This window comes from Hemiscyllium ocellatum, chromosome 11 (assembly GCF_020745735.1).
Source record: "Hemiscyllium ocellatum isolate sHemOce1 chromosome 11, sHemOce1.pat.X.cur, whole genome shotgun sequence".
Taxonomy (NCBI): Eukaryota; Metazoa; Chordata; class Chondrichthyes; order Orectolobiformes; family Hemiscylliidae; genus Hemiscyllium; species Hemiscyllium ocellatum.
Genome location: NC_083411.1, coordinates 43,778,287 through 43,922,465, shown reverse-complemented (window position 1 = coordinate 43,922,465; position 144,179 = coordinate 43,778,287). Strand labels below are relative to the sequence as shown.

Sequence of the window (144,179 nt, the reverse complement as noted above, 5' to 3'; positions counted from 1 at the left end):
CCTTTGAGTATCTCAATATCCTGTTTTCTGCTTTAACTGCCTGGTAACATTATGCTGTACAAAACTCTGGTGCGGCCGTACTTGGAGTATTGCATACAGTTCTGGTCACCGCATTATAGGAAGCATGTGGAAGCTTTGGAAAGGGTAGAGTGGAGATTTACAAGGATGTTGCCTGGTAGGGAGGGAAGGTCTTGTGAGGAAAATCCGAGGGACTTGAGGCTGTTTCGTTAGAGAGAAGAAGGCTGAGAGATGACTTAATTGAGACATCGAAGATAATCAGAGAATTAGATAGGGTGGACAGTAAGAGCTTTTTTCCTCAGATGATGATGGCTAGCATGAGGGGACATAGCTTTAAATTGAGGGGTGATCAAAATAGGACAGATGTCAGAGGTAGCCTTTTTACTCTGAGAGTAATAGGGACGTGGAGCTCACTGCTTGCAACAGTAGAAGACTCGCCAACATTCAGGACATTTAAATGGTCATTGGATTGACATAAGGACGAAAATGAAACAGTGTCGGTTAGATGGTCTTCAGATTGACTTCACAGGTCAGCACAACATCAAGGGATGAAGGGCCTGTACTGTGCTGCAATAGTCTATGTTCCATGATGCTAATAGTATTGATAACACATTCATTAAAACAGCAACAGCTTACATTCAGAGAGAAATTTAATGTAATGAAATGCACAAAACAGCTTCAAACTCCCATGATCTCTCTCCCCTCCCATGACCTCAATCTACCATAGCCCCCTTTAAAGTATATTTCACATCTACCTTCCATCTGCTGATTCTCACAATGTTGCATTTACCTTTATTAAGTTATTTCTGTCATTTCTGATCCAATTTAAATATATTTACGTGTGATATATGAGTAACTGCACCGACCAATGTCGAGATTATCACATTTTTGTGAATGACAAGGCTGTTTAGTCTATCTTTATTTAGCCAATAATCATTTACTAACATCCTAATGTTGCAGGGTCTCATTGTAGAATCCGAGATTCATATAGCACGGAAGAGGTTATTCTGCCCATCAAATCTGTACTGTCAAAACTCCCACACGAGTCCCACTTTCCCGCACTCGCCACAGAGCTTTGAATACTAACGTTTCAAGTGCTCATCCAAGTACTTTTTAAAAGGTTGTTAAGTTTCCTGCCTCAATTACACATTCCCACCACCACGACAATCTACTCAAAAGATTCAAGAAAGCAGCCAGGAAAGTAGAAGAGACCGGCCCTGGCAAGGCTTGACCTGACCCCAGTCTCCAGCTGAGGGACATGGCAGAGAACAGAGCAGTTTGTCCTCAGACTGTAGGCAGGGAAAGAGCAAAAGAGAGAGAGAGAGAGAGAGCAAGGGACTAAGAGAGAGAGGGAGAGATCCCTCTGCCTGTGGGCTCATGTTGTGTTGCCCTTTTCCCTGATACACACAGGGAGACCTGGGTAAATTAATCTCACATTCTGGTCAAGGAGCCCACAGGGTCCGAGAGATACCCTGAACCAAACAACATTCTAGTGAGTCCACAGAGTCTGAGAGATCCCCTTCATTCGATCAATATCAAGTGAGTCTGCAAGGTCCGGGAGAAATCCTGAATCAAACAATATTGAGGGAGTTTGCAAGGTCCATGAAGCGCCCTGTCCTGGATTACAGTTGTCCTCCAGGTTGCAGTGGGAGACGAGGAAGAAAATTTCAGGGACACAGAACCAAATTTTTAATTCCTCTCTGGCAACAGCGAAGGTGATGGAGTACTAGAAGGCAGCTAATGTAGATCATTTTCACAAGGAGAGTGTTTGAGATAAACAAGGGAATTACAGACCAGTAAGCCAAGCATCAGTGGTGGGGAAACTGGGATGCAGGTAAAGTAGTGTTACTTCTGCAATCGTAATTACTTATGCAAGGTAAGTGAACTCACAACAGTGTATAATTGTTTCATCCAAGAGCTGAGTCAACAAGAATGAAAACTATGTGAAGGAAATACATAACTGTTTTTGTATTAGCTAAAATGTGCATGCAAGAATGAAATGTGCCTGCAAACAGACAAACAGATAAGGTGCTGTGAGGGGAGGGGGTGAAGCTAGATATGCCTGTACAAACAGTACTTATAAACATCTGTTTCCCGCTTCTGCAAAAACAAGAACAAACCACAATCAAGAAGTCATGAGGTCATAAGGTCATAATAAGTAAGGGAAAAGAATGGTAGTGAAGGAGGATATACCTAACAATGGACCACAGCAGGATGTGATCAAATGGCCTTGTGAGGCCAGAAATAAGCATTTTATTGCAGACAGGGCCGGATAAGGCAAGAGATAAACAAGAGAAATGGGTGCTGGTCTTAGAGAGGTGGGAGATGTAAACAGGGGAGGAGAAATGGGAGGAGAGATGGGATACAAATTACATAAATTGTGTACTAGTTGAATTCAGTGTGTGTGTGAAACTGCCTTTGTACACAGTAGACACCACACCCCTCTTGCAAGTGCAAAATAAATGACACTACTGATTCAGATCTTGTCTCCGACTGAAATTATTGAAGTGAGTGAGCTTCATTTCTCACAGAAACTATTGGAGAAAATAGTGAAGGGGAAAATTAATCCCCAAAAAGAGAGGCAAGGTTTGGTCAGGGATAGTCTGCATGATTTTCCCAGATGGAGGTCGTGCTGAACAAATCTGGTAGAGTTTTACATGGAGGTGACCAGCACATGGCTAAGAGAAGGGCAATTGATGTTGTTTACATGGATTTCAACAGTACCTCTAAAGTGGTCCCACTGATAAGAAAGTGGAAACTGATAAGAAAGATCAACGCTCATAGGATCCACAGTAACTTGACAAGATGGATTCAAAACGAGCTTTGTGACAGGATACAGAGGGTGGTGATAGAAGTCTGTTTGTGTGACTGGAGGACATTGTGCAGTTGCATACTGCAGGATCAGTGCCAGGTCTCTTTTTATAATATTCATAAATTACGTAAATGAGAATGTTGGCGGGTGGTAAGTAATTTTGCAGATGGTACAAACATTAGCTGGGTGCGACAGTGATGAGGAGAGTGTTAGGTTTCAGGGGGATATAAACAGATGGGTCAGGTGGTCAGATCAGTGGCAGATGAAGTTTAACCCTGATAAATGTATAGTGATGCACTTTGGAAGAATGATGTGGGATATAGGTAAAACAGTGTTACTTCTGCATTCATAATTGTTTATGCAAGGTAAATGAACTCACACCAGTGTATAATTATTTCAGCCAAGAGCTGAGTTAACGAGAATGAAAACTATGTGAAGGAAATACATAATTGTTTTTGTTTTAGCTAAAATGTGCATGCAAGAATGAAATGTGCCTGCAAACAGACAAATAGATAAGGTGCTGTGAGGGGAGGGGGTGTAGGTTAAGCTAGAAATGCCTGTACAAACAATAGTTATAAGCATCTGTTTCCCACTTCAGCAGAAACAAAAAAAAGACCACCATCAAAACGTCATAAAGCTCAGTGTGAAAAAAGGAAAGAAGGAAAGATTGCTTTGGTATGCACAGAAACAGATGGCAGTGAAGAAGGATAAATAACAATAAGACCACAGAGGGAGGTGGTCAAACGGCCTTGTGAGGCCAGAGATAAACAGTTTGTCACGGACAAAGCCAGATGAGTTCAGAGATGAACAGCTGGGTTTAGATTAGAAACAGATGTAAACAGGGGAGGAGCAATGGGAGGAGAGAATAGGAACAAATTACATAAATATTGTGTACTTGTTGAATTCAGTGTGTGTGTCTCCCTGCCTTGTGGATAGTGGACACAACATCCCTCTTGCAAGTGTGTAATAAACGATACTACTGATTCAGATCTTGTCTCAGACTAAAATTATTGAAACGAGTGAGCTTTGTTTCTCACAGTGAACACTTTAAGTGAGTACTCAGTAGATAGCAAGGTACTTGGAAGCTCAAAGAAACAGAAGAACCTTGAGATACTTGTCCACAGATCCCTGAAGATGGCAGCTCAGGACAAAAGGGTAATTGGGAAGGCATTTGGGATGCTTGCCTTCATTAGGTGGAGCACGGGTTATAAATTCACAGATTTAACTTTAATCCTACAAAGTCAGGTTCGGTTTCTTCCTCAGCCATTTTAACATTATTCATGAAATGTGTTTGACAATCTCAGAGTTCATCGGCTCCATCCCACTGACTTTCTCTGCCTTCTACTTCTCCTCCTAAGTCACTCAAAGTGCATTTAGAAACACCACCCGACATTGAGAATCTGTATGAATTAAACTCATTGAGACTGTTTGTGGCTTTCAGTTAGGATGAATTCATGAACAGTTCATTGAGTTTACTTGTACATCTTTGTTTGGAGAGGATCTGTTGTCAATGGTTCCTCTTGTGAACAGTTAGATACTGTCATTCCGCAAGGTGTTCACATTTTCTGTTCATCCCCATGTCCAAATTACTTGCGATGCTTATTATTTTTTGAAACCTCCCTGATCATATGTTGCTGTTTCATCTGGGTGTGCTGGTTTTAGGAATATATTTCCAGTTTCTGAATTGAACGGTCTTGTTCACATTCCCATCCTGTTGTAGCTCCCTCAGGCCAGAACAGCCTCCAGGTCGGACAGTGCACTGCTCCTTCAGTAATGCACCGAATTGTCACCAACACCTTGTGATTGAATCAGTGTTACAAGTCACCGTATTCTCAGCAGAGCTGTACCAAAGATCCTATCAGTACACTAGTTAGTTTTAGCCTGAACTATGTACGGAAACAGAGCAAAACATTTAAAAAAATACATACCTGTGTCACACAAAGAAGGGCAAGGAAATAAAATATCAAACAAATACCAATTGTCAAATAAAGGCGTTTTGTTCGAAGAAACTTGGGGAACAGGTCAAGCAGTGCTGTTATAACTGTTTCTGAGAGAGAAAAAACAAAAGTTAAGTGAGGTTAGAAATTCATGAATAATTCACACAGTCCCAGAGATACCCAACACTGGAGAGACTGAAGCTCTGCAGACCAGAGGGACAGATCAGGACAAAGTCTTCTGTCCCAGGCAGAATCCAATGAGATGTGTGGAGGGAGGAATGGAGAAACGAACAGAAGACAAATTCAAAAGGTCACAGTCAGGTCACAGGCCCAGTACGTTCTGCCTCCAGGTGATTTTGCTAGAATTGGGGGAACAACAGAAACTGCTTCTTGCCCGGCAACAGTAAGTGCTGTTTCTACGACAACCTCGGGCCTGATAAGAGATGCTGCTGCAATTTTTCCAACACTGGAAGGGTTCCACGCTGTAGGAAAACATAAGATCAGAAGAAACAAGAGGAAGAATTGGTCATTCAGCCCCTCAAGCCTGCTCTGCTGTTCAATAAGATAGTTTCTGATCTGATTGTGGTCTTACCTCCACTTTCCTGCCAGTCCCCCAGAATCCTTAACTCCCTTGTTAATCATAAGTCAGTCTTGAATATATTCAATGGCCCAACTCCCACTATTTCTGTAGGGAGAATTCCAAAGACGTAATGACATCTAACAGAAACTACTGCTCCTCATCTGTGCCTCAAATGGAGATATTTTCTTGAACTGTAATGCTCAGTCTAGACCACTTCACATTCACTCAGCTCATAACTTTCATTCCTCACAGAGAGTTGCATATTTCAATAGGATCACCTCCCATTTTACAAAACTCAATGAGTACAGTACTAACCTTTCCTCATAAAGTAATTCATTCTTCCCCAGGGAGTCAATCAGCGCACTGACTCTCCTTTTAACTAGCTCCAATGCAATTATCCACTTCCTGAAGCAAGAAAGCTGAAGCTGTATGTTGTACTCGAAGGATGGGCTCCCAATGCCCTGTGTCCCCTGAGAAAGTGTTTGCTACATTTTTCTATTATTTCACTGGATGTGGTTATTGCTGGTTTGGTCAATATTTGTTGCCCATCCCTAATTGCCCTTGAAGCGATTAACTCATTCAGACATTACTATGGATTGGGAATGTGGATCTGATTTCCTTCCTTGACGGACATGAGTAAAGCGATAGATTTTTACAATAAATGATAGTTTCATGGTCAGCAGCACCATGATTAACTTTATATTAATTACAATTCAAACCAATGTTCGCAGGACATTAGTCTGGTTCTCTGGATTAACAGGCCAGTGCCAATACCATTACAACACTGTCTTCCCCATTTATACACCATCCATACAGACGTTGCATCCTGGTGACAGGCTGAACACAATTACCAGACCACCTTTACCTAGCCCCAACTGGAGCCAGTTAACCTACAGTGGAACAGCAGCAATCAGAGACCATCCTTTGGAAGAATTGATGGTCTGGTAGCTATGACTCCAAACAGTTTTAATTATTGTCTCCATAACCTGAGAAACATCCTCAACCAGGCATTGGGCAAGTTTTTCTGTTACAATGCTGACCTGTACATTGCTGATGTGGACAGACCTTTGGGAATTCCCAGACCCTCACCTGCTCTTTTTAACGACAGTATTAATGTGGCTGGACCAGTTCAGTTTCTGGTGGTTGATAATCCCCAGGATAAGGGATCGTGGGGAAGCAGCAAAGATCGAATTTCAAGGAGAGCTGGTTAAATTCCTTTTATTGGCATTAGTCACGGTCTGGTACTTTGTCTGGTGTAAATGTAAAAATATGAGATATTCTGTATTTTGTCCAGGTTTTGCTGTTTTAGTCTCTGGGGAGCTGAATGGTTGTGGGTCATTTCAGAAAGTGGACCTAGAGTTTCATGTCAGACTTCAGTGAGAAATTTCCTTCCATAAAGGACATCACATACTGGATGGCTTTTTCCAATAAGTTATTAGTTTCATTATCACCATTCCTAGTATTTAATTTTCCTTCCAACTTTATTTCATTGATTCAATTCAAATTCTTCAGTTGCTGAGGTGAAATTTGACTTTGTGTCTCTGGGTCAGTGCAGCAACAGGAGAGTGTCATCATTCCTCAATGCATTTTATCTCATCCCGTTCCTGTTACTCTGCCAAACACTGCGGAACATTTTCAAGATCTAACTCAAATTACATAGTGGTTATCCTCAGATGGTGACAGCGCCTCAGAACAAACTGAAAAAAAGAGCTACTCTGATCAAAGAACAGGGAAGAAAGAATGACCTAAACAAAGTGAGATTGAAAATTATTGTAATAAAAATCAAACGGAGATCCTGTTATGAGATCTCCAGATGTTGAAGTAACAAGGAACAAAGAATAGCACAGCACAGGTACAGGCCATTCAAATCTCAATATTATTCCAACTCATGACACCTTTCTACATTAAATCCTTTTCTCTCTACACATTCTGTATCCCCTTATTCCCTGTCTATTCATACATCTGTCAAGTACCTCTTTAACATTGCTGTTGTATTCACCTCCATCACCTCCTCAGGCAGCCCATTCCAGGTACTTACCATCTTCTGTGTCACAAAAAATCCCTCTCATATCTCCTTTAAACTGACCTCATTTTCCCTAACACCGATGTCCCCTAGTAATTGACATTCCTTGGATGAAGAGTTTGATTATCCATTCTATCCATGGCTCTCCCAGTTTTGTGACCTTCTATCAGGTTGCTCCTCAGCCTGCAAAGTTCAACTGGAAACAAACCAAGTTTATCCAAACTCTCTTCTCAGCTAATACTCTCCAAACAAGGCAACATCCTCGTAAAACATTTCTGTACTCTCTCTAATGCTTCCACACCCTTTTGGTCATATGGTGACCAGAACTGCTTAGAAGGAATCCTGAGGGACAGGATTTACATGGATTTGGAAATGCAAGGACTTATTTGGGATAGTCAGCATGGCTTTGTGCATGGGAAATCATGTCTCACAAACTTGATTGAGGTTTTTTGAAGAAGCAGTAAAGAGGATTGATGAGGGCAGAGTGGTCGACATGATCTGTATGGACTTCAGTAAGGCATTTGACAAGGTTCTCTATGGGAGACTGGTCAGCAAGGTTAGATCTCATGGAATAAAGGGAGAAGTAGCCATTTGGATACAGAACTGGCTCAAAGGTGGAAGACAGAGGTTGGTGGAGGAGGGATGCGTTTCACACTGTAGGTCTGTGACCAGCAAAGTGCCACAAGGATCGGTGCTGGGTCCAATACTTTTTGTCATTTATATAAATGATTTGGATGTGAACATAGGAAATGTAGTTAGTAAGTTTGCAGATGACACCAAACTTGGAGATGTAGTGGACAGCAAAGAAGGTTACCTCAGAGCACAATGGGATCTTAATCAGATGAGCCAATGGAGTGGCAGATGGAATTTAATTTAGATGAACATGAGGTGTTGCATTTTGGAAACGCAAATCAGTGCAGGACTTATTATATAATGGTAATGTCCTGGAGAGCATTGCTGAACAAAGAGACTTTGGAATGCAGGTTCATAGCTCCTTGAATGTAGATTTGCAGATAGATAGGATAGTGAAGGAGACATTTGGTGTGCTTTCTTTGATTGATCAGAGAATTGAGAAAAGGCGTTGGAGGTCACGCTGTGGCTGTACAAGACATCGGTTTGGCCACTTTTTGAATTTTGCGTGCAACTCCTGTCTCCTTTCTTTCGAAAGGATTTTGGAAAACTTGAAATGGCTCAGTAAAAATTTATAAGGATGTTGCCAGGGTTGAAGGATTTGAGCTTTAGGGAGAGGCTGAATCAGCTGGGGCTGTTTTCCCTGGAGCGTCGGAGGCTGAGGGGTGACCTTAATGAGGTTTGTAAAATCAAGAGGGGCATGGATAGCATAAATACACAAGGTGTTTTCCCTGGGATGGGGAAATCCAGGACTAGAGGGCACAGGTTTAGGGTAACAGGGGAAAGATATATAAGGGACCCAAGGGGTAAGTTTTTCATACATAGGGTGATGCATGTATGGAATGAGCTGCCAGTGGAAGTAGTGAATGCTGGTAAATTACAACATTTAAAAGGCACCTGGATGGGTATATGAATCGGAAGGGTTTAGAGGCATATGGGCCAAATGTTGACAAATGTTTAGGATATCTGGTTGGCATGAACGAATTGAACTGAACAGTCTGTTTCTCTGTCTGTACCTCTCTCTGACTCTATGACTCTATGTGGCCGAACTAAAATTCTATGAAGCTTCAACATGACTTGCCAATTTTCATACTCTCTGCCACAGCCAATGAAAGTAAGCATGTTGTATGCCAGTATGACCATCTTATCGGCAAGTGTTACCCCCTTCACAGAACTATAGACCTGATTGCCTGGTTCTGTCTGTATGTTAATGGTTCTAAGAGTTCTGCCATTTACTCTATACCTCCCTCCTTCATTAGACCTTTCAAAATGCCTCAACTCACATATGTTCACATACTTTCTCTCCCAAGTATCCAGACTACCCATATACTGCTGCATTCTCTGGCTATCCTTTCATTATCCACAGCTCTCCAATCATTGTGTTGTCTAATCAGACTTACTAATCAAACCATCTAAATTCTGCTCCAAATGTTTTACATTTATTGCAAAAAACAGTGGACCCAACACTGATCCCTGTGAAATATAACTGGTCGCAAATCTCCAGTCAGAAAAATATCCTTCTGCTACTATTCTCAGTCTCCTCTCACAAGGCAATGCTGTATCCACCGTACTGGCTTACCATGAATCCCATGTGACTTTACCTTCTCCACCACGGTATTGGTGTCCCTTCCAATTTAGGTGCAACCCACCCTTCTTATACAAGTCCCATCTGCCCTGGAAGACATCACAATGATCCAGATACATAGAACCCTCCATTTTTTAAGACTCTCTACAATGTGGAAACAGACCCTGCGAATCAACACGTCCACACTGATCCTACGAAGACTGTCCCACCCAGGCCCTTCTACACCAGCTCTTCAGCCATGCATTCAATTATGTCATCTTCCTCTTACAGGCCTTGCCACCATGTGGCAGAGGGAGAAATCCTGAGATTACAACCTGAGAGGACCTGCTTTTCAACTTATTACTTAACTCTTTGAACTCCCTTTGCAGGTACCCGTCACTCAGCCTGCCGATGTCATTAGTACCAATGGGGCAATTTGCTGGTCATCCCCTTCATGCAGCTGTGAGGCAAAAACAAAAATTACTGGAGAAACTCAGTAGGTCTGGCAACATCTGTGCAGAGAAGGCAGAGTTAATGTTTCAGGTCCAGTGACCCTGCTCAGAAGTGAATGCAAAAATGTTCAATCAGCTTTCCCTCCACAGATGCTGTCAGATCTAATGAGTTTCTCCAGTAATTCCCGTTTTTGTTTCAGATCTCCAGCATCCACATTCCTTTGTTTTTTTTCGTTAATACAGCTATGTTTCTATTTAACTCAAACACCTTGATGCCCCATTGAGACATTAAGCAGAGAATCAAAATAAGAAAAAGAATGATTTTTATTTGAAGGGAAGTCCACATTTGAGATGTGGGAGGCTTTCAAAGATAGGTTAATGGTAGTGCAGGATATGCATGTCCCATTGAAGGCAAAGGATAGGAAGGGCAAGATTCGTGAACTGTGGATGACAGGAGAAATTGTACGACTAGCCAAGCGGTGTAAATAAGGTCTAGGCAGCTAAGAACAGAACGGGTCCTGGAGGAATATTGGAAGAGTAGGACAAGTCTTAAACAAGGAATCAAGCGGGCTAAAAGGGGACATGAAATAGCTTTAGTGAGCAGAATTAAGGAAAATCCCAAAGCATTTTATTCTTATGTAAGGAGCAAGCGGGTAACTAGAGAAAGGATTGATCCACTAAAAGATAATGAAGGAAGGCTGTGTGTTGAACCTGAGAGAATGGGTGAGATTCTGAATGATTACTTTGCATCAGTGTTCACTGAGGAGAGGACTATGATGAATTTTGAGATTAGAGATAGAAGTTTGAATAGTCTGGATCATGTTGGCATAAGCAGGGAAGATGTGTTGGGTAGGCTAGAGGTTATTAAGGTGGACAAATCCCCACGACTGAATGGGATCTGTCCCAAGTTGCTGAGGGAGGTGAGAGAGGAAATAACTGTGGCCCTGACAGATATCTTTGTGGCATCCTCAAACACAGGTGAGGTGCAGGAAGACTGGAGGGTTGCTCATATTGTCCCTCTGTACAAGAAGGGTAGTAGGGATATTCCAGGTAACTACAGACCAATGAGCCTGAAGTTGGTGATGGAGAAGTCGCTGGAGAGTGTACTGAGAGACAGGGTCTATTTATATTTAGAAAAGAATGAACTTATCGGTGACAGGCAACATGGTTTTGTGCAGGGGAGATCATGTCTTACCAACTTAATAGAGTTTCTTTGAAGTTGTTAGATGAAGGAAGGACTGTTGATGTCATATACATGGACTTTAGTAAGGCGTTTGATAAGGTTCCCTATTGTAGACTAATGGAGAAAATGAAGTCACATGGTGTTCAGGGTGTTCTAGCTTGGTGGATAAAGAACTGGTTGAGCAACAGGAGACAGAGAGTAGTAATTGCAGGGAATTTCTCGAAATGGAGAAAAGTGACTAGTGGTTTTCCACAGGGTTCAGTGTTGGGGCCATTGTTGTTTGTAATGTAAATAAATGATTTGGAAGAGGGCACTTTTGGTATGATCAGCAAGTTTGCAGATGACACAAAAATTGGTGGAGTAGTTGAAAGCATAAGGAACTGTCAGAGAATACAGGAGGATATAGATAGATTGGAGAGTTGGGCGGAAAAGTGGCAGATGGCTTTCAATCCAGAAAAAATGTGAGGTGATGCATTTAGGCAAGACTAATTCTAGAGCGAATTATACAATGAACAGAAGAGCCTTGGGAAAAGTTAATGGGCAGAGAGATCCATTGTACCCTGAAGGTTGCTGCACAGGTGGTTCGAGTGGTCAAGAAGGCATATTCATTGGATGGGTTATTGAGTATAAGAGCTGGCAAGTCATGTTAAAATTGTACAAGACATTGGCTTGGTCACATTTAGGATACTGTGTACAGTTCTGGGCGTCACATTAGACGCTTTGGAGAGGTTTCAGAGAAGGTTTACGAGGATGTTGCCTGGTATGGAAGGTGCTAGCTATGAAGAGAGGTTGAGTAGGTTAGGTTTATTTTCACTAGAAAAAAGGAGATTGAGGGGGGACCTGATTGAGATTTACAAAATCATGAAGGGTATCAACAGGGTGGACAGAGACAAGCTTTTTCCCAGGATGAAGGATTCAATAACGAGAGGTCATGCTTTCAAGGTGAGAGGTGGAAAGTTTAAGGGGGATACACGTGGCAAGTACTTTACACAGAGGATGGTGGTTGTCTGGAGCGTGTTTCCAGCAGAGGTGATAGAGGCAGGCATGGTAGATTCATTTAAGTTGCGTCTGGACAGATGCATGAATAGATGGGAAACAGCGGGATACAAATGCTTAGGAATTGACCGACAGGTTTAGACAGTATATTGAGATAGGCTCAGGCTTGGAGGGCCGAAGGGCCTGTTCCTGGGCTGTAAATTTTCTTTGTTCTTTGTTCATTCATCCACTAATATCACAAACAATAACTTCTACTTCAATATAATCATACTGATTCAGATAACTTCCTTTCAAGAAAGTAGAAAATGATTAGTTCAGTGAAGTAATGTCACTCTTACCTAAACCTGCAAACTGAGTGTCCAGTCCCAGAGTGAGCAGCATGAAGAAAAATAAAATGGACCATAAAGGTGCCCATGGCAACTGGGCAAGAGCTTCTGGATAGACAATAAAAACCAATCCAAAACCTAAACAGTGGATGGAATTTATATGGTAATGTTAGCAATGCTTACAATAGACAGATGGAACCTAAACTAAAGATTAACAGCATTGGTGCCAATGAAAGCCCAGAAGTGAACAAATGTCAGCAGGCACTCCTGCTGTGGCACGTGGCATGTTCTGATCATAAGTGTGATGATGGATGTGCTAAGCCAGCAGCCAAAGACAGTGATGTCAGGCAGGATAGACTCCCTCGGAACATGTCAGGAAGGATCAGTGTGGATCTGCTTCTGTGGGTTCCCAACAGTTTCCCAGTTAAAATGTGACTAACAGCTACAAAACAAAACAGCTTGCTAAAAGCAAACCAAACCAAACCAAAACCTGAACTGGGGGAAGTGGACAGTCCCCTTTCATTGTTTAAGTGTTTTAAAAAAAACATTACAAAGCTTTTTCAAGTAGATATTTCCAGACACATCAGAACCTCTGCCTTTCTGACCTTGCTGAATTCAACTGTACAAGCCCAACCCCGGTTTTGTGTTTGGGTGGATAGAGTCTACCATTCTTTAGATCCAACCGTAGAAATTTCAAGAGTTAAATGTTCAAACATTTCATACATTACTGTCATCTATAAACAAGTAACATGTGTGTTTCTGCACACACCAGAAATCTTTCATGTCTCATGTCAGGCACTTGAGCAAAATGGGTTAAATTAAATTATTTTAGTTGCTCTCATCTTCAGACTGTAAATGGATGTGTTTTATATTTTTGTTTGTTCCTTTTCAAACAGGTTTCTGGATGTTTTCTAAGTCCAATTTCCAAAGTCTCTCTTTACAATTAAATTAAATGTACGATTTAATCATCCGTTCACATCAGGGAGTGGGTTTTGCAACACTTGCACATGCTCAAGCATACAAGGAAGAAACAAAAGGTAGTGAAAGAATTTGTTAACATTAATAACTTAAAATCCAAAAACATGGACATTCACTTGCTTTGTCTGAATTCAGAAAGTGAATGTCCAGTGAGGGTCCATTTCTGATGAAGCTCAGACAGCAGCATATTTAGCTGATTATAAGCAGCAATTGCAGAATTCCTTTTAATCATGATTATGGGTAGCACTGTGGCTCAGTGGTTAGCATGGCTGCCTCACAGCCCCAGGGTCCCAGGTTCAAACCCAGCCTTAGGTGACTGCCTGTGTAAAGTTGCATATTCTCTCTGTGTCTGTGTGGGTTTCGTCCCACAGTCCAAAGATGTGCAGGTCTGGTGAATTGGCCATGCTAAATTGCCCATTGTGTTAAGTCAATTAGTCAGAGGGAAATGGGTTGGGCTGAAGGGCCTGTTTCCACACTGTAGGGAATCTAATCTAATATGAGATTTGATCCAGTTCTAACAGGAAAATGTCTGAGAATTAGATTTTGTGGTAATTAAGACCTGCGTTATGCCTGGCATCTGGCTATGTTCAATACTTAGAAGACTGCAGATTTGGTTGTACCAAAATAAGACAAGGAGACTCCATAAATGACAATGTAAATTTACAGGAGCAAGAAGAAATACACAAGTCAATTTTTATGACCTGGTTAGCAGCTACTGTTGATTAGCTGAGCGAGATGATAGTCCATCAACGCTTTTTCAGGTGTAATGGAGATTGATAGCCCTTTTTTGTTACCAAGTCTAACTGGGGGATGGATTATCTACTATTCTTTTCTACTTGTTGAATGCAACACCGACACAATGAAAGTTGGAGACTCCAAACTATTGGTGGTTTAACTTTATCTTTTATAGTGATACTGGTGGAAGTTTCTAGAACTGGTAGGAAATTTGCACATTATCTGACAGGTAGCAGCCATTTTCAATTCAGAAAAGTCAATTTTAAAATAAGCAAAACGTATCAATTGTAAGAAAATGTGTTTTTTTTTCACAACCTGGTACTCTCGAAGAGTTATTGAGATGTATAGTATGGAAACAGAGCCTTTGTTCCAACTTGTCCATGCCAACCAGATACCCTAAATTGATCTAGTCCCATTTGCCAACATCTGGCCCATATCCCTCTAAATCCTTCCTATGCATGTATCTGTCCAGATACCTTTCATATGCTGCAATTGTATCTGCCTCCACCACTTCCTCTGGCAGCTTCCTTCAAACATGCAGCACCCTCTGCATGAAAAGATTGCCCCCAGGTCTCTTTTAAATCTTTCCCTCTCACTTTAAAACATTGCCTCTTGCTTTAGCCCTCCCTATCTCAGAAAAGGCCTTGCCTATTTGCCCTATCCATGCCCTTCATGATTTTTATAAACTTTGGAAAGAATGTTCCAAGGGGAAAAAATCCCTAGCCTATTCAGCCTCTCCTTATCGCTCAAACCTTCCAGTTGCAGCAACATCATTGTAGATCATTTCTGCATCCTTTCAATTTGGACAATATCCTTCCTATTGTAGGGCAACCAGAATTGTATACTTTATTCTAAAAATGATCTCACCAATGTCCAATTCAGCCACAACATGATGCCCCAACTCCTATACTCAATGCAATGGCCAATGAAGCCACATCTCCTGTCAAATGCCTTCTTCATCACTCTGCAGTTGAGATAAAGATACATCAATTTATTATGGAATTAGACTGAGACTGTGAGTATAATCTTATTGAAATATTTGTTTGACTATCCATTCTATCTTTCGGGGCATTGTGTTAAATTGTGATACAGAACCGTTACAAAAATATTGATGAGAATTTACAGCCAACATTCTTTCTTAACTGGAGACATTACGGTCTTTAATATTTATTTCCAAGTCGAGGCAAAAGCTGTTAAAATGTTCAGTTAATCTGATTCCTTAGTTTTCACGAACTCCTTGTTGAGCAGTTAAATCAACAACAACATTTCCAATGACAGAAAGTGTATTGTTTGTTCTGGTCTGACTGGATATCCAATTGTGAACTGGTCTAGATCTTGAAAACAGTCTCCAAAATGTCCAATTCTATATTTATTTTGATCCATCTCTCTGATTAAAGCTTTATTGCTGTGAGATTTGGATGCCTTCCCTTTCTGTTTTTTTTCATCATTTTGACGTTTGAATTATTTTGCACGGGTTGAGGAGTTCCTGCTGCTTCCTGCAGTAATGGATGTTTTCTGATGCTTTATTTTGTTGTGGCTCCCAATCTCCTAAAAAAGTCTCTCCACAGGGCCAAATGTCATAGCAATGACATGTGATCTCTCGGCAAATTCCAATAAATCATTTCACTTCTCAGCCTGGATTTCTTGTGCTGTTAGCAAGGTTTGTTTTTCTCTCTACTCCAGTATAATTGGATTTGATTTGATTTGCTCCTGTCAGTTGTTTGGAGATAAGTGAAAAGTATTCAATTAGATTCCCTAAAGTGTGGAAACAGGTTCTGCAGCCCAACAAGTCCACACCGACCCTCAGAAGAGTAACCCATCCGGACACATTTCCCCGTGACTAATGCACCTAACACTATGGGCAATTGAGCATGGCCAATGCACCTAACCTGCACATGTTTTGGAATGTGGGAGGAAACCCACACAGATACAGGGAGAATGTGCAAACTCCACACAGACGGTCGCCCGAGGCTGGAATCAAACCCATATCCCTGGCACTGTGAGACAGCGGTGCTAACCGCTGAGCCATTATGCTGCTCCCTGCGCTAGGCAGGTAGATCATACCATACATTAATACATCAGGATAATAGAACAGAATGTAGAATATGGTATTTCAACAATAGAGAAGGTGCAGAGAGGATCAACTTTAATATTTGAGAGGTCATTCAAGAGTCTGATAACAGCCGGGAAGAAGCTGTTCTTGAATCTGTTGGTACATGTTTTCAAACTTTTGAATCTTCTGCCTGATGGAAGAGGGTGGAGAAGAGTATAATCTGAATGGCAGGGGGCATGGATTATGTTGGCTGTTTTTCTGAGGCAGCCGGAAATATAGATGGAATCAATGGATGGAAGGTTGGTTTATGTGATGGACTGAGCTGAGTTCACAGCTCTCTGTGGTTTTGTGCAGGTTCCCCATTCCAAGCTCTGATGCTTCCAGATAGGATGTTTTCCATGGTGTTTCTATAAAAATTGGTAAGAGTCATTTTGGACAGACTGAATTTTCTTTGTCTGCTAGAGGCATTAGTGTGTTTTTTTAACTGTCGCATCGATGTGGATGGACCAGGACACATTGTTGGAGATTGTTACTCCTAGTAACTTGACCATCTCCACCTCAGCATCTTGATACATTCAGGGGTGTGTATGTTGCTTCTCTTCCCAAGGCTGTAAACCAGGGCCTTTGTTTAGCTGACATTGATGGACAGATGGTTGTCTTTACACTATGCCACAAAGCTCTCAATTTCTTTCCTATACTCTTGTTGTTGTTTGAGATCCCACCCATTATGCAAACTTATACATTTCATTCACATTTCAGCTCACTGACTTTAACTGGACGGGTAGTACATACTCCTGCTTCCAATGAAACAGTCTACATGCGCTTCAAGTTCCTTCTAATCCAAGAGGCGTGTCCTTTGCTCCTTTGCACGTAGGGGTGTGCCTTTTGCTCCTCTCCCTGAAGCCGATGACCAGGTCCTTTGTTTCGCTGACATTGATGGACAAATTAGAACAAAGAAACAAAGACTACCTAAACCTTTCGCCTATTTTCGAAGGATCTGTATCCCTCCACTCCCTGCCCATTCCTGTATCTGTCTAGATACATCTAAAATGTCAATATCATGCCCGCCTCTACCACCACCACTGGCAATGCTTTCTAGATGTCCACCACTCTCTGTGCAAAGACCTTTCCACTCATATCTCCCTTGAAGTTTTCCCCTCTCACCTTGACATCATGACAAAGTAATTGAGTCCCCCACTCTGGGAAAAAGCTTTTTGTTATCTTTCCTGTCTATACCTCTCATGATTTTGTGGATGCCAATCAGGACCTCCTCAACCTTCACCTTTCTAATGAAAGTAATCCTAATCTACTCAACCTCTCTTCATAACGAATGCTTTCCATATCAGGCAACATCCTGGTGAACCACCTCTGCACCATCTCAAAAACATCCTCATCCTCGCAGAATGTATGCAGTATTCCAAATGTGGCCGAACCAAAGTCCTACACAACTGTGACCTGCTAACTCTTGTACTCAATACACCGGCCTTTGAAGGAATGCAGGCTGTATGCATTCTTGACCACTCTGTCCACCTGCATTGCCACCTTCAAGGTACAATGGACCTAAACACCCAGATCTCTTGCTCCATCAATTTTCCCCAGGGCTTTTTCAGTTGCCATATAGTTTGCTCTTGAATTGGATTGTCCAATATGCATCACCTCACATTTGCTCGGGTTGTGCTCCATCTGCCATTTCTCTGCTCATCTCTCAAACCAATTTAGATTTTGCTGCATTCTCTGACAGTCCCCTTCACCACCTGCAACTCCACCAATCCTAGTGTCATGAGCAAACTTGCGAATCAGAACACCTATGTTTTCCTCCAGATCATTTATGTATATCAGAAACAGCAATGGTCACAGCATGGATCACTGTGGAACACTATTGATCATAGTTCTCCATTTTGAGAAACTGCCTTCCACTACTACACCCTGTCTCCTGTTGTCCAGCCAGTTCTCTGTCCATCTAGCTAGTACAGCCTGGACCCCATGCACCTTAACTTCCTCCATCAGCCTACCATGAGGAACCTTACCAAATGCCTTACTGAAGTCCATGTATGAGACATCTACAGCCCTTCCCTCATCAATCAACTTTGTCACTTCCTCAAAGAATTCTATTAAGTTGGTAAGACAAAAACCTCCCTGCACAAAACCATGTTGCCTATCACTGATAAGCCTATTTTCTTCCAAATGTAAATAGATCCCATCCCTCAGTATCTACTCCAGCAGCTTCCCTACCACTGATGTCAGGCTCACAAGTCTATAATTACCTTGATTATCCCTGCTACCCTTCTTAAATAAGGAGAAAATAGTGGCAATCTTTCGGGACCTCACCCATGTTCAATGATTCTGCAAAGATGTCGGTTAAGGCCTCAGCTATTTCCTCTCGATAACCCGGAAGAGATCCCATCTGGAACTGGGGACTTGTAAATCTTAATGCCTTTTAAAATACCCAACACTTCCTCCTTCCTTATACTGACTTGACCTGGAGTAATCAAAAATTTATCCCGAACCTCAAAATCCCTGCACTGCCAGCCGGTTCCCTTTCTATCCTCTGACAGTAACCCATCTACATCTCTCTTGGACCTGAGGTACGACCACCTCCCTGTTATGCCTCTCAATAACCCCCTCTGCCTCCCAAATGATCCGAAATTCATCCAGTAATAGCTCCAGTTCCCTAACATGGTTTTAAAGGAGCTGGAGTTGGGGGCACTTTCCACAGATACAGTCAGCAGGAACACCTGCGGTGACCCTTACTTCCCACATTCTGCAGGAGGAACATTCAAATGCCATAACCTCCATTCCCACTATTCTAAATTCCCAATGAGCCATCTGAAAATTAAAGGAAAGGAAAGAAAGACTAGTCACCTGATCAATCCAGTGCACAGGGTTTTTTTTTTGGTTAGAGGAGGAGGATGGGTGGGAGACACTATCCGAGTTGTGTTTGGGGTAATGCAACCACCCAAATACAAAGCCTCAGTTACCCAGCAGCCGACCACACCACCACCACCTCCTCCCCACCCCAGCATCTTCCCATCAGGCTGCTGGTCACCGCTGTCACTCTTTCCACTGCAACCGCAGGAGAGAAAAAGACATGCTTGTCTTTATTGGTCAGTGCATTGAGTACAGGAGTTGGGAGGTCACATTGTGGCTGGACAGGACATTGGTTAGGCCACTTTTTGAATACTGCATGCAATTCTGGTCTCCCTGCTTCAGAAAAGATGCTGTGAAACTTGAAATTATTAAGAAAAGATTTACAAGGATGTTCTCAGCATTGAAGGATTTGAGTTATGGGCAGAGCCTGAAAAGAGTGTGGCTATATCTTTTGGAGTATCGGAGGTGATGAGGATTATAAAATCAAGGGGCATGGATAGGGTAAATAATTATGGCCTTTTGCACAGGGTGAGGGAGTCCAAAACTAAATGTCATGGGTTTAGGATGAGACGGGAAAGTTTTAAAAGGCACCTGATGGTGAACTTTAACATGCATAGAGTGGTGCGTGTCTGGAATGAGGTGTCAGAGAAAGTGTTGGAGGCTGGTACAATTACAGGATTGAAAAGTCATCTGGATGGTTATATAAATAGGGAGGGTTCAGAAGGATATGGACCAAATTCTGGCAAATGGGACAAGATTGATTTCGGATATCTGGTTGGCATGGACATGTTGGACTGAAGTGTCTGTTTCTATGCTGTACATCTCTGTGACTCTATGACTCTAAATGAATCCTTCTATCAGTGCTTGAAGTATTCCTTGACTCCCCTCTGGCATTCTCAGGCTTCTCCATTATTCTTACACCATTACAATGGGTGGTGCTAATCACATTCTTCAGAAATAAATTAAAAAAAAACATCCACCTCATTACATCAACTCCAAACCCAACACTGGATCCTTGGGAAAGGAGCAGGAGAATGATGAAGAGGTCAGGATGAGAAGGGATTAAATAGAGATATTTGATTCCTTTTGGTCTTGAGAGTTATCCCAGAGCTGATACTCAGATCCCAGATTTCCAGTGGTCTAATCCCCAACTTACAATTATTGCAGAGTTCCCACCTCTCAACCCATCTTCTGTTGAACATTACAGTGTGCTATTAGACCGTACAATATTGGAGCAGAAAAATTAGCCTGTTCTGTCATCCAATTATATGCTGATATTTTTGTTGACCCCATTCTCTTGCCTTCTCCATCCAACCCTTGTTCCCCTTTCTGATCTCTGTCTTAAGGCACTCACTGACTTGGCCTCTCCAACCCTATGTGGCAATGAATTCCACAGATACACCACACTCTGGCTACAGAAAGTCCATTTCATCTCACTTCTAAAGGCTCATCGATTTACTCTGAGGCTGTGCCCTTGGGTCCTAATTTCTCCTAAGCATGGAAACATCTTTCTCCATGTCCATTCTATCCAGGCACTCTGTTTCCTTTGTTATCAGCTCAGAATTCCATTGAGATCCACAATAAATATTTACAAAGTAAAGGCTGCAAGAGGATAGTTTACAAATGAGAGACATCATGTGATGCTGTACTCCTGCATTCACTCAGAGCAGGAAGATTGACTCTGCAGTTACCTGACTGTACAACCTCTGCGATAGGCTTGTCTTGTACATGAGCCATGTGTCCAAGAACTGAGAAGATGGCAAACCCAGCATACACACTCGTAGCACAATTAACAACACAGACAACGATGGTATCTCTGTAACAGTTGTTGTGGAATTTGTTGTAGGATGACAGAGTTATTAAAGGTCCCAGGGCAACTCCAAGGGAATATAAAATTTGTGTTGCAGCATCTTTCCAAACCTGGTAAATCAAAGGAAGAATTAATTAGTGCTGAGAGATTTCCCTTCACCTCATCTAACTGAGAAAACTGCATTATTGTGAGGAGTGTGGAGTGGTTTGGGGATTGGTCCCACAATGAATGAGTAATCTTCCTCTCTCTTCGTCACATGCACATAGACTAACCTCACACTTCCTTCTTATCGAAGATCATCAGCGGTACATTTCACAATACAATAATCTGATTGGTGGATACAACTCCCCATCACTTTCCATGTTCACTCAGACCAAAAATGTTGATAAGAGTGAGGAGCACGATTTTCTCCAATTTCACCCAATATTTATTCAGTCACCCGAAAATGTTATGATTTGTTCTTTTCTAACATTTCAGAAAGAAGTCATCAAGAAGAAGTTTCAATGAATCCAGTTCCCTCTCATTCTTTCTGACCCAGTTTTCCAATCCCTTCTCTCCCATCACAACCCTTGCCAACCCATTCCATGACATTTTATCTTTTCCCTCCCTACCATAGCCCTCTCCAACAATTCCCGCTTGAAAGCAGCAGCATGATAGAAACTGTAAACTAACTCATTATGATTTACCATGGGGCTCTGTCAAAATTTGGCAACACCCAAACTGAGTGTTCTGTGGCATTTAAACAAGAGCCCCCTAAAGCAACGATCAGGTTTTAAAATTGGCGATTCCAGGTTGTCAACAAAATCAAACTGAAATAAAAAGCAATTATATTAAACAATGTGAACTTCAGTCAACTCGAATATTACACTTACCTCAGCATCAGCCAGTTTGGAGAAGTCTGATTGGCTCCCAATGTAGAATTGAATTCCTTTATTGGCTCCCTCCAGGGTAAGCCCTTTGATCAGGAGTATGGTCAGAACCACGTACGGGAATGTCACAGTGAAGTAAACCACCTGAGTGTGGAGAGTAACTTGTTAGATTTCCCTGTATTACTGGGACATCATTGACCACACTGAACTGTACACTAATAGGAGAGTAATCAATGTCGAGAATGAAACAGAAAGGGATATTTCCTCAACACTGCACCAGATGCAATGTCCATTGTTCAGCAGCAGTAACCCCAACAAGACTCATATCCCACACCCAGATACTCAGTCTACCCTCATTCACAATCCAGTTACCAGGGTCAGACCCAGGTCTCATTGTTTCCACACACCTTCAGTTATTCAGCTGATCCTTCACACAACAAAATGGTTAGAACCAGTGAGATAACGATAATGTCTGCATCTCCTGAGTTCCCCTAAGATGGATCACAGTATCACAGGGAACAGTGCTGCAGGGAGTAAACTGAGTATGATGGTGTGTTTTTGCTTTCTGATTTATATTACCTCAAACTTTATTTTGTTGCAGCAATTGGATACATTACGCAAAACAGAAGGACTATTCCTTCTGCTGTTCTCAAAATGCACCTCACCATCATCCTGTTCTCTGCTGTAATCATAATTCTGGTTACAGTGTGACAATGGACATCTTACTACCCAGCCCACCCTCATCCAAACCTCATCTCTTTTCTAATTGTCTACTTTTAGATCCCAAGCCTGACCAGTCTCTGTGTCCCATGGAGGAAGAGGACAGCATCTGTACCACCTTGATGAAGACGCTCCTGATCTGACACTCAGACACCAACTCAAACACTGGTACGACACTTGTGTTGGAGGCTGGTATCGAACTAGGACCAACATGTGGTGAGTCACCGGGTGTGAGTGGACTACAGCCAAACAAGAATGATTCACATTCCAGCTCAGTGCAGAGCAAGGTCAACAGGAAGTCCTGTTACAGTGGACTCAGGTAAAGAGGTGGGGATGTATACAGAAGAATGCTGATGAGGAGGATGTTGAGATGCTGTGTGTATTAACAGACCTGTCAGATGCTCCTAAACCTTCAGGAGGATGGTGGAATCAATCAAGGCTTCATTGTAGCTGAAGACATTTATGAAGCTTGATCTCTCCACAACCTCTCTCCAATCTCCCTCAAATGGTGCACACCTACTTCCACTGCTGCCACCATATCATTGCCAAAGCGTTTGGTATGTTTTGAATGGGGAGGCACAGTGGCTCAGTGGTTAGTACTGCCACCTCACAGTGCCATAGAATTGGGTTCGATTCCATCCTCGGGTGACTGTCTGTGTGGAGTTTTCACACTCTAACCATGCCTGCGTGGGTCTCCTCCGGGTGCTCTGGTTTCCTCCCACAGTTCAAAGATGTGCAAGTTAGGTGAATTGGCCATAGTTTATTGCCCATAGTGTTCAGGGATATGTAGGTTAGGTACACTAGTCAGGGTTAAATGTAGAATAGTAGGGGAATTGTTCTGGGTGGGTTATTCTTCGGAGGGTTGGTGTGGACTTGTTAGGCTGAATGGCCTGTTTCCACACTGTAGGGATTCTATCGTGATTCTATGATTCTATGAATCTGTCAAACAATTCCTGGGTAGCTATCCAGCTAAGTACATTGGAACTAAGTTGAAATCATTATGGAAGGTCTCAATGAGCAGGGAAATTGTCCATCAGAATATTCAATTTCTTGGTCATTTTACACGTTGATCTGTGTGTCAGGGTTTCCACATGATCCCAATGGGTATCTTTGGGCATATTTCTGCTCTCCAATGATACAGAGATTAAAGGCTTTGGACTAACATTTCCCTCAGGCCCGAAGTGTTGATGTATTATGGATCGGCTGCTCCTCAATGAGACACTGTCAACATCACCTGGGAGATAAACAGCTACTTCACAAAAGGGCTTCTAAATTCTAGTTTTATTGTTGCAAAAATTTGTACTTTGTCATTAGTTTTAACTCTATTCAAGACTTGCCTTTCCTGAAGATTTGATTCCTTTTGATAATGCTGCTCCCAGTATCAGAGAGACCAGGAGCAGACAAAGAGCTAAATACCAGAGTATCTCCCCAGTCTCATCCATTGAACTGGAACGGCGTAAAACCACTTTACTAAGAATAAAAGACAACAGAGAAACATATTATACAAGGACACTGTCAATTACACACAGTTACTATCAGACATAAATGATCTGGAAGAGGACATTAATGATCTGATCACTAAGTTTGCAGATGCATGAAGATTGGTGGAGTAGCAGAAAGCATAGGAACTATCAAATAATACAGGAGAATATAGGTGGACTGGAGAATTTGATGGAGGAGTGGCTGAGAAAGTTAATCCGGGCAAATGTGAGGTGATGCATTTTGGAAGTTCTAATTCTCAAGAGAACTATACTGTAAACGGTAGATTCTGAATTAGTGGTGCTGGAAGAGCGCAGCAGTTTGGGCAGCAGCCAAAGTGCAGCGAAATCGACGTTTCGGGCAAAAGCCCTCCATCAGGAATAAAGGCAGTGAGCCTAAAGCATGGAGAGATAAGCTAGAGCAGGGTGGGGGTGGGGAGAAAGTAGCAAAGAGTACAATGGGTGAGTGGGGGAGGGGATGCAGGTGATAGGTCAGGGAGGAGAGGGTGGAGTGGATAAGTGGAAAAGAAGATAGGCAGGTAGGACAAGTCCGGACAAGTCATGGGGACAGTGCTGAGCTGAAAGTTTGGAACTAGGGTGAGGTGGGGGAAGGGAAAACGAGGAAACTGTAGGTCCACATTGATGCCCTGGGGTTGAAGTGTTCCGAGGTGGAAGATGAGGCATTCTTCCTCCAGGCGTCTGGTGGTGAGGGAGCGGCGGTGAAGGAGGCCCAGAACCTCCATGTCCTCGGCAGAGTGGGAGGGAGAGTTGAAATGTTGTACCACGGAGCGGTGTGGTTGATCGGTCCGGGTGTCCTGGAGATGTTCCCTAAAGTGCTAGGAGGCTCCCAGTCTCCCCAATGTAGAGGAGACCGCATCGGGAGCAACGGATACAATAAATGATATTTGTGGATGTGCAGGTAAAACTTTGATGGATGTGGAAGGCTCCTTTAGGGCCTTGGATAGTGATGAGGAAGGAGGTGTGGGCACAGGTTTTGCATTTCCTGCGGTGTTAGTGGAAAGTGCTAGGAAGGGAGGGTGGGTTGTAGGGGGGTGTGGACCTGACCAGGTAGTTACAGAGGGAACGGTCTTTGCAGAAGGCGGAAACGGGTGGGGAGTGAAATATATCCCTGGTGGTGGGGATTTTTTGGAGGTGGCGGAAATGTCGGCAGATGATTTGGTTTATGCGAAGGTTTGTAGGGTGGAGGGTGAGTACCAGGGGCTTTCTGTCCTTGTTACGGTTGGAGGGGTGGGGTGTGAGGGCTGAGGTGCGGGATGTGGATGAGATGCGTTGGAGGGCATCTTTAACCACGTGGGAAGGGAAATTGCGGTCTCTAAAGAAGGAGGCCATTTGGTGTGTTCTGTGGTGGAACTGGTCCTCCTGGGAGCAGATACGGCAGAGGCGGAGGAATTGGGAATACAGGATGGCATTTTTGCAAGAGGTAGGGTGGGAAGAGGTGTAATCCAGGTAGCTGTGGGAGTCGGTGGGTTTGTAAAAAATGTCAATGTCAAACCAGTCATCATTAATGGAGATGGAGAAGTTCAGGAAGGGGAGGGAGGTGTCAGAGATGGTCCAGGTAAATTAAGGTCAGGGTGGAATGTGTTGATGAAGTTGATGAATTGCTCAACCACCTCGCGGGAGCACGAGGTGGCACCAATGCAGTCATCAATATAGCGGAGGAAGAGATGGGGAGTGGTGCTGGTGAATTACGGAAGATCAACTGTTCTACATAGCCAGCAAAGAGGCAGGCATAGCTGGGGCCCATACATGTGCCCAAGGCTACTCCTTTGGTCTTGAGGAAGTGGGAGGATTCAAAGGAGAAATTGTTAAGGGTGAGGACCAGTTCGGCCAAACGAATGAGAGTGTCGGTGGAAGGGTACTGTTGGGGATGTTTGGAGAGGAAAAAATGGAGGGCTTGGAGGCCGTGGTCATGGTGGATCGAGGTGTAGAGGGATTGGATATCCATGGTGAAGATGAGGTGTTGGGGGCTGGAGAAAGGGAAGTCTTGGAGGAGATGGAGGGTGTGGGATGTGTCTCGAACGTATGTGGGGAGTTCCTGGACTGGAGGGGATAGGACAGTGTCGAGGTAGGTCGAGATGAGTTCAGTGGGGCAGGAGCATGCTGAGACAATGGGTCGGCCAGGGTGGTCAGGCTTGTGGATCTTGGGAAGGAGGTAGAACCGGGCAGTGCAGAGTTCCCGGACTATGAGGTTGGAAGCTGTGGGTGGGAGATCTCCTGAGGTGATGAGGTTCTGTATGGTCTGGGAGATGATGGTTTGGTGATGGGGGGGTGGGGTCATGGTCAAGGGAGCAGTAGGAAGAGGTGTCCTCGAGTTGGCGTTTAGCTTCAGCGGTGTAGAGGTCAGTGTGCCAGACTACCTCTGCGCCCCCTTTATCCGCTGGCTTGATGGTGAGGTTGGGATTGGAGCAGAGGGATTGGAGGGCTGCGCGTTGTGAGGGTGAGAGGTTGGAGTGGGGAAGGGGTGTAGACAGGTTGAGGCGGTTAATGTCCCGGCGGAAGTTGGAAATGAAGAGGTTGAGGGCAGGTAATAGGCCAGTGCGGGGTGTCCAGGTAGATGCAGTGTGTTGGAGGTGGGCAAAGGGGTCTTCGGAAGGTGAGCAGGAATTCTGATTGAGAAAGTAAGCTAGGAGGCGGAGGTGATGTAAGAATTGTTCAATGCCACGGCGTGTATTAAATTCATTGCTGCGTGGACGAAGGGGGATGAAGGTGAGTCCTTTGCTGAGGACTGATCATTCGTCCTCAGTGACTGGGAGGTATGGATGGATGGTGAAAACACGGCAGGGCTGGGAGCTAGGATCTGGTGTAGATGTGGAGCTGGGAGTGGGGGCGGAACCTGTAACTGGAGTGGGTGTGATGGTGGGGGAATAGGGGTGGAGTCATGAGCAGGGGTAGTGTTCTCCTCAGGGTTCTGGGGGATGGGGATAGTGACAGTAGGGTCTGTGGGGGGAGTGTCAGCAGAATGCAGGTGAGTGGTGCTGGTGGGGGCGGAAGTGGTGGCAGACACGGCAGTAGGGGTGGCAGCAGTCACTGAGTGTGTGACATCAGCGATGATGTGAGGGGTGGATGTGATGTCACGTGTGATGCATGAGGAATTGTGAGGGGCGTTAGTGGTTGTGGGAATGGCCATGATGAGGGCGGAAGTGACATCGTCAATCAGCGTGGAGGTGGTAGCTGCATCAGTCGCAAGGCTAATGGCGTCTGAGTTGTTTCTGAGGCCAGGGGAATCTTCTGGAATGTTTTAGGAGCGCTGGTATGGAGGTGGGCAGATAAAAGTTTGTTGTACTTACAGTTTTTGATGTTTGAGATGGAATTGAAATACTGTTTGTTGAGAGTATGAATTCTCCTGACGATGTAGTACAGAATGGGTCCTTTGCAATTCTGAGAGAGTGTGGCCCTCAGCTGAGGCAGGGCTGACTGTAGAGAGGTTAGGTGCCGGCGCATTGCTGCAAGCGTGGTGCGGAGGATTTTGAAGGAGAACTGTTGCTGGTATTTTTGAATCTGTAGTCTGTACTGTTTGTCCTGTTCGGGTCTGAACTCTGCTGGTTTAAAGGTGGTCCAGAGTCCGTGTGGGATGAGATGGTTACGGAGGCAGGCACTGAGGAAGCAAATGTGGCTGTGGTACGGAGTAAATGGTAGAGCCTTGGCAAAAGTTGATGGGCAGAGAGACCTGGGAGTTCAGGTCCATTGTACTCTGAAGGTGACTGCATAGGTGGGTAGAGTGGTCAAGAAGGCATATGGTACACTTACCTTCAACGGATGGGATATTGAGTATAAAAGCTGGCAGGTTATGTTAAAATTGTACAAGACTTTGGTTCGGCCGCATTTAGAATACTGTGCACAGTTCTGGTTGCCACATTATCATATGGATGTGGACACTTTGGAGACATTGCAGAGACGGTTTATGAGGATGTTGCCTGGGATGGAAGGTGCTCACTGTGAAGTGAGGTTGAGTAGGTGAGGATTGTTTTCATTAGAGAAAAGGAGATTGAAGGGGGACCTGATTGGGGTCTACAAAATCATGAAGGGTATGGGGAGAGTGGATAGAGATAAGCTTTTTCTGAGGGTAAAGGATTCCAGAATGAGAGGTCATGTGTTCAAGGTGAGAGGAGAAAAGTTTAAGGGGGAATACACGTGCAGCAGGTACTTTACACAGAGGGTGATAGGTGCCTGGAATGCGTTGCCAGCAGAGATAGTAGAGGCAGACACGATAGATTCATTTAACGTGTGCCTGGACAGATGTATGAGTAGGTGGGGAGCAGAGGGATACAGATCCTTAGGAATTGGGCAACAGATTTAGACAGTGGATTTGGATCAGCACAGGCTTGGAGGGCTGAAGGGCCTGTTCCTGGGCTATAAATTTTCTTTATTCTTTCTTCCTTCGTTGTTCTTAAAACCATCAATTGATTAAAATTCAATTCAGTTTTATTTCAGAATGGAATTACCAACAATGTCAACATTAAAAATCAACAAAGTACTTAATGGTTTATTTCAATTTCTATTCATTTCCTTTTAAATATCAAGTTTTTGGGATATTTTTGCAAGACAGATTGGAAAGTCTACAGTGAGTGGAGAGTTAACACCAGCAAATGAATAATTGTCTGTAATCTTAGCATTGCTTAAATTTGTACTGACCTCTCATTGACCTGCTGGTATTTGAGAACCATGTGAAAAGTCATTTTCTTTCTGCTAGTACTTTCTCCATGTTGCTTCATCTGGAATTTCTTGCTGAGACTGATCCTTCTTGTAATTCTACTACCACATTCACAAAAGGACAATTCTGTGCCCAGCATTGGTCCAAGTATTGGAAACAGGACTTTGGCTTCATTGCGACCTTCAGATTACTCAGCTACACTTTATTTACTTGAGCAGAGACCTCACTGTTGTTACCTCTGACTTCTCTGGAGTTCTGTTCTGCCATATTCAAGGACAATGCTATTTCCCAAACTGTGTCAGGAGCTCAGTGGAAATTCTTGCACTTTTTCACCTGTTCACAAATCTGACTGCTAAGCTCTCTCTCTCGTTAAATTCATTCCAATTAAAATGGCTGGACAGTTTCCTTTAAGCTACAATGAACTCTCCAATATCTTCACTGAGCCCTTGTTCCATGCTGATAGCTTTCTGTAATCTCCAATATCTTGGAACTGTCATACTGTTCATCCTACACAATGTCTGACAGTGGAATGCATTTTGGTTTAACAAGGGGAGCTAATCCTTGAATGTTTCATCTGCTCTGGGTCTGATTCAGTGAGAGAGATATCACCCAATTCCTCTCACTCGTTGTCTGATTGACAGCCAGTATATCTGGAATATTCCAGATATTACGTGCTCGCTACATATGCAGCAAAAGATTCATGATCATGACTGTCCTCACCCAGTCTCTCAATAATACTGTTAGTGAAGACATCCTTAAATGAAGGGCTTATGCTTGAAACGTCAAATTCTCTATTCCTGAGATGCTGCCTGGCCTGCTGCGCTTTGACCAGCAACACATTTGCAGCTGTGATCTCCAGCATCTGCAGACCTCATTTTTTACTCGAAGGCATCCTTAAAGGTTAGTTCACCTCTATGTACAAACAGTCTTCTTCACAAAGATAAGACTCTTTAAATTAAATCTCAGCAAATTAAAGTCACACAATTCCTCTCTGAACTTACTGGAAGCCCAATTTTATTTGGAAAGGAGTATCCGCAATCCTAACCTTATCGCTAAATGTCTGAAAGGATCACGTAGCATATGGAGATTGAAAATTGAACTAAACCATTGTATTGTGGCGTACACATATTGACATAACCGGACATAAAATTGTGCTTCTCCGCTTTGTTTAAATAGTGAGGAGTGTTGATGAAAATCCCTGGAGAGCTGATTGGATTTGATGGCGTTCCTGGTAGTACTTCATTGACTGCCTTACCTTGCACTGTTAAAACTACCTGGGTCAGTCACAGAATCTCCCAATCATTCAGCTCCATCACATTGTTGAACAGCAGAACTGTTCCCAGACAGTTTCCCTCAAATCCCCCTCTATGGATTAAACATAATACTATACTCAATTAAAATCACAGAGAAAGGAATATCAATCGCAGATAATTTCAACTATATAATCTTTAGGAATTCCTGTGTTGAATCTCTTCGTTAATAAACACATAAACAGACATATTCAATATTCATAGAATCTCTACAGTGTAGAAACAAGCCTTTTGGCCCAATATGTCCACACCAACCTTCCAAAGAGTAACCATCCAAGACCTATTCCCCAACCTTATTACTCTACATTTACCCCTGACTAAAGGACCTAACCTACACATCCCTGAACACTATGGACAATTTAGCATGGCCAATTTATCTAACCATTGGCCAATTCACCTAACATTCATTGTATAAGTGTTGCTAATAAACCTATCGTGTTAGAAATCAAGAAGCTGTTAATTAACAAAGGAGCCCTATTGTGATGTTATAAAAGACAAAGAACAAATAAAATTTACAGCTCAGGAACAGGCCCTTCGGCCCTCCAAACCTGAGCTGATCCAAATGTACTGTCTCAACCTGTCACCAACTTGCTAAGCATCTGTGTCCCACTGCTCCCCATGTATTCATGCATCTATCCAGATGCATCTTAAATGAATCTACTGTGCCTGCCTTTACCACCTCTGCTGGCAATGCTTTGCAGATGCCCGCCATCCTTTTTGTGAAGTACTTGCCGCATGTATCCCCCTTAAAATTTCCACCTGTGATCTTAAAAGCATGACCTCTCATTATTGAATCCTTCACCCTGGGAAAAAGCTTGTCTCTATCCACCCTGTCTATAATCTTCATGATTTCGTAAACCTCAATCAGGTCGCCCCTCAATCTCCTTTTTCCTCATGAAAACAAACCTAATCTACTCAACCTCTCTTCATAGTTAGCACCTTCCATACCAGGCATCATCCTCGTAAACCTTCTCTGAACCCTCTCCAAAACGTCCACACCCTTTTGATAATGTGGCAACCAGAACTGTACACAGTATTCTCAATGCGGCTGAACCAATATCTTGGACAATTTTAACAGAACTTGCCAGCTCTTATACTCAATACCCCTTTCAATGAAGGCAAGCATCCTCTATGCCTTCTTGACCACTCTATCCACCTGTGGTAGGTACAATGGACTTGCACTCCCAGGTCTCCCTGCTCATCAACTTTTCCCAAGGCTCTTCTGTTCATTGTACAATTCGTTCTAGAATTAATCTTGTCTAAATGAATCACCTCACTTTGTCTGGATTGAAAATTATCTGCCACTTTTCTGCTATCTATATCTATATGCTCCTGTATTCTCTGACAGTCCCTTATGCTTTCTGCTACTCTACCGATCTTTGTGTCATTTGCAAACTTGCTCATCATTCCAACAGTTCCCTCCTCCAGGTCATTTATTTATATCACAAACAACAGTGGCCCCAACACTGACCCCTGTGGAACACCAATGGTCACCTTTATCCATTTTGAGAAACTCCCTTCAGCTACTATCTCTGTCTCCTGTTGCTCAACAGTTCTTTATCCACTGAGCTAGAAAACCTTGCACACCATGTGACTTCACTTTCTCCATTAGTCTACGATGGGGAACCTTATCAAACGTCTTACTAAAGTCCATGTATATGACATCAACAGCCCTCCCTTCATCTACCAACTTGGTCTCTTCCTCGAAGAACACTATTAAGTTGGTACGGCATGATTTCCCCCATACAAAACCACGTTGCCAATCACTGATAAGCCCATTTTATTCTAAATATAAATAGATCTTATCCCTCAGTACCCTCTCCAGCAATTTTCCCACCACCGACATCAGACTCACTGGTCTGTAGTTACCTGGAATATCCCTACTACCCTTCTTGTACAGGGGGACAATATGAGCAACCCTCCAGTCTTCTGGCACCTCACCTGTATTAAAGGATGCCACAAAGATATCTGTCAGGGACCCAGCTATTTCCTCTCTCACCTCCCTCAGCAACTTGGGACAGATCCCATCCGAAACGCTGAAAATGTGTTGCTGATTAAAGCACAGCAGGTTAGGCAGCATCCAAGGAATAGGAAATTCGACGTTTCGGGCATAAGCCCTTCATCAGGAATGAGGAGAGTGTGCCAAGCAGGCTAAGATAAAAGGTAGGGAGGAGGGACTTGGGGGAGGGGCGATGGAGATGTGATAGGTGGAAGGAGGTCAAGGTGAGGGTGATAGGCCGGAGTGGGGTGGGGGCGGAGAGGTCAGGAAGAAGATTGCAGGTTAGGAGGGTGGTGCTGAGTTGAGGGAACCGACTGAGACAAGGTGGGGGGAGGGGAAATGAGGAAACTGAAGAAATCTGAGTTCATTCCTTGTGGTTGGAGGGTTCCCAGGCGGAAGATGAGGCGCTCCTCCTCCAGCCGTCGTGTTGTTATGTTCTAGTGATGGAGGAGTCCAAGGACCTGCATGTCCTCGGTGGAGTGGGAGGGAGAGTTAAAGTGTTGAGCCACGGGGTGGTTGGGTTGGTTGGTCCGGGCGTCCCAGAGGTGTTCTCTGAAGCGTTCCGCAAGTAAGCGGCCTGTCTCCCCAATATAGAGGAGGCCACATCGGGTGCAGCGGATGCAATAGATGATGTGTGTGGAGGTACAGGTGAACTTGTGGCGGATATGGAAGGATCCCTTGGGGCCTTGGAGGGAAGTGAGGGAGGAGGTGTGGGCGCAAGTTTTCCAGGGGATTTGTCCACCTTAATAACTTCTAGCCTATCCAGCACATCTTCCCTGCTTCTGCCAACATGATCCAGAGTATTCAAACTTCTACCTCTAATCTCAAGATTCATCATAATCCACCCCTCAGTGAACACTGATGCAAAGTAATCATTCAGAATCTCACCCATTCTCTCAGGTTCGACACACAGCCTTCCTTCATTATCCTTTAGTGGACCAATCCTTTCTCTAGTTATCTGCTTGCTTCTTATATAAAAATAAAAGGCTTTGGGATTCTCCTAAAAGCTGCTCACTAAAGCGATTTCATGACCCCTTTTAGCCCACTTGATTCCTTGTTTAAGACTTGTCCTACTCTTCCAATATTCCTCCAGGGCCCATTCTGTTCTTAGCTGCCTAGACCTTATGTATACTTCCCTTTTCCTCTTCGCTAGTCGTACAATTTCTCCTGTCATCTATGGTTCACGAATCTTGCCCTTCCTATCCTTTGCCTTCAAAGGGACATGCCTATCCTGCACTATCTTTAGCCTATCTTTGAAAGCCTCCCACATCTCAAACGTGGACTTCCCTTCAAATAGCTCTGTCCAATCCACAAATTGTCAGCTCCTGCCTAATTTTGATAGAATTGGCCTTGGCCCAGTTTAGTACTCTTCCCTTAGGACCACTCTCATCTTTATCTATGAATATTCTAAAACTTACAGAATTGTGCTCACTGTTCCCAAAGAAATCCCCCACCGCAACTTTTACCACCTGTCCTGGCTCGTTCCCCAGTACCAGGTCCAATATGGCCCTTACCCTCATTGGACTATTGACATTCTGCTCTAGAAAACCCTCCTGGTCGCTTCTTACAAAGTCTACCCCATCCAGACCTCTGATGCTAAGTGTATCCCAGTCAACGTTGGGAAAATTAAAATCCCCCATTACCACTACCCTATTGCCTCTACATCTTTCCATGATCTGTTGATCTGTTTGTTCTGCTACCTCATGCTCACTGTTTGGAGGCCTGTAATACAGTCCCAACAACGTAACTGCATGCTTCTTATTTGTCAGCTCCACCTGTATTACCTCACTACCCAAGACCTCCATAGTATCCTCCATTAGCACAGCTGCGGTATCATCCCTGACCAGCAATGCAACTCCACCCATCGCCCCCCACCCCCCTTTACATCCCTCCCTGTCATGTCTGAAGCGTCGATATCCTCGAACATTTAGTTGCCAATCATGCCCTTTCTTCAACCAAGTCTCTGTGATTGCAATAACGTCATACTCCCAGGCACCAATCCAAGCCCTAAGTTCATCTGCCTTACACACTATACTCCTTGCATTAAAGTAGATGCATTTCAAGCCACCAGATCTTTTGCGTTCATCTGCTCTCTGCCTACTCTTCCCATTATTAATGCTATCTTCATGATTCTTACAGTCTCTAATCTCCACCTCGCTGCCTATTTGTTTTCTCTTCTGGTTCCCAGCCCCCTGCCACATTAGTTTAAAACTTTCCCAACAGCAGTAGCAAAAGATCCCCCAAGGACATTGATTCCAGTCTGTTGTATTGTAACAGGAGTATGATGTAAATAACAGCTGTACTGAAATCAAACAGCTACTGTCGCATTAAACAGGACATTCACCAACTGACCTTCCCAAGAGGAGTTACTGGCCCAGCTATGCAGGTATAGATGTAGCTCTCTGTAGCAATGTACTTACTCCCAGTATTGCTCACTCGGACCCTGATGAGGAATGGAGATTTCTGATCCATGTGGACAACTTTCATTGTTTGCCTGCAGCCATGTTGTATTAACGAATTTAAAATATCCATCATCCAGGGTGAGGTTGCAGAGTGGGTCTGGAAAATGTGGAATGTGTTTTAGAATTACAGTTCATTGGGAATGATGCTTTGATTTCTAATGATGAGAATCAGAACCACTGTTTCACTCTGACTGACTCAGCACTATCTCGTTGAATCCATGGAGTTTGTTTCAGAGAGATCACAGCATAATCTTGGAGAGGGAGAGTTGCAGACAGTTCCAATCACTGGGCACTGTGCCTGCAAATGGGCCCAGGTTAAACCAGCACTGTCCATCAGTGACCTGTCAGAACAAGGTCAGTCTCTTCAGGAGAGAGACAGAATCTCTGAGCAGCATCTCTCCTAATCACAGGCTGTTTCTCTCTCACATTTGCCGTATAAAGGCTTAAGCCAATCAGCAGCTAATGCAGGAGAGAAACAGCCTTTGATTGGACAAATTGCCAGGAAGATAATTGACTGTGATGAGTGAGTCACTGGGAATGTTTCAGTGCAGCTCTGGGCCTCACTGGAAGCCCCAACACAACTCCACTCCTCAGGGACTGCTGTCAACCAATGAAAATCCAGGGGCTGCTACCTGTTATAGGGGGTGGGGCAAGGATGGAGGAGGCTCCAAATGATGACATGGAGTTGGGAGGGTGGTTTACAGAGGGAGGCTGCAAACTGGGATGAGGAAGTAGGCAGAGAGGAACTACCAGAGAGATCCAGTTGGATCAAGGATCAAACTTCACATCCAAACTAATCAAGGACATTGTGGATAACTTGGGAATAAAGCAATTCAAATCTACTGTGTACCATCCTGAATCACAGGGAGTGCCAGAGAGATGGCATCAAACATTGAAGACCATGATGATGGCTTATGGTCAGGTTTATCCAGATGATTAGGATAAGGGAGTTCTGTTTGTACTTTTGCGATCAGAGATGCACTAAAAGAATCAACCAAATTCAGTCCATTTGAATTACGTTTTGGGCATGAAGTAAGAGAACCATTAAAATTGATTGAGGAGAAATTAATAAGTCAGAATTCAGAGACCATCCATTTGACCATGTGTCAAATTTTAGAGAATGATTAAATAGAGCTGGAGAGTTGGGTAGACAGCATTTAAAAGTATCACAGCATACAATGAAACAGGAAGCAGATAAAAAAATCACAAATTCGCAGTTTTGTAATTGGGGAGAAGATATTGGTGTTTCTTCCAGTAACAGGTGAGCCTTTAAAATCAAGGTTTAGTGGACCTTATCAAATCAAGAGGCAAATGAGTGAAGTGAACGACTTGATAAGGACTCCAGACTGGAAGAAACCTCACAGAATGTGTCACGTGAATATGCTCAAAAAGTATTTTGAAAGGGAAGGAAAGCAAGAGGAGAAGATGTTAATGATTACAGCACAGAAGGAAAGAATCACAGGACTCTGAATTGGACATTCCTTACATCAAATTGGACAATGGGATAAATTATACAGTTACCTTCCACAAGAAAATTGAAATGACCTGAAAGAGTTGTTACTATCATGTGGGGAGATATGCAGAAATAAACTGAGAAGTACTAATCTAATTGTTCATAATGTAGATATAGGGATGCTGTTGCGATTGAGCAACATTCTTATAGGTTCAGAAGGAGATAGAGTGCAAGCTCCAAGATGGCATAATCAAAGTGAGCCACAGTGACTCGAGCTCACCCATTCTCATGGTGCCAAAGCCAGATGGTACGCAACAGTTGTGTGGGGACTATTGCAAAGTCACTGCCATTACAAAGACTGATGCATATCCAATTCCACAGTTGGAGGATTGTGTCGAAAAAGTGGAACAAGTAACTTACATTTCTAAGTTGAACTTGCACAGAGGCTGCTGGCAAGTACCTCTGTCAGAGAGAGCAAAGGCAATTTCAGCTTTTGAAATACCAAAGGGACTCTGTCAGTTCAAAGTCATGCCAATTGGTATGAAAAATGCTCCAGCCACATTTCAGAGACTGACTAATAAGGCCATTGTTACCCAATTGTGTGGTGTCCGTTGATGACCTGGTGATTTTTTAGTCACTCCTGGAAGGAACATTTACAGCATTGATCAGACCTGTTCGATCGATTTTGGTTAACAGTGCTAAAAGTGAATTTGCCAAAACACAAGTCATTTTCCTGGGCTATGTTATTGGACATGGGCAAATGGCCGCACGGGATGTGAAAATGAAAGTAGTTGGAGAATTTCCCATACTATTGACAAAAAGAGCATGACTACGGTTCCTGGGATTGAGTAAGTTTTACCAAACATTTGTGTCGAACCTTAGCAGTGTGGCTGCTCCACTCATCGAATTGTTAAAAAAAGGGCAAGAAGTTTCAGTGGAGAACGGATTGACAGCCTAAACACTGTGTTAACCACTGCTCCAGTATTAGCCACACTGGATTACCCGAAGTCTTTCAAGATGGCTTTCAATGCCAGTGATGTGGGTATTGGTACGGTGCTCCTGCTGGAGGATGACCAGGGAATAGTAAGACGGGCGGCTCGGTGGCACAGTGGTTAGCACTGTTTCCTCACAGCGCCTGAGACCTGGGTTCAATTGCCGACTCAGGCGACTGACTGTGTGGAGTTTGCACGTTCTCCCCGTGTCTGCATGGGTTTCCTCCGGGTGCTCCGGTTTCCTCCCACAGTCCAAAGATGTGCAGATCAGGTGAATTGGCCATGCTAAATTGCCCGTAGTGTTAGGTAAGGGGTAAATGTAGGGGTATGGGTGGGTTGCGCTTCGGCGGGTCGGTGTGGACTTGTTGGGCCGAAGGGCCTGTTTCCACACTGTAAGTAATCTAATCTAAAAGTAATCTAATCTAATCTAAGACCCATCGGGTATTTTTCCATAAAGTTAAACGTTCATCAACAGAAATATTCAACAGTGGAGAAAGAGACTTGGTCTTGGCATTGCAACATTTCAATATTTATATTACCAGCAATGCACCTGAGACAATCGTATACACTGATCACAACTCATTGACATTTGTGAAAAAATTTAAGGACAAAAATACCAGACTGTTTAGATGGATCTTGTTGTCTCAGCCATTCAAAGTGACAATTGTGCATGTGGCAGGTTGTGAAGATGTGATTATCAATGCATTATCGAGGCTCGAATGAGATATGGAGGCGTTCGGTGGTGCGTGTGCCACAGCCTGAATTTGCCTGTGGTTGCACATGTTTGCACGTGTATAGTCAGTATAGTGTATACGTGTGTTTAGACTACTAACCGGGATTTTGATATTAATGGTTCTTTTTTTTAAGGTGGAGGGAGACACAAACCTGGCCCCTTTTTTCGAAAAGCTGTTCCATTTCTCAAGGATATTGTGTCCATGATTTTTTCAGGAGTATTTCTCACATGTGAGCCCAAGCCTGGATGTTGTCCATGTCTTGTTGTATTGGACATGAACAGCTTCAGTGCCTGAGGAGTCACAAATGGTGAACATTCTGCAATCATCAGTGAATATCCCCATTTCTGACCTTACGATGGAGGCAATGTCATTGATGAAGCAGCAGAAGATAGTTGAGCCTAAGACATGACCCTGAGGAATTCCTTCAGAGCTATGCTGGAGTGAGATAGAACATAGAACATAGAAAGATACAGCGCAGTACAGGCCCTTCGGCCCTCGATGTTGCGCCGACCGAATCCTACCTAACCTACACTAGCCCAATAACTTCCAAATGCCTATCCAATGCCCGCTTAAATGACCATAAAGAAGGAGAGTTCACCACTGCTACTGGCAGGGCATTCCATGAACTCACAACCCGCTGTGTAAAGAATCTACCCCTAACATCTGTCCTATACCTACCACCCCTTAATTTAAAGCTGTGTCCCCTAGTAACACCTGACTCCATTAGCGGTAAAAGGTTCTCAGTGTCGAATGACCTTCAACCATTACAAACATCCTCCTTTGTGCTAACCAGCAGAGAGTCTTCCCCTCATTTCCATTGACCTAGGGCTCCTTGGAGGCACATTCGGTCAAATGTGACCTTGTGTCAAATATAGTCATTCTCACCTCAGCTGTTTTGTCCATGTTTGACCAAAGCTGAAATGAGATCAGGAGCTAAGTTATTCTGTTGAAACCCCAAATGAACGCTTGGGGACAGTTTTTTTTGCTGAGCAGCTGCTGTTTGATATCACGATTGATGATGTCTTCCATCATCTTGTTCATGAAGCCAGAGTTCATCCTCACTGACTGCTTTTCTTTTTGTTGTCTTTTGTTCTCTCTCTTGTTTTTTTTTCTCCCTGTACCTTTACTTCCCTCGTCCTGAGCTCAGACAGCATTGGGGTTGGTAAGAGTCCAGTGTGGACTTTGAGCCTATTGTGCTGACATTGAGCAGGCCCAGTGGCGGGTTTTGAGTGGATCCAGCGTGTGGTCCTTGAGTGGGCCCAGTATGGACCTCAGGCAAGACCACCATGCGGTCCTCAGGCCCAGCGTGAACTTCAAGGGAGCCCTTACATTTTTTCGGGGCAAGCACAGGACCAGCATCGGGTTTTGCCACTGCTACACCGAACGAGGAAATGTTGACGAGGGAGGCTCAGCAGCGAAAGATGGTGTCTGAGGATCATTAACTTGTCGTTGGTTGGGTTCGCGCTGGCATAAGGGTATCACGGCAACATTGATGATGTGGGCCCAGCAGTAAAATACGTGACTCCGACGTTGGTTTGTCTGGCACCAGAAGTGGCAGAGGATTATCAGCCCAGCAGCAAAAGATGGCACTGGATAATTGGCGACTTTGATGTTGGTTGAGTCTGATGCAGATGGTGGATGGTGGTGGAGTGGTGGAGGAGGGATAGTGATGCAGGCTTCATTGATGATGAGCTGGCTCAGGACTGATGGGCACTCTTCAACCTTTATCTACTCATAAATTATTCAAAATAGCACCGAAACATTGACACAACTGAAAGCTTTTCAATGTAATTTGTTGTATTCTTCTATGTGATAATAAAATCGTTTATTCATTCACTTTACTGATGATTAATTTTATCTTTTCTTGGTTCCCTCATAATTTGATGCAGACCAGGTCTAGCCGCTATGTCCTTTAGGAATCAACCAGCTCAATCAGTAACCGTGTTTCTGAGTTAGTCTAGAAATTGGACATTGAAGTCAACCAGCCAGAGTACATTCTGCATCCTCAGTATTTTATCCAAGCGTTCGTCAACTCTTTTCTCACTCCAGGTTTATTAACTGAATGTAAATGTCACCAGCTGAGGTGGCAGTATCTGAACCCATGGCCCAGGACTTTCATCTGGATCTCTGGACTTCTAGTCCAGACACAATATCAATACACCACCCACTCCCCATACTATGCCACTGCCTTTTCCCAGCTAAAGTTTGCCAGAAACCAAAGGGAAAACAGAACAATTACAAACTATCCAAACCTTTTGTTATCAGTTAGAATTCAACCCGAAATCAAAGGACAGCAACTGTTCCAGTCTCCAAGTTCAGCTGAGATCCAACCTTCTGGCTACTCAGCTATGAGTAACCAACAACCTGCTACACAAATTTTAATCCAGATTGAAGCACGAAATCTGTCACGGAAGTCATTTGGCCGAACACACAGCGAGCCAATGAAAATTCTATAAAGAATGTTTTATGTTCAATGTAAAATCGATATCATTGCATCCATTCCTTGTTTGTGTGTGGCTATACATGATGCATTAATTTAAAGTAAACATTTGAGAACAAAACTTTCTTGAATTACTTAAATTGAACCAAGCACCACAAAGGGATAAGAAACACAATCAATTTCCAAAGATACATCGTGATTATTGACCTAAACGTAAACGATCTGTTATAGAATCAAAAGCAATCATCTCTATTTCATCGCTCCCATGGACATAGGACACTGATGCACATTAATATTAAAATCTTTGCCCTTTTCTGTCTTCTCCCGACCTGGTCTTTACAGCATGAGGCTCCAGAAATCTAATTGATGCTTCAGTACCTTTCAATCAGGCTAGGAAGCCTTTCAGGTGACAAAACATGACAGAAAATGTGAAAGAGAATACAAACAAAGTCATCACACAGCATTGACCTGGAGATTGGAACTAACAAAGGGAAAGGTGACCCAGGAAAGTTATTTCCAGTAACATATGGGAACTTTTATTAAAACTGGGAGAACTGCTCCACAGATTATAGGAAGTAACAGTTCAGACTCCTCCTTTGCAGTGTTATGAAGGTGTAGATGTACTGAAGCTTTCAGAGAGTTGAAAAGCTAGCAAGGACAAAGCACACAGAGTCCAGAAAAAGGGAACAATGGAACACTTGGTCGAAACAAATAGCAGCAGCTGGGTTGCTATGAAACAGAACCAATTCAAATTTGGTCAATCAGTTTAAATTAAGCCCCAAGATTCTAAAATCCAATCAAATTTGAATTTAGTATTTTGATAACATTAAAACCAATGAAGCAATCTGATGTTTTGCAGTATAAAACCTGATATTTTGAAAAGTTAGGAGGAGAACTGCCAAGCCACCAACAAGTACAGACTGCCAGCAGAACAGCTCTCTGAAAGCTATCTGCCTGTAAGAGGTTTGCGCAGCAGAACATCAAAAAGACGACAGAGCAAAATCTGCAGAGGAAGATACAAAAAGAAGATTTGACAGCTGACTGGTTTGAAATTTCATTTTTTTTGTAAATCTTAATCGGGATATTTTCATCGGACTAGTATTGTCGAGTGGAAGGTAAAAGATAGGTTTAAGAGAAAGGAATTGTAAACAGTTGTTGGTTTTAATATTCTCTGTTGGACTTAAAGAATAAAGTTGTTAATTTTTACTTTAAATAGTAACCTTTGGGATAGCTCTTTGCCTCTCGAATTTAAAAGGTTATAGCATGGGGTGAATCTTTTCTGCGCTGCTGGTTTACATTAGCAGAGGGGTTTACCCTGTGCCCTAACAACAGTGTGAAGGCAATGACCCTGGAAGTTTGCAAAATTGATTTCAGACCACCTGAAATCTCTTGACATCAGGTGAAATATGTGGAAGGAAACCTCCAGCTAATAGTTACTGGGTGGCACTGCCAAAGAAGAGCAGACAACATGATGACAAGTTCAAGTTCAGTTAAAGACATCATTGTAAAAAGCAAATAAGCAAACCATGAGCAAATCCCTGGTAACTGGCTTGTGAAGCTTCCCTTGTCTCTTCACGGGTTTTGGCACAGAATTATCTTTTCTGCCGATTCTTTCGAGGCTTATGGTCACAGGAACTCCTGTTTCTTTTCCAGAAACCGATGCTTCACACATGGAAGTATGTTCTGGTTGACACACAGGTTTGAGAGGGTGCAGAATATTCTCAAAGGGAAGAGAGAGCAACAGGAGGTCATTGAACACATTGGAACCAGCAATACACGAAGAGAAAAGGACAAGGTTCTGAACAAAGAATATAGGAAATTAGGAAGGAAATTAAAAGGTAGGTCCTTGAGGGTAGTAATACCTGGATTATTCCCGGTCCCATGTACTAGTAAGAGTAGGAATAGGAGGATAGAGCAGATGAATGCGTGGCTGAGGAGCTGGTCCAGTTGGACCGAAGAGTCTGTTTCTGTGATGAACATTTCAATGACTCTATAACAGTTGGTGTCCACACTCTCCCCAATCAATGTAAGTACTGTACCTTTAGGAGTCCTGCTGCATGTTTCATCTGCTCCCCACCAACTGAAGCAGTCTGCCCACGGCAGGGGTGATTGGAAGGAAGCAAACAGGTAGTACAGACTGTAGGCGAGGATGCAAGTTGATGGACCGATGGAAGCGGTAGCAACAAGGATCATGGTGAGCCCCACACCTTCATATACAACAGGGAAGAGAAGATTAGTTTGTCAACTTTTAATTTGAATTTTTTTTTGACATAGATTTGACTTGACAGTAAAGCAATTGTATTTTGCTGAAATTAGATTTTCTCTGAAATTCATTAGTGGGATGTAGGTGTCTCTGGCTGGCCAGCATTTACTGCCCTTGAGAAGGTGGTGGTGAGTTGCCATCTTGAATTGCTCCAATCCACCTGCTAAGGGGTGGCCCACAATGTCATTATGGAGGAAATTCCAGCATTTAGACCTGGCCATGGTGAAGGAACAGCAATCAATTTTCAAGTCAGGATTGTGAATGGCTTGGAGGGGACCCTGAAGGTTGTGTTCACATGCATTTGCTGTCCTTGTCCTTCAGGATGGAAGTGGTTGTGTGTTTACAAGGTGCTGTCTGAAGAACTTTGGTGAAGTTCTGCAGTACATCTTGTTGACAGTACATACTGCTGCTACTGAGGTTTGGTGGTGGAGGCATTGACTGTTTGTGGATATTGTGCTAATCAAGCTGGCTGCTTTGTCTTGGATGGAGACAAGTTTCTTGAGTGTTGTTGGAACTGCACCTATCCAGCTAAGTGGGAAGTATTCCATCACACTCCTGAGTTGTGCCTTGCAGATGCTGTAAATTCTGTGTCCTATGATCTTCTACTCCACGACCACCTGATGAAGGAGCAGAACTCCGAAAGCTAGTGCTTCCAAATAAACGTGTTGGACTATAACCTGGTGTTGTGTGATTTTTAACAGAGTACAAAGAGTAATTGTGAGTGCCTGACCTCAGTGACACAAATGTCTCAAATAATTTAACTAAAATTTACCTTTTTGAAAAGACAGAGCTTCCTTTGTTTGTTTTCCACAGAGACAGTGGTTACAAGACAAAAATAATCAAGCCTTATTACTGTATTGAATGACAATCTAATTACAAAGCAGTGAATATAAATGGGCAGGTTATATATCCTGATTGTTTCTCTTTAAAGAATGTTAATTTCATGCATTATTCTGGCAAACCTTCTCTGAATCACTTCCAACACATTTGTCACCTTCTTCAAATAAGATAACCGGTACTGTGCACAATACTCCAGATAATGGTCTCACCAGTGCTCCATATAAATAAAGCATAAACACCCCAGTTTTGAATTCAGTTCACCTCATGATAAGTCATAACATGCAATCAGCTTTCCTACTTACCTGCATACTGACATTCAGCAATTTTTTTCATGAGGACACCCTTTGCATTTCTCACACCAATATTAGAGGCATAGCATCACAGAGTTGTGCAGCATGGAAACAGATCCTTTGGTCCAACTTGTCCATGTCAACCAGATATCCTAACCTAATCTATTCCCATTTGACAGCACTTGGTCCCTATCCCTCTAAACCCTTCCTGTTTATATATCCATCCTGATGCCTTTTAAATGCTGTGATTGGACCAACCTCCATCACTTCCTCAGGCAGCATATTCCATGCACGCACCTCTCTATGTGAAAAAAGTTGCTCCTTGGGTCTCTTTTATATCTTTCCCCTCTCACCCTAAACCTATGCCCACCTAATTCTGGCCTCCTCTACCCCAGAGAAAAGACCTTGTCTATTTATCTTATCCATGCCCCTCATGATTTTATAAACTTCTATAAGGTCACCTCTCAGCCTCTGACGCTCCAGGGAAAACAGGCACAACCTATTTAACCTCTCCCTCTAGCTCAAATCCTCTAACCCTAGCAACATCCTTGTAAGTCTATTCTGAAACCTTTCAAGTTTCACAACATCTTTCCACTAGGAAGGAGACCAGAATTGCACACTATATTCCAAAAGTGGCCTAACTAATGTCCTGTACAGTTGCAACATTGCCTTCCAATGCCTCTACTCAGTGCTCTGACCAATGAAGGAAAGCATACCAAACACCACCTTCACTATTCTATCTACCTGTGACTCTACTTTCAAGGAGCTCCCCAGGAACACACCATTAAGTGTATAAGTCCTGCTTCGACTTTCTTTTCCAAAATGCAACACCTCCATTTATCTAAATTAAACACCATCTACCACTCCTCAGCCCATTGGCTGTTGTACTCTGAGGTAACCTTCTTCGCTGTCCATTACACCCCCAATTTGGTGTCATCTGTAAACTTAGTAACTATACTTCCTGTGTTCACTTACAAATAATGTATAAAAATGATGAAAAGTAGTGGACCCAGCACCGATCCTTGTGGCACTCCACTGGTCACAGGCCTCCAGTTTGAAAAGTAACCCTCCATTACCACAATTTGTCTTCGACCTTCAAGCCAGTTCTGCATCCAAATTGCTAGTTCTCCCTGTATTCCGTCTAAACTTGATGACCAGTCTCCCATGGGGAACCGTGTCGAATGCCTTACTGAAGTCCATATAGATCAGGGTGGCACGGTGGCACAGTGGTTAGCACTGCTGCCTCACAGCGCCAGGGACCTGGGTTCAATTCCCGCCTCAGGCGACTGACTGTGTGGAGTTTGCACGTTCTCCCCGTGTCTGCGTGGGTTTCCTCCGGGTGCTCCGGTTTCCTCCCACAGTCCAAAGATGTGCGGGTCAGGTGAATTGGCCATGCTAAATTGCCCGTAGTGTTAGGTAAGGGGTATATGTAGGGGTATGGGTGGGTTGTCGCTTCGGCGGGTCGGTGTGGACTTGTTGGGCCGAAGGGCCTGTTTCCACACTGTAAGTAATCTAATCTAATCTAATCTAATCATATCTACCGCTCTATCCTTATCAATTTTTCCTGCTAAAATAGGCAATTTTATGGCTCCGTATATTCCATTTGTCAGATATTTGCTTTCACACTTAAACTTCTTTTTATAGCTTTCTTATTTTCTCCATACTTTCCTAACTATCTTTGTGTCATCAGAAATTTGGTATTCTAATTCAGTCCCTTCCTCTCTTTAAGATCTTTAAATCATGAATATAAATTAATAGTAAATTGACTGGGATGGGTGTCCATTAAGTCAGCATCACTTTAAAGCACATTGGGAGGAGTGGTGCTCTTCATTTCAGGAGGGGACCTGAGCAGGAATAGTTGGAGGCAGCCTGGGACAGTAAGTGATGTCAAAAGTTACCTCTGGGGTTTCTGGCCGACGCTTCAGGAATGGAACTGAGAGGGAGCAAGCCGGATAGCAGCCTCGGACAGTAAGTGATATAAATACTTACCATGGGCATGTGCGGCCTTCACTTCAGGAGTGGAGCTGAGCAGGAATGACTCAGAGGCCAGACTGGGAAGCTAAGTGATATAAAAACTTACCATGAGGATTTGGGGCCTTCACTTCAGGAGCAGGCCTGAGTGGGAAAGAACCAGAGGGCAGGCTGGGAAGGTAAAAGTTTCTGATTCTGAGTGTTTCAACTGAGGTGGGAGCTGAAAAATAATGTCACAGGATGGCTATGAATTGATTGGCTAATCGGGAATCTGCTAAATTTGAATCTGTGTTAACGTTGAGTCTGTGTTCAATTGAATACATGCTAGATTATTGGTTATAACTTATGTTAAGATTGAGATCATAAGCAGGTAATTTAAAAAAAAACCCAAATTCAAAATTAATTAATTAAATGAGGATAGAAGGTCAGGTGATCTGTTGTTCCTGCATGATGTGGGAGCTGTTGGACCCCATTTTCGGTCCCAGTGACCACGTCTGTAGTAAATGTTAGTTACTCAAGGAAATGTAGCTCAGAGTTGATGTGCTGAATTCTGAGCTTTGGATGTTGTGACAGGGAGGGGGAGAGCTACCCGGACACTGAGTTTCAGGAGACAGTCACATATCTTAGTTGGGGGCATAGACACCCGTTCTCCGTGACCAAGATCAAGAGCCTCATAGGTTGCATTGCCTACCCACTGCTTGGGTTCAGGATATTTCATCTGGGCTACAAAGGAAGTTGGAGTGGGAGGGTAAAGATCCAGTAGGTACCAACGACATAGATAAAACTAGAGCAGAGATTCTGTTAAGGGAGCATGAAGAAGAGCAAGGAGCTAAATTAAAAAGCAGAACCAAAAAGGAAATAATCTCTAGGTTGCTACCTCAGCCACAAGCTAATTGGCACAGGGTCAACATGATTAAGCAGGTAAATGTGTGGCTTAAAGATTGGTGTGGGAGAAATAGGTTTGAATTCATGGGGCATTAGCACCAGTAGAAGGGACAAAGGGAGCTGTTCCATGCGACAATTTTCATCTGAACCGTGCTGGAACCGGAGTCCTTGAGAATCGTGTAGCTCGGGCTGTGGACAGGTCTTCAAACTAAATAGTCGAAGAGAGAGTTCAGTTGTAAGGGAAATTAGAAAACCTAAATTCAAGGAGGAGGTAAGAGTGCATGTTAGCGATGTGGTGGATGGTTATCAGACAATAGTGGTGAGGGTCAGATCAGGTGAACAGCTCTATGCAACAAGGAATTATTAAATAGCAGTGGAAAATTTACCAGGAGATCAAATTCTAAAGCTTTGATTCTGAATGCATGAAGCATTCAAAACAATATTAATGAGTTAAAAGTGCAAATAGAAACAAAAGGGTAGAATTTGGTCGTGATTACAAAGAGATGATTACAAGGAAACCAGGTCTAGGAATTGAATATCCAAGGCTACTCAGCATTTTGGAAAGATAGACTGAAAGGAAAAGGAGGTGGTAGAGCTTTGCTGGTGAAGGAAGAGATCCGTGTTCTCATTAGAAATGACATAAGCACAGGAGATCAAGATGTGGAATCAGTCTAGATAGAAATAACAAATAGCAAAGAGGGGAAGGAATTGGTTACAATAATCTACAGGTCCCCAAACAGGAGTTATGCAGTGCAGCACAGTATAAACCTGGAAATATTAGAGACTTGCAAGGAAGGTACAGCAGTAATTATGGGTGATTTTAACATGCACATATATTGGAAGAATCAAATTGGCAAGGGTAGCCTGGAGGCAGAGTTCATTGAATGTATTCGAGATTGTTTCTTAGAACATAATGTTATGGAACCAACCAGGGAGCAGACTACCCTGGTTTTGGTAATGTGAAATGAAGAGAGATTAATTGATGACATCTTAGTTAAAGATCTTCCAGGGAGTAGTGACCAGAATATGGTAGAAATCAAAATTCAGTTTGAGGATGAGAAAGCAGAGTCCCACAATAGTGTTCTGGAATTAAACACATAAAATTACATGGGCATGAGGACAGATTTGGTCTGAGTAGATTATGCAGGAAAGCTACATGGTAAGAAAGTGGATGATCAGTGGCTGTTAAAGAGCTACCCAATTCCTCAAAACTAAAATATATACCAGTAAGGAAGAGAGATGGTAAGGGGGGTAAAAACATCTATGGATAAACAAGGAGTTCAAGGACAATATCAAGTCAAAAACTAAGATATCCCAAAAGCAAAGGCTTGTGGCAGGCTAGAAGATTGGGAAACTTTCAAACATAAACAAAAGAATAGAAAAACATTAATAATTAGAGCTAAGGTAAATTACAAAAGGAAATGAGTACAAAATATCAAAAAGGATAGCAAATGTTTCTGCTGGTATATAAAAGTGAAGAGAGTCTCGAAGGTGAAAGTTAGTCCCTTGGGAGATAGAAATCGGAGTGTTAATAGTGGGGAGCACTGGAATGGCAGAGATGCTGAATCCTTGCCTCAGTTTTCATGATGGAGGATAATATTACCGTTCCAAGTAGAGGCAGTAGAAAGGGTAGAACTAAGAACAATCAACATCGATTGGAAAAAGGTACTCAGGAAACTACGAGGATTGAGGGCAGAAAGTGTCCCGGGTCTGATGGCCTACCTCCTAGGACATTATAGGAAGTGGCAGCAGAGATAGTGGATCCATTGTTTACAATATTCCAAAATTCCCTGGACACAGGAAAGGGGACAGTGGATTGGAAAAATGCTAAAATAATGTCCTTACTCAGAAAGAGAGGCAACATATGGGAAATTAAAGACCAGTTATAATAACTTCTGGATCAGTGGTGCTGGAAGAGCACAGCAGTTCAGGCAGCATCCAAGGAGCAGCAAAATCGACGTTTCGGGCAAAAGCCCTTCATCAGGACTAAAGGCAGTGAGCCTGAAGCGTGGAGAGATAAGCTAGAGGAGGATGGGTGTGGGGAGAAAGTAGCATAGAGTACAATGGGTGAGTGGGGGAGGGGATGAAGGTGATAGGTCAGGGAGGAGAGGGTAGAGTGGATAGGTAGTAATTACGGAAGATCAACTGTTCTACGTAGCCAACAAAGGAAAAGGAGATAGGCAGGTAGGACAAGTCCGGACAAGTCATGGGGACAGTGCTGAGCTGGAAGTTTGGAAGTAGGGTGAGGTGGGGGAAGTGGAAATGAGGAAACTGTTAACGTCCACATTGATGCCCTGGGGTTGAAGTGTTCCGAAGCGGAAGATGAGGCGTTCTTCCTCCAGGCGTCTGGTGGTGCGGGAGCGGCGGTGAATGAGATCCTGGACCTCCATGTCCTCGGCAGAGTGGGGGGGGGGAGTTGAAATGTTGGGCCAAGGGGTGATGTGGTTGATTGGGGTGGGTGTCTCGGAGATGTTCCCTAAAGCACTCTGCTAGGAGGCGCCCAGTCTCCCCAATGTAGAGGAGGCCGCATCAGGAGCAACAGATACAATAAATGATATTAATGGATGTGCAGGTAAAACTTTGATGGATGTGGAAGGCTTCTTTAGGGCCTTGGATAGAGGTGAGGGAGGAGGTGTGGGCGCAGGTTTTACAGTTCCTGCAGTGGCAGGGGAAAGTGCCAGGATGGGAGGGTGGGTTGTAGGGGGGCGTGGACCTGACCAGGTAGTCACGGACGGAACGGTCTTTGCAGAAGGCGGAAAGGGGTGGGGAGGGAAATATATCCCTGCTGGTGGGGTCTTTTTGGAGGTGGCAGAAATGTTGGCAGATGATCTGGTTTATTCGAAGGTTTGTAGGGTGGAAGGTGAGCACCAAGGGCGTTCTGTCCTTGTTACGGTGGAGGGGTGGGGATGAAGGCGGAGGTGCGGGTTGTGAACGAGATGAGTTGGAGGGCATCTTTATCCACGTGGGAAGGGAAATTGCGGTCTCTAAAGAAGGAGGCCATCTGGTGTGTTCTGTGGTGGAACTGGTCCTCCTGGGAGCAAATACGGCAGAGGTGGAGGAATTGGGAATATGGGATGGCATTTTTGCAAGAAATAGGGTGGGAAGAGGTGTAATTCAGGTAGCTGTGGGAGTTGGTGGGTTTGTAAAAAATGTCAGTGTCAAGTCGATCGTCATTAATGGAGATGGAGAGGTCCAGGAAGGGGAAGGAAGTGTCAGAGATGGTCCAGGTAAATTTAAGGTCTGGGTGGAATGTGTTGGTGAAGTTGATGAATTGCTCATCCTCCTTGCGAGAGCACGAGGTGGTGCCAATGCAGTCATCAATGTAGCAGAGGAAGAGGTGGGGAGTGGTGCCGGTGTAATTATGGAATATCAACTGTTCTACGTAGCCAAAAAAGAGACAGGCATAGTTGGGGCCCATTCATGTGCCCATGGCTACCCCTTTGGTCTGGAGGAAGTGGGAGGATTCAAAGGAGAAATTGTTAAGGGTGAGGACCAGTTCGGCCAAACGAGTGTGGTGGAAGGGTACTGTTGGGGACGTCTGGAGAGGAAAAAACAGAGGGTTTGGAGGCCCTGGTCATGGCGGATGGAGGTGTAGAGAGATTGGATATCCATGGTGAAGATGAGGCTTTGGGGGCCAGGGAAACGGAAGTCTTGGAGAAGGTGGAGGGTGTGGGTAGTGTCTTGAACGTATGTGGGGAGTTCCTGGACTAGGGGGGATAGGACAGTGTTGAGGTAGGTTGAGATGAGTTCAGTGGGGCAGGAACATGCTGAGACAATGGGTCGGCCAGGATGGTCAGGCTTGTGGATCCTGAGAAGGAGGTAGAACCGGGCAGTGCGGGGTTTACAGACTATGAGGTTGAAAGCTGTGGGTGGGAGATCTCCTGAGGTGATGAGGTTCTGTATGGTCTGTGTGATGATGTTTTGGTGATGAGGGGTGGGGTCATGGTCGAGGGGGCAGTAGGAAGATGTGTTCTCGAGTTGGCGTTTGGCTTCAGTGGTGCAGAGGTCAGTGCGCCAGACTACCTCTGCGCTCCCTTTATCCGCTGGCTTGATGGTGAGGTTGGGATTGGAGCAGAGGGATTGGAGGGCTGTGCGTTTTGAGGGTGAGAGGTTGGAGTGGGGGAGAGGTGTAGACAGGTTGAGGCATTTAATGTCCCGGCGGCAGTTGGAAATGAAGAGGTCGAGGGCAGGTAATAGGCCATTGCGGAGTGTCCATGTGGCAGTGTGTTGGAGGTGGGCGAAGGGGTCCTCGGAAGGTGAGCGGTAATCCTGATTGTGAAAGTAAGCTTGGAGGCGGAGGCGACAGAAGGATTGTTTGATATCGCAGCGTGTATAAAATTCATTGATACGTGAATGGGGGGGGATGAAGGTGAATCCTTTGCTGAGGACTGATCGTTCGTCCTCAGTGAGGGGGAGGTCTGGAGGGATGGTGAAAACTTGGCAGGGCTGGGAGCTGGGATCTGATGTGGGTGTGGAGCTGGGAGTGGGGGCGGAACATGTAACTGGAGTGGGTGCGGTGGTGGGGGGAATGTGGGTGGAGTCATGAGCAGGGTAGTGTTCCCCTCGGGGTTCTGGGGGGTGGGGATAGTGACAGTTGGGTCTGTGGGGGGCGTGTCAGCAGAATGCAGGTGAGTGGCTCTGGTGGGGGCGGAAGTGTTGGTGACCACGGCAGTAGGGGTGGCAGCAGTCACTGAGCGTGTGGCATCAGCGATGATGTGAATGGCGGAAGTGATGTCACGTGTGATGCATGAGGAATTGTGAGGGGCAGAGGTGGTTGTGGGAGTGGCCATGATGGGGGCGGAAGTGACATCATCAACTGTTGGGGAAGGATCAGAACCAATTATCAAGGAAGCAATGTCAGGTCATTTGGAAAGTCAAAACGCTATCCATCAGTGTCAGCATGAAGGGCAATTCATGTTTGGTTAATTCTGTAGAGGTTTTCAACGATATAACGAACAAAATGGATTATAGGGATCCTGTAGATGTAATATACCTCGTCATCCTGAAGGTTTTTGATTAGGTGCCACACCAAAGGTTAATTCCTAAAGTTGGATCATATGGGATTAGGGGTAATTTATTAGCTTGCATAGGTGACTGGCTGATGGACAGAAGACAGAAAGTCAGGATAAAATGGTTCCTTTTCTGTATGGAAAGAAGTATCTAGTGGGATCCTACAGGGTAACGTCTTTGGACCCCAGCTATTTACAATCTACATTAACAACTTGGATACAGGGATAGAAAGCTCTTTAGCCAAATTTGTGGATGACATAAGAATAATTTTGATGACATAAGACGGTCAATTGCAATGAGGACATGAGAACCTTATAAATGACCATAGGTAGGTAGGAGAGTAGGCCAAAATGTGGATAAGTGTGAGGGCATGCATTTTGGTTGGAAAAATGGAAAGGCAACCTATTATCAATATGGGGAGAGATTTTGGGGTGCTATGGTACAGAGGGATCTGGGTATCCTCATCCATGAGTCACAGAAAATGAGCATGCAGGTACAGCAGATCATAAAGAAACCAAATGGAATATTGGCTTCTACAGCCAAATAAATAGAATATGAAGGTAAGGAAGTATTGTTGCAACTACACAAGGTATTGGTGAGACCACACTTGGAGTATTGTGTTCATATTTGAGGAAAGCTGTAATGACATCGAGGCAGATCAGAGGGTTTCAGAATTAAGGGGTTTGTTGTATGAAGAAAGATTGAACAGTTTAGGCCTACACTCTTTGGAATTTAAAAAAGTGAGGGGAGGTCAAGTTGAGCTATTCAAGATGATAAAAGGTGTGGTTCGAATAGATGTGGAAGAGTTGTTTTCTCTTGTGGTGCATTCTGGGACGAGAAGTCATTCTCTTAGGATAAGGGGTAGCAAGTTTAAAACAGAGTTGAGGAGAAACTATTTCTCCCAAAAGGTTGTGAATCTGTGAAATTTGATACCCCGAAATGCAATGGATGCTGGGACAGTGAGCAAATTTAAAGATGAGTCAGACAGATGTTTAATTGGTAATGGGTTGAAGGATTATGGAGACAGGGCAGAAAAATGGGTGTGGAGGAACAAATCAGCCATGATCGAATGGTGGAGCAGACTTGATTGATGGGATGGCCTAATTCTGCTCCTACATCTCATGAACGTATGCGGGGGTGGCTTGGGACTCCAGTGGCTAACACTGCTGCCTTATAGCACCAGATATTGGGTTCGATTCTCCAGCCTCAGGTGACTGTGCAACTCCACACAGACATTCTGTCCATGTCTGTGTGCGTTTCCTTTGGGTGCTCCAGCTATCTTCCACAGCCCAATGATGTGCAAGTTAGGTGGAAAGCCATGGAAAATGCAAGGTAGGGGGGTGAGTCTGGGGAAGATGCTGCATGGAGCAATGGTGTGGACTTGATTGGCCAAACCGGCCTGTTTGGGTGGCTGTAGGGTTTCGGTGATTCTACTTACGAAAAACCTTTGTCATGTAACATAATGGAAACCGGACATTCACCAGTTTACCTTTATCCACAGTGCTTAACTCATGAATCACGTGTGTTTAGATTAATCTGGGGTATTATGGTAATCTCACACAACAGCAGGAATAAAGGCTGACATGACACCAGTTATTTATACTGGTAGACGAATGCCTCATTTGCTGGATAATTACAAATTTCTGAACGCGAACCCATTATTGGAGGATAAATGGAATTTTACAGATCAGGAAATTTGATATATGGAACAAAGGGATTTTGATGTCCATGTACACACAATAATAAATGTAACCAAAATGGTGATTGGAATTGTTCACGGAGCTACAACATAGGAAGGAGCTGGTGTTGTATTGTCCAGAAGTTTACTCCGATGGTGTCTGGTTTGGTTCATTCAGATTTGGCATCATAACTCAGGAAGGTCAGCTCACTGCACAGCTGGTGTTGATGGGAATAGTGCCAGAGTTTAAAAGGTTACTTTTTGAAGAGTGATTATATTTGTTGTATTCATTGAGATGAAGATTAATTTAAGAGACACCCTTTAAATAATTCGGAAATTCAGTTACGTAAATGTGGAAAATCTGTTTCATCAGGTTTCTGGGATTAAAAATAAAAGGAAACATTTTTTTAAAATTAGAGACCAGTCACTGTGTGAATGAGGAATGAATTTTTCTCACTAAAGACACTGGTAATCTTGAATCATTTGTCCATAAAGCTGTGGGTGTTACTGCTCAAACTGAAGATTGATTAATTCTCATCAGTCACAGGTAACAGGGAGGTATGTAGCAAGCACAGAATTGAGGGACAGCTCAGCCATGATGTAATTGAATGGTGAAATAATAGACTCAGTTGAACACAGCGCAACCTTAGCAGTAATGTGTGTGGCAGGGTGTAAAGCCTTCACTTCACAAGATTTCCCCAGATTACTGCACTTCCAAACTCCAGTGTTGTCAGGAAAACACCTGAAAACTTTGTATGATTCTCATGAAACCTCAAGTTATTTCTTTCTTTTCACCTGGTATCAGATAATTGACATCAGTTTTTTCATTTATAAAATTGAAAATAGACCCAGCTCCATTATTACTATTTCACCAACAGGGCGGGTATTGAACAAGAAATGAAGACATTTCACTGATGATGCTTGGTGTCTCTTCACTGCCTGCATTGGCCTTTTTGAAGTGTGAGGAAGATCAGGTTACAGCCAATAATTCACCAAGTCTCCATTAGATCACAAGACAGAATCAATATTTCTCGATGAAGTGCCTAAGACCATTTAGACTGCCGTGGAATAAACACTAACCTTGTAACATGGGCACAGCTTTCCAGATTGCCACAGGACTGAGGCTGGCAAACTGTCCAAAGGAAGTTTCCAAGAAAAACAGTGGCATCCCAACGAGTGCCAACATGAGGGTGTAGGGAATAAGGAATACAGCTGGAAAATGGAGGAAACAATTTCAGGGTTGCATTAGATTTGAAAAGATTAGAACAATCACTCAAAGTAAATTTCTGAAACCAATCTGAAATATGTCTCTCTCTGTCTCACTGTCAATTTAATTTTCCATCTGTCTATCTATCCAGAATCAGTCATAATCACATCTTTTTCCCGACACTAGAAATCAATGTTCTCCTCTTTCATTGATCCTGATGACAATTTGTTTGAGAGGATATCACTGTGGTATCGAGGTGACATTTCAGTGCCATAGGTCAGAGTGAGATACACCAAATGAATGTTCTTTAAGATTTATGTGGAAGAGCTTCATCAAATATGTAGATTTGAAGATGTGTATATTGTTTAAGTTGTTAGCATTTTTACTTCAATGTGGCACTGGAAAAGGCACAGCAGGTCAGGCAGCATCCGAGGTTCAAGAGAGTTGGCATTTCAGGCAGGATCCTTCTTCAGTTTTGGGGAGGGGGACGATGGTTGAGAAATAAATTGGGGGAAAGGTATGGGACTAGGAGAAAAATATGAGATAGGTGGGCAAAGCGGGTGTGGTGATAGGTCCGTGGAAAGGGTGGAGTGGATAGGTGGGAAGAAAGATGGACAGGTCGGATTTGAGTTGGAGGGTTGGATCTGGGATGGGGGAGTGGAGATTTGGAAACTGGTGAATTCAATGTTCATGTCATGTGGTTGTAGGCTCCCAAGACGGAGGATGAAGTGTTCCCCTTCCAGTTTATGGGTGGCCATGTGTCTGCAGTGGAGGAGAGAGGGGGTTGAAGTGGATGGCAAAGGGAAGGTAGGGTTGGTTGGTGCATACAAAACAGAGATGTTCCCTTAAGTGCCCCGTGAGTTTACACATGGTCTTTCTGATGCAGAGGAGTCCACATCAAGAGCAACGGATACATTTGATGAGATTAGAGCATGTACAAGTAAATCTATGCCTGCGTTTATCAATGTCCATGCAGTGTGGTTGTAGGCCCCCTTTACAATGTCCATGCAGTGTGGTTGTAGGCCCCCTTTACAATGTCCATGCAGTGTGGTTGCAGGCTCCCTTTACAATGTCCATGCAGTGTGGTTGTTGGCTCCCTTTACAATGTCCATGCAGTACGGCTGTAGGCTCCCTTTATAAGGCCATGCCGTGTGGTTGTAGGCTCCCTTAACAATGTCTATGCAGTGTTGTTGTAGGTTGTGTTTTTCCAAACACCTGATTACGGAGCGTCACTCCGAAAGCTAGTGCTTCCAATTAAACCTGTTGGACTGCAACCTGATGCTGTGTGATTTTAAACTCTGTAAATCCCCATCCAACACCAGCATTTTCAAGCCAGGAAAACAGCAAGTTGAATTTTAAATTTTTTAAATGATTCTGACCATTTTTCAGGTGCTTTCTCTAATTACTCCACTAAAAATAGAAGAAACATTCATGGAAATGAAGGAATGTTCGCATTTAAAGAAAAACTTCACCATCATTCAATCAAAATTGAGGAAATGAGTGTGTGACTTTCTAAAAATGTAACTGGGGAGCAATCAGAGCAACTTCATATAAAGGCAATTCTCCAGTCTGGCGTTATTTTAGCAGGAGAAACTTTGATCAAAATTGCCCTCGTATCTCCTTGATTCATTCTTTTATTCTACGAAAGTAATTTTCAATTTGCAAGTTATCCTCATTTACTCATCGAATTGTAGAGTTTTGCAGCACAGTCACAGACCCTTTGAATCGCTGGAGTATAACTTCTGTGTCTTTATATTGTCTTTATATTCTGTGTCATACATAAAGGGTAAAGTTGGATGTCTTCAAACAGTGGTATCTGCATAAAATCCGTGGCATAACCTTACCTGCTACACAGTCTATACCCCCTTGCCTCACACCTTGGTATATACCACCCAGATGGCACCCTGCCCTCCCAGCACCAGGACATTACGTTTCCTTTATATACTTACTGTTGGACAGCTGCTATCAAGGAGGCTGCAACAACCTTTACGTTTCAGGATATAGCAGCTGAGAGCTGTGAAAGGGGACCATGGTTTCTCTAACCAGCCCCGGCTCCTTAACCACCTCACTGCAGTTCTAGGCTGAGAAAGCACTGTCAGAATAGTAACACTTCCACATTTCTGAAATAATCATGATCAGAATCTCGTCTCAGAAATGAAGAACTCCTTCTATTTTTAAATAAGGAAGGATCAAAGTGGAAATCTGTGGGAGATTGTCATTGTTTGGAAAATTGGGCCCTCTATAAACAACTTAAAGATGCCAGATTAAATTCACTGTCTTTTATGTCAACATTATTTATCCCTGTATTATTGACCAACTTCAATAAACTATTTTGAAATTAATTTAATTTAATATTATTTATAAACAGTTTATTCTTCCCTTTCCTTTTGTTTTCTCTCTGCTGTATTGTGGATTTGTTTATAGTACCTCCTCCATTTTTGTAAGCCAGGTACGGGAATCTCCAGACATTGCCCAGACCCACAGCAGAGCCGATCACTGAGAGCAGGTAATCAGTCTTCGAGGACCAGTTACCTCGCTCCACATTCTCATCATCTTCATTTACAGCATCATTGTTGGCAACCTGAGGGAGAGAGTGGAAATGGCCGAGTCAGAGATTAGAGCAGAACTCAATCAAAAAGCACATGTTTCACCCATCAGGGAAAAACTGACTTGGGTTTTAGACCCAGTGCCAAAACAACCACCTCATCATTGACCCTGACTTCAAAGAGATCTGCATTGAGAGATTTCACACCTCACTGGTCAGCTTACATTTTTCAATGTCCACTTTGATGGTGGAACAGTTTATGTGGGAACCTATTGCTGAGCTGCTGTGATACATCCAGCTGTCCATGTAGCCAATCGAATTAAATAATTCTCACTGAGAACCAATCAGCGAATGAAAATCAGAATTAATTAAAGCACACTATAAGAAATTTAAAGAGTTGGGATATAACAAATGTGTACAAGCAGAACTATCCTCAGAAAGAGTCATTATGTAATGATGAACCATGATAAGTTTAAAAATCACTGTAATTAAGCAAAAGGAACTGTAAGAACATTTCACATGTCGAATATTTCAGGGCCACGTCAGTTGTTAATAGAAAGGCAGGAGGCTGGAAGAACACAGCAAGCCAGGCAGCATCAGGAGGTGGAGAAGTCGACATTTTGGGTGCAACCTTTCTTCAGGACTGAGGGTGAGAGTGGGGGGGAGCTACAGATAAAGGGGGAGGCATGGGCAGAGTGGTGAAGTGGGGAGAGGTGAGGACAGGTAGAGGGTACAACCTGGTTGGTCAAAGGGAAGAATGAATCCAGTTGGTGGCTGGGAGGAATGGAAGGGAGTGGCAGTGGATGGAAACCAGTCAGCTTTAAACACTTCTGCCAATTCTAACTGGACCCCACCATCTAGAACATCTTTCCCTACCCACCCCTCTCTGTATTCCACAAGGACTGTTCCCTTTGACAATCCTTGGTTTGCCCACTCCACTCCCTGATGCTGACTGGCTTGCTGCATTCTGCAAGCCTCCTCTCTGAATCCTTTAGATTCCAGCATCTGCAGTTTTTTTTGTCTCTAACCAAGTCACTTATTCAGCATTTACTACTCAGATTATCACAAGCCCAGTTATTTTGATAAATGCTGATTCTTACCTGGGATTTCTGACATTGTGCTAAGTGTGGAAAATGAGACGTTCTTGTCAGAGCAACAAATTTCTCTGTTTGCTTCCGATAATCAGCTGGGGGATACAGGTTAACTTGTGCTCATTCAGGAAATGACCAACTGCAAATTGAAGGTTTCCACTTTAATCTGTAATTGTGCTAAATACTGAAGTTGATGTCAGATTCAAAGGGCATTGTGTCAGTGCTATTAGTTTGCCCTCAAAGCCCCCTTGAGTTCCAAGACCATGTCTAAATTGCAGCAATCAAATGGCAATTTGGAAACACTCTGAAACCCAGAGAGAACCATTACGATTCACATAAATCAAAGTCCCCAGAACACCATCACACTCAGAATGTTCGGAGTTTACTATCATGGTTTGATAAAATACTCACCGTATTCTCTTGATGGTCAATCTGTGAGGACCTACAAAGAAAAAACTGTCCCCTGTCCATTTGTCACCAAGGATGGGAGATTTTTCCACTTGCTTGGATGTTTGAGTTGGGTGCAAAGATTAAGGAGTGTCGTATTGTCTAAACGTCTTCCAATGTATCCAGCTCTTGATGTCTGATTAAGGATGATTCAGCTCCACATCAGGTAAAGACTGTTCCTGTTGTCTGACTGCACCATCCAAATACTTTGTATCTCATTGCAGTTCTACCAGATCAACAGGTTGGAGAACATTTGCATTTTGAAATGAAATACCATCAAGTCTGACTGCAGAGGTCAGTAACTTGGAGGCTGAACAATGTATATCCTTTACTTAAAATTGAGACACAAATTAGAAACCTGCCATTACATCAGTATCCAGACCTTTTCCCACCTCATCTGTCATTGGCAGGTAGGGAGTGAAGGCAGTGACCTCAGCAGCTGAGGAGGGATGGTCAGTAAATGTGTTAATCAGGTAATTAAGAACACAATATCACAGTGATAGGCTGTGGTTGTATTAGTCTGTACATGCAGGATCTAGTCTTGGAAACTGAGCAGGGACTGTTTGTGTGAATATTTGAATGGGGGATAGCCTCAGAATACTCAGGTGTAGCAGGCTTGAATATTGACTACATCACTGCCCTGTTGGAAGTCAGTATTTTCAAATTTTTTTCTGAAATTCACGTTTGAGTTTATACTTGAATAAATCCAGACAGTTGTCTGAGGTGCTGTTTCTTACATCTTTATCAATATCCAATGCTGGTGTAAAGGAGGCATTTTTATTACCGTCGGAACGGCAGAGCCATAGTTCTCTCACAGTTCACCACAATTTAAAACTTCCTTTACTGGCTGAGAGTAAACCTGTGTTTCAACCAAAATTTTCCTGTCCTCCCTTTGTGATGGGAAGGGACACAACACATTTCAGTAAAGTACGGATTTCTCCACTAATGTTGCACTCCATCAGCATCAAACAAACTTCAGTACAACCAGTTTACATCAATTAAAGTGAAAGAAAAGGAAAATTGCACAGTTCAAAATAGGTAATCAAAGTGAGCAAATCATGCACTGTATTAGACAGCATCTGTGTATCTGTATGTTTTTGAATATGTATGCTTGTTTGTGTGTGTGTGTGTGTGTGTGTGTGTGTGTGTCCAAACTTTTGTGTATGAACACGATTCTCCTTCCCAGACAGGACCTAAATTTACATCCTCAGCCAATGACACATTTTGTAATTAGAAATTTAAAATATCCACAGTCCGTTGAGACTCTGGTAATGACACTGATTACACAGGACCAGAGAGAATGCACTGAGGACCCAGTTAACATTCCATTGCAGTAGCCAGTAGAATTTAATTTCAATTAAAAATTCTTTTAACAATTAAAAAAAATGCAGTGTTGGGGGTAATGGTAACTAAAAAAAACTAATGTTGATTGCTGTAAAAATGCATTTTATGATATCTCCTATAGTGGGAAGTGCACGTCACTGCTAAGGTCAGCACTTGTTACCCATCCCTAATGGTCCCTGAACCCAGGAGCTTGTTAGTTTATTTCAATGGGCAGTGGGATCAGCAATAGTGCAATGGGTCTGGAATCACATGGAGGCCACACCAATGATAGACAGCAGATTGCCTTCCCTCAAGGATATGAGTGATCCAGATGTGTTTTTGTAGCAATCTATAATGGTTTTCTGGTTGCCATTGCTGAGACTAGATTTTCTTTCAATTGCAGGTTTTCAAATTAAATTTAAATTTGACTGGCTGCCATTTTGGCATTGACCCAGAACTGGAGCCTCTGACTCACTGTAGTTTGTTGGAAACTGTTGCTGCTGCTATGTCACTGATAGGGTTTCATAGCCCGTAGGAGTGTAACCAGCACAGAGCAGGTCACATCCCTTTCAAACTTCTGAACATTAGAGGTCCAGGAGATCTGATTTGAAACCATTGGTTAACATATTTGATCTTTTTCATTTGTAAACCCTCTTGTCACATTTTCAACATTGCAGTCATCCATCACCATGAGATTGGGACAGGTTTTCTACGTTTCCTCAAGGGCTTCCTATTTGATGATAGCTTGAATGATCACCTATCTCAGCCTGTACAAACCATACCCTTGGCTCTTTAGTGAAGAAACTAGTGTAGTTTCGGCACTCTATGCATCACCTCATTCCACACGGAAGACGTAAGTAGAAACCAAGGCTGAACTAACCTGAACACACATTAATTCCCAATTCCCCTTGATGTGCCAGAGGCCTGTATTCTAAATATCACCAGTATAGGGCCTCCAGCACATCTGGAATTAACAGTTAAAGAGAGGACAGTAATTGATAATCCCAGATACAGAATGAGCTCATGTGAAGTCCTCGAGATTAGATTAGATCAGATTCCCTACAGTGTGGAAACAGGCACCTCTGCCCAACCAGTCCACACTGACCCTCCGAAGAGGAGCAACCCACCCAGACCCATTTTCATCTGACTGATGCACCTAACACTATGGGCAATTTAGCGTGGCCAATTCACCTGACCTGCACATCTTTGGAATGTGGGAGGAAACCGGAAAAAAACCCCACACAGACAGATACTGTCCTCTTAGACAGTCACCCAAGGCTAGAGTCAAACCAGGGAGCCTGGTGCTGTGAGGCAGCAGTGCTAACCACTGAGCCACTGTGCCGCACAATCTCTACCATTGACCAGAATAATTATTTTCCATGCTAATTGCCTTTTCCTTGATCCTTGCCTCTACAAATGAAATGTCACTGCCAGTCATGTACTCTTCCCTCTGCCATTCGCCGTTTCAACTCTGGGTTCTGATAAATTCTGAATTTTAGGAATATGATTTTCATTCTTTTACATGTCATGGACTGGGAAAACTTTGTCCCTCCTCACTGGAGGTGGGATATGTCTCCAGACCTGGGACTGTGGAGGTTTGTACAGCTCCTGTACCCTGTGCATCTCTGCATGGGTCACACTGTACCGAGGGAGCTGCAACTTTGTGAATGTATTTGCATTAGTTGCAGAACTCTTAGTGAATAAATGCTTTTATTTTGCATTAAAAAGTTTGACAGCACTGATGGAGTTAAAGGGAATGGTACCAAGTGAACCTTTATTTATCAGAACTACATACAACACAGAATCTGTCGGTACTCATTAAAATTGTAACAGTCTCTTCCAACATCAAAAACATAAAAGCAGTCAAGTGGATTGTCTGCTTTTCTTTTAAATTGTAAAATTGCTCTTTCAATATTTTGTTTTGTTCCAGGGATACAGCGATTAACTCATCCAAGTTAAAAATTCATTCCTAGCAATAATATGCTGTGGGTAATATCAGCAAATGATCCCCCAGCTCAGTACTCAATAAATCTTGACACCCAACAGAGAATATCAAACTGATGGCCATTCAGTTTTATTTGTGGGTCTTGTATTGTGTCACAGACACACAGACACACAGAAGGTGCAAGTGAAAATTTGGTTTATTTTAGTTTTCAGCTCTATTAGAGAAAATGTTGCATGAAGAATGTGAAGGAAATGATTGAAATATCTCCCTCATTCATTATTACATTAGCATGGTGTTTCTATTTTATAGTGGTAGTCTCCTTAACACAATTCTGTCCAACATCAGTGTATTAATGTGAAAGATTATGTAGTTTTAGCTGCAGTGAGATTGAGGTCCACATTCAGGTAAATGTATGTCCACAGGTTTTACTGAACACAATTATATGAAAGGAATGAGACAAAATGACAACAGTTCCATGTTCCATGTGAGGATGTGTACATGAGATTGAAAGAATTACAAGTGAAATGCTCCATCACCATGAAGGTGTGTTTGGGGACTAAGACAGTGATTGGACAAGAAGTGACAGTGTTCAACCTCTGCAATTGCAGTGTAAGGAGGGCGGGGGGGGGGGGATTGAGGATATGATGGAAGAGTTTACTGGAATGTCTTGGAGGGAACATATCCTGAGGAATGCTGACACTGGAGGGGAGGGGAAGATTTATTTAGTGGTGGCATCCTGCTGGAGGTTCTCGCGATGGTGGAGGATAATCCTTGGAATTCAGAGTCTAGTGAGGAAGAAAGTGAGGACAAGCAAAATAATTGAATATCATTGTTCAGAAAAGAAGGGACAGGGGTGAGGGCAGAAATATAGCAGAGGGGTGGGATAGAGCTGAAGGGTCTCTCTGTCAACCACAATGGATGGAGTCCTTGCCTGAGCAAAAAGGAGGGTCTGTTGGAGGTACACTGGTGGAAGGTGGCATCATCAGAACAGACGTGATAGAGACAGAGAAACTGGGAACATGGAAGATGCTTCTGGTCAGAAGCAGGTTGTGAGGAAAAATATTCAAAGGTAACTGTGGGAGACAGGGCATTGGCAATGAATATTGATAGATAGTCTATTGTCAGAAATGGAAACAGAGAAGTGAAGGGAAGGGAAGTGTCACAGACGGACCTGGTGAATGTGAGGAAGGATAGAAAGTGGAAGCAAGACTGATCATTGTTTCCAGTTTTAGTCAAGAGCAGGAAACAGCACCAAGGGGATAATCAATGCATTGGAGAAAGAGTTGTGGGTCAGGAACCGAGTAGCATTGGAACCAAGAACGTTCCACATACCCCATAAAGAGACAGGAATAGCTGATGCCCATGCAGTTACCCACAGTTACACATTTGACTTGGAGGAAGTCAGATGAGTTAAAGAAAAGCTGTTTAAAATGAGAATGAGCTCAGTGAGGTGAAGGAGGGTTGTGGAGGATGGAGACTGTGTTGGCCTCTTCTCAAGGAAGAAGATAGCATTCAGGCTATCCTGATGGGGAATGGATGTGTAGAGGGATTGGATATCCATGGTTAAGAAGAGATACCTGGAGCCAGAAAACTGGAAATAGTGGAACTGCCCTAAAGGGTCAGAAGATGCACAAATGTGGTTAGGAACAGACTGAATAAGGAGGGAAGACATTGAGTCAAGATTGGAAGAAACAGATTCAGCAAAGGCAACAGAAGATTGGAGTACTGGAAGCAGATCTGGGCACAACACCTTTGGAAGAATATATTAGTATTGGAGAGTATTTCATGTATGTTTACAAGAATGATATCTGGAATTCAAGTGTTATGAAGACCGATTTTTACATATTAAGCTGTTTTCTCTAGAATATAGAAGGTTAAGGGTTGCCCTAATTAAAGTTTAAGACATTAACAGAAAAAGACGAAACAGATAAACGATTTCCACTTTTTGGGGATTCTACCCATAGAGGGAATAGTCTTCAAAGTTTGTGAGAAGATTTGTAGCTCAGGTGCTCGTTGTTGTGGTTCTGTTGGCCAAGCTGGGAATTTGTGTTGCAGACGTTTTGTCCCCTGTCTAGGTGACATCCTCAGTGCTTGGGAGCCTCCTGTGAAGCGCTTCTGTGATGTTTCCTCCTGCATTTATAGTGGTTTGTCTCTGCCGCTTCCGGATATCAGTTCCAGCTGTCCGCTGCAGTGGTCGATATATTGGGTCCAGGTCGATGTGCTTATTGATTGAATCTGGAGAGAATAGTCTAAATATTGGGTCCAAACCATTCAGGAGGGATTCACACAAAAACAGTGCTCGAGTTTTAGAACTTGTTCCATAAAAGACAGGTGATGCAAGATTTATTGTTAATTTTAAATCTGGAATAGACAACCTTTTGTTCAGCAAAAGTATTAAGGGGCATAGACCACTGGCAGTATATGGAGTTAGATCACAGATCAGCAATGATCCAGTCGAATGGTGGAACAGCTTTGAGGGGCTGAATGGCCTACTCCAATTTTTCTCGAACATCATGTTTGTCTGAAATTCATGAAGTAGGGAACACCAAGCGATAAAATCAAGTTCTTTTCTGAGCACAGATTATTTAGTATATTAATTGATTTATTATGTTGTCTTGGATGTTTCTTCTAAGTTTAAAGGTTGGTCTGCCATGTCAATATGACAATGTGACTGCTATGGTTCAGATGTTAACTTCAATTTGAGATAATGTATCTGAATGTTCAATATAAAGCAGAATTATAAATTAAGTTGGAGGTTGGAGATACTGATATAACCATACAATTTATTCAAAAATATAGCTGGACAGCTGGGAAAAAGCACTGAACATTTTCTTTGTAGAAAAAAATCAGCCTTGAAGACGCTTCCCTCTCTAATGCATCCACATCCTTCCTATAATGAGGTGACCAGAACTGAACACAACATTCCAAGAGCATAACCTCACAGTTCTTAAACTCAACCCCCTGCATATGAAAGCCAACACACCATATGCCTTCTTCACAACCCTATCAATTTGGGTGGCAGCTTTGAGGGATCTATGGACATGGACCCCGAGATGCCTCTGTTCCTCCACACGGCAAAGAATCCAGCCTTTAACCCTGTATTCCATGTTCAAATTCGACCTTCCAAAGTGAATCACTTCACACTTTTCCAGGCTGAACTCCATCTGCCACTTATCAGCCCAGCAACCTACAACCATCCACCACACTATCCACAACTCCACCAACTTTTGTGTCATTGGCAAACTTACTATCCCACACTTCCACTTCCTCATCCAAGTCATTTATAAAAATCACAATGACCAGAAGTCCCAGAACCAATCCCTGTGGAACACCACAGCTTACCAATCTTCAGGCTGAATACTTTCCATCTACTACCACCTTCTATCTTCTATGGGCCAGCCAATTCTATATCCAGACAGGCAGATTTCCTCACTTTCTGAATGAGTTTACTGTATAGAACTTTATCAAATGCCTCACTAAAATCCATACACACCACATCCACTGCTCTTCCATCATCAGTGTGTTTGTCACCACCTCGAAGAATTCAATAAGGTTTGTGAGCCATGGCCTGCCCATCACAAAGCCATGCTGACTATCTCTAATCAAGCTATGGTTTTCCAAGTAATTGTAAGTTCTGCCACTCAAAATACCTTGCAATAATTTGCCCACCACAGACGTAGGACTGACCGATCTGTAATTCCAAGATTACCCTTTACTCTTCTTAAACAAGGGAATAAAATTTGCCCCCTTCAAATGGCACTACTCCAGTGGACAGTGACGATGCAAAGATCATTGCCAAAGGCACAGCAATCTCTTCTCTTGCTCCCAGGAAAGTAAATTTCCCACTTAAAAGGGACTCAGCTTGAGCTTCAGGCCTCCATTTTCTGGAGGAGCAAGAGAGAACGAGGAGCTGTGTAGGAGCGGTTGATTTGCGCTCTGGGAAGTTGATTATATTTGGGCCATGGCTGAACCTGAGACCCGACACGTCTAGTGTCTCCCACCCACCCTCGTCCTCTAACCAAAGGAAAGGACTCTGTGGTGTGTTGATATGATAAGGATTTTCTACTTTTTTTGTATTGTGTGACTGGTAAAAACTTTTTTTTCCTTTTTTGTTTACCTAAGTTAAGTTTCAGATTAAAAATGGCAGGAGATCCCAGAGCCGAGTTATGCTCCTCTTGTTCAATGTGGGAGCTCAGGGACACGGCTGATATCCCTGACACCTTCACGTGCAGGAAGTGCGTCCAGTTGCAGCTCTTGTTAGACTGCATGACAGCTCTGGAGCTGCAGATGGACACACTTTGGAGCATACACAATGCTGAAGGGGTCATGGATAGCACATTTAGTGAATTGGTCACACTGCAGATTAGGATTGCTGAGGGAGAAAGGGAATGGGTGACCAAAACACAGAGAAAGAGCAGGAAGGCAGTGAAGGTGTCCCCAGCGGCCATCTCCCTCCAAAACAGGTAGACCGTTTTGGACACTGCTGGGGGAGATGGCTCACCAGGGGAAGGCAGCAGTAGCCAGGTTCACAGCACCCTGGCTGACTCTGCTGTACAGATGGGCGGGAATAAGAGTGGAAAGATTGTAGTCATAGGGGATTTAATTTTAAGGGGATTAGTAGATGGGTCTGTGGTCGAAAACGACACTCCCAAATGGTATGTTGCTTCCCAGCTGCAAGGGTCAGGGATGTCTCACATTGACTGCAGGACATTCTGAAAGGGCAGGGTGAACAGCCCGCAGTCATGATGCATATAAGCTCCAATGATATAAGTAAAAAACTGGATTAGGCAGAACTTAGGAATTAAGGAGCCAAGTTAAAATGTAGGACCTCAGAGGTAGTAATCTCAGGATTGCTACCAATGCCATGCGCCAGTCAGCATAGAAATGAAAGAATAGGCAGGATGAATGCGTGGCTTGAGAGATGGTGAAGGAGGTAAGATAGTGAAGGTGGTGTTCGGTATGCTTTCCTTTATTGGGCAGAGTATTGAGTACAGGAGTTGGGAGGTCATGTTGTGGCTGTACGGGACATTGGTTAGGCCACTGTTGGAATATTGTGTGCGATTCTGGTCTCCTTCCTATTGTGAAACTTGAAAAGGTTCAAAAAAGATTTACAAGGATGTTGCCAGGGTTGGAGGATTTGGGCTAGGAAAAGGTTGAATAGGCTGGGGCTGTTTTCCCTGGAACATCGGAGGCTGAAGGGTGACCTTATAGAGATTTATAAAATCATGAGGGGCATGCATAGGATGAATAGGATAAATATTCCTCATGACGGGCTTTTGCCCGAAACGTCGATTTTCCTGCTCCTCGGATGCTGCCTGACCTGCTGTGCTTTTCCAGCACCACTCCAATCTAGACTCTGGTTTCCAGCATCTACAGCCCTTGTTTTTACCTAAATAGACAAAGTCTTTTCCCTGGGGTGGGGGAGTCCAGAACTAGAGGGCATAGCTTTAGAGTGAGAGGGGAAAGATATAAAAGAGACCTAAGGGGCAACTTTTTCACACATAGGGTGGTACATGTATGGAATGAGCTGCCAGAGGAAATGTTGGAGGCTGGTACAATTGCAACATTTAAAAGGCATCAGGATGGGTATAGGAAAAGGAAAGGTTTAGAGGGATGATGGCTGAGTGCTGGCCACTAGATTGGGTTGGGATATCTGCTCGGCATGGACAAGTTGGACTGAAGGGTCTGTTTCCGTACTGTTCATCTCTATGACTCTATAACTCTATGATATTGATGTTGCAGGCAGGTTAGAGGGAGAGGTAAAAGGGGTGGAGGAGTTATATTACTGGTCAGAGAGGATGTCACAGCTGTGCTGAAGGAGGCCAGTATGGAGTTTTAAGACAATATGGGTAGAACTCAGAGATAGGAAGGGTGCGGTTACAATGTTGGGACTGCACTACAGACCTCCCAACAGTGAGCGTGAGAGAGGTACAAATATATAAACAGATCATGGAAAGATGTCAGGGCAACAGGGTGGTGGTTTTCCCAACATTGACTGGGATTCACTTCGTGTTTGAGGCCTAGATGGAGCAGAATTTGGAAGGAGCATCCAGAAGGGTTTTCTAGAGCAGTTTGTAAATAGTCCAACTTAGGAAAGGGCCATACTGGACCTGGTGTTGGGCAATGAGCCTGGCCAGGTAAGTTTCAGTCAGGGATTATTTTTGGAATACTGGTCACAATTCCATAAGTTTTAAAATACTTATGGATAAAGATGAGGGTGGTCTTGAAGGAAGTGCGCTAAACTAGGGGAAGGCCAACTGTACCTAAATTAGGCAGGAGCAGACAAATGCAGATTGGGAGCAGCTGTTTGAAGGTAACTCCACATTTGGTAGGTGAGAGGCTTTAAAGAGACATTAATTAGAGGGCAGGAGAGATATATTCCTGTGAAAATGAGGAATAAAGCTGGCAAGATTAGGGAACCATGGATGACAGGTCAAATTGTGACATAAGTTAAGGGGAAAAAGGAATAAGGTCTGGGCGACTGAAGGCAGATGAAGCTTTGGAAGAATATTGGGAATGTAGGACCAATCTGAAATGAGGAATTAAGAGGCCTGAAAGAGATCGTGAGATATCTTTCGTAAATAGTGTTAAGGAAAACCCCAAAGCCTTTTATTCATATATAAGGAGCAGGAGGGTAACTAGAGAAAGGATTGGTCAACTCAAGGACAAAGGAGGAATGTTATGCATGGAGTCAGAGAAAATGGATGAGATTCCTAATGAATACTTTGTATCAGTATTCACCAAGGAGAAGGACATGACGGATGTTGAGGTTAGGGATAGATGTTTGATTACTCTCGGTGAAGTCGGCTTAAGGAGGGAGGAAGTGTTGGGTATTCTAAAAGGCGTTAAGATGGTCAAGTCCCCAAGTGTGATGGGATCTATTCCAGGTTACTGAAGGAAGCAAGTGAGGAAATACTAGGGTCTTAACAGATATCTTTGCAACATCCTTAAACACAGGTGAGGTTGGAGAACTGGAAAATTGCTAATGTTGCCACCTTGTTTAAGAAGGGTAGCACGGATAATCCAGTAATTATAACCAAGTGAGCCTGATGTCAGTGTTAAGGAAGCTGCTGCAGAAGATACTGAGGGATTGGATCTATTCCCATTTGGAAGAAAATGGGCTTATCAGTGATAGGTAGCATGGTTTAATGCAGGGAAGGTCATGTCTTATTAACCTACTAGAATTCTTTGAGGAAGTGACAAATTTGATTGATGAGAGAAGGGCTGTTGATGTCATATACATGGTCTTTAGTAAGGTTTTTGATAATGTTTCTCATGGTAGGCTGATGAAAGAAGTTAAGGTGCTTGGGGTCCAGTGTTTACTGGATGGATAGAAAACTTGCCGGGCAGCAGGAGACAGAAAGTAGCAGTGGAAGGGAGTTTCTCAGAATGGAGACCTGCAACCAGTAGTGTTCCACAGGGATCTTTGCTGGGACTACTGTTGTTAATGATATACATAAATGATCTGGATGAAGGTCTAGGTGGTCTGATTAGCACGTTTGAAGATGACAATAAGATGGGTAGAGAGGCATATAATAAAGGGGACTGTCAGAAAATGCAGCAGAATATAGATAGATTGGAGAGTTGGGTGGAGAAATGGCAGATGGAGTTCAATCTGGGCGAATGTGAAGTGATGCATTTTGGAAGGTCCAGTTCAAGAGTGAACGATACAGTAAATGGAAAATTCCTGGGGAAAATTGATGATCAGAGAGATCGAGGTGTTCAGGTCCATTGTACCTTGAAGGTAGCAGCGCAGGTCAATAGAGTGATCACAAAGGTATATGGCATACTTTCCTTCATCGGATGGGGTATTGAATACAAGGGTTGGCAGCTCATCTTACAGTTGTATAAGACTTTGGTGGAATTTGAATTCAATAAATATCTGGAATTAAGAGTCTAATGATGACCGTGAATCCATTGTTGGTTGTCAGGAAAAACCCACCTGGTTCACTAATGTCCTTTAAGGAAGGAAACTGTCATCCTTACCAGGTCGGGCCTACAGGTGACTCCATACCCACAGCAATGCGGTTGACTCTTAACAATTAGGGATGGGCAAACAGTGCTCATCTTGCCATTGATACCATCATCCTGTGAATGAACCTTTAAAAATCCCTTTACAATGGCAGCCATTCTAGTGCTCCCACCATGACAAGTTGGAGGAGCAAGTTCCCGATAGCCAGAGACCTCTTCCCAGCCCCCCATCCCCCCTCCATCCCCTCCCGGCTCTCTATAGTTTGCCCCACTGGAGACAGGCAAGTGTGAGGATGGTGTTTTATGCGTCCATCCTAAGAAATCCATGATGGTTGGGTGTGATAACCAGCAGGCTGTCTACAGAAAGACAAATGGGAGCTTGGATTATTACTATCTGAGCACAGACACCACAGGAGACTGATGGTGTCTTTCCACGAACGGACATATGGAAATGAGAATTTTGACAATCAGCCTGGAAAGATTGGTAATAATGCCCCAGGAAGGTAATGAGGGAATTCAGAAATGGGTCAAAACCAGTCAGAAGTGCATCATTTGTCTGAGGACTACCTCAGGACCACACAGTGGGGTGGTTGTAAAAGACACAGGCAAACCCTGTATCACAATATACACTCCAAATTGGTACTGATGGTGTTAGATATATCTGGAAACCAATAGACAGAATGGTTCTTCCAAACTTCAGACATTATACTTGTATTTGACCCATCAGCTCTTAGGATGGAAAACAGGGATTGACATGTGGGAGGCCAGACCCAGGCCAGTGGGACGTAATAAAAGAGAAATATTGAATGATGTGACACCAGTTTACGAAATGGGAGTGTTCACAGTCAATACCCTCAATTTGGCTAATAGTAAATGGATAATAAACTCAAACTCTTAACCCAACCATGATGTATCATAAAATTGATCTGGACGGTTAGCAAGTTTCTGAGGGAGGGTTAAAGAAACTCAGGCAGACCAAGACCGGCAATGGTGCTAGAAGTTCATGCCAGAAACATAAATAAGATCATTTGGGAAAAGATAGATGGTGACATTAAGCATAGGACCCTGTGCAACATCTGCGGCCAGTGGATGAGCAAATCAGTTGTGGGACAACATTGAGGAGGCCAAGCAGGACCCATCGGGGGATAAGAACACGTGTGGATCAGTGATGATTGGACAGAACAGTCATTCTGCAGGAAGAATCGCCCAAATATTTCACATTGTCAATTATGGCAATTGACGCTATTTGGTTGAGTGGTGATTTTAAGGGAATCCAGAAAAGGACATGGTGATGGTGCTGAGGATCCCAATCAACACACCAAATCAAAATCAGCCACAAGTCTTTGAGGTGGGAAATGGCAGCATTATCTGAGATGGTAGTCTGGATCCTACCTTTTACTTATTTAAAAGTAGATGTGAAGTGGATATTCCATATGTGATGCAGTTGGTCAAACCACTTGGCTTTAAGCAAAACAGAATTATGTAAACACGACAGTTGAAACATGAACAAAAGAAAACAGTCTTTAGAATAACAACTACTTGAAAACTCAACTGACTTGATACCGCAATTTAACTAAGGAGCTTTTCCAATTCCCGTCACATCCCATAAACACACTCCTTGGCAAAAGGTAAATTCAAACACAGCTTCTTACAGGCAGGAGAGACTTCAGAGAAGAACATCAGCCAGGAAACATCTGCTGAAGCTTGGAACCTTTCTCCAATGCAAGCAACATCTCATTGTTATAACTTCCACAGGAGAAAAAAAATCTGAACTGAGAGAACTGGCCTCTCTCCTGCCATTGTTAAACTAGGCTCTTTCCCAGACATTTTGGCACCTCTGCCTTCACAAACCCTCTTTTAAAAAAATCCCAAGGACAAAATAACCTTGTTAAAGTGTCAGCATCACCACATGTATTAACATAGAACATAGAAAAATACAGCGCAGTACAGGCCCTTCGGCCCTCGATGTTGCGCCGACCGAAGCCTACCTAACCTACATTAGCCCAATAACCTCCATATGCTTATCCAATGCCAGCTTGAATGACCATAAAGAGGGAGAGTCCACCACTGATACTGGCAGGGCATTCCATGAATTCACAACCCGCTGAGTAAAGAATCTACCCCTAACATCTGTCCTATACCAACCCCCCCTTAATTTAAAGCTGTGTCCCCTAGTAACAGCTGACTCCATATGCGGAAAAAGGTTCTCACTGTCAACCCTATCTAAACCCCTAGTCATCTTGTACACCTCTATCAAATCTCCCCTAAACCTTCTTTTCTCCAATGAGAACAGCCCCAAGTGCCTCAGCCTTTCCTCATACGATCTTCCTACCATGTGAGGCAACATCCTGGTAAACCTCCTCTGCACCCGTTCCAGTGCCTCCACATCCTTCCTATAGTACAGTGACCAAAACTGTACACAGTACTCCAGATAAGGCCGCACTAGAGTCTTATACAACTCCAACATGACCTCAGGACTCAGGAACTCAATTCCTCTACCAGTAAAGCCCAGTACACCATATGCCTTCTTCACAGCACTATTTACCTGGGTGGCAACTTTCAGAGATCTGTGTACATGGACACCAAGATCCCTCTGCTCATCCACAATACCAAGTAGCCTATCATTAGCCCAGTAATCCATCTTCTTGTTACTCCTACCAAAGTGAATACTTCACACTTAGCTACATTGAACTCTATCTGCCGCCTTTCTGCCCAGCTCTGCAACTTATCTATATCCCGCTGTAACCTGCCACATCCTTCTTCGCTGTCCACCACTCCACCAACTTTCGTATCATCCGCAAACTTGCTCACCCAGCCTTCAAGCCCCTCCTCCAGGTCATTTATAAAAATGACAAACAGCAATGGTCCCAAAACAGACCCTTGTGGAACACCGCTAGTAACTGCTAGTATTGGGTTATTTGAATATAGAACTGTTAAGCTTATGAATGTGTGGAAGATGGTAGTTGGTGGATTGGTCATTGTGGTCATTGGACAATGGAGAACTCAAACACTCAGAGAGTTAGGCTATTTCCATCGGAGACTTGGTATGTTGCTGCATGAGAGTGTGTTATGAACCTCTGATCCTATTTCTGCGAGACACTTCAAGGGATCAGCAGGAGACACTTTGGACCATGCACCCAAAATTGGATATTCTAAATTGACCCACAGCTGGAGAAATCAGGCCTAACAGAAAATTGGCCAAAGTAAATTAAACAGCAGCCTGCAGCTATTGACTATAGAGAACAGTGGCAACCAAGGTCAAAGAGCTCACAAAGATTAAGGGGGAACCAATTACAAACATCCTGAGGATGGTGTACTGCAGAAGTATCAATCAGACTTTCTGGCACCTTGACTTCCAGCTGGTGCCTGAGAATGTGCACTTTACACTTCCCTGACATACCAACAGTGAAGCTTGTGGGTGAGAGTCATTTGAATGCTTTGAACACAGCTCATGATCCGATTGGCCACAGAACATTCTGGAAGATCTCAGGCAACGGGGGATAAGAACACGTGTGGTCACCATCCCCTCAGTGAAAACTCACAGTGAAGATTCTCAGGGAAGTTTTGCAGTGAAGACTCATGACAGAAGATCATGCAGCAGCCCATGAAGACCCAGAAGAAAATTGTCCCTGACCTGAAAAACCCACCTTCATGGAAGAGAGCTAGCCGTACGTCGGAGAGGAAGAATATTTCAATGGCCCAGCTCAAAGATATTGATCATCATAGGCAATATCCTGTCTCAGATGGATGGAGGTTGACGGAGAGTAAATATTCTGGGAATTTGGGAAATACTAACATTCGTGTTTTAATAAGGAACATTTGTTAATAAAATCAAGTTGAACAGCAAACTGAACTGAACTCAGTGACAAGGACACGTGGGTAAAATATTTTTAAGATGTATTTTTGAACAGAGTCCAAAGCATGGACAAAACCACCATCTGCAAGTTCCTCTCCAAGCCACTCACCTTCTGACCATATCGCCCACTGTTCATTCAGAGTCACCAGCTCAATGCCCTGGAACTCAGTTGTGAATGGCATTGGGGGTCTATGAACAGCACATGGACTGTAACAGTTCAACGCAGCACCGTTTTCCCAAGGGCAACAAGGGATGGAAAATAAATGCTGCCACATCCAGCGACACCCACATCCTATGAATACATTTTTAAAAACCAACAGTAAGAGAACAAGCAGGGAGATGTAATTTTCAAAATCAGTGTTGTATTGTACAAAACCATCACAGAGCCCCTCACTCTTGCTGATTGTTGCAAATTTTCTAAATGTGTAAATGAGCTGGGAAGGTCCATTTTTAATTATACTCAACAGAACACTAAGCCATAGAGAGGAGGTGATCATAATATGAATAGGTATCTGAACAAGAAGAGAAGAGAAAAGCACTGGATAATGGGCACATAAAGGTCAGCAGATCAAAGACCCAAGTTATGGTCATTTGAACCTATGGAAAGGCATTAGAGTGAAGCTGTGAAGATTACGGTTGAAGATTTGGGAAAAATGAATAATTTTAATTTTCATGTGTCATGAATGGCAGAGGATAGAAGCACAAAAGTGGAACTATGAAAATGGATTGACTTTGATTGGACAACTTTTTTTTAAGGTGGGTTTTGTTATTTAATGTAGAAACTTGTGCAACATTAGGGAGAGAGGAACAGTCACTGGAATCCCATATATTAGCACGAGGACTAAGGCAGGAGCCTCAGCTCATGTCAAAGAACTCATGATACAGGAAACATAATGCTCAGTAATTCTACCACACTCCACCCTGCTCCAAATTAATGCCCATATTTGCTGTTGACAGAGAAGATGCCAGCTGGTGTTACACCTGGCTGAGTTTCTGAACATCCCAGGAATCCTTGCTGGGGTTACAACGGTGTGCATCATCACAACAATGACTTTCCAGAGTCATTGTTTACAAATCAAACAAACATTCTCATAAATGTTCACATCTCTGGAGTGGCCAGAAGTTGCACAGAGTTTGAGAGTTCTGCAGAATCAGCTCTGTCTCCGTATCTTTCCCCTTTGTGTTGTTTTAAGAACGGACCCCAATCAGGAGCTGCTGTGCAAGCGGCAGAAAGTTTCTGTGAAAATAACAAAGAAATGTTGAAGAAACTCTTCCTGATTTTAAACAATATTTAACCAGATTAATACCTGATTTTATTGAGATTTTCCTTTAATACATAGCATTTCATATTGTACTGAAAATATATTTAACCTGTGTATGTATTTTGGAGATTACACTCCTGTGTGTAAACTCTAACTTCTTAGCAGTGAAGTACACTGAAGGAATGTGTTATAACTTATAGTTTACTGTGAGCACTGCCACATTAACTGAAGCAGTGTTACTGAGCCATTAATTTAGTCTCACTGACAGCTAAATCTTCTTGATGCAGGACATATCACCGATTGACTTTCATTACCTTTAACATATCTCCTGATCATTCATTCCAGAGACATGGTGTGTGCTGAGGACACTGTGAGAGCACATTTACAAGGCGTGTTAAAGGGGTTCAGGAAGAGGCTTCACCAGAACTGAATGAAGAGCGAACTGGGATGGACAACAAAATGTCAAATGCTGAAGCAACACCAACATTCCTACAGCATTTTTAATCTTTGCCTGCTCTGGGATGCAATTAATGTCTCTTATCAGGAAAGCCATGTTGCTATTGAAAAAAAAATGCATTCACATCTTTATAACAGTAAGATGGTTCTAGATGGTGAGCAAGAGCATGAACATAAAAGGAAACGTGAGAATGGATGACCAAAATCTTTGAAATTTTTAAAGGTAGTTTGGAAAGAAGAGAGAGGGGAGAGGTAAAGATGTTCATGGAGGTAATTGCACAGCTCAGAGCTCAGAAACAGCAATGAATAGTGAAGAGATTATAATCAGGTATGAGCCAGATACAGAATTGGAGAAGCATAGTGACGTTGGAGTGTTGTGTGACAAGAGGAGGTCACACACGGAGTGAGGAACAAGGCCATGGAGAGATCTGAAACCAGAATATGAATATGTAATTGAAGCATTCCCAGACCAGGAGCCAGCAGAGGTCAGTGAGCCCAGGAGTTATTCATGAACATGACTTTGTGCCAGTGTGAATACTTGCAGCAGAGTTTCAGATGAACTCCCGTTGACAGGGGATGATAGATCGAGGCCAGCCAGGGAGCAGTGGGATAATCAACACTACAAGTGGCCCATTGTCAGTTTCCATAATGCAACCAGATAGACCCCACCATCTCCTCCTCAACACCAGCACCCACTCAAAACAGACTGACTGCTTCACAGACAAACTGAGCATACACTTGCTCCAAATTACTGCTGGGATGACTGAAAACATTCTCTTCAGGATTCCACCATGAACTTCATATTCCTAGATACCAATTGTATCCCTCTCCCTGGAAACCAGACAGTTCACAACCTTGCTGCCAGATATGATTGACCCTGGATTGATCTTCCAATCACATAACTGCAACATCACTATTTCACCCCCATGTCACCCAAATCTGCCCCACCTCAGTTTACCCAGTGTGAAAGCCTCCATCCATATCTGTGTTAGTGATAGACTCACCAGGTTAGAGTCCCCACAAGCAGGAAATGTAGCCTCAAGGCTGACCAATTGATGTGATGTGAAATTGCCATTTCCTAATTAGAATTTGAGATGGAGCGATAAACATATGTTTGTGGTGGATCAAAATACCCCATTGGCCTTTGGGATGTCCCTCCTTGTACGTGCCCTGAATATTCTTCAATGAGAAACTGTTTTTAATAAAATGCTACCAAGGTGGACATGTTAGTGGAGGATGAGATACCTGCACATCCCGTGTAAGGGTTGTGTGCATTAATAAACTTGTCCAATTTTGTAGAAGGTCAGTGGTTTGCCTTTTTGTACCTCCCTAGTCAGACTCTCTTTGATCTGGTAACCTCGTGATCCAGTACCTGCAGAATTTCTGGTTTTCCAAAGAACAGTTTTCCAAAATAATCGACAATTTTCAGCCAATAATTTCCAGATATTTATTGGTTGTAAAAGCAGATTAAAATGTGGTAAGCATTTGAAAAGAGTTTAATGTCAAGGATATGTTTTGGACACTAGCTCATACCTGGCAAACAAAGTTACACCTGAGGACAGTCTTATTTGTCATTCATTTCAGAGGAAGTGGTCAGGAGTATGTCCACGACACAAAAGGCAAATCATTAAAAAAAAAGACCAGAACACATGAGACAAACCGAGCTACAAGACTGGCTCAAGATGAGGAGGGTAGTCACCAGCCCTCCACAAGAACCTGTCTAAGTCTGATGACCCCACAGTTTAATAGCCTCCAAGGTTTTCCAACAGAAATTTATTCAAGGCAAATGCCATTTTACAAGTCAATATAGAGTCATAGAGATGTACAGCATGGAAACAGATCCTTCAGTCTAACTTGTCCATGGTGACTAGATATCCTAACCTAATCTAGTCCCACCTGCCAACACCCAGCCCATACCCCTCTAAACTCTTCCTATTCATATACCCATCCAGATACCTTTTAAATGCTGCAATTGTACCAGCCTCCATCACTCCCTCGAGCAGCTTATTCTGTACACACACTATCCTCTGCGTGAAAATGTTGCCCCCAGGTACCTTTTACATCTTTTGGATAGTAGAAGACAAGTGTGGAATGAAGACGGGATGGTTGAAAAGTTTCTTTGCTGACACTGATACGATATCTCCTATGGTTTGACACGTTCTATGGTTCTTCAAAGGCCCAGTCCGAAGGCTTCTGGGTAAGGAAATGAAGCAGGCGAATGCATCCAGACGTGTCACTGATAACTGTGAGTGGGTGAGGAGAATGAAATAATGAGGAATGGAGGCGTTAGGGAAATGGAGGTGTAGATGAAGGAAGAGTCTGAGTCCTGTGGGGGAAGGGTTGGTGAAAAGTCAAAGTAAGAAAATCAGCAACCGAAAAGGGCAGTGCAAATCTAGGTTCATCTCTGGGTGTTGGGTGACAGAGTACTCACAGGAATTTGAATTCACCTACAACATTTCAATCACCCTGACTGAGAACAACCTGAGACAATGGCGGCACGGTGGCACAGTGGTTAGCACTGCTGCCTCACAGCGCCTGAAGACCCGGGTTCAATTCCCGACTCAGGCGACTGACTGTGTGGAGTTTGCACATTCTCCCCGTGTCTGCGTGGGTTTCCTCCGGGTGCTCCGGTTTCCTCCCACAGTCCAAAGATGTGCGGGTCAGGTGAATTGGCCATGCTAAATTGCCCGTAGTGTTAGGTAGGGGTATGGGTGGGTTTCGCTTCGGCGGGTCGGTGTGGACTTGTTGGGCCGAAGGGCCTGTTTCCACACTGTAAGTCTAATCTAAGTCTAATCTAAAAAAAAATGTCCTTTCCAACGAATACAAAAGGAGCCCTGCCCAGCTGAGCCTGCAAGTGCAGCCATGTTCCACTGAGCAGTGAGTACAACCCTGGACACTAACACCAACATTCAGGGAAGAATCAACACAAGACACAACATTGTTTCTTCTACACAAAGAAAGATAATGCCCTGTAATCTCTGCTAAACTCGAGGCATGTGAGTACATTTAACTCTCTTGGCAAGATGGGATCAACAAATAATGATGATGTTTACATGAAGAATTTGAAATCAATGCAACATGAAATATTAACCAGTGAAATTTAATTTTGACAAACACACCAATTACCTGGCTGCTCTCTTCTCCCTGGCTTTCAGTGACTGGGTGTGAAGGAGTTGGACAGGAAAGTTCTGGCTTTGATACAAACCCTCCCTGTTTGACCAAGAGACTCTCTAATTGGCTGCCTGTAGATGCAGCATCATCAGCTGATGTTAGGTTTCACCAATGAAAAGCTTTTTGCTGCTAATTTTAACATGTTTTGCACACGCCATTGGCACTTAGGATGATAACTATACTCAAGAGGGAAAAAGTAAAAAGTGAGAATATGAAGGTGGGGAACAGTGCAGGTTACAATGTCAGGAATAACACACTATTGACAAGCCCCCAGCTGGTGAAGCTCCCATACTCCAGTGTGCCCCAAGAAAAGCTGACACCATCTAACACTCTGCTGGTTATATTTGTACTCATGGCAAGTTCCATTACCAAACACCCCAATGCTCACTGACCAACATGGTCACATGGTTAAACAACATCTGATCTTTAAATTCACATTGTTGTTTTCAAATCTCTCCATGTCCTCATTTTTCACTCCCTATGAAACTTCCTCCATTTCTCTCACCTGGATATCTCTGGTTTGTTACCTGTGCCACGTGATAGCGATGCAAGGAATAGGAAGAGATATCAGCTGAACATGCGGCTGCAGGGATGGTGCAGGAGGGAGGATTTCACGTAGCTGGTAATTGGGGCTCATTCTGGGGAAGGTGGGACCTCTACAAACAGAATGGTCTACACTTGAACCAGAGGGGTACTAATATCCTGGGTGGCGATTTGCTGGTACTAGCTCAGCAAGGGGATGGGAACCTGAGGTGTAGTTCAAGTGCACCGGAGGATGAGAGTAGGGAGGACATGGACAGACTTCATGGTCACAGGAACGTGCTGGCAGACAGCAAGCTGATTTGAAGTGTGTCTACTTCAACGCCAGAAGTATCTGAAATAAGATAGCTGACCTTGCAGCATGGATAGGTACCTGCGACTTTGATGTTGTGGCCATTTTGGAGACATGGATAGAGTAGGGTCAGGAATGGATGTTGCTGGTTCCAGGGTTTAGATCTTTCATTAAGAACAGGGAAGGTGGTAAAAGAAGGGAGGTGTGGTCTTGCTAGTCATTGACAAGATAACAGTCGCTGAAAGAACTTTTGATGAGGACTTGTCTACTGAGGTAGTATGGGCTGAGGTTAGAAACAGGAGAGGAGAGGTCACACTGCTGGGAGTCTTTTATAGGCCTCCACAGAGTTCCAGGGATGTGAAGGACAGGATCGGAAAAACGATTCTGGGCAGGAATAAAAGGAACAGGGTGGTAATTTTGAGGGAATTTAACATCTCCAATCATTGACTGGAAATGCTATATCTCTAGTATGTTGGATGGATCAGTTTTTGTCCAATGTGTGCAGGAGGGTTTCCTGACACAGTATGTCGAAGGGCCAACAAGAGGGGAGGCCACACTGGATTTGGAGCTTGGTACTGAACCAGGCCAGGTGTTTGATTTAGTGGGAGGTGAGCACTTTGGAGAGAGTGACCATAATTCAGTTACATTTAGTTTCGTGATGGAAAGGGATCGGTACATTGCCACAGAGCAAGACTTATCAATGGGACAAGGGCAATTATAATGCGATTAGGCAAGACTTAGGATGCATAGAATGGGGTAGCAAAATGCAGAGGATGGGGACAATTGAAATGTGGAACTGGTTTAAGGAACAGATATTGGCGTCCTTGATAGGTATGTCCCTGTCAGACAGGGAACACGTGATAGGGTAAGGGAACCATGGTTTACTCTGGAAATTGCATCTCTTGTTAAGTGGAAGAAGGAGACTTATGTGACGATGAGACAAGATGGTTCAGATGAGGCGATGGAGAGTTACAGATCAGCTCGGAAGAATTTAAAGGGAGAGTTAAGAAGAGCAAAGAGAGGACATGAGCAGTCTTCAGCAGGTAGAATAAAGGAGATGGGAGAGGTGTTAAACAAATAATTCTCATTGGTTTTCACTCAGGAAGAGGAGAATAATGTAGAGGAGAAGAATGAGATACGAGATATTAGACTAGAAAGGATTGGGGTTAGTAAGGAAGAGGCGTTATCAATTCTAGAAGGAGTTAAAGTAGACAAGTCCCCTAAGCTGGATAAGATTTATCCGAGGATTCTCTGGGAAGCTAGGGAGGAGGTGTTGGAGCCTTTGGCTTTGATCATTGAGTCGTCATTGTTTAGAACCAGAGGACTGGACGATTGCAAATGTTGTGCTCTTGTTCAAGAAACGTAGGAGAGATGATAATTATAGGCCAGTGAGCCATATGTTGCAGGAAAAGTTTTGGAATGGATTATAAGAGATAGGATTTATAATCATCTAGCAAGCAACAATTTGATTGCAGACAATCAACATGGATTCATCAGGGGCAGGTCATGAATCACAAACCTCATTGAGTTTTTTGAGAAAGTGACCAAGCATGTAGATGAGGGTAGGGCAATTGACGTGATGTACATGGACTTCAGTAAAAGGTTCCACATGATAGGCTGTTGGAGAAAATGGAATTGAGGGTGATTGAGAAGTTTGGATTAGAAACTGGCTTTCTGTAAGAAGGCAGCGAGTGGTAGTTGATGGAAAATATTCAGCCTGGAGTCGCGTTACTGGTGGTGTGCCACAATGATCTATTTTGGGATAACTGCTGTTTGTCATTTTGATAAATGACTTAGATACAGGCATAGGTGGATGGGTTAATAAGTTTGCAGATGACACTAAAGTTGATGGAGTAGTGGACAGTGTGGAAGAATGTTGCAGGTTGCAAGGGGACTTGGGTAAACTGCAGAATTGGGCTGAGAGGTGGCAAATGAAGTTCAATGCAGCTAACTATGAGGTGATTTACTTTGGGAAGAATAACAGGAAGGCAGAATACTGGGTCAATGTAAAGATTCTGGGTAGTATTTATTTGTAGAGGGATCTTGGTGTCCATGTACATAGATCTCTGAAAGTTGCCATGCAGGATGATAGTGCTGTTAAGAAGGCATACGGTATGTTAGGTTTTATTGGTAAAGGGAGAGAATTCCGGAGCCATAATGTCATGCTGCAACTATACACAACGCTAGTGTGGCCGCACTTGGAATATTGTGTACAGTTCTGGTCGCCCCATTACAGAAAGGATGTGGAAGCACAAGAAAAGGTGCAGAGGAGATTTACTAGGATGTTGCCAAGTCTGGAGGGAAGGTCTTATGAGGAAAGGCTGAGAGAATTGGGCCTGTTCTCATTGGAAAGAAGAAGGCTAAGAGGAGATTTGACATACAAGATGATCAGAGGATTAGATAGGGTATATAGTTAATGTCTTTTTTCTAGAATGATGATTTAAGCTTGTACTCGGGGGCATAGCTACAAACTGAGGGGTGATAGATTTAAGACAGAGGCTGGTTCTTTACTCAGAGAGTAGTAAGGGTGCAGAATGCCCTGCCTGCCAATGTAGTTAACTCAGCCACATTTGAGAGATTTAAACAATCCTTGGACAAGCACATGGATGATGGTGGAATAGTGTAGGGTGATGGGCTTAGAATGGTTCACAGGTTGGTGCAACATTGAGCAGCAAAGAGTCTGTTCAGCTCTTTATTGTTCTATGTTCTATGTTCTATGTACACTCCTCTAATTCTGGTCACTTCACAATCTCCAATTTTTTGTCCTGCTACTGATGTCCAAGCCTTTAGCTCCAAGGCTTTGCACTCCGGAACTGTGCTCCAAATTACTTTCCCTGTCCACTTCCATTTTGATCTTCAAACATTTATTTACATGATTTGCATCCTTTTATGTAACCATGTGAAATTGTGCTGTGAAAGATGACTGCAAATTTCTTTTGGATGTTTGATGATATTTGCATTGCTGTATGAAAACATTGAATTGTTGTCAAACAGAGAGATTTGGAGGACATCACAGACATTCTGCTCTTCAATTGTTGAAAGGTATCAAGGAGTTACCTGCCATAAGGTGGAGCCCTCAGCTTGAACAACTCTCACAATGGCCACAATGGGAATCCACATAATACAGAAGGTGGTCATACACCAGCCCAGTGCTATTGCCCAGACAGGGTATTCAACTGGTCCATATCTTGGGGGAGCATATGTTACTAAGGACCACAGCAAGATGATCTGAAATGAAGTGAAAGCACAAAACAATTTCTCAAAAAGACTGAACAACTATAGCAGCAGTTATCGGCCATTGAGCCCCATTGATTCAATGACTTCATCTCTTACCTTTGGCCTTACTCAATGTGCCTGGCTTTGGGTAAAATGTGAGGTCTGCAGATGCTGGAGATTGGCACAATATCCCTCAATATCTTTGCTAAACATAATGTTAAATATGAGAAGGATAATTTTAACAACTGATTCAGCATCCACTGCTGTTGTGAGAGAGTATTCCAAACATAGACCATACTTTGTGTATAGAAGTGTTTCCTCACACCCCTCCTAAATGGTCTGACCCTAACTTTAGACTATACCCCTAATTCTAGATTCCCAAACCAGGAGGAATAATTTATCTTTACCCATCCTGTGCTTTGTTAATATCTTGAAAAACTTTGATCAGATCAACCCTCAACCTTCTAGATTTTAGAGAAAACAGACTTAATTGGTATAATCTCTCTTTATAATTTAACCCCTGCAATCCAGATATTGCTCTTGTGAACCTACAGTATGTTGTAACCCTTCCAAGACTGATGTATCCTTCCTAAGGTTTGTGGTCCCCAGATCTGCCCACAGTACTTCAACAAGAATGTAACCAGCCTATCTGGAGTTTGATCATTGTCACTTTAGATCATTAAAATGTGTAACGGGGTAAAATGTGTAGTGGGTGGCACGGTGGCACAGTGGTTAGCACTGCTGCCTCACAGCGCCTGTAGACCCGGGTTCAATTCCCGACTCAGGCGACTGACTGTGTGGAGTTTGCACGTTCTCCCCGTGTCTGCGTGGGTTTCCTCCGGGTGCTCCGGTTTCCTCCCACAGTCACAAAGATGTGCGGGTCAGGTGAATTGGCCAAGCTAAATTGCCCGTAGTGTTAGGTAAGGGGTAAATGTAGGGGTATGGGTGGGTTGCGCTTCGGCGGGTCTGTGTGGACTTGTTGGGCCGAAGGGCCTGTTTCCACACTGTAAGTCTAATCTAATCTAAACTAAAGTAACATCTCCTTACTGCCAGCAAACATGGAGAGATCAAAAGCCAACAGACTCTCCACCACAGCCAGAAGAGCCAAGTCCTTTGCCCAATCATCATCTCAATGTCCTTGATGAATCTGTTTGCCCCTGTGAACAACAAGAAAGCAGAACACAATCATATCGTCCATCCCGCACTGTCTGTCTCTAATGAGCAGGTTTAACCAGGGAAGAGATCATTCAGGATTGCAATCAGGGTGAATAAACTGTTCCCAATCACCAAGGTGATTACCTGGAAGGGGAACTGTAAACAGACTGATGGAGAATTAATTCTGTTTTTCCACAACCGCAGTGGGAGAAAGTGCTGACTGACTGAGTCAAATGGCAAATAGCTGTTGGATAAGGCTGAAGATGACTGGAACTGACAAGAGACTTTACAATGGGCTGTTATGTGATCAGAATTATGATGAGTCATTCAGGTCTGTGAAGAGCTAAGGTTGCAGGACATCAGTAACTGCTGTCTCTGCCAAATAAGGATGAGACATTTGAGATTGGTCATGTGCACAGATAATTCCAAATGAGGCATACAATTGGCACAGAATCCTGTGTATAGAGAAACTTGAGGAAATGCTTTTGTCAGCAGAACTTCAAAGATTAACTTTGCAGGAGGTACCCTATGTCAAGAGGCATGGTGAAGACACCGAGAAGTGTTCCAAACTGGCTAGCTGCAAACACTCCCCGGGAATAATGTTTGGGGTTAGTCACAGAACACAGGGTAGTGAAAGACAGTGATAGAGATATCTCTAGTACTTAAATGTGTGTGTGATTCATTTAAGTTCTCAATAAATTTATTGAGTTTTCTCGAGTTCTAAGTGTTTCTGCTGTGTCTTGAACTATGTAGAGACAGTTGTCTGTCAGAGATGGACAACAGAATTTGGCATTCCTGGTTGGATGTTGATGAGCAGTCGTTTTAAGTTACTCTGATGTTGGACATCGTACTGTCTGATTTTTCCAGAACCCCGATGGAGTAGGTGGAGTGTGGGAAGAAGAAGGTAGGAATTTGATTGTGAGAAAGACAGAAAAAGAAAAGCAGACACATTAAAGATGTTAGTGCTAACAGCAAGTGATGACTCAAGGGCACTCTGATTGGATAGGGTTTCACCAATATGGCTGGGAAATGGCCAAAGTAGTGTAAGTATAACGGTAAGATTGGTACAGGAATGAGAACACATGGGGACACTCTCTGGAGTATGTCAGAAGAGAATATGAGAAAAAGACACTTTAAGAAAGTGCATAAAGCTGTTGCAGTCAGCTGTCTGGTGGACGTCTGGGCAGGAAAGGAAATGTGTCATACCAGAGAAAGAAAAGAATTTGATGATTTATTCGTATTATAATGTATATGGACACTAAGAGTTGGAAAACACCTTGGAAATGTTGAAGGAAATATATTGGTGGCCCTGATTAAAAGGGCATGCCCAAACATTCTGTGAAAAATTGTCCAAAATGTGACCATAATAACCCTGACACATGAGATCAGTAGAAGGGGCCTGGACAAATCTGCAAATTAACTGGCAAACAGCAACATCCCCTTTGACTGAACCATTGTCCACCAAATTCTGTTCACGCCAAAACCCGCGCATAACTCGATCCGTTCACCCAAATGATACAGAAGAGTATTTCCAGTGTTTCATAGTGATGGAACTTTCACTTATTCTGCATTTCACTGAGGAATGGGTGAAGATAATTTCTGAGGCAAAGGAAGTTCTCTACAAAAGGCTATAGACGAGAAGGAGATTAAAACCCATGCAAAAGTGACAGATAGGGACTTACAGGCTCCAAGGCCTTGGAGTAAAATTTGGAATTGGGGACTGAACACTCAGGTCCATCCGTGGATCAGAATTGTGTTGCACATGATTGTTGTACTGCCCCTTTTAAACCCAAGCTCCCAAAATGAGAATATAAATGGGTGAAGGTAATTTGAATTCCCATCTGCTTCAGAGAAGAGGATGAGGAATATCATTTCACCCAAAGCATTCTCATGCAGTTTTGAAGACACAGGAAGATCCACACAAGCCCTTCTGAATTTAATTATTTTATTTTATTTCAGTCTTGTTCTGGTTCTCCTTACCGTAGATCCAGCTGAGACTGATCAGTTCTACCAGAGCTATTGAAATGAGAAGCCATCCTGAACAGAAATGATCCATCAAATTTAGCCAGTAAATCCCAGCCTAAAATTAAATGGAAAGTCAGAAACTGTTACTTCGGAATGTTAGAAAACTCTGACATTCAAAATAAGAGAATATTGGGTCATGAAGCATTTTCTTTATCTCAACAACAGAACATCCAACACTAATTGGTCTACTCATTCCTTTACAGTGTGGAGACAGTTTTGCTGTTTTCTGTTCCCCTACAATATTTTAACATCCTTTTTGAAATAAGTAGACCAAATTTCCATTTATTAAGCCACATGTGAATTCACAAAGTTGAAATATCCCATTGGATTTATTATGGATTCCTCTGTGTATCTCAATATCCCGTTTCCTATTGTGGGATATCCGTAAAGTAGTGTTACTTCTACAGTTATATTTACTTATGCAAGGTAAATGAACTCACACCAGTGTGTAATTGCTTCAACTAAGAGCTGAGTCAACTAGAATGCAAACTATGTGGAGGAAATACATAATTGTTTTCGTATTAGCTAAAATTGTATGCAAGAATGAAACGTGACTGCAAAACAATGGTAGATGTTACAGACAAAGAGATAAGGTGCTGTGAGGATGTAGGTTAAGCCAGAATAGCTTGCACAAGCAGTAGTTGTAAGTATCTGTTTCCCACTTTTGCAGAAACACAGGAACAAACCACAATTAAAAGGTCATAAGGATCAGAATGGTTGGGGAAAGCACAGATGGAGGGAGTAGATAATGGTGAAGAAAGGATATACCTAACAATGGGCCACAGCAGGATGTGGTCAAATGGCCTTGTGAGGCCAGAAATAAGCATTTTGTCACAGACAAGTCCGGATAAGGCAAGATTAGATTAGATTAGATTAGATTACTTACAGTGTGGAAACAGGCCCTTCGGCCCAACAAGTCCACATCGACCCGCCGAAGCGCAACCCACCCATACCCCTACATTTACCCCTTACCTAACACTACGGGCAATTTAGCTTGGCCAATTCACCTGACCCGCACATCTTTGGACTGTGGGAGGAAACCGGAGCACCCGGAGGAAACCCACGCAGACACGGGGAGAACGTGCAAACTCCACACAGTCAGTCGCCTGAGTCGGGAATTGAACCCGGGTGTCAGGCGCTGTGAGGCAGCAGTGCTAACCACTGTGCCACCGTGCCGCCCACAAATATAAACAGGAGATATAAACAGGAGTAATGGGTGCCGATCTTAGAAAAGTGGAAGGTGTAAATGGGGAGGAGCAATGGGATAAAAAAAGGAACCAAATTACATAAATATTGTGAATTAGTTGAATTCGTGTGTATGTGTGTGTGCGTCTGCCTTGTAGACAGTGGACATCGCACCCTCTTGCAAGAATAAAATAAATGACACTACTGATTCAGATCTTGTCTTGGACTGAAATTATTGAAGTGAGTGAGCTTTGTTTCTCACAATTGGGGGCTCATCCGGGATGTTCTTCCATCACCGGGGGGGGGGGGAGTGGCTGGCTCTGGACACTGGGAAGACGCGTCCCATTCCCGATTGAGGAGCGGTCTCATGTCCCATTTTGGTCCGCTCCCTTGGGCGACTGGTACAAATCCCACAAGAGAGACATTTGAATCAGACAGTGAAAGTATATTGATAGGAAATACGGTAAAAAGGGGCCAGGCAACTCTGTGCACAGACCAGGGTAAGAAAATTGACTTTTAAGTATTGCCTTGGTGGCTGGGATTGAGTTTTAGTAGTTAATAAGGGACTAACGAAGGAACTCAATATGGGCTGTGCCGTGGGTAAGCAAAAAGCCTCCGGGAGAACAAAAGAAGAAAAAGGCAATGGAAATGGAGGCGGGGTCCCTTACAACATACCTCCAGAAAGTCCGTTGGGCAGGATGTTGTGGAATTGGAAAAATAATACTTGTACAAGGGAAAAAGATGATTAAATATTGTTGCTTTGTATGGACTAAGGAATCCATTCTTCGTCCCGCCGTCTTCTGGCCAAAATACAGGTCGGACAAAGAATGGGTTTGTAAATATTTGAATTTATATGTCAATGAAAAACAGCCTTACAGTCAGGAGGAATCAGATTATGCTTCAAGTCGGAAAGGCTAGTGGCTGAAGGGCTACTGAGGGTACACTTTGTAACTAAATCATGGCCAGACAACCAGAAAAATATTCAAAAGAAAGAGGGCTGAAGCAAGGAGCACCCAGAGGTGTTGTTGCGGGAAGCTCAGGAAGTGTCTGTGAGATATGGTGTGTGTGAGAGAGAGAATGAAAAGAGCTGCACAGCTGGTAGAAAGTTTAACCCTTTGTGATTTGGTTTGAATGCACATTTGTTTGTTGGTGATTGAATGTTTGCGTTTTATTCCCTGGAGCTTGAGTTCCAGGACTGTTTTGAATCTGATTTCTTTTATGGAAACTTAACATGATTTCTTTTAAGGTTAAGGATTCTATAGTGATTATGAAAAAAAAACTCCTGTTCTTCTTGCAGGTCATGACTGCCTTACTATCAGTTTCTAACTAATCTCTTTTATCCTTACATAAAAGTGATTTATGGAGGACAGTTGAAGTTTCAGTTCAACATTAGATTGTAGTAAAAACAAAATCCTATAGTTAATATCTGTGACCTTGGATTCGGCCATTGTTCATGCATTAGAAGTTCTTTTTAACTTGAATAGACAAATTCTTTTAAGGCAGCTCTGATTATTTCACAACCTATAGCATTGTAATTGAGCAATGATTGATCAGGACTACATAAGAAAACTAATTTTGGATTTAAATTAAGGGACTAAAACTGGGCAATTATAGTGGATTTCAAAGTTGGGAACTATATGCATTTTACATTTTAAATGTTGAATACTGAATAAATGAATGTAAATATATAAATATATTTACAAGTTAGGAACAGGCTTTAAAGTTAGTCAAGCATAAATTGATGAATTGGAATTTGAAGTTATGGGGAGCAAGAAATATTACAATATTTCTTTAAAAAAATTCTCAAGGTCTACATAAAATATTGGGTGATGAAGAATGGCCATTAGGTGGCCCTAAGGCAGTTGGTTAAATCGGGTCAGCAATTGATCTGGCAGCGTAAGGCAAAAATAATGATAAACCATGGTTGATGAGATAATAAAGAAATGGACAAAACTAAAAAGAGAAAGAAACCGAATGGTCAGGGAGAGATGTTAAGGGGTCTGGTGGACAGGAACAAGGATCGAAATGGAAATCCCCACAGGCGGGATGTTATTACTGTGAAAGGAGGGGTCACTTTAAGAGAGAGTGTCCAGATTTGAAAAAGGAAGTAAAGACAGTACCGTTTATGAACCTTGATGAAAAATAGGAGTGTCAGGAGTTCCAGCCCCTGGGGACCCACCAGGAACCCTCGATAAACTTAAAGGTGGGACTTTATAAAGAGGACGTAGTTTTCCTAGTTGATACAGGGGCAGCAAGGTCTTCCTTAAAATTTAAGCCCAAGGCAGAGGGAACGAAAGAGTTAATTGGATTATGGCAACGGTTTTGTGATGAGAAGCACAAAGAATCAGTTTTGCGCTCATAACAAAATACTGCCACCAAATTGCGACTGAAGTAACTGCAAATGGTGCTATGAAATCTGTTGAGGTTCTTAAAAATGAATGTACTCGAGCAAAACAATTACAGATACAAACAGTGACTGGTAAACAAACAGAACTGCGCAATTACAGTTTTAAAAATGTTTTGGTCATTTGTTGCGTTTCCACCCTGAATTGCAGATAATGATTTTTATATTTATATAATATATAATTAATAATTAATATTTACAATAAATTGATTGTGCTAGCCTGAATCAATATTAATTGGCAGGATCCCTTCACGCAGTCTCAGTGACCTGTCATATTGATTCATGGTTAATTTAAAACATGACTGCATTAATTCATTGTTAATTAAACAATGGAAAGCTACATAACTGGCTGATGAGGTAACGAAAGCAGCTCTGAATCTACAGGAAGCAGTGCTTTATTCCCTAATACCTCCTGTCCCAGGTCCTCGGGAAGTTCCTATCTCTGGCCACTGCCAATCCCAGAAACTAAAGATTTGTTCTTAAAGAAGTATATACTGGGCTTGTCCTCTTCTTTGTCTTTCCTCAGGAAACAGGCTTTATTGGCACAGACTCCACCCCTTGAATTCGCTGTTCATCCAATTCAACCGGGAGATTACGTCTTAGTAAAATCATGGACAGAGACTAAATTCCAACCGGACTGGGAAGGGCCGTATCAGGCTCTTTTGACCACCAAAACAGCAATAAGGACGGTGGAGAAAGGCTGGACTCACTACACTCGGATCAAAGGGCCAGTGGATTCTCCAGTTGAGGAAGAAGTCTGGACAGCCGGATCAACGCAAGAACCACTGAAACTCAGGCTAAAGAGACTTAGAATAACTGATTATACAGTGGGGACGTGAGCACGGGATTATTTCTGTAGGATTGTATATTAAGTCTTTTTGGGCTTTAGCATGATTTTTAGAATACTGGGAATGCTTAGAGTTATGATGCTAGCCCTCTTAGTATTGGGATTTTGTCAAATATCCTTTTCATATGTATTATTAACAGTTCCTGAGTCTGATAATCCACAAGTAATAGATGCTGATGCATGCAGCTTAGTAAATTGTGGGGATGTAGAGACAGTACCGCAGCTCAGAGAAACATCTTAAGTCTTATGGGAATGGCCTTGGGGATGATACTTGGTATAATGGTCTCGTCACAGTACACCGAGCCCCCTTCCGGCCAGCTCGCAATTGTCCCGATAAAAAGTGTAACCCAATATACCTAATGATAAAGAAAACCACATGGCACGAAGCAATTCTGGGGGGACACCTAGGAGATACAATTAGATGAAACATTTGGGATAGAAATGAGAACAAACGGCAAGGGTTTCTCGGGCTGTTGTTGCGAATTAGTGTAGGACAGGGAAAACGGGAAGAAATACTGGATAATAAGGTACAATATTTCACCACTCCCGATGACCATAAAGTAGTAAAAATTATAGAGGTAAAGGACTTAAAACAGACCATTGAAATAGAAACTGGGTACGGGGATGCAAATGCCTGGGGTGAATGGGTAAAGGATACTGTAAAAAGTCTGAACTGGAGTAATTGCTATGCATGTGTCTCCGGTAGGCCAGTGGCCCAGGTGGTTCCATTTCCACTCGGGTGGAAGCGAGACAGGCAGGGCATGAAATGTATGATAGCCCTGTACCAGGATGAGACTGCATGGAATGATAGGAATTGTACCTCCCTATCTCTGATGTTCCCTCCCTTGGAGAAGAAAGATTTAAAAGCCACCCCACCCCCTACGTTTTCAGCCTCAGTTGGAAATCACACGTCATGTGTGCGTAGACAAGGTACAAATCAGTCTAGAGATTTGGGGGAGCTGAAATTGAGTACAGAGATTAAGAATGTCACTGAAACGGACAAGGGAGGACACTATTCAGCACTAAAGTTTCCCCGAGCGGATCTGTGGTGGTACTGTGGAAGCAAAATATTGAGACCCACCCTACCTCCAGATTGGAGAGGGATATATGCAATTGTACAATTGGCAATTCCATTTACCTTGGCATTTGAGAAGGAAAAGATAATAGAGAAAAAGGGAAGGGGTAAGGGATTACTGTTAGACACTTCTTTCGATGTCAGGATTTATCTCGATTCAGTAGGAGTCCCTGGGGGTGGGGGGGGGGGGGGGTGGAGATTGGTGGGGGGCGGGGGGGTGTTTCCCGATTAGTTCAAGGTTCGCAACCAGATTGCAGCAGGCTTTGAGTCAGCTCTCTTCTGGTGGGTAACAATTAATAAAAATGTAGATTGGATAAATTACATTTTCTATAATCAACAGTGATTTATAAATTATACATGAGATGCGGTTAAAGGAATATCAGAACAGCTTGATGTGACAAGTAGGCTGGCATGGGAAAACAGAATGGCCTTTGATTTTACGACCCAACCTCTATTCCTGGCACTTTCCCCTGCCACCGCAGGAACTGCAAAACCTGCACCCACACCTCCTCCCTCACCTCTATCCAAGGTCCTAAAGGAGCTTTCCACATCCATCAAAGCTTTACCTGCACATCCACTCATATTATTTATTGTATCCGTTGCTCCGGATGCGGTCTCCTCTACAATGGGGTGACTGGGAGCCTCCTAGCAGAGTGCTTTAGGGAACATCTCCGAGACACCCGCACTAATCAACCACACCGCCCCGTGGCCCAACATTTCAACTCCCCCTCCCACTCTGCCGAGGACATGGAGGTCCTGGGCCTCCTTCACCGCCGCTCCCTCACCACCAGACGCCTGGAGGAAGAACGCCTCATCTTCCGCCTCGGAAACACTTCAACCCCAGGGCATCAATGTGGACTTCAACAGCTTCCTCATTTCCACTTCCCCCACCTCACCCAAGTTCCAAACTTCCAGCTCAGCACTGTCCCCATGACTTGTCCAGACTTGTCCGACCTGCCTAGCTCCTTTTCCACCTATCCACTCCACCCTCTCCTCCCTGACCTATCACCTTCATCCCCTCCACAACTCACCCATTGTACTCTATGCTACTCTCTCCCCACCCCCACCCTCCCCTAGCTTATCTTTCCACACTTCAGGCTCACTGCCTTTATTCCTGATGAAGGGCTTTTGCACGAAACATCAATTTCGCTGCTCGTTAGATGCTGCCTGAACTGCTGTGCTCTTCCAGCACCACTGATCCAGTACCTTAACAGAGGAATTGGCTGAGAAGTCAGGAGTAGACACATCTCTCCCAGGATGGCTTGAATCATGCTTTGGAAAATTGAAGAGGGTGGTGGTTTCCATCCTTACTTCCCTGAGAGTAGTAGCAGGGGTATTGGTGGCCATTGGCTGTTGAATCATACCCTGTATAGGAAGGCTCACCCAAAGACTGATTGAGACAGCTTTAATGAAACAGACGTCCCTAAAAGGGAATCAGGCAGAGGAACTTTATCGACTAAATAATGAGGGGATGAGTGAGACCAAGATGGATGAAATCTCCGGAATGATGCTTGCGAATTTTGGAGGTGATGCTTAAAAGAAAAATGCAGAAGGTAACAAATAGTAATTAAAGAAAAAAGGGAATTGTGGGATATAGGTAAAGTAGTGTTACTTCTGCAATTATAATTACTTATGCAAGGTAAATGAACTCACACCAGTGTGTAATTGTTTCAACTAAGAGCTGAGTCAACAAGAATGCAAACTATGTGGAGGAAATACATAATTGTTTTCGTATTAGCTAAAATTGTATGCAAGAATGAAACGTGACTGCAAAACAATGGTAGATGTTACAGACAAAGAGATAAGGTGCTGTGAGGATGTAGGTTAAGCCAGATATGCTTGCACAAGCAGTAGTTGTAAGTATTTGTTTCCCACTTTTGCAGAAACACAGGAACAAACCACAATTAAAAGGTCATAAGGATCAGAATGGTTGGGGAAAGCACAGATGGAGGGAGTAGATAATGGTGAAGAAAGGATATACCTAACAATGGGCCACAGCAGGATGTGGTTAAATGGCCTTGTGAGGCCAGAAATAAGCATTTTGTCACAGACAAGGCCGGATAAGGCAAGAAATAAACAGGAGTAATGGGTGCCGGTCTTAGAAAAGTGGAAGATATAAACGGGGAGGAGCAATGGGATAAAAAAAAGGAACCAAATTACATAAATATCGTGTACTAGTTGAAATCAGTGTGTGTGTGTGTGTGTGTGTGTGTGTGTGTGTGTGTCCCTGCCTTGTAGACAGTGGACATCGCACCCTCTTGCAAGGGTAAAATAAAGGACACTACTTGTCTCGGTCGCAAATTATTGAAGTGAGTGAGTTTTCTTTCTCACACTGTTTTAACTGCCTGGTAACATTATGCTGTACAAATCTCTGGTGCGGCCGCATTTGGAGTATTGCATTCAGTTCTGGTCACCGCATTATAGGAAGGATGTGGAAGCTTTGAAAAGGGTGTGGTGGAGATTTACTAGGATATTGCCTGGCATGGTGGGATGCTCTTTATGAGGAAAGGCCAAGGGACTTGAGGCTGTTCCATTAGAGAGAAGAAGGCTGAGAGGTGACTTAATTGAGACATCGAAGATAATCAGAGAATTAGATAAGGGGGACAGTGAGAGCCTTTTTCCTCAGATGATGATGGCTGGCATGAGGGGACAGAGCGTTAAATTGAGGGGTGATCAAAATAGGACAGAGTTTCTTTACTCTGAGAGTAGTAGGGGCGTGGAGCGCACTGCCTGCAACTTGCCAACTTTAAGGGAATTTAAATGGATTGACATATGGACAAAAATGGAACAGTGTCGGTTAGATGGTCTTCAGACTGATTTCACAGGTCAGCACAACATCGAGGGATGAAGGGCCTGTACTGTGCTGCAATAGTCTATGTTCCATGATGCTAATAATATTGATAACACATTCATCAAAACAGCAAAAGCTTACATTCAGAGAGAAATTTAATGTAATGAAATGCACAAAACAGCTTCAAACTCCCATGATCTCTCTCCTCTCCCATGACCTCAATCTACCATAGCCCCCTTTAACGTATATTTTACATCTACCTTCCATCTGCTGACTCTCACAATGTTACATTTACCTTTATTAAATTATTTCTGTCATTTCTGATCCAATTTAAATATATTTCTGTGTGTTATATGAGTAACTGCACCACCCAATGTTGAGATTATAACATTTTTGTGAATGACAAGGCTGTTTAGTCTATCTTTATTTAGCTGATAGTCGTTTACTAACATCCTAATGTTGCAGGGTTTCATTATAGAATCAGAGATTCATACAGTACGGAAGAGGTCATTCTGCCCATCAAATCTGTACTGTCAAAACTCCTACACAAGTTCCACTTTCCCACACTCGCCTCAGAGCTTTGAATGGTAACATTTCAAGTGCTCATCCAAATACTTTTTAAAGGTTGTGAGATTTCCTGCCTCAACTACACACTCCACCACAACCCTGGTCAGCACATTCCAGATCCCCACCACGCTCTGAGTGAAAAACCTCTTGCCATTCACTGTAAAATTATGCCCCCTTGTTATTAACCCTTCAACTAAGGTGAACAGCGGCTTTCTATTCACACTGTGCCTGCCCCTCATTATCTTAGACACTGTTATCAGGTCCCACTATTCAACCTTCTCTGCTCCAAAGAAACATACCTGAGCCTGTCCAATCTCTCTTCATAGCAATAATACTCCATTCCAGATGATGTCCTGCCGAATCTCCTTTGCAACCCTTACAATGCCATCACAAAATATTTTCATAAACGTTTGCCTCCACTGTTCAAACAGGACAATAATTCCATGATCAAGTTGAGGTTAGTTGGCCTGTAATTTTCCATCTTTTGCCTGACTCCATTTTTAAATAGGGAGATGCTGGAGATCAGAGTCAAGAGTGTGGTGCTGGAAAAGCACAGCAGGTCAGGCAGTATCCAAGGAGCAGGAGAATCGACATTTTGGGCATAAGCCCTTCACCAGGAATGAGGCTCGTGGGCTGGGGGCGCTGAGAGATAAATGGGAGAGGGGTGGGTCTGGAGGGGTGACATGAGCGATTTTCCAGTCCTCTGGGATTGTCCCTGAATCTAGTGATTCCTGAAAGATCACCCCTAACGCCCCCATTATCCCTTCAGTGATTGCCTTTCGGAGATCACTCTTTGTCTCCCGTAAAGCCCAAAGCCAGCATGGTCCCTCTTCTTTCTGCAGGACGTCACTGTCTAAGAATTAGGAGAGTACATCCTGATGATCCATCAGTTCTAATCACTCGATGCTTGTGTGTGTGGAACAGCCTTGCTTTACTGTCAGCCCCACTCTCAGTCCACTTCCTGTCAGACTATAGATTCTCACACGTACTTCCCCAATTCAGGAGGGAAAATAACATCCAGAGAAACTGCACAGAACGTAGCAGCTGGGAGACTCTGACTGAAAGTTCCAACTCGTTTAAGGCCCCAAAGGCTTCTGCTTAAAACTAAAACTAAAAACTAAACCGAAAAGCTAAAGAAAAACTCGAGAACCTGGTATGTGAGAGCTGGCTATACCCAGGATACTTCCATTGGTCCAACTTTAAAAATTCACCCCAAGGCCTCATTAAATGGCTACTTTCACAGAGACAGCTCGGCACCTCTGCCTCTTTTCGAAAGGAGAGGACAAAATATTCTCTTAAACTGACAGTAAAACATAAAACCAGGTGCATATTCTGGTTAAAAAAAAAAGACATCCAGGCTCCAGAGCAGACACGTCAAAAGGTTAATTGTTAACAAGCTTTGGAAAGCCATTTCAAGGTGATTCAAACCAATTAACTCCATGCCCCTGATTGGTCAAGTTCTTGGAAAATTCAAGATAGCAGCCAGGAAACTAGAAGAGGCTGGCCCTGGCAGAGAGCAGAGCAACTTGTCCTCGGACTGTAGGCAGGGAGAGAGCAAGGGAGAGCAAGAGAGAGAGAGCCCGCAGGGTCCGAGAAACACCCTGAACAGTCCAGTGAGCCCACAGGGTTTTAATTCAACCAATATCGAGTGAATCTGCAAGGTCTGAGAGAAACCCAACCTGAACAACATTGAGTAAGTCTGCAAGGTCCAAGAGATACCCTATCCTGGAATACAGTTGTGCTCAAGGTTGCAGTGGGAGATGAGGAAATTTAAGGGATACAGTACCAAATTCCTCTCTGGTAACAGGGAAGGTACTAGAGGACTAGAAGACAGTTCATGTGGCTCATTTTCACAAGAAGAGTGTTAGCGATAAACAAGGGAACTACAGGCCAGTAGGTCTGTACCTCACACTGAACACTCTCTTCCAACAGAAAACAAGGCAAGTTCTAACACAAGGTTTTACAATGAACCATCTCTCAGTAGCAACACTCATACCATTGACGATGTTGCCTCAAATTCACAGATTTAACTGTAACTTGACAAAGTCAGATTTGGGTTGCTTTCTCAGCCATTTTATCATTGTTCATGAATTATGTTTGACTATCTCAGAGTTCATCGACTCCACCGCGCTCACTTTCTCTGCCTCCTACTTAACCTCCAACATCAGTCTAAGTGCACTTAGAAACACCACCCGACATTTAGAATCTGTATGATTTAAGCTCATTGAGACTGTTTGTGGCTCTCAGTTATGATGAATTTATTAAGAGTTCCTTGAGTTTATTTGTACATCTTTGTTTGGAGAGGGTCTGTTGTCATTAGTTCCTCTTGCGAACACTTGGATACAGTCATTCTGCAAGGTGTTCGCATTTTCTGTTCATCCTTAAGTTAACTTATTATTTTTTTAAACCTCCCTGATCATATATTGCTGTTTCAGCTGGGTGTGCTGGTTTTAGGAATATATTTCCTGTTTCTAAATTGAACGGTCTTGTTCATATTCCCATCCTGTTGTAGCTCCCTCAGGCCAGAACAGCCTCCAGTTCAGACAGTGCACTGCTCCCTCAGAAATGCACCGAAATGTCTACCAACACCTTGTGATTGAATCAATGTTCACAAGTCACAGTATTCTCAACAAAGGTACTATCAGTACACTTATTAGTTTTGGCCTGAACTATGTACGGAAGCAGAGCAAATGATTAAAAAAATCATACCTGTGTCACACAAAGAAGGGCAGGGAAATAAGATATCAAACAAATACCAATTGTCAAATAAAGGCGTTTTGTTCGAAGAAACTTGGGGAACAGGTCAAGCAGTGCTGTTATAACTGTTTCTGAGAGAGAAAAAAAACAAAATTTCAATGAGATTAGGAATTCATGCACAATTCCCAGAGATACCCAACACTGGAGAGACTGAAGCTCTGCAGACCAGAGGGACAGATCAGGACAAAGTCTTCTGTCCCAGGCAGAATCCAATGAGATGTGTGGAGGGAGGAATGGAGAAACGAACAGAAGACAAATTCAAAAGGTCACAGTCAGGTCACAGGCCCAGTACATTCTGCCTCCAGGTGATTTTGCTAGAATTGGGGGAACAACAGAAACTGCTTCTTGCCCGGCAACAGTGAGTGCCATTTCCATGACAACCTCGGGTCTGACAAGCGATGCTGCTGCAATCTTTCCAACACTGGAAGGGTTCCACGCTGTAGGAAAACATAAGATCATAAGAAACAGGAGGAAGAATTGGTTATTCAGCCCCTCAAGCCTGTTCTGCTGTTCAATAAGATAGTTTCTGATCTGATTGTGGTCTTACCTCCACTTTCCTGCCAGTTCCCCAGATCAACACTCCCTTGTTAATCAACAGTGTATCTGAGTCAATCTTGAATATATTCAATGGCCCAACCTCCACTATTTCTGTAGTGGAGAATTCCAAAGACGTAATGATATCTAACAGAAAACATTGCCCCTCATTTGTGCCTCAAATGGAGACATTGTCTTGAACTGTAATGCTCAGTCTAGACCACTTCACATTCACTCAGCTCATATCTTTCAATCCTCACAGAGAGTTGCATATTTCAATAGGATCACCTCCCCTTTTACAAAACTCAATGAGTACATCACTAATCTTTCCTCATAAAATAATTCATTCTTCCCTGGAGAGTCAATCAGCGCACTGACTCTCCTTTTAACTGGCTCCAATGCAATTTTCCACTTCCTGAAATAAGAAAGCTAAAGTTGTATGTTGTACTTGAATGGTGGGCTTCCCAATGTCCTGTGTCCCCTGAGAAAGTGTTTGCTCCATTTTTCTATTATTTCACTGGATGTGGTTATTGCTGGTTTGGTCAGTATTTCTTGCCCATCCCTAAGTGCCCTTGAACTGATTGGCTTGTTAATCTTCTGTGGGACAGCAGCAATCAGAGACCATCCTGTGGAAGAATTCATGATCTGGTAGCAATGACTCCAAACAGTTTTAATTATTGTCTCCATAACCTGAGATACATACTCAACCAGGCATTGGGGAAGTTTTTCTGTTACATTGCTGACCTGTACCTTGCTGATGTGGGCAGACCTTTGGGAATTCCCAGACTCTCACCTGCTCTTTTTAACGACAGTATTAATGTGGCTGGACCAGTTCAGTTTCTGGTGGTTGATAATCCCCAGGATAAGGGATCGTGGGGAAGCAGCAAAGATCGAATTTCAAGGAGAGCTGGTTGAACTCCTTTTATTGGCATTAGTCATGGTCTGGTACTTGTCTGGTGTAAATGTATAAATATTAGGTACTCTGTATTTTGTCCAGGTTTTGCTGCATGCAAACACAGACTGCTTTAGTCTCTGAGGAGCTGAATGATCGTTGGTCATTTCAGAAAGTGGACCTAGAGTTTCATGTCAGACTTCAGTGAGAAATTTCCTTCCATAAGGACATCACATACTAGATGGCGTTTTCTAACAAGTTATTAGTTTCATTATCACCATTCCTAATATTTAATTTTCCTTCCAACTTTATTTGATTGATTTAATTCAAATTCTTCAGTTGCTGAGGTGAAATTTGACTTTGTGTCTCTGGGTCAGTGCAGTAACAGGAGAGTGTCATCATTCCTCAATGCATTTATCTCATCCCGTTCCTGTTACTCTGCCTAACACTGGGAAACACTTTCAAGATCTACCTCAAATTACATAGTGGTTATCCTCAGATGGTTACAGACCCTCAGAACAAACTGAAAAAATATGAGCTAGTCTGATCAAAGAACAGGGAAGAAAGAGTGACCTAAACAAAGTGAGATTGAAAATTATTGTAATAAAAATCAAACAGAAATCCTGTTATGAGATCTCCAGATGTTGAATGAACAAGGAACAAAGGACAGCACAGCACAGGAACAGGCCATTCAGCCCTCCAATACTATGCTAACACATGACACCTTTCTACATTAAAAACTTTTTATCTCTACACTGTCTGTATCCCCCATTCCCTGCCTCTTAAGCTTAACCTCATATCTCCTTTAAACTGGCCCCCTTTTCCCCGAAACCTATGTCCCCTAGTAATTGACATTCCTGTGAAGAAGAGTTTGATTATCCATTCTGTCCATGTCTCTCATACTTTTGTGAACTTCTATCAGGTTGCTCCGTAGCCTGTGATGGTCAACTGGACACAAACCAAGTTTGTCCAAACTATCTTCACAGCTAATACTCTCCAAACCAAGCAACAGCCTGGTAAAACATTTCCATACCCTCTCCAAAGACTCCATATTCTTTCGGTCATGTGGTGACCAGAACTGCTTCCAATATTCCAAATGTGGCCTAACTAAAGTTCCATAAAGCTGCAACATGACTTGCCAGTTTTTATACTCTGTGTCAAAGCCAATGAAGGTAAGCATGTTGTATGCCGTTATGACCATCTTATCCATTTGTGTTATCACTTTCATAGAACTATAGACATGATTGCCTGGATCGGTCTGAATGTTAATGCTTCTAAGGGTTCTGCCATTTACTCTATACCTCCCTCCCTCATTAAACCATTCAAAATGCCTCACCTCACATTTGTCCAGATTAAATTCCATCTGCCATTTCTCTGCCCAAGTATCCAGCCTACCCATATCCTGCTGCATTCTCTGGCTGTCCTTCATTATCCACAGCTCTCCAATCATTGTGTTGTCTGCAAACATACGAATCAGGCCACCTAAATTCTGCTCCAAATCTTTTATATATATTACAAATAACAGGAGTCCCTGTGGAATATAATGGTCACAAATCTCCAGTCAGAAAAATACCCTTCTGCTACTATTCCCTGTCTCCAATGATTAAGTCAATCTTGTATCCATCATACTAGCTCACCATGGATCCCATGTGACTTTATCTTCTTGACCAGGATATTGGTGCCCCTCCCTTTTTTTAGACAGTCTACAGTATGAAGACGGGTCTATGACTAAATAAGTCCATACTGACCCTCTGAAAACTATACCACGCAGGCCCTTCTACACCAGCACTTCAGCCATGCATTCAACTATGTTATCTTTCTTGTCTAGTCCTCCCTCTCCTTATTGCAGAGGGAGAAATCCTGACATTACAACCTTAGAGGCCCTGCTTTGCCATTTATTACTTAACTGCTTGACTCCCTTTCCAGGAACTTATCACTCTGCCTGCCTATGTCATTAGTACCAATAGGGCATTTTGCCTTAATGCAGCTGTGAAACAAAAACAGAAATTGCTGGTGAAATCTAGTAGTTCTGACAACATCTGTGCAGAGAAGGCAGAGTTAATGTCTCAGGTCCGGTGACCCTTCTCAGAACTGGGTGCAAAATGCTCAATCAGCTTTCCCTCCACAGATGCTGCCAGACCTGATGAGTTTCTCCAGTAATTCCTGTTTTTATTTCAGATCTCAGCATCCATATTTCTTTGTTTTTTTTCCTTAATGTCGATGTGAACCTATTTAATTGAACTACATTGATGCCCTACTGAGATACTAAGCAGAGAATCACAGCAAGAAAAAGAATGGCTCATTCATCCACTAATATCACCAACAATAACTTCTACTTCAACAATATAAACATAATGATTCAGATAACGTTCTTCCATAGAAACAGAAAATGATTAGTTAAGGGAAGTAATTTCTCTCTTACCTAAGTCTGCAAACTGAGTGTTCAGTCCCAGAGTGAGCAGCATGAAGAAAAATAAAATGGACCATAAAGGTGCCCATGGCAACTGGACAAGAGCTTCTGGATAGGCAATAAAAACCAATCCAAAACCTAAACAGTGGATAGGATTTATATAGTAATGTTAGCGATGCTTACAATAGACAGATGGAACCTAAACTAAAGATTAACAGCATTGGTGTCAATGAAAACCTAGAAGTGAACAAATGTCAGCAGGCACTCCCGCTGTGGCATGTGGCACATTCTGATTGGGTGGCCAAGCTTGTGCCCAAAGATTGTGAAGTCAGGCAGGTATCATGGATCAGGCCAGACCCCCACAAAACACTTCAAGAAGGTAGCCTAGACCCTACCTTTCCAGCCATTTTATGCAGGTGTACAGTGGATATTCCAGGAGTGATGCAGCTGGCCTAACCACTCAGTTTTAAACAAAACAATTTATTTACAGGCTACTGAATGAAATATGAACAAACAAGAACCGAATTTAGAATAAATCTAAAACCCAAAGAACCGTATTGCAACTTAATGGTGTTGTTCCAAATACTTGCAACATTCCCATAATCACCTCCTTGGCAAGAAAAAATAAAATCAAAGACAGGTTCTTGCAGGGAAGATGTCAGAGAAAGAGAGAGGCCAACAGAGAGAGAGAGAGAGAGGATCAGCATGGATCTGCTTCTTTGGGTTCCCAACAGCTTCTCTGGGCTCCCAGTTAAAACCTGACCAGCAGCTACAAAACAAAACAGCTTGCTAAAATCAAACCAAACCAAACCAAACCCTGGACTGGAAGAACTGGCCACTCCCCTTTCATTGTATCAGTGTTTAAAAAAAAATTTCAAACCTTTTACAAGTAGACATTTCCAGACAGATCAGAACCTCTGCCTTTACGATCCCTCTGAGTTGAACTGAACAAGCACAACCCCGGTTTTGTGTTTGGGTGGATTAGAGTCTACCATTCCTTTGGTCCAACTGTGAAGTTCTCAAGAGATGGTTACGTTAAATGTTCAAACATTTAACACATTACTGTCATCTACAAACAACTTACATGAGTGCCTCTGCCCACAACAGAAATCGTTCATGACTCTTATTACAGACATGAGTGAAATGGGTTAAATTATATTATTTTATTTGCTCTCATCTTCAGACTGTAAGTGGATGTGTTTTATATCTTTCTTCATTAATTTTCAAACAGGTTGTTGAATGTTTTCTTCAAGTCCTTTTTTTTGTGGAGTCCAATTTCCAAAGTCTCTCTTTAGGATTAAATTAAATGTACGATTTAATCATCCGTTCACATCAGGGAGTGGGTTTTGCAACACTTGCGCATGCTCAAGCATACAAGGAAGAAACAAAAGGAAGTGAAATAATTTGTTAACATTAATAACTTAAAATCCAAAATCATGGACATTCATTCACTTGCTTTGTCTGAATTCAAAAGTTAACATACAGTGAAGGTACATTTTTGATGCAGCTCAGACTCCGATTTAGTTGATTATAAGCAGACATTGCAGAAATCCTTTTAATCATGATTGTAGTATATGTCATTTGATTAACTTTTCAGGTTCTAACAGGAAAATCCCTGAGAATTAGATTTTGTGGTGATTAAGACCTAAGTTATGCCTGGTATCTGGCTGTAGAATTACCCATAAGTCAGATATTTAGAAGAATGGGCATTAACTGCAGACTTGGTTGGACGAAGATAAGACAAGCAGACTCCAGGATTGACAATTCAAATTTTCAGGATGAAGAGGAATTTTGGTTCTAAGGCATGATGAGTCGGTTTCAAATGCACAAGTCAATTTTTGTGATCTGGTCAGTAGCTGCTGTTGATTGGTTGAGTGAGATGATGGACCATTAGTGCTTTTTCAGGTGTAAAGAAGATTGATAGCTCCTTTTTGTTACCAAGTCTAACTGGGAAGATAGAGTAACCACTATTCTATGAATGCAACATCCATACAATGGAAGTTGTGAGACTCTAAACTGATGGTGGTTTAGCTTTATCTTTCATCATGATACTGGTGAAAGTTTCTAGAACTGGTAGGAAACTTGCAAATTATCGGACAAGTAGCAGCCATTTTCAATTCAGGAAAGTCCATTTTCAAATAAACAGAAAGTATAAATTGTAAGAATTTGTTTTTTTCATGAACTGACACTCTCATCGAGTCATTGAAATGTATAACATGGAAACAGACCCTTAGATCCAACTTGTCCATGCCAACCAGATATCCTAGATTGATTTAGTCTCATTTGCCAACATTTGGCTCATATCCCTGTAAATCCTTCCTATTCATGCACCTGTCCAGATGCCTTTTAAATGTTGTGATTGTATCTGCCTCTACCACTTCATCTGGCATCTTTCTTCATACATGCACCACCCTCTGCATGAAAAAGTTGCCTCTCTGGTCTCTTTTAAATGTTTTCCTCTCACTTTAAAACTATGCCCTTTTGTTTTAGCCTTCCCTGCCTCAGAAAAAGACCATATCTATTTGTCCTATCCATGCCCTTCGTGATTTTGTAAATGTTGAAAAGATCATCCCTTAGCCTCTAACCTTCCGGGGGAAAAACCTCAGCCAATTCAGCTTCTCCCTTAATGCTCAAACTTTCCAGTTACATCAACATCATTCTAAATCATTTCTGCATCCTTTCAAGTTGGACAACATGCTTCCTATACCTCCTCCTACTGCCCCCTTGACCATGACTCCCCCTCCCACCACCAGACCATCATCTCCCAGACCATCCATAACCTCAACACCTCAGGGGATCGCCCAACCACTGCCTCCAACCTCATCGTCCCACAATCCAGCACCGCCCGTTTCTACCTCCTGCCCAAAATTCACAAACCTGACTGCCTCGGCCAACCCATTGTCTCAGCCTGCTCCGGCCCCACTGAACTCATCTCTGCATATCTCGACACGGTCCTGTCCCCCTTAGTCCAAGAACTCCCCACCTACGTTCGGGTCACCACCCACACCCTCCACCTCCTCCATGATTTTTGCTTCCCCAGCCCACAACGCCTTATCTTCACCATGGACATCCAGTCCCTGTACACCTCAATCCCCCATCACGAAGGCCTCAAAGCCCTCCATTTCTTCCTTTCCCGCTGACCCAACCAGTACCCTTCCACTGACACCCTCCTTCGACTGACTGAACTGGTCCTCACTCTGAACAACTTCTCTTTCCAATCCCCCCACTTCCTCCTAACCAAAGGAGTAGCCATTGGCACCCGCATGGGCCCCAGCTATGCCTGCCTCTTCGTCGGATATGTGGAACAGTCCATCTTCCGCAGCTACACTGGCACCACCCCCCACCTTTTCCTCTGCTACATCGATGACAATACCAGCACTACCTCGTGCGCCCACAAGGAGGTTGAACAGTTCATCCACTTTACTAACACTTGCCACCCTGACCTCAAATTTACCTGGACCATCTCAGACTCCTCCCTCCCCTTCCTTGACCTCTACATTTCTAACTCGGGCGATCGACTCAACACGGACATTTACTATAAACCGACCAACTCCTATAGCTATCTAGATTACACCTCCTCCCATCGCCAGACCATGGCAACACGATGCCTGGAAGAAGAGTGCCTCATCTTCTGCCTAGGAACCCTCCAACCACAAGGGATGGATGCAGATTTCGCCAGCTTCCTCATTTCTCCTGCCCCGACCTTATCTCAGTCCCAACCCTCGGACTCAGCACCGCCTTCTTGACCTGCAATCTTCTTCCCGACCTCTCTGCCCCGACCCCCTCTCTGGCCTATCACCCTCACCTTAACCTCTTCCACCTATCATATTCCCAACGCCCCTCCCCTAAGTCCCTCCTCCCTACCTTTTATCTTAGCCTGCTTGGCGCACCCTCCTCATTCCTGAAGAAGGGCTTTTGCCCGAAACGTCAATTCTCCTGCTCCTTGTATGCTGCTTGACCTGCTGCGCTTTTCCAGCAACACATTTTTCAACATGTTTCCTATAGTAGGGTAGCCAGAATTGTATACTTTATTCTAAAAATGACCTCACCAATGTCCAATTCAGCCACAACATGATGCTCCAACTCCTATACTCAATGCACTGACCAATGAAGCCACCTCCCCTGTCAAATGCCTTCTCCATCACTCTGTAGTTGAGATAAAGACATAGCAACTTATTATGGAATTAGACTGAGACTGTGAATATAATCTTATTGAAATATTTGTTTGACTATCCATTCTATCTTTCGGAGCATTGTGTTAAATTGTGATACAGAACCGTTACAAAAATATTGATGTGAATTTACAGCCAACATTCCTTCTTAACTGGAGACATTACAGTCTTTAATATTTACTTCCAAGTCGAGGCAAAAGCTGTTAAAATTTTCAGTTAATCTGATTCCTTAGTTTTCACGAACTCCTTGTTGAGCAGTTAAATCAACAACAACATTTCCAATGACAGAAAGTGTATTGTTTGTTCTGGTCTGACTGGATATCCAATTGTGAACTGGTCTAGATCTTGAAAACAGTCTCCAAAATGTCCAATTCTATATTTATTTTGATCCATCTCTCTGATTAAAGCTTTATTGCTGTGAGATTTGGATGCCTTCCCTTTCTGTTTCTTTTTTAAGTTTTCATCATTTTGACGTTTGAATTATTTTGCAGTAGTTGAGGAGTTCCTGCTGCTTCCTGCAGTACTGGATGTTTTCTGATGCTTTTTTTTTGTTGTGGCTCCCAATCTCCTTAAAAAAGTCTCTCCACAGGCCCAAATGTCATAACAATGACATGTGATCTCCCGGCAAATTCCAATAAATCACTTCACTTCTCTACCCAGATTTCTTGTGCTGTTTGTGAGGCTTTTTTCTCTCGACCCAGTATAATTGGATTTACTCCTGTCATTTGTTTGGAGATAAGTATTAGATTGGATTCCTACAGCATGGAAACAGTCCCTTCAGCCCAACAAGTCCACACTGACTCCCTGCAGAGTAACCCACCCAGACTCATTTCCCAGTGACTAATGCACCTAACACCAATTCACCTGACCTGCACATCCTTTGGACTGTGGGAGGGAACCAGAGCACCCAATGGAAACCCACACAGATACAGGAAGAAGATGCAAATTCCACACAGACCGTCGCCCAACGTTGGGATCAAACCTAGGTCCCTGGCGCTGAGAGGCTGCAGTGCTAACCATTTAGCCATTGTGCCACCCCTGGTGCTAGCCAGGTCGATCGTACCATACATTAATACATCAGGATAATAGAACAGACAGCAGAATATAGTGTTACAGCAACAGAGAAAGTGCAGAGAGAGATCAACTTAAATATTTGAGAGTCTGATAATGCCAGGGAAGAAGCTGTTCTTGAACCTGTTGGTAAATGTTTTCAAACTTTTGAATCTTCTGCCTGTTACTGCTAAATTGCCCACACTCCCATGCCTCTGTCTTTTATGCAGTAGCCTACCATGGGGAACCTTATCAAACGCCTTACTGAAATCCATATACACCACATATTGGCTTTGCCCTCATCCATCTGTTTGGTCACCTTCTCAAAGAACTCGATAAGGTTTGTGAGGCATGACCTACTCTTCACAAAACCACTTTAACCATCCCTAATCACCTTATTCCTATTAAGCTGAGAATAAATTCAATCTGTTAAAACCTTTTCCAACGCATTATGAACAACCGACATAAGGCTCACTGGTCTATAATTACCAGGGTTGTCTCTACTCCCTTTCTTGAACAAGGAAACAACATTTGCTATCCTCCAGTCTTCTGGCACTATTCCTGTAGACAATGACGATATAAAGATCAAAGCCAAAGGTTTGATAATCTCTTCCCTGGAATTCCCAGAGAATACGAGGTTAAATCCCATCTGGCCCAGGGGATTTATCTATTTTCACACTTTCCAGAATTGCTTACACCTCCTCCTTGTGAACTTCAATCCCATCTAGTCTAGTAGCCTGTTTCTTAGTATTCTCCTTGACAATATTGTCTTTTACCAATGTGAATGTTGATGAAAAATATTCATTTAGCACTTTCCCTATCTCCTCTGACGCCATGCAAAATTTCCCACTTGATTGGCCCTATTCTTACTCGGGTCATTCTTTTGTCCCTTATGTACCCACAGAAAGGTTTTCCCTGATCCTATCTGCCAACAACTTCTCATGTCCCCTCCTCGCCTGTCTAACTTGTCTTTCCTGGCTGTCTTAGGTCTTTCCTGGCAAACTTGTAACTCTCAATTGTAACTCTAACTGAGCCTTCAAATCTCATCCTAACACAAGCCTTCTTCTCCCTCTTGACAAGAGATTCAACTTCTTGACAACTTCTTCCCTGTCTGACAGGTACATACTTATCAAGAACACACAGTAGCTGTTCCTTGAATAAGCTCCACATTTCTATTGTGCACATCCCCTGCAGTTTCCTTATTGGAAAGGCAAGGACTGATTTGGGATAGTCAACGTGGCTATGGGAAATCATGTCTCACAAACTTGGTTGAGTTTTTGAAGAAGTAATAAAGAAGATTGATGAGGCTAGAGCAGTAGATGTGATATATATTGACTTCAGTTAGGCGTTCAACAAGGTTTCCCATTGGAGACTTATTAGCAAGATTAGAACTCATGGAATACAGGGAGAACTAGCCATTTGGATACAGAACTGGCTCAGAGGTAGAAGACAGTTCTACCTCTAAGGGTGGTGGTGGAGGGTTGTTTTTCAGACTGGAGGCTTGTGACCAGTGGAGTGCACAAGGATCGGTGCTGGGCCCTCTACTTTTTGTCATTTACATAAATGATTTGTTTGCGAGCATAAGAGGTACAGTTAGTAAGTTTGCAGATGACACCAAAATTGGAGGTGTAGTGGATAGCGAAGTAGGTTACCTCAGATGACAACAGGATCTTGACCAGATAGGCCAATGGGCTGAGAAGTAGAAGATGGAGTTTAATTCAGATAAATGCGAGGTGCTGTGTTTTAGGAAAGCAAATCTCAGCAGGACTTATACACTTAATGGTAAGGTCCTCAGGAATGTTGCTGAACAAAGAGACCTTGGAGTGCAGGTTCATAGCTCCTTGAAAGTGGAGTCTCAGGTAGATAGGATAGTGAAGAAGGCGTTTGGTAAGCTTTCCTTTATTGGTCAGAGTATTGAGTACAGGAGTTGGGAGGTCATTTTATGGCTGTACAGGACATTGGTTAGGCCACTGTTGGAATATTGCATGCAATTCTGGTCTCCTTCCTATTTGAAAGATGTTGTGAAACTTGAAATGGTTCAGAAAAGATTTACAAGGATGTTGCCAGGATTGAAGGATTTGAGCTACAGGGAGAGGCTGAACAGGCTAGGGCTGCTTTCCCTGGAACGTCGGATACTGAAGGGTAACCTTGTAGAGATTTACAAAATTATGAGGGGCATGGATAGGATAAATAGACAAAGTGCAGAACTAGAGGACATAGGTTTAGGATGAGAGAGGAAAGCTATAAAAGAGCCCCAAGGGGCAACTTTTTCACACAGAGGGTGGTAGGTTTATGGAATGAGTTGCCCGGGGATGTGGTGGAGGCTGGTACAATTGCAACATTTAAGAGGCATTTGGATGGGTATATGAATAGGAAGGGTTTTGAAGGATATAGTGCGGGTGCTGGCAGGTGGGACTAGAATGGGTTGGGATATCTGGTCGGCATGGATGGGTTGGTCCGGAGGGTCTGTTTCCATCCTGTGCATCTCTATGACTCTATCCTAAATCTTGTCTCATCGCACTGTAATTGCCTTTCCCCCAGCAGTAGCTCTTGCCCCCCAGTGGAGACCTATCCCTTTCCATCACTGAAGTAAACATAACCGAATTGTGGTCACTATCAGCAATGTGCTCACCTCCCTCCAAATCTGACACACGGCTGGGTTCATTACCCAGTACCAAATCAAATGTGGCCTCACCTCTTGTTGGCCTGCCTACATACTGCGTCAGGAACCCATACTGCACACATTGGACAAAAACTGACCCATCTAAAGTAATTGAACTATAGTATTCCCAGTCAATATTTCGGAAGTTGAAGTCCCCCACAACAATTATCCTGTCACTCTCGCTCCTATCAGGAATCATCTTTGCTATCCTTTCCTCTAAATCTGTGGAACTATTTGGAAGTCTGTAGAAAACTCCCAACAGGGTGACCTTTCCTTTCCTGTTTGTAAATTCAGCCCACACTACCTCAGTTGACGAGTCCTCAAACGTCCTTTCTGCAGCTGTCCTACTGTCCTTGAATAACAATGTCACACCCCCAACTCTTTTACCATCTTCTCTGTTCTTACTGAAACATTTAAATCCTGGAACCTGCAACAGCTACTCCTATCCCTGCTCTATCCATGTCTCTGAAATGGGCACAACATCAAAATTCCAGGGACTGACCCATGCTGCAAGTTTACCCACCTTATTCTGGATGTTCCTGGTGTTGAAACAGACACATTTCAAACCAGCTTTTTGCTTGCCAGTACCCTCGTGACCCTGAAACCTTATTTCAGACCTCCCTACTCTCAGCCTCCTCTATACTCGAATTAAAATTTAGGTTCCCATCCCCCTGCTGAATTAGTTTAAACCCACCCAAAGAGCATTAGCAAATGTCCCCCCCAGGATATTGGTACCCTCCCTGGTTCAGATGAAGACTATTCAGTTTGTAGAGGTCCCACCTACCCCTGAATGTGCCCCAATTATCCAGGAAACCAGAACCCTCCCTCCTGTACCATCCCTGTAGCCACTATTCTACTCCTCTCTCTTCATATTTCTTGCCTCGTTAGCACATGACATGGGCAACAAACCAGAGACAACAACTCTGTTTGTCCCACCTCTAAGTTTACACCCTAGCTCCTTGAATTTCTGCCTTAAATCCCCATCTCTCTTCCTATCTATATCGTTGGTGCCTATGTGGACCATGACTTGGGGCTGCTCCCCCACCCTCTCAAGGATCCCATAAACAAGATCAGAAACATTGTGAAGCCTGGCACCCCAGAGGCAACACACCAAACTTTTATCTCTCCACCCTTCAGGCACTCTGCCTCTATTACTGATGAAGGGCTTTTGCCCGAAACATCAATTTTCCTGCTTCTCGGACGCTGCCTGAACTGCTATGCTTTTCCAGCACCACACTAATCTAGATCAAACATGAGTCTGTCTCATTCCCACAGAACCTGATACCTGTCTCCCTGACTATGGAGTCCCCAGTGACTGCTGCTCTGTTGTTCTTCTCCCTTCCCTTCTGCGCAACACGGATAGACTCTGTGCCAGAGAACTGTGTCCCATTGCTTACCTCTGATAAATTGATTTCCCCCCCCAACAGTATCCAAAACAGTATACTTGTTGTTGAGTGGACCAGACACTGGGGATATCTGCATTGCTTACCAGTTCCCTTTCCGTCCCCTGATTGTAACCCATCTACCTTCTTCTTGTATCTCAGGTGCAACTATCTCCCTGTAACTCCTCTCAATAACCTCCCCTGCCTCCCGAATGATCCGAAGTTCATCCAGTTCCAGCTCCAGTTCCCTAATGTGGTTTTCGAGGAGCTGTAGTTGGGTGCACTTTCTGCAGATGCAGTCAGCAGGACACTTGTGATGAGCCTTACTTCCCACGTTCTGTAGGAGGAATAATTCAAGTGCCCTCACCTCTATTCCCACTAATCTATATTCCTAATGAGCCTACGGAAAACTAAAAGAGAGGGGGACTAAAAGACTAGTCACCCTATCAATCTGGCACACAGAACCTTTTATTTCGTTAGAGGAGAAGGATAGGTGGGAGACACTAACCAAGTCATGTTTTGGGTAAAGCAGCCTCCCAAATATAAAGCCTCTCTTACCCAGCAGTCCCGTGTCCACTCCTGCTCAATGTGCGCTCTGCCTATATACAAGGTAAGTCTTTAACTGTACTCCTACCTTCCTGTCGGGACTCAAATCCTCACCATCTCCCTTCCCACTTCCCCACCCCCCTGCAACCTCTGGTCCACACTGTTGCTCCTCCCCTGCAAACACCACCAAGAAAAAAACATGTTTGTCTTTATTGGTCAGTGCATTGAGTACAGGATTTGGAAGGTCACATTGTGGCTGGACAGGAGATTGGTTAGGCCACTTTTGGAATACTGCATGCAATTTTGGTCTCCCTGCTACAGGAAAGATGCTGTGAAACTTGAAAATGTTCAGAAAAGATTTACAAGGATGTTGTCAGCAATGAAAGGTTTGAGTTATGGGCAGAACCTGAAAAGAGTGTGGCTATTTTCCTTGGAGCGTCAGAGGCTATGAGGATTATAAAATCAAGGGGTATGGATAGGGTAAATAATTATGGCCTGTTCCACAGGGTGAGGGAGTCCAAGACTAAATGTCATGGGTTTTGGATGAGATGGGAAAGTTTGAAAAGGGATCAAATGGGCAACTTTTCATGCGGAGAGTGGAACGTATATGGAATGATGTGCCAGAGGAAGTGGTGGAGGCTGGTACAATTACAATATTTAAAAGTCATTTGGATGGTTATATAAATAGGGAGGGTTCAGAAGGATATGGGCCAAATGCTGCAAATGGGACAAGATTGATTTCGGATATCTGGTTGGCATGGATGAGTCAGACCAAAGTGTCTGTTTCTATGCTGTACATCTCTGTGACTCTATGAATATGACTCTAAATGAATCCTTCTATCCGTCCTTGAAGTATTCCTTGACTCTCCTCTGACATTCTCAGGCTTCTCCATTATCTTTATACCATTACAATCGGTGGTGCTAATCACATTCTTCAGAAATGAAAACCTTCCACCTCATTACAACAACTCCAAACCCAACACTGGGTCCATGGGAGAGGGAGTAGGAGAATGATAAAGAGATCAGGATGAGAATGGAGTAAATAGAGATATTTAATTCCTTTTGCTCTAGAAGGTTGTCCCTGAACAAATTAAAGTTCATTCACAGAGGTCCCAAACACTCTGTTCCCTTTGTTATCAGCTCAGAATTCCATTGAGATTCACAATAAATATTTATAAAGTAAAGGCTGCAAGAGGATAGTTTACTCATGAGAGACATCATGTGATGCTGTACTCTTGCATTCACTCAGAGCAGGAGGATTGACTCTGCAGTTACCTGACTGTACAACCTCTGCGATAGGCTTGTCTTGTACATGAGCCATGTGTCCAAGGACTGAGAAGATGGCAAATCCAGCATACACACTCGTAGCACAATTAACAACACAGACAACGATGGTATCTCTGTAACAGTTGTTGTGGAATTTGTTGTAGGATGACAGAGTTATTAAAGATCCCACTGCGACTGCAAGGGAATATACAATTTGTGTTGCAGCATCTTTCCAAACCTGGTAAATCAAAGGAAGAATTAATCAGTGCTGAGAGATTTCCCTTCACCTCATCTAACTGATAAAACTACATTATTGTGAGGAGTGTGGAGTGGGTTGCGGGTTGGTCCCACGATGAATGAGTAATCTTCCTCTCGCTTAATCACATGCACATAGACTAACCTCACACTTCCTTCTTATCGGAGATCATCAGCGGTACATTTCACAATACAACAATCTGATTGGTGGATACAACTTCCCATCACTTTCCATGTTCACTGAGACCAAAGACATTGATGAGAGTGAGGAGCACATTTTTCTCCAATTTCACCCAACATTTATCCAGTCACCTGAAAATGATTGATTCTTTTCCAAAACATTTCAGAAAGAAGCCATATGGAAAAAGTTTCAATGAATCCAGTTCCCTCTCATTCGTTCTGACCCAGTTTTCCAATCCCTTCTCTCCCATCACAACCCTTGCCAACCCATTCCATGACATTTTATCTTTTCCCTCCCTACCATAGCCCTCTCCAACAATTCCCACCTCAAAGCAGCAGCATGATAGAAACTGTAAACTAACTCATTATGATTTATCATGGGGCTCTGTCAAAATTTGGCAACACCCAAACTGAGTGTTCTGTGGCATTTAAACAAGAGCCCCCTAAAGCAACGATCAGGTTTTAAAATTGGCGATTCCAGGTTGTCAACAAAATCAAACTGAAATAAAAAGCAATTATATTAAACAATGTGAACTTCAGTCAACTTGAATATTACACTTACCTCAGCATCAGCCAGTTTGGAGAAGTCTGATTGGTTCCCAATGTAGAATTGAATTCCTTTATTGGCTCCCTCCAGGGTAAGCCCTTGGATCAGGAGTATGGTCAGAACCACGTATGGGAATGTCACAGTGAAGTAAACCACCTGAGTGTGGAGAGTAACTTGTTAGATTTCCCTGTATTACTGGAACATCATTGACCACACTGAACTGTACACTAATAGGAGAGTAATCAATGTCGAGAATGAAACAGAAAGGGATATTTCCTCAACACTGCACCAGACTCAATGTCCATTGTTCAGCAGCAGGAACCCCAACAAGACTCATATCCCATACCCAGATACTCAGTCTAACCCTCATTCACAATCCAGTTACCAGGCTTACACCCAGGTCTCATTGATTCCACGCACCTTCAGCTATTCAGCTGATCCTTCACACAATGAAATGGTTAGAACCAGTGAGATAACGATAATGTCTGCATCTCCTGAGTCCCCGATCACAGTACCACAGGGAACAGTGTCGCAGAATCAGCACCAGGGAGTAAAGTGAGAATGATGGTGTGTTTTTGCTTTCTGATTTACATTACCTCAAACTTTATTTTGTTTCAGCAATGGACACATTACGCAAAACAGAAGGACTATTCCTTCTGCTATTCTCAAATGCACCTTATCATCATCCTGTTGTCTGGTATAATCAAGATGCTGGTTATTAGTGAGACAATGGATATCCTGCTACCCAGTCCATCCACATTCCAGCACATCTCTTTTCTAATTGTCTACTTTGAGATCCCAAGCCTGACCAGTCTCAGTGTCCCATGGAGGAAGAGAACAACATCTGTACCACCTTGATGAAGAAGCTCCTGATCTGACACTCAGACACCAACTCAGACACTGGTACAACACTTATGTTGGAGGCTGGTATCGAACTAGGACTAACATTTGGTGAGTCACTGGGTGTGAGTGGACTACAGCCAAACAAGAATGATTCACATTCCAGCTCAGTGCAGGGCATGGTCAACAGGAAGCCCTGTTACAGGGGACTCAGGTAAAGACCTCGGTGGGGATGTATACAGAAGAATGCTGATGAGAGGGACGCTGCGAGGCTGTGTGTATTAACGGACCTGTCAGGCACTCCTAAACCTTCAGGATGGATGGCAGAATTGATCTTTCCACAACCTCTCTCCAATCTTCCTCAGATGGTGCACAGCCACTTCCACTGCTGCCACCATATCATTGCCAAAGAGTTGGGTCTGTTTTGAATGGGGAGGCACAGTGACTCAGTGGGTTACCACTAATGCCTCACAGCACCAGGGGCCCGAGTTCAATTCCATTCTCCGGTGACTGTCAGTATGGAGTTTGTACATTCTCCCTATGTCTAAGTGGATTTCTTCTGGGTGCTCCAATTTCCTCCCACAGTCCAAAGGTGTTCAGATTAGGTACATTAGTCAGGAGTAAAGTAAGGGAATGGGTCTGGGTGGGTTAGTCTTTGAGGATCAGTGTGGAGTTGTTGGGCCAATTGGCCTATTTCCACACTGTAGGGATTCAATGATTCTGTAACTATCCTGCTAAGTACATTGGGACTGAATTGAAGACACTGTGAAAGGTCCCAGTGAGCAGGGACATTGCCCATCTGAAATGTCAATTTCTTGGGCAATTCACACGTTGATCTGTGTGTCAGGGTTTCCACAAGTTCCCACTGGGCATCTTTGGGCATATGTCTGCTCTCCAATGATACAGAGATCAGAGGTTTTGGACTAACATCTCCATCAGGCCTGAAATGTTGACATATTATGTGTTGGCCACTCCTCAATGAGACACTGTCAACATCACCTGGAAGATAAAGCAGCCACTTCACAAAAGGGCTTCTAAATTCTAGTTTTATTGTTGCAGAAATCTGTACTTTGTCATTAGTTTTCACTCTAGTCAAGACTTGCCTTTCCTGAAGATTTGATCCCTTTTGATAATGCTGCCCCCATTATCAGCCAGACCAGGAGCAGACAAAGAGCTAAATACCAGAGTATCTCCCCAGTCTCATCCATTGAACCGGAACGGCGTAAAACCACTTTACTAAAAATAAAAGACAACAGAAACACGTATTATACAAGGACACTGTCCATTACACACAGACCCTATCAGACAAAAGCATCAAATGTACATGGATTTGAATATAATTCAATTCAGTTTTATTTCAGAATAGAATTGCTGACAACATTAACATTAAAAATCAATAAAACACTTCATGATTTATTTCAATTTCTATTTATTTTTCTTTAAATATCAAGTTTTTGGCATACTTTTGCAGGAGAGAGTAAAAACTCTGCAGTGAATGGAAAATTAACATTAAAACAAAGCATTATTGTCCTCATTCTTCTCATTGCTTAAGTCTGTACTGACCTCTCATTGACCAGCTGGTGTTCGAGAACCAAGTGCAAGGTCATTTCTTTCTGTCAATATTTTCTCCATTCACCTTCATCGGAATTTCTTGCTGAGAATGATCCTTCTTCTTATGAATTAAACTACCACATTCAGAGAAGGACAATTCTGTGTCCAGTGTTGGTCGAAGTATTGGAAACAGGACTTTATCTTCATTGTGGCCTTCGGATTACTCAGCTACAATTTATTTACTTGAGCAGAGACCTCACTGTTGTTACCTCTGACTTCTCTTGAGTTCTGTTCTGCCATATTCAAGGACAATGCTATTTCTCAAACTGTGTCAGGAACTCACTAGAAATGTTTGCAGTATTTCACCTGTTCACGACTCTAACTGCAAAGCTCTCGCTCTTGTTAAATTCTTCACAATTAAAATAACTGGACAATTTTCTCAAAGCTACAATCAACTCTTCAGTACCTTCACTGAGCCCTTGTTCCATGCTGATAGCTTTCTGTAATCTCCAATGTCTTGGAACTGTCACACTGTTCATCCTACACAATGTCTGACAGTGGAATGCGTTTTGGTTAACAAGGGGAGCAAATCTTTGACTGTTTCATCTGCTTCTGGGTCTGATTCTGTGAGAGATATCACCCAATTCCTCTCACTCATCGCCTGATTGATAGCCAGTATATCTGGAATATTCCAGATATTACTGAGGTAGCTACATATGCAGCAAAAGATTCATGTCCATGACTGTCCTCTCCCAGTCTCCCAATAATACCCGTTAATAAAGCCATCCTCAAAAGCCTGTACAAACAGCTTCTTTACAAAGATAAGATTCTTAAAATTATTTCTCAGCAAATAAAGGATACCAAATTGCTCTCTGAACTTACTGGAAGCCTATACTATTTGGATAGGGGTCTCCACAATCCTTATATTATCGCTAAAAGTTGAAAAAAGACATGTGTCACATGGAGATTCAACATTGAACTAAATCATTGTATTATGGTGTACACATATTCACATAAATGGACATAAAATTGTGCTTCTCCACTTTGTTTAAATGATGAGGAGTGTTGATGAAAATCCCTGGAAAACTGATTGGATTTGATGGGGTTCCTGGTAGTACTTCATTGACTGCCTTACCTTGCACTGTTAAAACTACCTGGGTCAGTCACAGAATCTCCCAATCATTCAGCTCCATCACATTGTTGAACAGCAGAACTGCTCCTAGATGGTTTCCCTCAAATCACTTACCATTTCTATGGATTAAACATAATACTGTACTGAATTAAAATCACAGAGAAAGGAATATCAATCATAGATAATTTCAACTATTTAATATTTAGGAATTCCTTTGTTAAATGTCTTGCTTAATAAATAAATAAATAGACAAATTCAATGTATGTAAAGTCATTGAATCCTTACAGTGTGGAAGCTGATCATTTGGCACAAGTCCACTCTGACCCGCCAAAGAGTAACCCACCCAGACCCATTCCTCTACCCTATTGCTCTACACTTACCCTGACTAATGCACCTACACATCCCTGAACACAATGGACAATTTAGCATGGCCAGTTTATCTAACCATTGGCCAATTCACCTTGCATTCACTGTATAAATGTTGCTAATAAACCTGTAGTGTTAGAAATCAAGGAGCTGCTAATTAACAAAAGGGCCCTGTTGTGATGTTATATTGTTACAGGACTATGATGTAAATAATAGCTGTACCAAAATCAAACAGCTCCTGTCTCATTAAACAGGACATTCACCAACTGATCTTCCCAAGAGGAGTTATTGGCCCAGCTGTGCAGGTTATAGGTGTAACTCCCTGTAGCAAAGTACTTACTCCCAGTATTGCTCACTCGGACCCTGGTGAAGAATGGAGATTTCTGATCCATGTGGACAACTTTCATTGTTTGCCTGCAGCCATGTTGTATTAATGATTTGAAAATATCCATCGTCCAGAGTGAGATTGCAGAGTGAATCTAGAAAATGTAGAATATTTTTTAGAATTACACTTCATTGAAAATGATGCTCTGATTTCTAATGAAGAGAATCAGAGCCACTGTTTCACTCTGACTGACTCAGCACTATCTTTTTGACTCCATGGAGGAGGTTACAGAGAGATCATAGCGTAGCCTAGGAGAGAGAGAGAGAGTTGCAGCCAGTTCCAATCACTGGGCTCTGTGCCTGCAAGTGGGCCCAGGTTAAACCAGCACTGTCCACATCAGTGACCTGTCAGAGCAAGGTCAGTCTCTTCAGGAGAGAGACAGAATCTCTGAGCAGCATCTCTCCCAACCACAGGCTGTTTCTTACATTTGCTGTGGAAGGGCTTAAGCCAATCAGCAGCTAATGTGGGAGAGAAACAGCCTTTGATTGGACAAATAGCCGGGAAGGTAATTGACTGTGATGAGTGAGTCACTGGGAATGTTTCGGTGCAGCTTTGGGCCTCACTGGAAGCCCCAACACAACTCCACTCCCCAGGGACTGCTGTCAGGATTCACAACAGAAACAAAGAATACAGGGTGAATGGTAAGATTGTTGGTGGTGTAGATAAGCAGGGATCTTGGTGTTCATGTACATAGATCCCTGAAAGTTGCTACCCAAGTTGAGAGGGTTGTTAAGAAGGCATACAGTGTGTTAGCTTTTATTGGTAGATGGATTGAGTTTTGGAGCCATGAGGTCATGCTACAGCTGTTCAAAACTTTAGTGTGGCCGCACTTGGAGCATTGCGTATAGTTCTGGTCACTGCATTATAGGGAGGATATGGAAACTTTGGAAAGGGTGCCATGAAGATTTACAGGATGTTGCCTGGTATAGAGGGAAGGTCATATGAGGAATGGCTGAGGGACTTGAGGCTGTTTTCATTCTAGAGAAGAAGGTTGAGAGGTGCCTTAACTGAGACATATAAGATAATCAGCGGGTTAGATATGGTGGACAGTGAGAGTCTTTTTTCCTTGGACAGTGATGGCTAGAATGAGGAGACATAGCTTTAAATTGAGGGGTGATAAATATAGGACAGATGTCAGAGGTAGTTTCTTTACTCGGAGTGTAGTAGGGGAGTGGAACACACTGCCTGCAACAGAAGTAGACTTGCCAACCTTAAGGGCTTTTAAATGGTCATTGGATAAACTTATGGATGAAAATGGAATACTGTAAGATAGGTAGGCTTCAGATTGGTTCCACAGGTCAGTGCAACATCGAGGGCCAAAGGGCCTGTTCTGCATTGTAATGTTCTGGGTTCTATGTTCTATGAAGTAGGCAGAGAGGAAATGGAGGCTGCGTATAGAAGGAAAGGAAAGAAACGAAAAATATGGGAGAAGAAGCAGTCTGTAGATTTGGGAGGCAAAGGAGGCTGTAGGATTGGGAAAACCAATGAATAACCTGAAAAGAAGAGAGAACCTGTCCACAATGGAAACCTCAGGATCAACTTTGCAAACAGAACACGAGTGCTTTGCAAAGCGGTCACCCAGCCTACATTTCATCTCCCCAGTGTAGAGGAGACCACATGACCCTGGGCTTCCAGTTGCCTGTCACTTTAACACCCCAACGTGTACCCACAATAACATTTCTATTTCAGGCCTTCTACAGTGCTCCAGCAAGGGACAATGCCAGCTCAAAGAACATCATCTCATTTTCTGCTCTGGGATCCTGCAGCCTCAACATCGAGTTCAATAATTTTCGAAACCTGACTTCATCCCTCCATGTTTTTTATCCATCCCATACCTGGTCCTGTTATCACATGGGTTGTTTATTGCACAGTCACCCATTCCCACATACTCTTAGACCCATTACTACATTGCATGGGTTGTATTCAACACAACAAACACATTTTCTCTTCTTAACTTTTAATATCACGGATTCAGCTTTTCTTCTGACCTGGCTTGCTCTGTACAATCTCCACGTTTAACTACCCTTTTCATATCTCTATCTATCTCTCTCTCTCTCTCTCAGTATTTGGGATTCGTCTCCATGCATCCGCTCATCTCTCCCCTCATCCCCGTTTTCAGCTTCAGCATTAAGAACAGTTTTTTTTGAGCTGCCAACAGCTCTGATGAAGTCACCAGACTTCATACATTACGTCTACTTTCTTCACACGGATGCTGCTGAATCTGCTGAGTTTCACCAGCTATTTCAATTTTTACTTGAGATCTCTAGCATCTGCAGTTCTTTGTTTCATTATGCAAGTAATGGAGAAAATAGCAAATGTAAAAGAGAATAGAAAGAATAGACAATATAATCCTTTGAGCCTACTCCCCCAGAAAATATTGACCATCATATGCAATCAACAGCCAACATTAATATTCATGTGTGATTGTCTTTCCTCAAACACAATCACTTCACCAGCATTTGACATCAGTTCTGGAATAATTGCATCATTAGTCACCAGTTGCTTTCAAAGATATTAGGTTGTATACCATCATGTTACGTAATTTAATGATCAAAATAATTTAAAGCACCCAACTGGCAATGTGTTTATTTGTGATTTACTTATTGTGTGCGATCAGTGTCACATAGCTGGTCCCTTTTTTCTAAAAGCTGTTCCTTTTCTCAAGGATACTGTGTTCTTGATTTTTTTCAGAGAGCTCGTAAACGGGCTGGGCTCTGATTAAACTAGTTTGATACAGAGATGAAAAGGATTTTGAGAGGCCTTTTGTTTATATGTAAACAGATGAGACTTCAGGCCAAAGTGGTCATGTTTTAGAAGTGGCCTGTATAATGGAAGGGGACTGGTCAGCTCTCTAGCTGAGCACTTCAGTCCAGAACTAGTGGGGAGTTCAACAGTGACCTGTGTGGAAACAGGCTCTCTCTCCTTCTGCTCTTCTAACTTCAACCTGTCAGCATTTGTCCCCTTTGCACTGTGTTTTAAAAGGACTTTGCTTATTGGGGCTGTTGTGTGTATTCGGAACAGCATAATTAAGTTGACTGAGTTCTGTAGGGCTTCTTTACTCTGTTCTTTGTGTTCCATTATAAAATTTACTAACTTACTCCAGGTAATTTTCACTGTACGCTTACCGAAACACATTGCAAAGTTATGGTCTGGGCTGTCTGCTGAAGAATGTTTTGAGTGGTCTGGCCTAGTCCATAACATTTGGAACTGCACCTATCCAGGCAAGTGAGGAGAATTCCATCACACTATTTACTTGAGCCTTGTAGATGGTGGACAGGCTTTGGGAAGTGAGGAGGTAAGTTACTTGTTACAGTATTCCGAACCTCTGACCTGTTCTTATAAAATCTATAAATTGAAGGCTGGTAGAATACAGCAAGCCAGGCACCATCAAGAGGTGAGGAAGTCAATGTTTCAGGTTGAAATCCTTCATCAGGAATGTTGCAGGGGGGAGGGAGCTCAGGAATAAATAGAGGCAGGGATGCTGGGAGAAGATAAGTGGGAGGGTGCCAAGTAGATGCAGGTTGTAGGTGATTGCGATAAGTCAGTGGGAAGAGTGGAACGGATGGGAGGGAAGGAAGATGGACAGGCTGAATCAGATCAAGGGGAGGGATTGGAGAGGGAGGGGTTGGATGGGAAGATTATTTGAAATTTGGGAACAGTTTGTCCAGTTCAGTTTCACTTGTCAATGGTAAGTATCTTGATATTGATAATGAGAGATTCAGAGATGGTGAGGGTATTAAATATCAAGCGGATATGGTTAGTTTCTGTTTTGTTGGAGATGGTCATTGCCTGGCACTTGTGTGGCACAAATGGTATTTCTCACATGTGAGCCCAAGCCTGAATGTTGTCCATGTCTTGTTGTATTGGACATGAACAGCTTCAGTGCTTGAGGAGTCACAAATGGTGGACACTCTGCAATCATCAGTAAACATCTCCACTTCTGACCTTATGATGGAGGCAATGTCATTGATGAAGCAGCAGAAGATGGTTGAGCCTTAGACATGACCCTGAGGAACTCCTTCAGAGCTATGCTGGAGTGAGATGACTGACCTTCAACCATTACAAACATCCTCCTTTGTGCTAACCAGCAGAGAGCCTTCACCCTCATTCCTGTTGACCTCGGGCTCCTTGGAGGCACATTCGGTCAAGCTTGCAAGTTCAACAGAGCTTTCTGTGCCATGGTCAATTCCGATGCCCAGGTCAGGACCAGGTAGTTCAACTAGATTTGTTCTTTATTTTGAAATATTTCAAGAAGTGATATACAACTGAGTGGCTATCTCATCCATGTCTGAAGGCAGTTAAGAACCCACCCAAATTGCTGTAGGCTTGGAGTCACATGAGGTCAGACCAGTTCAGGACAACATGTTGACGACAATCAACAATGATATTGTGGACACCATCAAACTCTTTTCTCATTCCAGGTTTATTAACTGAATGTAAATGTCACCAGCTGAGGTGGTAGTATCTGAACCCATGGCCCAGGACTTTTGTCTGGATCTCTGGATTTCTAGCCCATTCACAATATCAATTCACCACCCACTCCCCATACTATGACACTGCCTTTTCCCAGCTAAAGTTTGCCAGAAACCAAAGGGAAAACAGAATAAATACAAACTATCATAACCTTTTGTTATCAGTTAGAATTCAATCCAAAATCAAAGTACAGCAACTGTTCCAGTCTCCAAGTTCAGTTGAGATCCAACCTTCTGGCTACTCAGCTATGAGTAACCAACAACCTGCTGTGAAACCTACAATCTACAGAAACTTTAATCCAGATTGAAGCATGAAATCTGTCATGGAAGTCATTCAGCCAAACACATGGGGAGCTAAGGATAAGATTATAAAGAATGTTTTATGTTTAATGTAAAATCGAGATCATTGTATTCATTCTTTGTTTGTGTGTGGGTATGCACGATGCATTAAATTATAGTAAGCATTTGAGAAAAAAACCTTCTTGAATTCCTTAAATTGAACTAAGCACAACAGAATAAGAAACAGAATTTCCAAAGATACATCCTGATTATTGACCTAAACGTAATACATCTGTTATTGAATCAAAAGCAATCATCTCTATTTCATCCCTCCGATGGATATCAGTCCCTGAGGCACATTAACATGAAACCCTTTCCCCCTTTCTGTCTTCTCCCTACCTGGTCTTTACAGCATGAGGCTCCAGCAATCTAATTGATGCTTCAGTACCTTTCAATCAGGCTAGGAAGCCTTTCAGGTGACAAAACATGACAGAAAATGTGAAAGAGAATACAAACAAACACATCACACAGCAGTGACCTGGAGACTGGAACTAACAAAGGAAAAGCTGACCCAGCAGAATTATTTCCAGTAACATATGAGAACTTGTACTAAACCTGGGAGAGCTGCTTACAGATTAATCAAGTATTACTCTGACATGGCCACGTGCTGTGAATCACAGGAAGTAACAGTCCAGACTCCTCCTTTGCAGTGTTATGAAGATGTAGATGTACTGTACCTTCAAGAGAGTTAAAAAGTGAGCAAGGACAAAGTACACAGAGTCCGGAAAAAGGGAACAATGAAACACTTGGTCGAAACAAACAGCTGGGTTGTTATGAAACAAAACCAATTCAAATGTGGCCAAACAGTTTAAATTATGTCTCAAGATACTAAAATCCAATCAAATTTGAATTTAGTACTTTAATAATATTAAAACCAATGAAATGATCTAATGATTTGGGTTATAAAACCAGACATTTTGAAAAGTTAGACGGAGAACTGCAAAGCCACCAACAAATACAGATTGCCAGCAGACCAGCTCTCTGAAAGGTACCTGCCCATAAGAAGTTTGTGCAGTAGAACTTCAAAAAGACAACAGAGCAAAATCAGACAAAAAGATTTGACAGCTGATTGGTTTGAAAGTTGAATGTTTTTGAAAATCTTAATTGAGATTTTTTATCAGACTAGTATTGAGGAGTGGGAGGTAAAAGATAAGCCTCAAAGAAAGGTGTTGGACTTAAAGAATAAAGTTGTTAATTTTACTTTAAATAGTGACCTCTGGGATAGCTCTTTGCCTCTTGAATTTTAACAGGTTATAGCATGGGGTGAATCTTTTCTGCGCTGCTGGTTTACATTAACAGAGGGGTTTACCCTGTGCCCTAACAACAGTGTGAAGGCAATGACCCTGGAAGTTTGCAAAATTGGTTTCAGACCACCTGAAATCTCTTGCCATCTGGTGAAATATGGGGAAGGAAACCTCCAGCTGATAGTTACTGGGTGGCACTGCCAAAGAACAGGAGACAACATGATGACAAGTTCAAGTTCAGTTGAAGACATCATTGTAAAAAACAAGTAAGGAAATCTTTACGAATGTACACATTTATAATGTCTACAACTAGTATTCTGTTGAAAACTATGAGCAAATCACCGGAAACTGGCTTATGAAGCTTCCCTTCTCTCTTCACAGGTTTTGGCACAGAATTATCTTTTCTGCTGATTCTTTTGAGACTTATGGTCACAGGAGTTACTGTTTCTTTTTCAGAAACTGATACTTCACACATGGAAGTATGCTCTGGTTGACACACAGGTTTGAGATTCTGAACAAGTGGATTCTGCTAATAGGTTGATTCATCCTTCAATGCCATCATTTAATCCTGATGTAGTGGTGCCTGTGTTGGACTGGGGTGGATTAAAATAAAAATCACACAACACCAGGTTATAGTTCAACAGGTTTAGTTGAAAGCTCTGCTCCTTCATTGGGTAGCTGTGGAGAAGGATCATAAAACACAGAATTTACAGTAAAAGATTACAGTGTCATGCAATATATGGTTTCAGTTGCATGACGCTGCAATCTTTTGCTATAAATTCTTTGTCTTATGATCCTGCTCCACAGCTACCTGATGAAGGAGCAGCGCAGAAACCTGGCTTTACTGTAATGAGGAGTACGCCAGGTTCCAAGTAATTGATTATGATAGGGGACTCTCTAGTTTGAGGGACAGAGAGATGTTTCTGTGACGGGCAACAAGATACCAGAATGTTGTGTTTCCTCCTGAATCCAGGATCAAGATGTCTTGGAGAGGGTGCAGAATATTCTCAAAGGGAAGAGAGACCAGCAGAATGTCATTGAACACATTGAAACTAGCAACACAGGAAAGGAAAAGGACAAGGTTCTGAATAGAACACATAGGAAATTAGACAGGAAATTAAAAAGCAGGTCCTCAAGGGTAGAAATACCTGGATTACTCCCAGTGCCATGTAATAGTGAGAGTAGGAATAGGAGGATACAGCAGATAAATGCATGGCTGAGGAGCTGGTGCAGTTGGACCGAAGTATCTGTTTCTGTGCTGAACATTTCTATGACTCTATGACTCTAAACATTCGGTGTCCACACTCACCCCAGTCAAAGTAAGTCCCTTTGGGAGTCCTGCTGCATGTTTCATCTGCTCCCCACCAACTGAAGCAGTCTGCCCAGGGCAGGGGTGATTGGAAGGAAGCAAACAGATAGTACAGACTGTAGGCGAGGATGCAGGTCGCGTAACCGATGGCAGTGATAACAACAAGGATCATGGTGAGCCCCACACTTTCATATACAACAAAAAAGAGTAGATTAGTTTGTGAACTATTAATTTGAAATAATTTCTTTGACATGGATTTGACTTAGAACATAGAGTATAGAACATAGAACATTACAGCGCAGTACAGGCCCTTCGGCCTTCAGTGTTGCACCGACCTGTCATACCAATCTGAAGCCCATCTAACCTACACTATTCCATGTACGTCCATATGTTTGTCCAATGATGACTTAAATGCCCTTAAAGTCGCAAATCTACTACCGTTGCAGGCAAAGCATTCCATACCCTTACTACTCTCTGAGTAAAGAAACTATCTCTGATATCTGTCCTATGTCTATTACCCCTCAATTTAAAACTATGCCCCCTCATGCTCGCTGTCAACATACTTGGAAAAAGGCTCTCCCTGTCCACCCTATCTAACCCTCTGATTATCTTATATGTCACAACTAAGTCACCTCTCAACCTTCTTCTCTTCAACGAAAACAGCCTCAAGTCCCTCAGCCTTTCCTCATAAGACCTTCCCTCCATACCAGGCAACATCTAGTAAATCCCCTCTGCACCCTTTCCAAAGCTTCCATATCCTTCTTATAATGTGGTGACCAGAACTGTACACAATACTCCAAGTGTGGCCGCACCAGAATTTTGTACAGCTGTAGCACAACCTCATGGTTCCGGAACTCAATCCCTCTATTAATATAAGCTAAAATACTGTATGCCTTCTTAACAACCCTGTCAACCTGGGTGGCAACTTTCAAGGATCTGTGTACCTGGACACTAAGATCTCTGCTTATCGACACTACCAAGAATCTTACCATTAGCCCAGTATTTTGCATTCCGGTTACTCTGACCAAAGTGAATCACCTCACACTTGTCAGCATTAACCTCTATTTGCCACCTCTCAGCCCAGCTCTGCAGCTTATCTATGTTTCTCTGTAACCTGCAATATCGTTCGTCACTATCCACAACTCCACTGACCTTAGTGTTGTATGCGAATTTACTAACCCACTCTTCTACGCCCTCATCCAGGTCATTTATAAAAATGACGAACAGCTGTGGACCCAACACCAACCCTTGTGGTACACCACTAGTAACTGGACTCCAGGATGAACATTTCCCATCAACCTAAATTCTTTCAGCAAGCCAATTACTGATCCAAACTGCTATATCCCCCACAATCCCATTCCTCTGCTTTATGTATAATAGCCTATTGTGGGGAACCTTATCGAACGCTTTGCTGAAATCCATGTACACCACATCAACTGGTTTACTCTCATCTACCTGTTTGGTCACCTTCTCAAAGAACTCAGTAAGGTTTGTCAGTAAAGTCATTGTATTTTGCTGGAATTACATTTTCTCTGAAATTCATTAGTGGGATATGAGTGTCTCTGGCTGGCCAGCATTTACTGCCCTTGAGAAGGTGGTGGTGAGTTGCCATCTTGAATTGCTCCAATCCACCTGCTGAGAGGTGACCCACAATGCCATTATGGAGGGAATTCCAGCATTTAGACCCAGCCATGGTGAAGGAACAGCAATCAATTTTCAAATCAGGATGGTGAATGGCTTGGAGGAGACCCTGAAGGTTGTGTCCCCATGCATTTGCTGTCCTTGTCCTTCAGGATGGAAGTGGTTGTGTGTTTACAAGGTGCTGACTGAAGTTCTTTGTGAAGTTCTAAAGTACATGTTGTAGACAGTACACACTGCTGCTTTGAGTTTTGGTGATAGAGGCAATAGCTTTTTGTGGATATAATTCTAATCATGCTGGCTGCTTTATGTTGGATGGTGTCAAGCTTCCTGAGTGTTGTTGGATCTGCACCTATCCAGCTAAGTGGGGAGTACTCTATCACACTCCTGAGTTGTGCCTTGCAGATGGTCAGCAGGCTTTGGGGATACAGGAGGTGAGTTACGGGCCACAGTAATCCAAGCATCTGACCTGTTTGTGTAGCTACTATGTTTACATGGTGTTTATTTTGAAACTGAAAATACAGGAAGACCAGTGAGACTGTTCAGGAAGACCAGAGCTGGGAGAAATGTCACTGCTTCAATTCATTCCACATCAACGTTTGAGAAACATGTAAAGTGTGGTCAGTTTAATTTCACCTCAATTGTCAGACTTCAGTCAATTACACTTCTTGACTGAGTTAGGTGAGGCAATTGGTAAGAGTTTATTCATTTTATTGCAATAAGCACATAGAGTAATTGTTAGTGTCTGACCTCAGTGACACTTATGCCTCAAATAATTTTAACTAAAACATCGCTTTTTGAAAAGCCAGAGGTTCCTTCATTTGTTTTCCATCGGAACAGTGGTTATATGGCAAAAAATCAATCCTTATTACTGTATTGAATGACAATCTAATTCCAAAGGATTGAATGTGAATGGGCAGATTATATATCCTGACTGTTTCTCTCTAAAGAATGTTGAGCTACGTCCTCTCATTTCAAGTATTATTCTGGCAAACCTTCTCTGAATCTCTTCCAACACAATTGTCCCCTTCTTTAAATAAGAGAACCAGTACTGTGCACAATACTCCAGATAACGGCCTCACCGGTGCTCCATATAAATAAAGCATAAACACCCCACATTTGAATTCAGTTCTCCTCATGATAAGTCACAACATGCAATCAACTTTCCTTAACTTGCTGTTCTTGCATACTGACATTCAGCAATTCTTTCATGAGGACACCGTTTGCATTTCTGTGTTGCGATCTCTCACCATTTCAATATTCTTCCTGCTAAAATGGGCAATTTTACATTTTCATGTGTTCTATTGTCAGATTTTTGCTTTTGAACTGAATTTTTACAGCTTTATTATCTTCCTCACTACTTTCCTCACTATTTGGTGTGCCATCAGCAAATTTGGTATTCAAAACTATCCCTTCATCTCATTAAGATTTTTAAATAATGAAGATACATGAATAATGAATTGACTGGGAGGGGTGTGCAATAAGTCCGCATCGCTTTGAAGTACATTGGAAGAAGTGGAACTCATCTCTTCGTGAACCAGAGGACAGCCAGGGATGGTAAGTAATATAAAACCTTACCATGAGGATTTGGGGCCTTTGCTTCAAGAGCAGGCCTGAGTGGGAGTGAACCAGAGGGCATCCTGGGAGGGTAAGAGCTTCTGATTCTGAGTGTTTCAACTGAGGGGGGAGCTGAACAGTATGTCACAGGATGGCTATGACTTGATTGGCAAATACGGAATCTGCTACACTTGAATGTGTTAAATTTGAATCTGTGTTAACATTGAGTCTGTGTTCAATTGAATACGTACTAAATTATTGGTTAAAACTTATGTTCAGATTGAGATCATAAGCAGAGATATAACAACAGTCAAAAATTTTTTTTACCAACTCAAAGTAGTTAATTAAATGAGAATGGAGAGTCAGATGACGTGTTCTTCCTGCATGATGTGGGAACTAGTGGATCCCTTTGTGGGTCCCAGTGGCCATGTCTGTAATAAATGTTGGTTACTCAAGGAATTCCGGCTCAGAGTTAATGTGCTAAATTCTGAGCTTTTGATGTTGTGACACATCAGGGAGGGGGAGAGTAACCTGGACACTGTGCTTCAGGAGACAGTCACACACCTCAGATTAACTAACTTGAATTTGGCCAGTGGTCAGGGACAGGAGGATGTAGCTGCAAATGAGGCAGGAAGAAGGAGGAGTTTTGCTCCATGTCTGGATGGGAAAGGAGATTGAAGGGAGGATGAGCCAACTCCCCGCAGCACTGTAGTGCAAGGAGCCACTTAAGTGGGGGGAGAAAAGAGAAATTTAGTTTTAATTGGGGATGGTTTGTTGGGGGCATACACACTGTACTCGGTGACCACGATCGAGAGTCTTGAAGGTTGTGTTGCCTACCTGGCGCTCGGGTTCAGGATATTTCATCCGGGCTGCAGAGAACTTGAAATGGGAGGGTATAGATCGAATAGGTATCAATGACATGGATAAACCTAGGGCAGAGTTTCTGTTAAGGGAGTATGAAGAAGAGCTAGGAGCTAAATTGAAAAGCAGAACCAAAAAGGAAATAACCTCTGGGTTGCACCCTAAGCCATGATCTAATTGACACAGGGTCAGTAAAATTAAGCAGGTAAATGCATGGCTTAAAGATCAGTGTGGGAGAAATGAGTTTGAATTCATGAGACATTAGCACCAGTACTGGGGACAAAGGGACCTGTTCCAATGGGACGGTCTTCATCTGGATCATGCTGGGACCAGAGTCACATAACTCGGGCTGTGGACTGATCTTCGAACTAAATAGTGGGCGGGGGGGGGGGGGGGTGGGGCGGGGTGTTCAGATGTAAGGGAAATCAGAAAACCTAAATTCAAGAAAGAGATAAGAGTGCAGTTTAGGATATGGTGGATGGTTACCAGACAATAAAGGTGAGGGTCAAGAGTGTACTGCTGGAAAAGCACAACGGGTCAGACAGCATCTGTGGAGCAGGAGAATCGACATTTCAGGCAAAAGCCCTTCATCAGGATTCCTGCACCACACTCATCAGCACCATACTCTTGACTCTGATCTCCAGCATCTGCGTTCCTCACTTTCTCCTAATAAAGGTGACGGACAGAATGGCTTTCTGCAACAATGAATTATACAAGAGTCATGGGAAAATTACCAGGAGAACAAATTTAAAAGCTTTGATTGTAAATGTACGAAGCATTCAAAACAATGTTATTGAGTTAATGATGCAAATGGAAACAAAAGGGTAGAATTTGGTCATGATTACTGAGAGATGACTACAAGGAGACCAGGTCTAGGAATTGAATATCCAAGGCTACTCAGCATTTTGGAAAGATAGACTGAAAGGAAAAGGAGGTGGTGGAGCTTTGCCGGTGAAGGAAGAGATCAGTGTTCTCATTAGAAATGGCATAAGCACAGGAGATCAAGATGTGGAATCAGTCTGGATAGAAATAACAAATAGCAAAGGGAGGAAGTAATTGGTTGCAATAATCTACAGGTCCCCAAACAGGAGTTCTGTGGTGCAGCACAGTATAAACCAGGAGGTTATTAGAGGCTTGCAAGAAAGGTGCAGCAGTAATTATGGATGATTTTAACATGCACTTTGTTTGGAAGAATCAAATTGGCAAGGGTAGCCTGGAGGCAGAGATCATTGAATATATTCGAGATTGTTTCTTGGAGCGGTATGTTGTGGAACCAATCAGAGATGAGGCTACTCTGGATTTGGTGTTGTGAATTGAAGAGAGATTAATTGATGCCATCTTAGTTAAGGATCCTCCAGGTCATAATGACCATAGTATGGTAGAATTCAAAACTCAGTTTGAGGGTGAGAAAGCAGAGCCCCAAACTAGTGTTCTGGAATTAAACAAAATAAACTAGATGGGCATGAGGACAGATTTGGTCTGAGTAGATTATGCAGGAAAGCTACATGGTAAGAAAGTGGATGAGCAGTGGCTATTGTTTAAAAAGCTACCCAATTCCTCACAACTAAAATATATCCTATTGAGGAAGAGAGATGGTGAAGGGGATAAAAAAAGTCCATGGATAAACAAGGAGTTCAAGGACACTATTAAGTCAAAAACTAAGATATGCCATATTGCAAAGGCCAGTGGCAGGCTAGAAGATTGGGAAACTTTCAAACATAAACAAGGGAATAGCAAACAATTAATGGAAAGGCAAGGACTGATTCGGGATAGTCAACGTGGCTTTGTGCATGGGAAAACATGTCTCACAAACTTGATCGAGTTTTTTGAAGAAGTAACAAAGAAGATTGATGAGGGCAGAGCAGTAGATGTGATCAATATGGACTTCAGTAAGGCAATCGACAATGTTCCCCATGGGAACTGATTAGCAAGGTTAGATCTCATTGAATACAGGGAGAAATAACCATTTTGATACAGAGCTGGCTCAAAGGTAGAAGACAGAGAGTGGTGGTGAAGGGTTGTTTTTCAGAGTGGAGATCTGTGAGCAGTGGAGTGCCACAATGATCAGTGCTGGGTCCTCTACTTTTTGTCATTTACATAAATGATTTGGATAAGCATAAGAGGTACAGTTAGTAAGTTTGTAGATGACACCAAAATTGGAGGTGCAGTGGACAGCGAAGTGGGTTACCTCAGATTACAACAGGATCTGGACCAGATGGGCCAATGGGCTGAGAAGTGGAAGATGGAGTTTAATTCAGATAAATGAGAAGTGCTGCATGTTGGGAAAGCTTAGCAGGACCTATACACTTAATGGTAAGGTCCAAGGGAGTGTTGCTGAACAAAGAGACCTTGGAGTACAGGTTCATAGCTCCTTAAAGGTGGAGTCTCAGGTGGATAGAATAGTGAAGAAGGCATTTGGTATGCTTTCCTTTATTGGTCAGAGTATTGAGTACAGGAGTTGGGAGGTCATATTGCGGCTGTACAAGACACTGGTTAAGCCACTGTTGGAATATTGCGTGCAATTCTGGTCTCCTTCCTATCGGAAAGATGTTTTGAAACTTGAAAGGGTTCAGAAAAGATTTACAAGGATGTTGCCAGAGTTGGAGTATTTGAGCTATAGGAAGAGGCTGAACAGGCTAGGGCTGTTTTCCCCGGAGCGTCGGGGGCTGAGGGGTGACCTTATAGAGGTTTATAAAATTATGAGGGGCATGGATAGGATAAATAGACAAAGTCTTTTCCCTGGGGTCGGGGAGTCCAGAACTAGAGAGCATAGGTTTAGGGTGAGAGGGGAAAGATATAAAAGAGACCTAAGGGGCGATGTTTTCACGCAGAGGGTGGTACGTGCATGGAATGAGCTGCCAGAGGATGTGGTGGAGGCTGGTACAATTGCAACATTTAAGAGGCATTTGGATGGGTATATGAATAGGAAGGGTTTGGAGGGATATGGGCTGGGTGCTGGCAGGTGGGACTAGATTGGGTTGGGATATCTAGTCGGTATGGATGGGTTGGACCGAAGGGTCTGTTTCCATGCTGTACATCTCTATGACTCTGTGGAAAAGAGCTAAGGTAAATTACAAAAGAAAACAAGCACAAAATATCAAGAAGGATAGGGAAAGCTTCTATAGGTATATAAAAGGGAAGACAGTCACTCAGGTGAATGTTGGTCGCTTGAAAATTAAAACCAGGGAGTTAATTGTGGGGATCACTGAGATGGCAGAGATGCTGAATTGATACTTTGCCTCAGTTTTCATGGTGGAGGACAATAGTACCATTCCAATTGGAATGGGCAAGTCAGCGGCAATAGAAAGGATAGAACGTAGAACAATCAACATCTATAGGGAAAATGTACTCAGGAAACTACGAGGACATTAAAAGGAAGTGGCAGCAGAGACAGTGGATCCAAAATTCACTGGACACAGGAAAGGGAACAGTAGATTGGAATAATGCTAATATAATGCCTTTACTCAGAAAGAGAGGCAATATGTGGGAAATTAAAAACCAGTTAGATTAACATCTGCTGTTGGGGGAATGTCAGAAGCAATTATCAAGGAAGCAATATCAGGATGTTTGGAAAGTCAAAATGCTATTGATCAGAGTCAGCATTGCTTTATGAAGGGCAAATCATGATTGGCTAATTTGCTAGAGTTTTTCAAACAAATTCTGTGGATAATAGGGATCCTGTAGATGCAATATATAAAGTCATAGAAATGTACAGCACAGAAACAGACCCTTCGGTCCAATTTGGGCATGCCAACCAGATATCCCAACCCAATCAATTCCCACCTACCAGCATTTGGCACATATACTTTCAAACAATTCCTATTCACATACCCATCCAGATGCCTTTTAAATGTTGTAATTTAACCAGCCTCCACCACATCCTCTGGCAGCTCATTCTATACATGTACCACTCTCTGTGTGAAAAGGTTGCCCCTTAGGTCTCTTTCATATCTTTCCCCTCTCACCCTAAAACTATTCCCTCTAGTTATGGATTCCCTCAACCCAGGGAAAAGACGTTGTCTATTTATCCTATCCATGCCCTTCATGATTTTATAAACCTCGATAAGGTCACCCCTCAGCCTCCGATGCTCCAGGGAAAACAGCCCCAGCCTGTTCAGCCCCTTCCTATAGCTCAAAGACTCCAACCCTGGCAACATCCTTGTAAATCTTTTCTGAACCCTTTCAAGTTTCACAACATCTATCCAATAGGAAGGAGATCAGAATTTCATGCAATATTCCAACAGTGGCCTAACCAATGTCCTGTACAGCCGCAACATGACCTCCCAACTCCTGTACTCAATACTCTGACCAATAAAGGAAAGCATACCAAATGCCTTCTTCACTATTCTATCTACCTGCGACTCCACTTTCAAGGAGCAATGAACCTGTACTCCAAGGTCTCTTTGTTCAGCAACACTCCCTTGGACCTTACCATTAAGTGTATAAGTCCTGTTAAGATTTGCTTTCCCAAAATGCAGCACCTCGCATTTATCTTAATTAAACTCCATCTGCCACTTCTCAGCCCATTGGCCCATCTGGTTCCAGATCCTGTTGTAATCTGAGGTAACCCTTTCTGCTGTTCACTACACCTCCAATTTTGGTGTCATCTACAAACTTACTAACTATATCTCTTATGCTCACATCCAAATCATTTATGTAAATGACAAAAAGTAGAGGACTCAGCACCGATCCTTGTGACACTCCACCAGTCACAGTCTGAAAAAACAACCCTCCACCATCTATCTTCTACCTTTGAGCCAGTTCTGTATCCGGACTTCCTGAAGACTTTCGATAAGGTGCTGCCAAAAATGTTAATTCCCAAGGTTGGGATCATGTGAGATTAGGGGTAATCTATTAAGCATGGATCGGTGACTGGCTGTTGGATAGAAGACAGGCAATCGGGATTAATGGTTTCTTTTCTGGATGGAAAGCAGTAACTAGTGGGATGCAACAGGGTAAGGTCCTTGGATCCCGGCTATTTACAATTTACTTTAACAACTTGGTTACAGGGATAGAAGGCTCTTTCACCAAATTTGTGGATGACACAAAAATAGGCAGGATGGTCAATTGCAATGAGGAAATAAAAACCTTATAATTGACTATAGGTAGGTAGGATAATGGGCCAAAATGTAACTAAGTGTGAGGTCATGCATTTGGTCAGAAAAATGGAAAGGTGACCTATTATTTACATGGGGAAAGACTTCGGGGTGCTATGATACAGAGGGATCTGGGTGTCCTCGTCCATGAGTCACAGAAAATGAGCATGCAGGTACAGCAGATCATAAAGAAACCAAATGGAATGTTGTTTTTTAATCGCTAAAGGAACAGAACATAAAGTTAAGGAAGTATTGTTGCAACTGTACAAGGCATTGGTGAGACCACACTTGGAGTATTGTGCACAGTTTTGGTGTTCATATTTGTGGAAAGCTGTAATGACATTGAGGCAGGTCAGAGGAGGTTCACCAGATTGTTTTCAGAATTAAGGGGTTTGTCGTATGAAGAGAGATTAAACAGTTTAGGCCTACACTCTCTGGAATTTAAAAGAATGAGGGGAGGTCAAATTGAGCTATTCAAGATGATAAAAGGTGTGGATAGAATAGATGTGGAAGAGATGCTTCCTCTTGTGCGGTATCCTAGGACGAGGGGTCATAGTCTTAGGATAAAGGGGGTAGCAAATTTGAAACAGAGTTGAGGAGAAACTTCTTCTCCCAAAGGGTTGTGAATCTGTGAAATTTGCTATCCCAAAGTTCAGTGGATGCTGGGGCAGTGAGTAAATTGAAGGAGGATTTAGTCAGATGTTTAATTGGTAATGGGTTGCAGGGTTATGGAGAGAGGGCAGGAAAATGGGGTTGAAGGAGCACATCAGCCATGATCGAATGGTGGAGCAGGCTTGATGGGCAGAATGGCCTAATTCTCCTCCTGTGTCTTTTGAATGTATAGGTTTGCAGCATGATATGGCCTGGGGCTCCAGTGGTTAGCACTGCTGCCTTACAGAGACTGAGTTCAATTCCAGTCTCGGGTAACTGTCTGCATGGAGTTTGTACATTCTCTTCATGTCTCCACGGATTTCCTGTGGGTGCTCCACTTTCCTTCCTTCCGCAGTTCAAAGATGTGCAGGTTAGGTGGATTAGCCATGGGAAATGCAAGGTTATAGGGATAGGGGAGGGAGTGGGTCTGGGGAAGATGCTGCATGGAGCAATGGTGTGAACTTTTTTTTAGATTAGATTAGATTACTTACAGTGTGGAAACAGGCCCTTCGGCCCAACAAGTCCACACTGACCCGCCGAAGCGCAACCCACCCATACCCCTACATATACCCCTTACCTAACACTACAGGCAATTTAGCATGGCCAATTCACCTGACCCGCACATCTTTGGACTGTGGGAGGAAAAACCGGAGCACCCGGAGGAAACCCACGCAGACACGGGGAGAATGTGCAAACTCCACACAGTCAGTCGCCTGAGGCGGGAATTGAACCCAGGTCCCTGGCGCTGTGAGGCAGCAGTGCTAACCACTGGGCCACCGTGCTAACCACTTGTTTTGCCAAATCGGCCTGTTTTCACACTGTAGGGTTTTGGTGCTTCTATCCATGAAAAACCTTTGTCATGTAACATGATAGAAACAGGACATTCACCAGTTCCCCATTATCCACAGTGCTTTACTCATGAATTACATGTGTTTAGATTAATCTGGGGTATTATGGTAATCTCACACAACAACAGGAATAAAGGATCATATGATACCATTGATTTACATTCGTACATGAATGACTCATTTGCTTGATAATTACAAATATCGAAACAACAACCCTTTTTTGAAGGATAAATGGATTATTACAGATCCGGAGTTTTGATATATGGAGCAAAGGGATTTTGATGTCCATGTGCACACAATAATAAATGTAACCAAAATGGTAATTGGAATTGTTCAAGGAGCTAAAACATAGGAAGGAGCTGGTGTATTGTCCAGAAGTTTACTCTGATGGTGTCTAGTTTGGTTCATTCAGATTTAGATTACTTACAGTGTGGAAACAGGCCCTTCGGCCCAACAAGTCCACACCGACCCGCCGAAGCGCAACCCACCCATACCCCTACATATAGCCCTTACCTAACACTACGGGCAATTTAGCATGGCCAATTCACCTGACCCGCACATCTTTGGACTGTGGGAGGAAACCGGAGAACCCGGAGGAAACCCACGCAGACACGGGGAGAACGTGCAAACTCCACACAGTCAGTCGCCTGAGGCGGGAATTGAACCCAGGTCCCTGGCGCTGTGAGGCAGCAGTGCTAACCACTGTGCCACCGTGCCGCCCAAATTTGGCATCATAACTCAGAAAGGTCAGCTCACTGCACAGCTGATGTTGACAGGAATAGTGCCAGAGTTTAAAAGGTTGCATTTTGAACTGTGATTGTGTCTGATGAACTCATTGAGATGATGATTAATTTAAGAGGCACACTTTAAATAATTAAGAAAATCAGTAACATTAATGTGGAGAATCTGTCTCTTCAAGTTTCTGGAATAAAAAATTAAAGGAAACATTTGTTTAAAATTAGAGACCTGTCACTGTGTGAATGAGGAATGAATTTTTCTCACTAAAGACACTGGTAATCTTGAATCATTTGTCCATAAAGCTGTGGATGTTCCTGGTCAATCTGAAGATTGATTAATTCTCATCAGTCACAAGTAACAGGGAGGTATGTAGCAAGCACAGAATTGAGGGACAGATCAGCCAGGATGTAACTGAATGGTGAAATTATAGACTCAGTTGAACACAGCACTACCTTAGCAGTAATGTGTGTGGCGGGGTGTAAAGCTTTCACTTGACAAGATTTCCCCAGATTACTGCACTTCCAAACTCCAGTGTTGTCAGGAAAACATCTGAAGGCTTTGTATGATTCTCATGAAACCTCAAGTTATTTCTTTCTTTTCACCTGGTGTCAGATAATTGACATCATTTTTTTCATTTATAAAGTTGAAAATAGACCCAGCTCCATTATTGCTATTTCACCAACAGGGCGGGTATTGAACAAGAAATGAAGACATTTCACTGATGATGCTTGTCTCTTCACTGCCTGCATTGGCCTTTGTGAAGTGTGAGGAAGATCAGGTTATAGCCAATAATTCACCAAGTCTCCATTAGATCACAAGACAGAATCAGTATTTCTCGATGAAGTGCCTAAGACCATTTAGACTGCCGTGGAATAAACACTAACCTTGTAACATGGGCACAGCTTTCCAGATTGCCACAGGACTGAGGCTGGCAAACTGTCCAAAGGAAGTTTCCAAGAAAAACAGTGGCATCCCAACGAGTGCCAACATGAGGGTGTAGGGAATAAGGAATACAGCTGGAAAATGGAGGAAACAATTTCAGGATTATATATAATTGGAAAAGATTAAAACAATTGCTCAAAGTGAACTTTTGAAACCAAATTAAAATATGTCTTTCTCTGTCTCACTGTCCATTTTATTTTCCATCTGTCTATCTGTCTAGAATCATTTATAATCAAGTCTTTTTCCTGACACTAGAAATTAATGTTCTCCTCTTTCATTGATCCTGAAGCCAGTTTGTTTGAGAGGATATCCCTGTGGTATACAGTGTCATAGGTCAGAGTGAGGTACACCAAATGAATGTTCTTTAAGACGAATGTGGATGAGCCTCGTCAAATATGTACACTTGAAGATGTGCATATCTTTTAAGTTGATATAAATTTTACTTCAGTGTGGCACTGGAAAAGGCACACCGGGTCAGGCAGCATCTGAGGTTCAAGAGAGTTGACATTTTGGGCAAGACCCTTCTGAACCACACCATGCTGTGTGGTTGCAGGTTCCTGAGGCAGAGGCTGAAGTGTTCACCCACCAGTTTGCAGGTAGCCTTGTGTCGGTAGTGGAGGAGACATAGAATGGATGTATCCTCAGGGGAGTGAGAGGGGGTGTTGAAGTGGATGGCCAAGGGAAGGTGGGGTTGGTTGGTGCATACAGAACAGAATTGTTCCCTTTACTATCCCACGCGTTTGCGCTTGGTAATTTCCGATGTAGAGGAGACCACATCAAGAACAGCGGATACAACAGATGAGGTTGGAGGATGTACAAGTAAATCTTTGCCTGAGTTTTTCAATGTCCATGCAGTGTGGTTTTAGGCTCCCTTTTCAATGTCCATGCAGTGAGGTTGTTGGCTCCCTTTTCAATGTCTATACAGTGTGGTTTTAGGCTCCCTTTTCAATGTCCATGCAGTGAGGTTGTTGGCTCTCTTTTCAATGTCCATGCAGTGAGGTTAAAGGCTTCTTTTTCAATGTCCATGCAGTGAGGTTGTAGGCTCCCTTTACAATGTTGATGCAGTCTGGGTGTGGTTCCCTTTACAATGTCCATGCAGTGTGTTTATAGGCTCACTTTACAATGTCCATGCAGTGTGGTTTTAGGCTCCCTGTTCGATGTTGATGCAGTGTGGTTGTAGGTTCCCTTTACAATGTCCATGCAGTGAGGTTGTAGGCTCCCTTTACAATGTCCATGCAGTGTGGTTGTAGGCTCCCTTTCCAATGTCCATGCAGTGAGGTTGTAGGCTCCCTTTACAATGTTGATGCAGTCTGGGTGTAGGTTCCCTTTACAATGTCCATGCAGTGTGTTTATAAGCTCACTTTACAATGTTGATGCAGTCTGGTTGTAGGTTCTGTTTTCAATGTTCAGGATCTGACACAAGGCCACCCACAAATTGGAAGAAGAACACCTCATCTTCCACCTTTAAGCCTACAACCATACACCATGAACACTTAATTGGCCAATTTGCAAACCTTCCCTTCCCCCACCACATCCCAAATTCATCTCTCTAACTCCGATTCATCTGCTTGACTCAAACTATCTGCCCATCTTCTTTCTCACCTACCCACTTCACTGTTCCACTGGTGTATCAATGTCACATCCTACCTTCACCCACCTATCAGCTCCCCTTCCCCCATTCCTCTCCCCCCATTTATCTCTCAAACCCCTTGCCCCTCCCCTGTGCTGAAAAAAGAGTTCTGCCTGAAATGTCGAATCTCTTGTTGTCTGGATGCTGCCTGAAGAGATGTCTCTTTTCCAATGCCATGTTTCATCAACTCTAATGTCTACAACATCTGCAGTACTCATTGTCTCCTAGTTTTTATTTCAAAGAATGTAGTTTATTTCTAAAAATATCTTTATGTACATGCATAGTCATGAAAGATCTGCACAGGAGCAAATGAGGAAGAAAACAAATATTGGAGTTTGTCCCTGTCCAGCAAACAAACCCAAGACATTTCTTCTTCGTACAAGACTGGATTTATAGATATTTGAGGCATCTTGGTGACAGCTGTCCCAAGCTTTAATGTGTCCGTCAGCACATAGTCCTGGACATTGGAAATTGACCGTCTGCAACACTTGGGCAGAGTTAACTCCTTGTTCTGGAAGACCAGTAAGTTTCAGGCAGACCAAAGAGTGTCTTTCACTGACTTGATGGCACAGTCGACATTAGTTTTGGGGCATTCTAGTGCACAGGGTATAGAGCACAATGTCCTGTGTCACAGAGCTGCTTGGGCAAAAACCACTGCATCTTTCTCCAGACTTCCTGCTAAGGCACGTTCAGCCAGAGGTGTGTGACAGTCTCTTCCCTCCCCCATCTCTCACCTCAAAGCCATGTCGAGCGCAGTGTGTGGTGGCATAGAGAGTCCGGATGGACATGAAGGATCTGACAGGTAGTGCCCTCCTCACCACCAGCCAAGCGGTGTTTTGGTGCTTGTTGGAAAGTTCTGGCAATGAGGTGTTCTGCCAAATGACTTTGACATTCTGTTCAGGGAACATCCTGGCAGGATCCATCCTCACCTTTTCCCATGGGTTTTTGAGGATACTCCGTGCTGACCACTTCCCGTTGAACCTGTGGATGGACATGTATTGAAGGGGGAGGAGCAATACATTCACAGATGTGCCTTTACTTTCTTGATTGATAATAGGCTAAAAATAATTTTTAAACTTTCATCCAGTTCATGCAGCTCCTTCTAAACTTACATGAGATTACAGTTTCATATTTAGGGGAGAAACGTCACCAGGAAAACAGCAAGTTAAACTTTAGACTTTTTAAATTATCCTGACCATTTCCAGGTGCTTTCACAAATTACTGCACTGGAAATGAAGAAATGTTAGCTTTTAAATAAAAATATTAACATTATTCACTCAAAATGAGGAAATTAGTGTGCGACTTTCCAAACATTTAACTCAGGAACAGTCACAACAGCTTCATAAAAAGTGACTCTCCAGTCTGGCATTATTTTAGCAGGAGAAACTTTGATCAACATTGTCTTCATAGATTCATTCTTTTATTCTATGAAATTGATTTTCATTTTGCAATTTGTCCTCATTTAGTCATCGAATTGTAGGGTTTTGCAGCACAGACACAGACCCTTTGAATCACTGGAGTATAACTTCTGTGTCTTTTTATTCCAGTCTCATATATAAAGGGTAAAGTTGGATGTCTTCAACCAGTGGTGCCTGTGTAACATCTGAGGCATAACCTTACCTACTACACAGTCTATACCCCTTACCTCACTCCCTGGCATACCACCCAGATGGCACCCTTCCCTCCAAGCAGCAGGATTGCACATTTCCTTCATATACTTACTGTTGGACAACAGCTATCAAAGAGGCTGCAACAACCTTTATGTTTCAGGATACAGCAGCTGAGAGCTGTGAAAGGGGACCATGGTTTCTCTAACCAGCCCCCGACTCATCAACAACCTCCACTACAGTTCTAGGTTGAGAAAGCACTGTGCGAATAGTACCACTGTTCCACGTTTCTGAAATGGTCCTGATCAGAATCGCATCTCAGAAATGAAGAACTCCTTCTATTTTTACAGAAAGGAAGGATCAGAGTGGGAATCTATGGGAGATTGTGATGCTTTGGAAAATTGGGCCCTCGATAAACAGCTTAAAGCTGTGAGATTAAATTCACTGTCTTTTCTGTCAACACTATTTAACCCTGTATTATTGACCAACTGCAATGAACTATTTTGATTTTCATTTCATTTAATATTATTTATAAACTGTTTATTCTTTCCATTACTTTTCCATGCTGTATTGTGGATCTGTCTACAGTACCTCCTCCATTTTTGTAAGCCAAGTATGGGAATCTCCAGACATTGCCCAGACCCACAGCAGAGCCGATCACTGAGAGCAAGTAATCAGTCTTCGAGGACCAGTTGCCTCTCTCCACATTTTCATCATCTTCATTTACAGGTTCATTGGTGGCAACCTGAGGGAGAGAGTGGAAATGGCTGAGTCAGAGATTAGACCATAGAGTCAGGGAGATGTACGGTCCAACCTCTCCATGCCAACCAGATATCCCAACCCAATCTAGTCCTGCCTGTCAGCACCTGGCCCATATCCTTCCAAACCCTTCCAATTCATATACCCATCCAAATGTCTCTTAAATGTTGCAATTGTACCAGCCTCCACCACATCCTCTGGCAGCTCATTCTATACATGTACTACCCTCTGTGTGAAAAGGTTGCCCCTTAGGTCTCTTTTATATCTTTCCCCTCTCACCCTAAACCTATGCCCTTTAGTTCTGACTCCCCCAGCCCAGGAAAAAGATTTTGCCTATTTACCCTATCCATGTCCCTCATAATATAACCTCTATAAGATCACCCCTCAGCCTCCAAAGCTCCAGGGAAAACAGCCCCAGCCCGTTCAGCCTCTCCATATAACTCAAATCCTCAAACCCCAGCAACATCCTTGTAAATCTTTTCTGAACCCTTTCAAGTTTCACAACATCTTTCCGATAGGAAGGAGACCAGAATTGCATGCAATATTCCAACAGTGGTATAACCAAGGTCCTGTACAGCCGCAACATGACCTCCCAACTTCTGTACTCAATGCTCTGACCAATAAAGGAAAGCATACCAAACACCACCTTAACTGTCTTATCTACCTGCGACTCCACTTTCAAGGAGCTATGAACCTGCACTCCAAGGTCTCTTTGTTCAGCAACATTCCCTTACATCATTAAGTATCTGAGTCCTGCGAAGATTTACTTTCCCAAAATGCAGCACCTCGCATTTATCTGATTTAAACTCCATCTGCCACTTCTTAGCCCATTAGCCCATCTGGTAAAAATCCTGTTGTAATCTGAGGTAACCTTCTTCGTTGTCCACTACACCTCCAATTTTGGTGTCATCAGCAAACTTACTAACTATACCTCTTATGCTCGCATCTAAATCATTTATGTGAATGACAAAAAGTAGAGGACCCAGCATCGATCCTTGTGGCACTCCACTGGTCACAGGCCTCCAGTCTAAAAACAACCCTCTACCACCACCCTCTGTCTTCACCCTTTGAGCCACTTCTGTATCCAAATGGCTATTTCTCCCTGTATTCCATGAGATCTAACCTTGCTAACCAGTATGGGGATCCTTGTCGAACACCTTACTGATGTCCATATAGATCACATCTACTGCTCTGCCCTCATCAATCTTCTTTGTTACTTCTTCAAAAAACTCAATCAAGTTTGTGAGACATGATTTCCCATGCACAAAGCCATGTGAACTATCCCTAATCAGTCCTTGCCTTTCCAAATACATGTACATCCTGTCCCTCAGGATTCCCTCCAACAACTTGCCCACCATCGAGGTCAGGCTCACTGGTCTATAGTTCCCTGGCTTGTCCTTAACACCCTTCTTAAATAGTGGCACCACGTTTGCCAACCTTCAGTCTTCTGGCACCTCACCTGTGACTATCGATGATACAAATATCTCAGTAAGAGGTCCAGCAATCACTTCTCTAGCTTCCCACAGAGATCTCGGGTACACCTGATCAGGTCCTGAGGATTTATCCACCTTTACTCGTTTCAAGACATCCAGCACTTCCTCCTCTGTAATCTGGACATTTTGCAAGATGTCACCATCTATTTCCCTACAGTGTATATCTTCCATATCCTTTTCCACAGTAAATACTGATGAGAATTCAAGCAAAAAGCATATGTTTCATCCATTAGAGAAAAACTGACTTGGGTTTTGTATCCAGTGCCAAAACAACCACCTCATCATTGGCCTGCATTGAGAGATTTCACACCTCACTGGTCAGCTTACATTTTTCAATGTCCACTTTGATGGTGGAACAGTTTATGTGGGAACCTATTGCTAAGCTGCTATGATACATCCAGCTGTCATGTAGCCAATCGAATTAAATAATTCTCACTGACAACCAATCAGCGAATGAACATCGTACTTAATTAAATCACATTATAAGAAATTTAAAGTGTTGTGATATAAACAAATGTGTACAAGCAGAACTATCCTCAGAAAAAGCCATTACGTAATCATGTAACAAGATGATTTTAAAAACAAAGAGAACTGTAAGAACATTTCACATGTTGAATATTTCAGGGCCAAGTCAGTTGTTAATAGACAGCCAGGAGGCTGGAAGAACACAGCAAGCCAGGCAGCATCAGGAGGTGGAGAATGCGATGTTTGAGGTGTAAGATTTCTTCAGGACTAGGGCTGATTGTGTGGGGAGATGCAGATAAAGGGGCATGCAGGGTCAGGGTGGTGAAGTGGGGATCGGAGAGGACAGGTAGTGGGTATGACCTGGTTGGTCAATGGAGGAATGAATCCATTTGGTGGCTGGGGGGAATGGAAGGGAGTGGCAGCGGATGGAACTGCATCATCCTAAAACACTTCCACCAGCTTCAAGTGGACCCCACCACCAAGAACATCTCCCCTCCCCATCCTTCTCTGTCTTCCACAAGGACCGTTTCCTTTGACAATCCTTGGTTTGCGCCACTCTCCCCACCAACCCTCTGCAACCAGAAAATACACAAAACCAGCTGATACACCCCCCCCACCCCATCCCCAACTCTATCCAAGGCCCCAAACAGTCCTTTCAGGCGAGACAGAGGTTCACCTGCCTCTCTTACATCCTAGTTTTATGCATCAGGTTCCCAATGTGGTCTTCTCTACATCAGGAAGTCCAAACTTCAACTTAGTGAATGGTTCACCGAGCATCTCAGCCAGGCATGCAGGGGGTGACCGGACCTCCCAGCCACTGCCCATTTCAATTCCCTTTCCAACTCCCATTCCGATATGACCACCCTGAGCCTCCTCCATTGCCACAACAAACCAAACCACAAATTGGAGGAACAACACCTCATCTTTCACCTGGGCAGCCTACAGCCTGGAGGACTCAACATTGAGTTCTCTAATTTCAAATAGCCTCCCTTCCCTTCCTCAACTCCCTTCCCAGCCCCTCCCCCTCGCTACTACCCCACCCAGTCACCAACGGGAATTCCTCCTATTTTTCACCTTGGACATACACTCTATCTGACTAAACCTCTCCCCACTTCACCACCCTGCCCCTGTCTCCCCCCTTATCTGCAGCTCCCCCCACACCTACCCCCAGTCCTGAAGAAGGGTTACAACTGAAATGTCA

At 43.0% G+C, this 144,179-nt stretch overlaps 2 protein-coding genes across 2 annotated transcripts in view; both read right to left on the bottom strand.

Annotated features, from left to right (window-relative positions):
* The window catches only part of LOC132820320 (sodium- and chloride-dependent neutral and basic amino acid transporter B(0+)-like), a 65,955-nt gene extending 8,866 nt beyond the window's left edge, over positions 1–57,089 (bottom strand). Inside the window, exons 1-10 of the mRNA XM_060832344.1 lie at positions 56,991–57,089; positions 56,666–56,819; positions 54,112–54,243; positions 42,134–42,301; positions 34,434–34,572; positions 23,892–24,024; positions 21,838–21,978; positions 20,847–21,075; positions 12,534–12,659; positions 4,759–4,877 (exon numbers count right to left, since the gene is read on the bottom strand). Coding sequence (XP_060688327.1) covers positions 4,759–4,877; positions 12,534–12,659; positions 20,847–21,075; positions 21,838–21,978; positions 23,892–24,024; positions 34,434–34,572; positions 42,134–42,301; positions 54,112–54,243; positions 56,666–56,819; positions 56,991–57,089 — 1,440 coding nt within the window. The remainder of the gene's footprint in view (positions 1–4,758; positions 4,878–12,533; positions 12,660–20,846; positions 21,076–21,837; positions 21,979–23,891; positions 24,025–34,433; positions 34,573–42,133; positions 42,302–54,111; positions 54,244–56,665; positions 56,820–56,990) is intronic.
* Positions 57,090–74,131: 17,042 nt separating this feature from the next.
* On the bottom strand, positions 74,132–143,857 carry LOC132820319 (sodium- and chloride-dependent neutral and basic amino acid transporter B(0+)-like). Its single transcript, XM_060832343.1, has 14 exons — positions 143,711–143,857; positions 140,853–141,006; positions 136,963–137,098; positions 124,715–124,878; positions 117,285–117,423; positions 114,999–115,131; positions 113,071–113,211; positions 112,083–112,311; positions 101,008–101,133; positions 97,112–97,230; positions 85,489–85,588; positions 83,401–83,510; positions 82,195–82,365; positions 74,132–74,653 (listed from the first exon to the last, which is right to left on the bottom strand). The coding sequence occupies exons 1-14, from the start codon at positions 143,855–143,857 to the stop codon at positions 74,516–74,518; spliced, it is 2,007 nt and encodes a 668-aa protein (XP_060688326.1). The 3' UTR covers positions 74,132–74,515.
* Between the last annotated feature and the right edge of the window lie 322 nt (positions 143,858–144,179).

Coding starts and splice junctions, on each gene's coding strand:
- LOC132820319 (XM_060832343.1), bottom strand. CDS start 143,857: ATGGAGGAGGCTCAGGGTGGTCATATCGGAATGGGAGTTGGAAAGGGA. Junction 117,424..124,714: donor AACATGCAGCAGGACTCCCA/AAGGGACTTACT, acceptor TACATTTTCTAG/ATTCACTCTGCAATCTCACT. Junction 82,366..83,400: donor TCTCTCCATGTTTGCTGGCA/GTAAGGAGATGT, acceptor ACTTCATTTCAG/ATCATCTTGCTGTGGTCCTT.